General features: G+C 39.9%; 5 protein-coding genes across 7 annotated transcripts; 3 read left to right on the top strand and 2 right to left on the bottom strand.

The window, feature by feature from the left end:
* Positions 1 to 6,174: 6,174 nt before the first annotated feature.
* LOC115776276 (thyrotropin receptor-like) lies at positions 6,175 to 21,893 on the top strand. The gene is made up of 12 exons (XM_030723892.1): positions 6,175 to 6,338; positions 6,417 to 6,488; positions 10,201 to 10,275; positions 10,711 to 10,785; positions 10,906 to 10,980; positions 11,119 to 11,196; positions 12,280 to 12,348; positions 13,066 to 13,143; positions 13,321 to 13,509; positions 19,610 to 20,687; positions 20,772 to 20,921; positions 21,819 to 21,893. The coding sequence occupies exons 1-12, from the start codon at positions 6,175 to 6,177 to the stop codon at positions 21,891 to 21,893; spliced, it is 2,178 nt and encodes a 725-aa protein (XP_030579752.1).
* A 750-nt stretch (positions 21,894 to 22,643) lies between these two features.
* On the bottom strand, positions 22,644 to 34,826 carry pomk (protein O-mannose kinase). Of its 2 annotated transcripts, none has more exons than XM_030724021.1 (3): positions 34,732 to 34,826; positions 24,384 to 24,665; positions 22,644 to 23,499 (listed from the first exon to the last, which is right to left on the bottom strand). In XM_030724021.1, the coding sequence occupies exons 2-3, from the start codon at positions 24,663 to 24,665 to the stop codon at positions 22,729 to 22,731; spliced, it is 1,053 nt and encodes a 350-aa protein (XP_030579881.1). In that variant the 5' UTR covers positions 34,732 to 34,826; the 3' UTR covers positions 22,644 to 22,728. The 2 variants fall into 2 exon arrangements, with proteins under 2 accessions (XP_030579881.1, XP_030579882.1); XM_030724022.1 differs by lacking the exon at positions 34,732 to 34,826 and adding an exon at positions 30,640 to 30,699.
* Positions 34,827 to 35,037: 211 nt separating this feature from the next.
* pam (peptidylglycine alpha-amidating monooxygenase) lies at positions 35,038 to 76,245 on the top strand. The gene is made up of 26 exons (XM_030723951.1): positions 35,038 to 35,125; positions 43,141 to 43,282; positions 43,382 to 43,503; positions 45,681 to 45,801; positions 48,906 to 48,963; positions 49,439 to 49,526; positions 50,803 to 50,894; positions 51,317 to 51,400; positions 54,709 to 54,757; positions 57,095 to 57,162; positions 57,414 to 57,494; positions 57,578 to 57,654; positions 61,125 to 61,228; positions 62,743 to 62,936; positions 63,105 to 63,155; positions 63,719 to 63,848; positions 64,415 to 64,531; positions 64,640 to 64,712; positions 64,907 to 65,117; positions 65,853 to 66,056; positions 66,532 to 66,647; positions 68,890 to 68,986; positions 69,243 to 69,293; positions 72,747 to 72,998; positions 73,122 to 73,181; positions 73,430 to 76,245. Exons 3-26 carry the CDS (start codon positions 43,394 to 43,396, stop codon positions 73,606 to 73,608), a joined length of 2,667 nt encoding a protein of 888 aa, XP_030579811.1. The 5' UTR covers positions 35,038 to 35,125; positions 43,141 to 43,282; positions 43,382 to 43,393; the 3' UTR covers positions 73,609 to 76,245.
* Positions 76,246 to 82,388: 6,143 nt separating this feature from the next.
* Positions 82,389 to 89,977, top strand: macir (macrophage immunometabolism regulator). Of its 2 annotated transcripts, none has more exons than XM_030724035.1 (3): positions 82,389 to 82,454; positions 83,508 to 83,607; positions 87,305 to 89,977. In XM_030724035.1, the coding sequence occupies exon 3, from the start codon at positions 87,322 to 87,324 to the stop codon at positions 87,961 to 87,963; it is 642 nt and encodes a 213-aa protein (XP_030579895.1). In that variant the 5' UTR covers positions 82,389 to 82,454; positions 83,508 to 83,607; positions 87,305 to 87,321; the 3' UTR covers positions 87,964 to 89,977. The 2 variants fall into 2 exon arrangements, with proteins under 2 accessions (XP_030579895.1, XP_030579897.1); XM_030724037.1 differs by lacking the exon at positions 82,389 to 82,454 and adding an exon at positions 82,461 to 82,712.
* A 4,910-nt stretch (positions 89,978 to 94,887) lies between these two features.
* pdzph1 (PDZ and pleckstrin homology domains 1) lies at positions 94,888 to 104,871 on the bottom strand. Its single transcript, XM_030724023.1, has 13 exons — positions 104,748 to 104,871; positions 104,032 to 104,120; positions 101,348 to 103,555; positions 101,010 to 101,171; positions 98,519 to 98,680; positions 98,279 to 98,380; positions 97,677 to 97,787; positions 97,407 to 97,585; positions 97,167 to 97,324; positions 96,958 to 97,000; positions 96,614 to 96,800; positions 95,946 to 96,081; positions 94,888 to 95,413 (listed from the first exon to the last, which is right to left on the bottom strand). Exons 2-13 carry the CDS (start codon positions 104,090 to 104,092, stop codon positions 95,314 to 95,316), a joined length of 3,609 nt encoding a protein of 1,202 aa, XP_030579883.1. The 5' UTR covers positions 104,093 to 104,120; positions 104,748 to 104,871; the 3' UTR covers positions 94,888 to 95,313.
* Between the last annotated feature and the right edge of the window lie 16,126 nt (positions 104,872 to 120,997).

Genomic DNA, 120,997 nt, shown 5'->3' with positions numbered 1-120,997 from the left:
AACGCCAGCAAAAAAGACAAATATCAATATCACAGCTTTATCACTAACACATGCAATAATTTGGCAGATTATAATCAAAATCGAGTATTTCATTAAATTAAAGTTTAAAAGACAGTTTTAGTTTTTTTAAATTTTCTTTCAGCTGCAGTTATATCGCAAAAACTATTCAAGATAAAAGTCTGAAATGTTCACTTCTTACCATCAAAAAGAATCAGGATCTATAATTTGGGACAGATACATCAAAAATGTTTAAGTATTGGCTATTTAAAATATTTTTTTTAAAAATCAAGCCATCCTATAAAGTCCCATATTTAAGCACATACTAATACAAAACTTCACATTGCAAAAAACTAATTACAATTTCTGACTGGTAATTATATTATTATATTTCACAGTCATGCAAAAACAAAACAGAATAATTTCTAACATATAATTATATGTCACAAAATATAAAGAAAATGCTGTTTTCATTCAACTTTCATGCTGGATTGAGCAAATATCATAAGCTGTATCACAAAAACAAAAATATCAGTAGATTGTCTACTCCAAAGAGAACAAACGTTTCCAGATGGTATTCTATCTGAGAACATCATTTTGTTAAATATGTGCATATTTTTCATTTTGAAATGGTAGATTCTACTGTTCCTACCATTTCAAGATCTGCTGCTCTGATAATTCAGGTTAAGTTTAAAATATACAAAGATGCTTTAAAAGCTTTAATACATTTTTTGTAAATGAAAATAAATATGGCAAAACTATAAAGAGTAATAAAAAACTAATTAGTAGCTAATTTCACATGAGTAGTCTTGCAAAGCGATCGATAGTCTGATATATGATACTAAATCTAAAAGCCTGGCCCTAACCCCTAAATGCCTAACTTCCTTACCCAACCCTAATCCTAATGCCAGAGGGTTGTGTGTGGGGTTAGGTATCCCAAACTGAAAAACAAGGTAGCAACAAAAACATCAAGAAGAGAACAAGACACCTTCGTCCCAGGGAGAGAGATTTTCACCAAGAAGAAAAATTAAAACTGTGTGGTGAAAGCTGGAAATCAGAAGCTGTAAGGACAACCACCCTGCTCTGCATCATTCCCAACAAAGAAGAGGAGCGGGATTGTGAATGTAGTACAGTGTTATGCTATGAATGATGGTAGAGAAGAAGAAAAAATCAATATACAGACCATCCTACAGAAGATCAATGAGAGACATGTTGACACTCTAATGGGAGACTTAAACGCAAAAGTGGGAAGAACAACACCAGGTATGAAGAAGTGATGGGGAGACATGGCCTTGGTGATATGAATGCATATGAGGAGAGGTTTGCAAACCTGCATCGACCTGACGTGTAGTTACATTTCTCGAGAGGTGCACGTCAGGTTATGCTGTGTGTTACAGTGTAGGGGTCCGAGGGGATTTCCAGTTACGTTCATAGGACCAATGCAGAACATATTATGCATCCAGGTGTTTTATTGATGTGATCAGATGCTAACAGCACTTCCTACATTCAAATATCCGTCATTAATGCAAGTCACTGACTAGGACAACGATAAGTAACATCATTTTGCTGGGAATTGTAGTTTTTTCTCCAAGGCCTCTCACAGCTCCTGGGATTTTATGTTTAATATGAAGCTCAAAATTGTCCTTTGAGCTCCCTTTTCCCTCTTCTTCCCCCTCGCATTCACACTTTTGCTTTCCGTAGCCACGCAAAATCAAGCATGAACAGGACTGTTGTGAGATTGTGCGTGTACATTGTGAACGAAACTGGCCGTGCATGAATAGAATTTAAAATTCTTCTCCTCACCTACAAGATCTTGAATAATCAGGCCCCATCTTATCTCAAAGCCCTCATAGTCCCACATCACCCCTTCACTCTCAGACTGCTGGCTTACTTGTGGTTCCTTCAGAGTAGAATGGGAGGCAGAGCCTTCAGCTTTCAGGCCCCTCTTCTGTGGAACCAGCTCCCAGCTTGGATTCAGGAGACAGACACCCTCTCTATGTTTAAGATTAGACTTAAAACTTTCCTTTTTGATCAAGCTTATAGTTAGGGCTGGATCAGGTGTTCCTGAACCCTCCCTTAGTTATGCTGCTATGGGCCTAGGCTGCTGGGGGGTTCCCATAATGCACTGTTTCTTTTCATTCACCTTATCTACTTTGTTTATACTCCACTCTGCATTATATCATTAGTTATTATTAATCTCTGGCTCTCTTCCACAGCATGTCTTTCTCTCCCCTCAGCCCAACCGGTCGCGGTAGATGACCCCCCCTCCCTGAGCCTGGTTCTGCTGGAGGTTTCTTCCTGTTAAAAGGGCTGCTCATAGGGGGTCGTTTTGACTGTTGGGTTTTCTCTGTATTATTGTAGGGTCTTTACCCACAATACAAAGCGCCTTGAGACAACTGTTTGTTGTGATTTGGTGCTATATAAATAAAATTGAATTGAATTGGTGGTAGATTGCAAATTGTGGTGAAATAATACTCTAGTGCAGTGATATGGCCAGAGGAAAAAAATCAGTCTAGCTTCAGCAACGGGGCTGAGCATGCGGGGTGCACGCCTGCTTGCTAATTACAGTGATAGAGAAGAGTTCCTATTGCAAACCGGTGAAATTCTCAGCTCAGCATGGTGCAGTGCCAGGCACTCAACTGCTAGCTAGAACCCTGCTACTGCAGAGTAGTTAATGGAGGGCAGCTCACTTTGAAGTGCCGACAGAAGTTTATCAGGGGTGCGTTCTCTCACTTGACTCTTCTTGAAGATGTGAACAGCCTGCACAAGAACAGGAATTCAGTGGACACTCTTCACACAACTTGACAATCTCGACTTTGCAGATGACCTGGCACTGATGTCCCACACCAGTCAACAGATGCAGGAGATGACCAACACAGTGGCAGCTACCTCAGCACAATTAGGCCTAAACATTAACAAGGGGAAGACCAAGATACTGAGGGTCAACACCATCAGTAACGATCCCATCGATCTGGAAAGAGAGGCCTTGGTGGAAGCCTTCACCTACCTTGGTAGGGTTATAGACGAGCTGGGCAGTACCGATGTTGACATCAAGGCCAGAAAAGGCAAAGTAAGAGCAGCATTCTTATAACTAAAGGATCTATGGAACTCTAAGGAACTGACTCTACAAACTAAGATCAGGTTTTTCAACTCCAATGTTAAGTTGGTCCTATTACATAGAGCTGACCTGGAAAGGCAAGACAAATAGTGGATGGCCCAGAAAATTCTGGCCCCCTGACCTTAAAGCTGACGCCAAGAGAATGGGGTAACTCTTAAACAATCTGGAGAGAAAAGCCCAGGACCGGGATGCCTGGAGATCCCTTGTCAATCGCTACAAGAGGGGTAGTAGGTAAAAGAAAGAAAAATACTTTTTTGATGTATCTGACCAAAATTACTGATTCTGATTCTTTTTGATGGTAAGAAAGGTGAGTGGCTTTTATCTTTAATACTTTTTGACATATTCATGTTCAAACATTGCTGCAGACTTCAATGTGCAAAAAAAACCCCAAAAAACAAAGGCTTGAAAGTGGGTCAAGTGACCATTTTTCAAAAAATATGTCTTGAAAACTATTTGATATATGAAGCTGTTAAGCTTACTCTTTTAACCTGGACACGGTGGTAAGGTTAAATGAGTTTTTACTCTGTGAAAACAGTTTGTTTTTCCGCTCCTCGGTGAGAGTGTTTTCCGGTCCTTTCATTCTGAGGCTGCTGCTGGCGAGAGGAAGGAAAAGGTGAGTAGAGGAAGAAACAACTATCAGAGCATGCAAAGGTTTTAATAAGGGGCCAATCTTTGCCTTACTGCTAGCAATGCAACAATCTGGAAGTGGCTTGAAGTAAGCTTCCATCTTTTAAAGCCAGAATCTTAATCAGCACAATAGCTCACTGGTGACATGAGGGATCATAGGTGCTTGATTAGACGGGCAGAGAGCACTCTTTGGATCCCGCAGAGCCTAAGTACACACACACACACACACACACACACACACACACACACACACACACACACACACACACACACACACACACACACACACACACACACACACACACACAGGAGAAGGAAAAGGAAATCTCTGCTCAGAAGGAAGGATTTTTACCCCAACCCATGACCCTCTTTCTAGACCTAACCCTTAAGCTTTGTAGGTTACACTGAACCAAGCACTGCATTAGCTCCAGTAACAAATTAGGAGATACCGTTTGTTACAATATAGCCATTGCTTTTCTAAATTAAACTTACATAGTCAGAGCATTCACAGATATTCCAGTAAAGGAATTAGCAGGTATGACTTGTATAAAGACATTCTCCACTATCCACACACACACACACACACACACACACACACACACACACACACACACACACACACACACACACACACACACACACACACACACACACTCATAGACAGAAAGAGGAGGGAGGAGAAAGGGCAGGCCGGCCAGGGGGCAGGGTCCTCACAGAAGCTAAAATTTCATAGTACTCATAATATATGTTAAACTTTTTATGCCAATCAGATATGGTCAAGCATAAAACCCGTATTCATTTGAGATGGAATGCTAACCACTAACCAGAAGTGCTAACCACTGTGCTGCCATGTCATTTAGAAATCTTTATTTATAATTTCTCTTTTAATTTACCATTAAATGATCAAATAAATGTCTAAATAAATATAACAAATAAAAATCAATTTATAAATGAATTTACTAATGAATATTTGATTAATTAATTATTAATTCATGAAAGGTTTTATTTCAAGGAGCGCAACTTTCCTGGTCCTCTATCCTTTGTTAGTGTGAATAAGCACTATAGAAATTAAACTGAACTGAATTGTATCCACCCAATAGGCTCCAGCCCTGGATCGATGGGTCATCCATCCATGATGGATCCTCATGTGTTTGTTCCTTTTGCTTTCATGAATGGAAACAAATGAAAAACCTGGTTTATCCCATTCTGTCTCTCTTTCATATCGCTACTCCTGAGCCTGGGTTGTAATACAATCAGCTGTGTAAATCCTACATTTTTTTTATTTGCAATTAGATTATCTTTAAAAGATAGCGGTGTCCCTTTACAGGGCCCCCTCACAATACACCTATTTCATAAACTGTTCTATTCTGTTAAAGGCACAACAGGCTTGGCTTCAAGTCTTTATCGGTTTGTGTTGCAGCACACATACAGACCTCTGACATTAGACAGGATGTGGAGGAGAGACATTCCAGATATGGAACCTTTATTTGACTGCGATAAAGTATGGACTAATGTGAGCTTAGCATCTAGAAATCCTGATCATCAACAAATACATTACAAATTTATACATAGAGCATACTTAACTCCAAGGAAACTTCATGATGAAGGTTATTAGTGATCCTGTATGTACTTTCTGTTCTTCCAGATATATTGGCAGTTTTTTTCAGATGTTTTGGGAGTGTACCCCGGTGGCCAAATAGTGGAAGTTGGTCACATTTAATTTATCTAAGATGTTTAGGATAAGAGTGCTCTGCTCACCTACTATATTCATCTTGAACAATGTGTCAAAGCTGGATTTGACACGGGATGCAAGAAGAGCATTCCTGGCAGGACTTAGGAAAAAAACTAGTTGCAATGCGTTGGAAACCTCCACATTCACTTTCTTTTCGAGCATGGATGATGACATATTTGGATATTGTTTATTTAGAAATGTCAATAACCAGAATTCACGAAGCCAAAGAATCGACAATGAAGGCATGGAGCTCGCTTTTAACGATTCTCCATAAACTTCGAGTATAATATGTAAAGGGGTACTGGTGTTAGTGGATCCAAGAAGCGGGTGGGTTTTATTTAGGGTTCTGATTCCAGGTTGTTTTTCTTTGTTTTGTTTTGCTTATTCATATGTAATTATATAAACATATGCAAATTCATGCTCCATATTCTTTTCTTTTTGTAATGTGCAACTGTTTACCTGTACTTCATTCTAAAGAAAGATAAAATAAAAATTTGATCACAAAAAACATATTTGCTGTATAATCTGTATTATACAATGAGACACTGAACATCAGTTCTTTGGTTTTATTTTCAACATTTTGGTCTTATTTTGAAGGGCAATAGCGAAGCACCGTTATTGGCCAAAATCCAGCACAGCTGAGTGTCTTTCAAAACTCCTTCAAATGTGCAGTCTTCACCAGTGATTTGCTGCTTTTACAATGAATTCTGTTTTTTATCTTCCTTTTTTCACTTTCATCATTGTCAAGACTACTCTTCATCTGGAATATTGCCCACCTCAATGCCAGTGTGAATGGGAAACCCACAGTGTGTCATGCTTTGGTGTTGAGGTCATGCCTGTTTTCCATTCCAGCACAAAGGAAGTGTAAGTAACTGCAATCCTTAAACGTTGATTTCTGTGACTGTTGTGGTAAGACTGAAATGTCTTTCATTTTTCTTTTAGATGGCTTAAGGGGACAAAATTGTCTTCCATTTCTGAGAATGCCTTTGAAAACTTGGCCAACATTTCTCAAATGTAAGAGCATTTTCTACAGCACTAACTTCTTTCTTTTAATTTAGTACAATTTGCACTCAACACAAGAAATGAACAATATACAGTAAACTAGCACGCAACCAATTACCTACCATTTATTGTAAATATACTGAAGGAATTGACTGAAAACAAAAATTACAATTACTGTAAAAAAAGATAAGATACTGTATACATAAGGCTTTTATATGGGGGCTTCCTAAGGGCTCTGTTAGCTCCTAGAATAAATTTTCTATATGGTTCATAAAAAATTAATTGTGAAATCAAGAATGTTAACTTTCAAAAGAAATAACTTTAGGGGCATTTTTTTTTCTTCCCCTCCTGAAAAGCAGAACTGAAGCATATACTGCCCTGAGCCTCATCGAGGATGTTAGTAAGCTCTGTGATGGTTGAAGTGGAAAAGATTTTCCCTCTGTTAACATGCGTGAGGCTGTTTCACTTATTTAGCAATTCAGTGCAATGCACAACCAGTTCATAAAATATATTAAGAAAACACTGCTATATTTATGGTGATGAACACACAAGTTTTAGGCTGTTTTTGGGTCCCCAGCCTTGCAACCCTCATAGAATTGGTTGAGTTTAGCTTTCAGGGTTTTAATGTCATCAGGTTTGTTCCACACACTATCAAAAAGCTAAAAGCTGCCGTGATGTCAGATTTTAGTTTAAATTAATTCAAAAATAATTAATTATCATAGATTCACTCTGACTAATTGTCCATTTCACACTGATGAATACCTTTTTACATCTGAACAAACACATCAAGGTTCAGAAATTGTTTAGCGGAGGATGAAGAAAGATTCTGTAACTTTATTTGCAACATATGTTGTGACATGGAAATCATGTTTTACTCAATCTGAGTCTGAGGCTTTGATTACACTGAACCTGCATCTCTTTTCTCCTGTTGTTCATATTTACACCAGAAATGTCAACGGGAATGGGAATTTTAAAAAAGAGGAAAACCCCCTAATTTTTCATGAAAATTGTTACCAAATAAGTCACCTTTAGTTAATGGATGCGGTTTTTCTTGTATTTTCATTTAGGCTTTCACACATTTTTTCCAGCAGTTTCTGGCTGTGTAGAATGCCAGTAACATGTCGGAGTGAGGATGAAGTCACTTAAATACGGTTTCTGTTGAAAGAAAAAGAGAATAGACAGGGATTAGAGATTTCTGCCTTTTTAATTTTCTCTTTGAAAGCACAAGTGCTTTCTGTTGAGGTAATTTAATGAATTTAGAGCACAGTGAGCTGCTCTGTCTCTCTGCTAATGTAAACCTGGATAAGTTGAATGTACTTAAAAAAACCAAGGTAACTCGTTGCCTTAAATTTTTTAAGTAATGAAACATTAGTTGAATAAGCAGCAGTGGTGCTTCCTGTAGCAAATATATTTTTACAATGTTGAACTGTGTCTGTTTAAATTTGGTAAATAAACAAACATGATAAACACTGGTACATTAACATTTCCAAATAACATTTGTCCATGGAACAATAAAAACCGTACAAGTAGAGAACTACTGCAGCAAGACACCCGGGCCAAGGTGGAATCAAACCCAGACCTTCTACATGCTAACACCATGCCGCCATGCTGCTGCTCATCAAGCCTGTCTGTTTAAACTGGTATAAACTAGATTTTTAGTGGGTGCAAAACCTGATGATATTAAGTTGTTTGAACTCAAACACATAATTACAATAAGACAGACCATCAAAAAGTACAGTCTACTCAGAATTAATAAGTAATGTTGCGAAATGACAGATGTTTAAGTAATATATAAACTCAGTTTATTTCAGTAGGATCTGTTGATTGGACTTAAAAACACAGTTACAATAAAAAAGGACATGAAACAGTTCAACTTACTCAGCATTAACAATTAATGTTCACATACTAGGCAATTTTAATATTTTTAATATTCAATATTTTTAAGTCGAATCAAAATCTGGGTTTACAGTGTATGAGTCAGTGGATCACTGACTCATCTACAATCTGTTTCTTTTTCTGACTTTCTCTCTTGTCTAAATTATTATCAATTAAGATGATATTTATTTAATTACACTTTGGATTCTAGTGTTTAAGAGGATGGAAAGCCTATAATGGCCTTCACAATCCACAGCAAAAATAATTATGAGACACTGAGTATTTTCTCTTATACATGTGCTTGAAATAGTATTAAAAACATGAATTTAGTAATTCAAGGTCCAGTCCAATTTACTTGCTTGCTTAGAACAGCAGGTAAGCCACCTGTGGCAAAATGAACCAAAACCTCAATAAGCCATGGTCATGTGGCTGTTTTGAACCACACTTACTTACTGAGCTGAACATCAATACTAAGGCCTCCTCCTGTCCTCCCATACCAACAACTTTGGTCAGGTCTTGCCTGCCTACCCTGTGTCCCATCATGGTTGACATTATCAACAAATGAGAAACCTGCCTGGTCCCCTCAATTCTCAAAGCAGCTGCTGTTTCCCCCATTCTCAAAAAACCTGGTTTGGACCCTGAAGATCTTGTTATTTACTGCCTACTTTCAACCCTTCCATTCATCGGCAAAATACTCAAAAAAGCAGTTGCTGCCCAACTCCATCAACACATCTCTCCATGAGCTTTTTGAACGCTTTCAGTCTGGCCTCAGAACACTTCACAGCACATAGACTGAGATCCACAGTGCCCCATCTCTGGACATTTTCAAAAAGCAGTTGAAATGCCTCCTATTCACTTAACCCTTTGGGTTTTGACTTTTGTGTGTAAAGTTACATTGGATTTCTTGAACGGTGCTATATAAATCAGATTTATTATAACTGCTTTTAAAATGTTCTGTATTTCTATTGTAATAGCTCTGCTGATTTTCCCAAATCTTGCCTTCGGTTCATGCCCTCCAAACAATAATATTTAAAAAGACTAAAACTAACCCTGAAACGAATAAAAAGTAAGCTAAAACTAAACATTTCCAAACAATTAAAGCTAAATTTAAACAAGCAAACCCACTCTGGAAAGTAACTGAATTAAAAACACTACCACTGTGAGGTTGCTGGAGGTCCTTGCAGGTAAGAGTACACTCTGGATGGTCTTTGGAGAATAAGTCATTTATTGTCTTGGTCTCTGCTGCTCTTCAGCCTAGTGGTCAGAGCGGTGAGCCCTTGTTTGGCAGGTTCTACAGCCTTCTTATCCAGAGTTGTACTTCTGGATAAGAAGGCTCCATCCAAGATGTGTCTCTTATGGTGCACTTATAAGAACTTATCAAGTTTGAGTCAATGACCAGGATTTTTTTGTCTTTAAAAGCTGTTTCAAGACCTAATTCTTCCAAGAGTACTACTCAGTTAATAGTATTTCTTTTTATATCTCTCGGCCTTAAGCAAGGTATTTTATGTAATTTCATGTAACTGCAACTACTATGAATACTCTGCATAGTATGCATTGTCGGATTTAAAGATTAAAGTGGACTCCACAAACCAGCAAATGCCTGCAGTTACACTTAAATGCTTTTATGATCAAAGTTAAATTAATTCAGATTAGTGGATTTTTATGCTTATGACAAACTGTAAAGAAAGGCAGTTTGCATCCAGCAAACTTTTATCATTGCGAATTTTGTTCAGTTTTCTTAAATAATTCATAAATGCCATTTTAAGACCTAATCTGTTCATGCAAGTTGTTGTTGCTTTAAACTCACTGAGTTCTGTGAATCTAACATTGTACTTTGTGTGTTTTTCAGATACATATCTGATGACAGTACTTTAAGATATCTTGAGAGGCATTCTTTCTACAACCTGTCCACGGTCACACACATGTATGTAAACTTTGAGCAAAATAACATGACTGTGATTGAAATCAACAGTCAAATTAACCCATTTATGCTGCTGTAAATATACAAATAATTCTCATATCATGCTGTCTCTGTCCTGCAGTAGTACTACTTATACTAGACTGGCTGTAAGGCCATTCACATTTACAGTCCTGGCATGTGTCTTACTGGTGCCCAGGACAAGATGATTTCCAAAGACTTGGCTTTGTTTAATCATATGAGATGAGCTGGTTAGATGTTTTTGACCATTATATTAATAAAAGTTAGGTTAAAATGAAGTAATTAGATAAAAGTAACAACCTTTTACATCCCTCAAATCCTATAAAAAACTGTTCACTGCCATATACACATGTACAAGTTGAAGTAAATATGTTGTGAAAAGAAAAAATATTGTGTGTGTGTTTTTTGCATGTCTGATAGACAACTAAATGGCATCAAAACACTGTCACACATTGATCAAGAGGCTTTTAAGAATCTACCTAATTTAAAATACCTGTGAGTATAATTTTGTTTGCTTATTTATATTCTGAGTGTATCATATGATATTTTCCCAGAGAAGCAATGTTAAAGTTATTTAAATTTATCGAATGTTGACTTGGTCTTGTTTTAATACAGTGGGATCACAAACACAGGTCTCACCTCCTTTCCTGGGCTAAGGCATATTCAGTCCAGCCGAGAGGATTTTATATTGTATGTTGCAATTATGTATATTCTGTTGTTCACTTAAAGTGATTGCACAATTTCACATGAAGCCTTTCTGTGTGTGTGCGCTTGTGTGCCCACATGCATGTGTGTCTTAAAAAAATTATGTTTGTTCCTTTTTAACAGGGAGATAGTGGAGAATGTCTTTATACAAGTCATACCTGCTAATTCCTTTACTGGAATATCTGTGAATGCTCTGACTATGTAAGTTTAATTTAGTAAAGCAATGGCTAAATTGTAACAAACTATATCTCCTAATTTGCCATGTTACTGGAGCTTGGTGAGGGCCCCTTGATGCCAAATTTTAATGCAGTGCTTGGTTAGTGGAGCCTACAAAGCTTAATTCAATTTTATATATATAGCGCCAAATCACAACAAACTACTATGAGGGGCCGTTAGGGACATTATTACTGAAACGCTCTCACACACACTACTGAAACGCTCTCACAAACACTACTGAAACGCTCTCACACACACTACTGAAACGCTCTCACAAACACTACTGAAACGCGTTCACACACACTACTGAAACGCTCTCACAAACACTACTGAAACGAGCTCACACACACTACTTAAAGGCTCTCACACACCCTACTGAAACGCTCTCACACACACTACTGAAACGCTCTCACAAACACTACTGAAACGCTCTCACACACACTACTGAAACGCTCTCACAAACACTACTGAAACGCTCTCACAAACACTACTGAAACGCGTTCACACACACTACTGAAACGCTCTCACAAACACTACTGAAACGAGCTCACACACACTACTTAAAGGCTCTCACACACCCTACTGAAACGCTCTCACACACACTACTTAAACGCTCTCACACACCCTACTGAAACGCTCTCACACACACTACTGAAACGCTCTCACACACACTACTGAAACGCTCTCACACACACTACTGAAACGCTCTCACACACACTACTGAAACGTTCTCACAAACATAAACATGATGTAAAAGTCTGAAATAGGAAAATCTGTCATTTATCTGTGGGTGAAGTTTAAATTTCCAAATAAAAATAATAAAGAAATTATTCTTTATATAAAAACTGTCCAAGTATTGTCCTCAAAATGATAAAAGGAGGAACACACTATGAATACAAGTACAAAATGTATTAAGTACTATAACATCAGGAGACGTGTTTCTAATTCACACAGCTCATGAACTTGAAGCACATGTGGAACTAATTTTTCAACTTTTGTGAATTACAGATTGAATTGTGAACTTAGGATTTACAGGGTTTTCTTTCTCTTCTCCCTCTTTTTTTTCAGCATGCTGAATAGCAATGGTGTGAAAAAGATCCAGAACTATGCTTTCAATGGGAGCAAACTGGAGGAAGTGTATGATACTTTGATTTACTGCACTGAAACAAGAAGAGCTAAAACTGTGATAAGACACAAGATTCAATTCACAAACTGATTCATTTATTTAGTGTCTGTATTTATGTGTTTTATACACAATGTTTGTTGAAATGATACATTTTTACAATCTTTTTTTTAATCTGGTTGATAGGTAGATTATAGCCCTCAAGTGACTAAGCGATTTTAGTGGGGTCATTTTATTTTAAATAGGAATAACTATGGCTCTATTTTAGTTTTTCTGTCCAACAAAGTAACTACAGTCAGGATGGTTTTTCTTCTTTTGATACTTCCAAATCCATAATCAATTGCTTCAGCAATACGGCAGCACAGCTTCTGGAGCATTAAATTGTACTACTCTGTGTCTATTAGCCATACTTTAATGCAAAATACTACAATCCACTGATTAGAAGACGAAAAATACTATAAAATTAAAGTGAAAATTAAATTTTAAAAAAATGTACAGTAATAAAAAAAAAAAAGACTCCCGTGCAACTTTCCATTATGTGTCCCACAACAATGGGCCAAGCACTGTTAGAAAAAAAAAGGTAAATACAGTGACAAATTGACAATTATGTTTTCAATACAATTAAATATCATTAAAAATATTATTTATTATAACTACTTACTTGAAAAGTCAGTAAAACTGAATAGTTTTGATCCTGTTACTGTGTTCTCTATCTTTCTCCCATTATTCAGGTACCTTCATAGGAATCTCCATTTGGAACAAATAGAGGAATTTGCATTTTATGGTGTGATTCATGGCCCAACTCACTTGTGAGTAACTGAAGTACAGAATTTGCAAGATGACAAAGGATCCTTGAAAATAAAGAAAATGTTCTTATTGACAAAAAAATCTGTATTGCTTTTGTTCTTCCTATATATAATGAAAGAGAGAGTGAGAGAGCTTTTCTGCCCTGTTAATTATTCTTTATTCTTTGTCTGTCATTCCAGAGAGCTTTCAGATACCAAAGTACATTCTTTGCCTTCAATAGGCATGAAGAACATTGAAAAGCTCCAAGCTAAAAACACATGGGCCCTGAAAACACTGCCCCCCTTTAGAGCCTTTGTTCATTTACAGAGTGCTGAATTGACCTTCCCAAGCCATTGCTGTGGTCTTAAAATGCTGAAAAGGTGGAGAGGGTAAGTCCTGGGAAATGTTTCCCGGTGTTTCTGTTACTTGTGTATTTCTCCTTGTACAAAACTATTCTCATGCTCACTGTATTGGGCCTTGGGTACTCTCAAAAGCTGGAACTGGCTGTAGTAATTCCAATGAAATGAAAAGTCAATTCTCTAGAGCGTGGCAAAAAATTTATATTTAAACATTTGACAGTCAAATAAAGATTTACTTAGAGATAGAACTTACACTGACAAAATACAAGATGCACACACACGCACACACGCACACACACACACACACACACACACACACACACACACACACACACACACACACACACACACACACACACACACACACACACACACAATTATTTAGGCCATTGCATCCACAGCAGCACTTTCAGGGTACCAGGGGCACAGAGGCAGCCTGGGATACCAGGGGCATGAGAACAAGGAGTACACAGCAACTAAGTCCCATCCAGGATACCAGGGGCACCAAGGCAGCTTAGCATGCCAGGGAACAAAGCTTTGTTAGGATACCAGGGGTGCAAAGCTTGTGTTGCTGTGGATTTGCTAAGTCAGTGATGGTAAGTAAGTGTGGGTTCCCAGGACCTGCTGCAGGTAGAGGTGTGCCCCGGAGCTCCGGGCATCCGGCTGGGGGCTCCTGAGTGAGGCAGTGTCTGCCCCTGGTAAGTGAGTGGAGCATGTCCGCCCTCCCTCTCCCATTGAGGATGTCCAGGGGAGGGATGTGGGGATCTTTGTCCAGCCGGGGGGCCTCTCACCCTGGGTAAGTGAGTGGAGATGCTATATTGGTCACAAGTGCCTGTGTGGCGGGGAGAGGAGGCTGGGGATATTCCCTACACACCTCTCGTTCTACTTCCAGCCACGCATCTCCGATCGATTGACAAACGTGGCCCGCTATTGGAGGGCAGCCACTGAAGCCCCGGCCGTAGTACCAGTCACTCTCAGGCCGTGGGCTCCTCTGGCCTGCGGGCTTGCCTCCAGCCCCACCTCCTCCCCCGTGTCTGGCGGGAATAATGCAGCGCAATGAGGCCTGGAGGCTCCGTCCTCTGCATGTGCTCTCTCCACACTAACACCGCATTATCCCCCGCGCGGGATGAGGTCGAGCGACCTCTCACTCAGTATTGTCATCTAGGCGCCTTGGACTGTGGCCCACAATGCCTCTCTTTTTAAGATTAAGATTAAGATTAAGATTAAGATAGTGTTTATTTGTCACATGCACAGTTATACACAGTACAATGCACAGTGAAATGTATTTTGTACCTGCAACCATATATACACACACATATAAATAAGAAGAATAAAAATAAAAAAAAGTAATTCACACTATACACTATACTCTATATACTATACACTATACACACTTTTATAAATTATAATATTTACATTGTGCAATAATGGTCCAGTTAGGGCTCAGAGTTGAGCAGACGGATGGCTTGTGGGTAAAAACTCTTCTTCAACCTTTCAGTCTTAGCCCTCAGGCAGCGGTAACGCCGGCCTGATGGGAGCAGGGAGAAGAGAGAGTGTCCGGGGTGGCTGGGCTGTTTTAGGATCTTCATGGCCCTCAGCCTGCACTGCTTGGTGTAAATGTCCTGCAGGTTGGGGAGGGTGGTTCTGATGGTCCGTTCAGCTGAACGAACCACCCTTTTTAGGGCCATGAAGTCCTGCTTGGTGCAGTTTCCCATCCAGGTGGTGATGCTCCCACGCATGATGCTCTCGATGGTGCAGGTGTAAAAGTTCCTGAGCACCTTGAGTGGGAGAGTGAAGTCTCTCAGCCGCCTGAGGAGGTAGAGACGCTGTCTGGCCTTCTTCACAGTGATGTTTATGTGATAAGTCCATCTCGTGATGTCAGCCTCGTCTTCTCCTTCTCGCATTTGATGTGGTCCCAGATCGACTCAATGATGTTCAGGTCCGGGCTCTGCGGGGGCCATGGTATCACCAGTACCTGCAGGTCGTGGGTTTGGTGCAGAATCCCTGCAATGGCGTTGCTGGTTAGCTTTCTTTCCCAGAGGGACATTAGCCTGATGTGCTGGTCGTTGGAAGCATTTAGCTTCCATGGACGCCCACCCAATGTGTGGAGCAATTAATCCCTAATTGGGTTCAGTGGCGGGAGAGGAAATGTCCCCATGTCATTGGACTTAGCTTAGCTAGGCTCCACCCAACACGTGGAGCAATTAATCCTTAACGTGGGTTCAGTGGCGGGAGAGAAAACGGTCTAGTTTTTATGCACAGTACTATATATATATATATATATATATATATGAACAAAAAGTTAATTGTAATATTTGTTTATATTATATTTGTTTTGATAGTCTTGTGATTAGGGCAGCATGTTGGCGCAGTGGTTAGCACTGCTGCCTCACAGTTAGAATAATATCTGAGTTCGATTCCACCTTGGCCCAAGCCTCTTGCATGTTCTCCCCGTGCTTGCATGGGTTTCCTCCGGGTACTCCAGTTTCCTCCCACATTCCAAAGACATGCACTTACTGGGGTTAGGCTAAATGGCCACTCTAAATTGCCCATAGGAGTGAATGACAGCGTGAGTGTGAAAGGTTGTCTGTATCTCTGTGTTGGCCCTGTGACAGGCTGGTGACCATCCATCCATCCATCCATCCATCCATCTTCTTCCACTTATCCGGGGCCAGGTCGCAGAGGCAGTAGCCTAAGCAGAGAAACCCAGCTCGTCCGAGGGGACCCCAAAGCGCCAGTCAAGCGATATAATCTCTCCAGCATGTCCTAGGTGTGCCCCGGGGCCTCCTCCTGGTAGGACATGCTTGAAACACCTCACCCAAGAGGTGCCCAGGAGGCATCCAAGTCAGATGCCTGAACCACCTCAACTGGCTCCTTTCGATGTGGAGGATCAGCGGCTCTATTTTGAGCCCCTCCCAAATGGCTGCACTCCTCACCCTATCTCTAAGGGAGAGATCAGCCACCCTTCAGAGGAATCTCATTTCTGCTGCTTGTTATTCGTAATCTTACTCTTTCGGTCACTACCCAAAGCTCATGACCACAGGTGAGGGTAGGGACATCGATTGACCAGTAAATTGGCAGTTTCGCTTTCATGCTCAGCTCCCTTTTTACCACAACAGAAAGGTGCAGTGTCCACATCACTGCAGACGCAACCCCAATCCATTTGTCAATCTTCTCTTCCCTTCTCCTGTCACTCTTGAACAAGACCCCGAGATACTTAAACTCCTCAACCTGGGGCAGCAACTTGTCCCTGAGCTGGAGTGGGCACTCCACCCTTTTCTGGTTGAGGACCATAGCCTCAGATTTAGGTGCTAATTCTCATGCCAACTGCTTCACACCAACTGCTGCAAACCACTGTCAGTTGGGGGTCACCACCTGATGAAGCCAACAGGACTGCATCATCTGCAAAAAGCAGAGCGGAAGCCTTCCGTTACATGGCTACATCTAGAAATTCTGTCCATAAAAATTATTAACAGAATCGGTGACAAAGGGCAGCCTTGGCAAAGGCCAACACCCACAGGAAATGAATCCGACTTATTGCCGGCAATACAGACCAAGTTCTTGCTGCAGTTGTAAAGGGACTGAATGGCCTGCAACAACAGGCCAGACACCTCATACTCCCGCAGCACCCCCCACAGGATACCCCGAGGGACGCGGTCGAATGCCTTCTCCAAGTCCACAAAAAACATGTAGACTGGATGGGCAAACTCCCCTGCAACCTCGAATATCCTCAAGAGGATAAAGAGCTGGACCAGTGTTCTGTGACCAGGAGGAAAACCACATTGTTCCTCTTGAATCTGAGGTTCGACTAACGGATGGACCCTCCTTTCCAGCACCCTGGCAAAGACTTTACCGGGGAGGTTGAGGAGTGTGATTCCCGATAGTTGGCTTGCAACAACGGGCCAGACACCCCATACTCCTGTAACACCCTCCACAGGATACCCCAAGGGATGCAGCTGAATGCTTTCTCCAAGCCCACAAAACATGGATGGGCAAACTCCCATGCACACTAGAATAAAGAGCTGATTAGGATGAAAACTGCATTGTTCCTCTTGAATCTGAAGATCGACTAATGGATGGATGCTCCTTTCCAGCACCCTGGCATAGACCTTACTGGGGAGACTGTGGAGTGTTATCCCCTGATAACTGGAGCACACCCTTCAGTCTCCCTTCTTAAAGATGGGGACCACAACCCCAGTCTGGCAATCCAGTGGCACTGCCCCAGATCTCAATTCAATTCAATTCAATTCAATTCAATTTTATTTATATAGCGCCAAATCACAACAAACTGTCGCCTCAAGGCGCTTTGTATTGTGGGTAAAGACCCTACAATAATACAGAGAAAACCCAACAGTCAAAAAAGACATGCTGTGGAAGAGAGCCAGAGATTAATATCAATTAATGATTAAATGCAGAGTGGAGTATAAACAACGTAAATAAGGTGAATGAGAAGAAACAGTGCATTATGTGAACCCCCCAGCAGACTAGGCCTATAGCAGCATAACTAAGGGATGGTTCAGGGTCACCTGATCCAGCCCTAACTATAAGCTTTATCATAAAGGAAAGTTTTAAGCCTAATCTTAAAAATAGAGAGGGTGTCTATCTCCCGAATCATCTCCATGCAATGTTGCAGAGGCATGTCAACCAAGACAGCCCTACAACATCCGGAGCGTTCAGGAACTCAGGGTGAATCTTGTCCACCCCAGGGACCTTGCCACCAAGAAGTTTGCCTCAGTGACCTCACCCCCCGCCAGAATTGCTTCAAGGCCGTCCGAAAGTCTTTTTCAGTGGCCTCACCAAACTCCTCCCACAGCCAAGTTTTTGCTTTGTCCACCACCTGTGCTGCATTCTGCTTGCCCTGCCGGTACCCATCAGCTGCCTCTGGAGTCCCACAGGTCAACCAAGTCTGACAGGACTTTCTTCAGTTTGATGGCTCCCTTCACCTCCCTTCACCTGGTGACCACCATCTGGTTCCTGGATTACCACCACGACCAGCACCAACCACCTTGCAGCCAGAGCTCTGAGCAGCAGCCTTAACAATGGAGGTGCGAAACAGGGTCCATTCGGACTCCCAGTAGAATGATGAAGTCATCAGATAAAGTGCCCTTGAGCATCCTGCTCAGCGACTCCAAAAAGGGTGGGTACTCTGAACTGTCATTTGGCATATAAGCACAAACAACAGTCAGGACCCCTTCCCCACCCCAAAGGCACAGGGAAGCAACCATCTCATCCACCGGTGAAAACTCCGACGTACAGGCAGTAAGCCAAGGGGATACAAGAATACGCACCCCAGCTTGCTGCTTCTTACTGAGGGCAACTCCAGACTGGAACAGAGTCCAGCTACTCTCTAGGAGACTGGTTCCAGAGCCCAGGCCATGCGTTGAGGTGAGCCTGACTATATCTAGCCAGTATCAACGTTACTCACTAGCTCAGGTTCCTTCCCCACCAGAGAGGTGACGTTCCATGCCCCGATAGCCAGTATCGATAGCCAGGGATTGTTCCGCCAGGGCCTCCGCCCTTGGCCACTGCCTGACACACATTGCACCTGACCCCTATGTCACCTCCTGTGGGTGGTGGGCTTACATGTCTCCTCTTTAGGCTGCTCCCAGCTGAGCACCACGGGCTAAAGCCTGGCCACCAGACGCTTTCCCTTGCTCCAGGGTGGGGTCTCGGTAACCTTAATCCATGCAGGGTAAACAGTTCCCTTGATGTTTCTTCCATTAATTATTCCATTTTCTAAAATGTTATACTTTGGCAGAATTGATCATTTTCACTCTTTTAAAGCTGTAGTAGAAAACATTACTGATACTTTTAAAACCACACACACACACACACACACACACACACACACACACACACACACACACACACACACACACACACACACACACACACACAATGTCCTAATCTTTTTTTATAGTATCAAAATAGAGGAGATATTTGACATTGTTTTTGTACTATTTAATTTAATATAGGCTTGAAATGGCTGCAGCTTATTGCATTCTGTTATTACTTACAATTTCAGTAGCATCTCTTATTTGAACAACACTTGTGTTCCAGTATTTGTGTGCATCTTAAAAATGCTTGTAATTCATTCTCTGAATAATATTTCTTATCATCTCTGTGCAAGACACTCTGAGGCAGTTATCTGCAACCTGACATGGGCTACTTCGGGGAAGCGGCCATCTACAATTCTCTCTCAGAGGTATCTGGGGCACAACATCTCCGAACATCTGAAAGCTGAAAGGTTTGGTCTTCCAACTGCTAGCAGTGCAAATAGCAATCCCAACAGCCTTATTTGCCTAACCAAGAAGTCTCAAAATGATGGTTTGTTCAATTTGAAAATATATTCAGAGCACCTCAGTGAAGGCTTTGACTCTGAGCTGTGTAATGAACTTCATACACATGATGGACCTTCATGCACTCCCCTGCCTGATGCCCTGAACCCCTGTGAAGATGTGATGAGCCAAGGGTTTCTGAGGGTATTGGTCTGGGTAGTCAGTTTCTTTGCCATTTCAGCCAACCTATTGGTGCTCTTCATCCTGCTGACCAGTCGACAGAAGTTGTCCATTACCCGTTTTCTTATAGGTCACCTGGCATTTGCAGACTGCTGTATGGGGTTGTACTTGCTGCTCATTGCATCTGTGGACTTCTACACACGCTCTCATTATCATCATTATGCAATTACCTGGCAAACAGGAAGTGGCTGCAATGTAGCAGGAACATTATCAGTGTTTGCCAGTGAGCTATCTATGTACACATTAACTTTAATTAGCCTTCAGCGCTGGCATGCTATCTTCTCAGCTATGAGGCCAGACAGAAAAATGAGATTGCGCCATGCATCTGTGCTAATGCTTGGTGGGTGGTTCCTGTGTGTGTTCCTTGCACTGCTACCGGTAGCTGGTGTGAGCAGTTACCAGAAAGTAAGCATCTGCTTACCTATGGACACTGGGACAACTGCTGCTCGGGCCTACATTGTTTCTGTCTTGACTGTTAATGTCATTGCTTTTATGGTGGTATGCTTGTGTTATATCCACATCTACTTTATGGTACACAATCCCCATCATAACTCCAGCAGATGTGACATAAACATGGCCAAACGCATGTTTTTTATTATTTTCACCAACTTTTTGTGTCAGGCTCCCATTTGTTTCTACGGCCTGTCTGCAGCTCTCCACCACCCACTGATTACTGTCACAGATTCCAAGGTACGACTTTACGTAATCTTAATATTTAATTCTGTTTTTTTTTTGTATTTATAATAATGGTTGATCTATGTTTTTTCTCCATAGGTGCTGCTGGTCCTTTTCTATCCTCTCAACTCTTGTGCCAACCCATTATTTTATGCTATCCTGACAAAGACATTTCACAGAGACATCCTGATGTTGCTGAGTCGGATGGGGCTGTGTCAACGGCAGGCACACCTCTATCGAAGCCATCTAGTCAGTATTACTCCCCACATATACAGAGAGAAAGTGTCTGCCCAAGAGCACAGCACAAATATCGAAAAACAAACAGGAGTGACCAGACAAAAAAAAATGGTTTTGTAAATTTGATTGATACCCATTTGCTATAGTAATAATCTTACATATTCTAACATATTAACAGAACCTGATCATTTCACAGTTGAATTTCATTATTCAATGTACATGTCTTTAATGTGGTTATAATTAAATAACTAAATAATGTCCAAATGTTATATTATTCCAACCATAATGTAGAATAAGACAAACAACATTTCCAAGCATGACAAACAAAAGTTCTATTATCCGGTTTATATGTTTTTAGGGCAAAGTATCAAACCCTGGACTAAATGTCATATGGAATTCAAACAGTGGTAAATGTAAGCCTTGAAAGATCATAGGTGTTCTCACCTTCAAAATGATGATCAGCTCCTGTAGCAGATTACAAAATTGCCCCAAAGCACAATAAGCACAAAAAATCCCATTTAATCCATGTTAAAAATGTTATTGAGCTCAATCACTCATAAAAGACTAAAGACAGAAGAGATAAGACTAAGATTAAAGACTTCAAATTATAGAAGCCATTATAATCCAACCTTCAATAAATCCATTTATCATCAAATTCATCCTGCAACCTTGCCATCAAAACTAAATAACTGCTTTCATCTGATGATCTCAACTGATTAATATTAATATTACATAGTGCATAGTCTTTTAATGGGCTTCACTCTTGGTTATTTCCATTTGAGGCTGCTTAATGGAACAAGAGAGACAGCTGAGGCTGTAGTTAGAGGACAAGGCAGAAAGAACTGGATTCACGTCCTGTAAATACTAATCTTACTGTATTTTGTATACCCTCCATCCAGCTTTTGCCAGCTGTACCCACAGCTGGGCTCCAGCTGCAAACCAAAGCTCATCAACTGCCAGGAAAAGGAGACAGTAAAAGCTTGAAACCAAGCTTAAAACCACAGCTCGTGAATATTTCTAAATTAATTTTGAAAATAGGTTATTTTTGTTTCAGGCACCCAACAGGTTAATTCAATGATAATGATGATAATGATGATAAGGATGATAATGACAATGATTCAACTGACTACAGTTTAAAGACCGCAAGTCTTCTCCTTTTTTTTTTTTGTCTTTTCTTTCTGAGCATAGTGGCCATTGTGACTGTTTTTTGGACTGATAAGCTGCAATTTTTGTCTAAATTTTTTAATTCTTTCCCAGACGATGTTTTCAAGCTCAACCATACTTGGTATAAAACATTTTAACTAAGATAGTAAACTTCCCTCTGACACATGTACACAGCTGGCCAGTTCACCTATGTGTAACCCCTTGGTAATCTCTTCTATAGGTGCCTCTTAGCCCCATTTATTTAATTATATAGTCTGGGAAAGCAGCTATGTACTGCTGCACTTCCCTCCTGAAATAATACAGTTTTTCTTTTTTTAAAAAACATGCCCCCCCCCGTTTTTTTGGAATAGATTTGCCAGACAGGCAATGGTACCCTTACGCACTATTACTCAATTTAAACAGTTAACAATGATCTTAAATGATCCCAAAAGAATTAAATGAACCCTAGATGTTGCACAGAAGTAGCAAGATGCCTATTAAAATATCTCAATATACATAACGTAAACGATTAATTTCATTTTTAAAATAAGCTGGACAAGAAGTGAATAAATGTGAAAGAGCAGAAAAAAATGTAAAAACCCAAAGCTCAACCCTTTTTGAATTTATTTTAGTACACAAGATAGTAAAACTGCTTGTTCTTGTAAATTTATGGTCTCTACAGCATATCTCTAAAGCCAGCACCATCTCGTACCATGCTGCTGTAAACTGATTTGTAAACCTTCAAAACATCAAGAGCTGAAGGACGGAACTTGGGGTCCTTCTTCTTGCACCTCTCATGGATCTGAAAAAGATGGAAATGTACTAAATCCCCCCCAGATACCCTTCCCATCAGGAACCATGTCACATCTGGGATCTTCCAGATATCTGTCTTCTCATCATACTCGGGCATAAGATTGTCTGAAAATGGCTTCCCATTGTTTCTGAATGGCCATAGCTGCTCTGGAGCGACAAAATCTCCAGTGAGCTCCCGATGGCCACATTTCACTAACAAGTTTCTGGACAGATCAACTTCAGGAAGAGCATCAAGGTCGTTCACTACTAGATGAAAGTCATTTGTCAGTAGAAATTGGGAGAGAGTTTTCTCAAGGCTGTTGGAATCGCACATAACTCGTCGCCCAACTGGACTGTTATGGAGGTAATGGAGGACAGAGACATAATCTATAGCTAGTCTCAGTCGCATCTGCCACGTGTTGTGTTGCTGGTGTTGCTCTTTTGCAAGAACACTATCCAGGTTAAGCAATGAGCCAAATGGGTGGTGCTCTGTCACAATGATGTAGTCTTCAAGGCAAAACCCCACCAACTGAACCACTTGGGGGCTCTGCAGGGCCTGTAACATTGACAATCCATGGAGAAAATCCTCCCAGTAATCCAAAGAAGACAGTATGGACACAGCTACCTTCTGACCTCTCCACTCTGCCAAATAGACCTGAAGAAAGAAATGCATCGATGAGATACATCAGAAGTAAGCTTCATGTGGTCTACTGACTGCTGCCAAGCACAGAACACTTCCTTTAGCATTATTTATGTATTTTTAACAGAATAATTGTACAAACTTGCTCTAAAAACAAATTTTAGTTTGATTTATGTAGCACTTAACACTCACACTTCTAAGTTTTTCATAGTAGAGTCATAGCAGAATTAGCACTAATCTAAGGAGCCTCTAAAGCAGGGATCCTCAAATCCAGGCCTCGAGGGCCAGTGTCCTGCAACTTTTAGATGTGTCTCTGCTTCAACAAACCTGAGTCAAATATAGAAGTCATTAGCAGGACTCTGGAGAACTTGACTGCATACTGACAAGGTAATTCAGCCATTTGATTCAGGTGTGTTGGATCACGGACACATCTAAAACCTGCAGGACACCGGACCTCGAGGCCTGGAATTGAGGATCCCTGCTCTAAAGCATATGACCAGGCTACAATGCTACCTCTTCATGATACCAACTTTGCTCATTTCCACTGAAACAAACAAGGGCGGTCAAATGCTGCTCCAATATGTGCTTTCAGATAACTGGTGACCTGCAGCATCAACGGTCTTTAAGTTTTTAATAAAATATTTTACTTTAGTGTTGTAATCACGTTATTACATGCATAATACTTTTCTTCTTTGAATAATGTGTGACCTGTATATTATCACTGTGCTGGATGTTGTCCAGTGTCACAAATGTAATTTATACTCATTTGTTATAAAATATGACAAGGCTGCTAAAGTCATATTAGGATGGGGAATTGATATGCAGTCTGTTGGCATTAAAAATAACCGATTCACACACAAACTTAGCTAATATACATATGCATGTAAAAATCCATCTACCTTTTTCATTGCTCCCTGGCCAATCAGCTTCAGCTTGTGTACTTCAGCATTTATTTGTGAACACTGAAGCCAGGGGGTGCAGTTTTTCATGGTTGGCATTTTAAAGTGTTGAGGCCCACAGCCCACCAGAGGTGAAACTTGCTGCTCACCAGTATGATATACAGAGTCCAGATACAGGTAAAGGAGTACATTGGCGAGGAGCAAAGCAGCAGCACACACTCCAACTACTGTAACACCACAGGCCACAGTAGTCCTGCTGCGATGACCCACTGTGCTCTGCATCTGAAATGGAAAGCAAATGGGTAACGGGATATTGTTAAGTGTACTTACTACAGCTATAGACATTAAAGACTAATGTGACAGACATACATTCACATAACAAATGGTGATGTGATCATTTGATATATCTGCTACTGCTCAGTGTCGCTCTACAATCCTGCAAAAATCACCCAAATCTAATGCCATCTATTTGGATTACAGCATTGCTGTTGGTACAGTAAAGTTATATGTTCTGTTCCTTTGGAGACTGCATCAAGCTTGGACACTGGGAAAGATATTTTGAGAGTACCTTAAGCAAGGCCTACTTAGGCCTACATGTGGACCTATTCAAAGCAGTACATCCAAGTTACCTGATATATTTTTTTTGTGACCATAATTGTTTAAAAGATGGTGACAACAACAAAAATAACAACAGGCAATTTACTTTAATGAATGCCTAACAAAATGCTGAAATTGCAAAATGTGGTTATGTTCTTAGAAAAGAAAAGAAAATCCAAACTACATGGACAAGAAATGGAAAAGTGTACGTAAGACTAAATTGACCAGACCAAATCAAGCCAATAATGACAAACAACTTGAAGGAATTGGGACAACAAGGCTGCAAAAAACCTGTCAGAGGACAAATTTACTCTATGCAAAATACTTAAAAAAACAGAATTAGTGAAAATGAGAGAAATTACAAAGTTTATAAGAATAAATTAACTTCTATTTCAAGAATGTTAAAGAAATATTATTAGGGCCCGAGCACGAACTGTGCGAAGGCCCATTAGGGCCCGAGCACGAACTGTGCGAAGGCCCTATTGTAATTGCTTCGTTTATTATTATTTTTTTTTTTTTTTTTTTTTTTTTTTTTTATTATTATTATTCAGGCAAATGAATTGGCTTTTTGGGGGCTTTATCATATTCAAAAACTCATGAAACTTTGCACATGTGTCACACCTGGTGAAAATTTAAGTATTTTAATGGGCTCGGGCAAGGGCGCGCCCAAATGGCTCGCTAGCGCCCCCTAAACTGGAGCCCCACCGCTGTGTTTCACGTACATGAATGAAACTTCATACACATGTATATCATGTCCAGGCGCACAAAAAATCCTCTTGGAGCCATGCCCTAAACCCAACAGGAAGTCCGCCATTTTGAATTAATTATGCAAATTTGGCGATTTGCAGCCCTCACACTTTTTCTAATAACTCAGAGGTTTTAGACGTTATCATCTTCATATTTGGTTTGTCTAACCTACACCCCCAGGGGAATCTAAATCTCGAAAATGGTGAGTTTTTGCCAAGGGGGAGGGGTCCTTATGCCCCTTTGAACTTTGATCATTCGCCATGAAATTTTGATTGCCTCTCATTCATACCTACATGATCCAATGTGCATCAAACTTCTCCAGTAGGATGAGGGTGCCCCCCTGAACACATACATATGACAATATTTAATATCAGTCGCAGCGCCACCTAGTGGGAACAGGAAATGTCATATTTTACACTTGGAGGTCCAGCTCCAAGGTGGTTTAGCAGAACCATCTCAAATTTCACCTGGAAAGCCTTAAGAAGTTCGACTTACTGTGTTTTCAAAACTGTGACTTTTTGACAAAAGGGCGTGACCCTTATGGGACGGCAAAGTTCGATGATTCGCCATGAACACAAAAATGGCTGTAACTCCAAGCCAACTTGCCCAATCTGGCTCAAACTTCTGTGGTGTGATAAGCATGCTGCCCTGAACACACTCATATGCATAAAGTCCATAAACGGTAGAGCGCCGCCTAGTGGCAGCTCCGAATATCTTAAAATAGCATGTTTTTTGAGTAGCCCCGGAGCTACGTTTTATCTACATGTATGAAAATGTACAGGCTCATGTAACATCCTAAGACGTACAAAAAAGTCTCTTGGACCCATACCCCAAACCCTACAGGAAGTCGGCCATCTTCAATTGAAGGTGTCAATTTTTGCAATTTCCACGCCTGCTATTTGAACGAACTTGTCCTAGGGCATTTGACCCAGTGAGACCAAATTTGCTCCACATCATCTAGACAAGGAGCCCATCAAATATTGTGGAAATCTTTACAAAATATTAAATGGCCTTATCACACCAGGCCATTGAAGTTGGCCTTCGTTTTTCTCCCTCACCACCAAAATTGTTTGTGCACTTGTTCGCACATGCTTTGTCTGATCAGGCTGAAAATTTAATCACTCATGTACACACCCAGGCTGAATCCATAACTACAGATTCAAGACTGTAGGCGCAATAGCGCCCCCTACAGAAGCAAATGAAAATTTGTATGACCGTCCACAGAATTAGTTTTGCTCTGAAATACATGAAATATCTTTCACCATTCCTTACAAAATCCTCATCTATTTGATAAGCCTCCTGCCCTGAACACATTGATATGCATAAAGTCCATAAACGTTAGAGCGCCCCCTACTGGCAGCTTTAAATATCATAATATACCATGTTTTTTAGCTAGCCCCTGAGTTACATTTTATCTACAGCTCTGAAATTTTGCACACTCATGTAACATCCTAAGACATACAAAAAAGTCTCTTGGAGCCATACTCCAAACCCTACAGGAAGTCCAGCATCTTCAATTGAAAGTGTCAATTTTTGCCATTTTCAGGCCTGCTATTTGAATGAACTCCTCCTAGGGCATTTCACCCAGTGAGACCAAATTGGCTCCAGATCATCTAGACAAACAGCCCATCAAAAAAGTCAATCAGACCCATGCCCTATTTTGCATGCTGGAGCCGTGACCACACCCCCAAATATTCCATTGCGTCTATGCCGAGAGCAAAAGATACCTTTTCCTATAAAAGAATTCAACTTTCTAGAGACCCATCACGATCACAAAACCTCCGAGTGCGGCACGGGTCGACGAGCGCCACAGGTCGACGCGCGCGGAGTGCGAGGGCCCGATATCACCGCTTGCGGTTTTAATTAAAATTGAGTTTTTGAAGACAGTAAAAATAATATTAAAAGGACTTGGACGGTAATAAATGAAGTTATTGCAAACGTGCTAAAACTGAATTTCCAAGTTATTTTATAAATAATACAAATGCAAAATTAGAAAATTTAAAATCTATAGCTGAAGAATTTAATAATTATTTTGCGGACAGGGGACCCAGAGAATGTCTAATGATAAAAATCTCTTTAAAAATACTATAAACATAAATATGAAATCCATGTTACTAGGTGGTGTTATTGAAAAAGAAGTTATCCAAACTGTTAGAGCATTTAAAAAGAAATGATGAACTGATATAAATCTTACAGATATGGAAATAATCAAAGAAGTGTATTGATCTCATTGCCTAGCCTAGTTGTTCCAGTATGGAGTTGTTCCAAATGACATGAAGATAACAAAGGTTATTCCAATATTTAAAAATGGTGATAAACAAAATATGGAAAACTATAAACCCATTTCTCTCCTTCCAGAATTTTCAAAAATACTGGAAAAACCTTTTATTAAAAAGTTGGACGTTTTTTTTTTTTTTAAATATTGCTGTGTGAACAACAATATGGCTTTAGGGAAAATTGGACCACTGCATACACGGTAATGCATCTGTTAGAGGAGATTACTTCTGCTCTCGATAATAATGAATTTTCAATACAGATTTAACAAAAGCTTTTTTGTGTGTGTGTGTTTTGTGTTTTTTGGCTCTTGAAATCCTGTTATTGTTAAATTCTTCTGTTGCATTTCATTGTTTGCTTCTGGTCCCTGTGCACTGTGTTCAGTTTTGCTTCCTCTATCTTATTTTCCTTTGATTAGGTTCAGCTGTGTACCTTTGTGTTTCCAATTACCCCTGTGTGTATTTAAACCCTGAGTTTTCCTCTGTTTCTTGTCGCATCCTTCCTCTTGGTAGTGTGTCTCCTGCTCTAGGCTTCCAGTTAGAGTCAGCCCTGTTCCATATAGTTTGGTTATTTTCTGCCTCTTGCCAACAATAAAGTTGTGTTTTGAGTTTACGTTCAACTCCTGAGTCCTGCATTTAGGCCCACATCCTGCCTGCCTTGCTACCGTATTCTGCTGGATGAGAAGCTTCAGGAGGAATTTTAGAAGTCTGTTAAAATTTCTGGAAAAATTCCAAGAATCAAGAGATATTAATGTTCTATCTGTTAGACTATCTGGCATAAGGAGCATTATTTTCACACATTCAAAATTGCTTCAGTCACCTTCCAGCTCAGACATTTTTGATTCAAGAACAAGACAATGATTCCTGTTTCAGAGTTGGCTACTAATAGGACTGTTACTCTGGTTTCTGTGTCAGTCAACAAAGGGACTGTTACTGGGCTGGCCAGTGTAAGAGGCCATTTAATCTCTGTATTTGAGTCTATTAAATATGTTCCTGAGTCAAAAGAGAGACATTTTATGTACTGTTGGTGAACCGGCTAACAATAACAATGATTCTAGCTCTGTTTTGAAGCCATCAAAGTTAAACAGTGACTTTACAGGTGGCATCTTCAAGTCCACAGATTTAAAGACCGTTTGCTATTATTCTAAGCCTGTAATGGTTTAACTGGTTAGCTGTGCAACCAGCTCAGAGTCTTTTAATTGTGTAACCAGCTCTGAGACTATTCATGTTCCTTATGCTAAGATAGTTTATGAGACTGTTAGTTTGAGGACGGCTGAGGATGAACAAGTCCCACTCAAAATTTCAGTCTCTCCATCAGAGGTGTTCTACTGCTCTTGCTATGGTTGGACTGCAGCGAAGCCACCAGAGGGATCCCACCACCTGAGTCCTTGGTCCCTAAAGGGACCGCCATCGCCATCAACAATCCCCTGAACTACTTCATCGTTTCTGGCCCCCAGAGTTTCTTTGTCTCTGCCACTGGCTATGCGATCAGCCAATTGAACTGCTTTGCTTCTGTTGCTGGCCTCATGGTCACCTCTGCAGCTGGCATCCTGGCAGACCCCCTGAACTGTCAGCCACCTCTGTTTGGCCACCTGGCCCGTCCTCAGAACTGCTTCACAGCTTTCTTCTGAGGCCTGAACAAGCTGCTGAACTGTGTGTGGACTTGTTTGCTTCTTGTTTTGTTGCCATTATTGTGTAGAACTGTGGGGTCCACTTTCAAATAGTTAATGATATAGTTTTATTACAAAAACAAGCCATGTGTCTGATAATTAAGGCAGGCTATTATGACCAAGCAAATTAATTATTTCTAAAATCCACTCTTATGATATTTAAAGGCATAGTTTATTCAAATAATGCTCAATTCAAAATCAAAGACTTTGCTAAAACTAAACTAAACTAAATACAATTTAAGAGATGAATGCAAGTTTAGTGTACCAAAGACCAGAAAAGAGTTAAAACAGAGGTGATTGTCTGCTCTTGGAATATATATATATTTTACATAGGGCAGCAAGATGGTGTGATGGTTAGCACTGCTGCCTCACAGCTAGAAGAAATCTAGAAGATCTGGGTTCAAAGCCACCTTGGCCCGGGCCTTTCTGTGTGCAGTTTGTGCAGTTCTCCCCATGTCTGTGTGGGTTTCCTCCAGGTACTCCAGTTTCCTCCCACAGTCCAAAGACATGCAGTGTGGTAGTTACTGAGGTTAGGTTAATGAGTAATTCTAAATTGCTCATAGGTGTGAATGGTTGTCTGTCTCTCTGTGACAGGCTGGCGACCTGTACAGAATGTACCCTGCCCCCCCCCCCCCCCCCCCCCCCCGAACAGGATACTGCTCAATTTTTTTTGAAAGGAAGACTTTTACTCAGAGTATAGCATCAAGTCAGTTAAACTTCTGGAGTATTGATCTGGTCAGTTAAGTAGAACAAGGGGTCATTACTCAGTTTCAGCTGCTTTGGTGTTAATTAAATTAACAACAGGTGCACTAGAGGGGCAACAATGAAACAACTCCCAACCCAAAAAGGAACAGTTTTACAGATGGAGGCCACTCAAATTTTTTTTCTCTCCTTATCTTTTTTGACTGGTTTTCACTAGTGTTGCCTTTGACTATTATCAGTGTCACTACTGGTAACATGAGGCCATACCTGGACCCTACAGAGGTTGCACAGGTAGTCCAAGTCCTCCAGGATGGCACATCAATGCACGCTGTTGCCATAACATTTGCTGTGTCTCCCAACACAATCTGAAGAGCGTGGAGGAGATTCCAGGAGACAGGCAGGAGAGTCTAGGAGAGCTGGACAGGGCCATAGAAGGTCCTTAACCCATCAGCAGGATCAGCATGTGCTGCTTTCTTCATAGAGGAACTAGATGAGCACTGCCAGAGCCCTACAAAATGACTTCCAACAGGAACAGGCCACTGGTGCAAATGTCTCTGATGAAACAATCAGAAACAGACTTCATGAGGCTGGCCTCAGGGCCCAACATTCTCTTGCGGGCCCTGTGCTCACTGCCTGGCACTGAGGAGTCAGATTGTCATTTGCCACATAATACCAGAATTGACAGGTCCAACACAGGGGACAGGGACATTTCAAAGATGAGATCAGGTTCACCCTGAGTAAATGTGATAAACATGAAAGGGTCCGGAGAAGCCGTGGAGAACATTATGCTGACAGTACTATTGCTGCAGCATTTTTAATCAGCTGCAGGCTTTTCAGAGATATTTTAGAACAGCCTGATAGTAATAAATTACAATAATCCAGCTTAGAAGTAATAAATGCATGAAATAGCTTTTAAGCATCACTGAGACAGGATGGTTCTAATTTTAGAGATATTGCGTAAATGCAAAAAAAGCAGTCCTACATATTTGTTTAATATGTGCATTGAACAACTCATCCTGGTCAAAAATGACTCCATATTTTCTCACAGTGTTACTGGAAGCCAAGGTAATGCCATCAAAAGTAAGTATTTGTTTCTAAGATTCTGATATCTGAATTAATAAGCAGGAAATTAGAGGTCATCCAGGCTTTCATGGCTTTAAGACATTCCTGCAGTTTAACTGGTTGGTGTGTCTCATCTGGCTTCATGTATAGATAAAGTTGGGTATCATTTGCATAACAATGAAAATGTATGCAATGCTTTCCAATAATATTGCCTAAGGGAAGCAATGTGCAGTGCCTCTAGCTTGCACTGGAGTAGAGTGGTTCACAGCTGAGTGTGAAGCGGCAAGTATGAGAATTGGCACCTCCAAGTCTGAGGCCATGGTCCTTAGCTTGATAATGGTGGAGTGCACACCCCGGGTCAGGGACAGGCCCCAAATGGAGGTATTTAAGGCCCCATTTAAAAAGAACATTTTCAGTGGAAATGGTGTCGTTTTGCCATCTTCATTTTCGAAAAGTAGCATGTTCAGGTGGAAAAGCTTCAGAAACGATCTCCGTTTACACGGAAATGGGAGATGTTGAAAATGCTGTAGTTCCCATTGCCAGGCAACAAGTTGGCGGTGTGGATGCAGGAGTCACAACCACAGTGCGCATGTGTCAGTGCCCCCGTTTTTGCCTGTTTACACGGAAACGGAGACCGTAACATTTCAAAAACGCTCCACTCTGGGGTGGCTGTGGCTCAGAAGGTAGAGCAGGTCATCTACTAATCAGAAGGTTGGTGGTTTGATTCCTGGCTGCTCCAGTCTGCATGCCAAAGTATCCTCGGGCAAAATACTGAACCCAAAGTTGCTCTCTGACGTAAGCATCAGAGTATGAATATGTGTGAATGATTGAGAGTAAGCACTTAGCTGCAGATGTTAGTGCTTTTATGAATGGGTAAATGCACACGTGTTGAATAAAGTGCTTTGAGTGTTCAGCTAGAGTAGAAGTGAGCTATATAAGAGGTAGTCCATTTATCATTTACCTTCACTCTGAGCCCGTTTTCAAAAAGTATTGTTTTCATGCTGTTCTTGTGTAAACACGAGGCCTAAATGCATCAAAACTTTACCATTTTTATCTGAAAATGTTCTTTTGTAAACTGGGCCTAAGTATCTCTGGGTCTTGTTCACGAGTGAGGGAAGACGGGAGTGGGAGACTGACAAACAGATTGCTGCAGTGATGCAGATGCTGCACCAGTCTGTTGTAGTGAAGAGCGAGCTGATTGTAAAAGTGAAGCTGTCGATCTACGTCCTTACCCTCACCTATGATCACGAGCTTTGGGTAGTAACTGAAAGAACGAGATTGCAGATAGAAGCAAACTCCTCTGTGTTCAACCAGATAAGCTGTAGGATGTGGTTGGGGAGACTGAGGTCTGGGTTTCTCTGCTTAGGTTGCTGCCCCCACGATCCAGCCCTGGATAAATGTAAAATGGATGGATGAATGGCACCCGTGCTGAATTTGTAAATTTGAAATGAACGGTCTCTAATTTTTATGGTAGTCTCATTTAATGGAGAGAGACAGAATATCCACCAAAAATCCAGAAAAAACACATTACATAAAAGTTATAAACTGATTTATGTATCACTGAGTGAAATAAGTATTTGATTTGAAGCCAAGAAACCCAAAAGATTTTTGAAAACATTATGGGACAAAATTGCTCCTGAGATGTGTGTATACCTGTAGAGGTGTACAGTTCACAGAAGCCGTGGTTTGGTGAACCGAACTGTGAATGAATCACATGGTTATTGTACCAAAAATAAATGAAAAAACAAGATCTAAATAAATTCTGTACCCCATAACAGCCACCACCGGCATTTTTCTATTACTGTTTGTGTATAAAAACGTCTTTTGTACACACTAAATTTTGACATATTTTAATAATAATAACAATAAAATAATAATAAACCAGGAATAAAAAAAAGTGATAGAAGTTAATTAAATATTTTACGATATTTTATGTTTTTACTCCCAAGTCACCTCAGTCCCTCTGGTCGGCGTTTATCTAGTGAGTGCAGACTGTAAGATCACCGTTTACCTCATGAAGGTTGTAAAACTTTCTGAAAAGAGTCCGAAACGCGTCGATGAGTGAGTGAAGCTCATTTCTGTGCGATGACAGCGACACTGAGGTGAGCTGTTGAGGTTTTCCAGGACTTCGGTAACCGCTGCTATTTTAATAAGCGCTGCTGATTTGTTGTTAGCCTGTGTTGCTGAAACTTTCTTCGAGGTGGGTCTAATGTTGTGGACGACTCTGACACTTAGCAAATGAACTCTCACATGATGTGAGAAGGTAATCAAACTGTTTATCAGGGAAAGTGTTATTTTTAGGACATAAAGCTGGCATAAAGTTAGCTTCTAACCAGCTGTTGATTAGCCGCTCCTGTCAGCTGTCCGGAACTGGGAGAGTCGAATGTCTAATCTGCTGAAAATCAGTGACTGCGACAATATTAAATAGATAAGTAAATAAATAGATAAATAAATAAGCATGAGGCGATAATAAGGTGACATACAAGGTGTACATACTGATTAATTTTGTTCTCATGAATTCCATTAGAAGAGGATTATTTTGTTAGCTTTTTTCTGTGGAATGTTTTGTGTTGCATTGAGTTTTAGTAGTGAAACAATAACAGACATCTCAGGTAATATGTAGAAGATACTGATCAATTGATCATCTTTTTTTTTTTTTAAACAAAATTTTCATTTGTTTTCTAGTTTAATATGCCTTTTATGTTCATTGAAAGTTATTTTTGTTGTTGTTTGCAAGGAATAAAGAAGTTCTAAGTAATGTGTTTGTTTTAGTCACACAATCATCCTTTGATCCAGATATAACTATTTCACATATGCAAATGAATCAAACAAAACATTCACCGAACCGTGGCTTCAGTGCCGCACTGAACCGATCCATGCAATTTTGTACTGTTACACCCCTATAAACCTGGTAACAAACTAACCAAGACTAAATTAAAGTATTCAAAAACGAACACAAGAACTGTCATGCTTCTTGTGTAATAATACACTCAAACACACAATAAAAATCCCAAGTCACTTAAGATACCACAAATGGCTGCAGGTCAAGACATTATTTGTTTAAAAAAATGCGTAAGCCGTTGCGTACGTGCTTTTCAACACGTGATATTATCCGGACGGTGTAAATGCAAATGTAAAATGATGCTATGTTCAGTTATAATAAAACGAGATACAGGACGGCAGTGACAGCACGGCAATCGTACATACAGCCAATGTTAAAGCAACAACAAAAGGAGGCCTATATTAAGCTAATGTAGCATATATATTATATTTAGCGGTATTTATTAAGATGCCTACCGTAACTAGGGTTCACATGGTGTTGTGATTCAGGAAGCACTTTTTGACGATAGTAACCTGTCTGCTGCTACAACAACACAAAACTTGCCCACTATCAACCGGAATAAGAAAGGAAAACTTCCCGCCATATTTTCACAATAAAAGCACAATAGTTACCTGACTAAAAACAACTTAACGAAAAGGCTTACTTATTTTTATTTCCCATATTCCAGTTTCGGGGGTTGCAGTAACTGCACTGTGATATAGTCTTGGTGAATCTGGATGAAAATAGTAAAAAAGGAAATCTATGCTTTTACTCTGAAAAGTGAAAGTGTGGATGTTAGTGCTTACGATCAACGACGTGCAGGTTATCACAATTATAGACGACTGGAAGACGCTGAGCGGCAGCAAACAGGTACCTTCTGTTACCTTCAGAATTTACATCTTATAGCTGTATCGTACTTTAGCTGATTTTAGTGAAACTGATCGCAGCTGAGATTCGATCCCGTGTTAACCTGTCAAAAAAACAACAACAACAAAAAAAAAAACAGTTTAACAGATGACTGGTGTTAGCTCGTGGAAAACCCATACGGCATTTAATCTTTTTAGCAACTTAATAAGCTAACTTAAGTTGTAGTATGTCCCTAGCTGCCTTTTTTCTTTGCATTCGGCTTGCTCAGATAGAGGATCAGGCATGTGTACTTTGTTAAAGATGGCTATTTTCCTTTTGTAGCTTCCGGTCTGGGTTCAGGCGTGACATATGTTTAGTCATAACGGCAGTGCTATTTTTGCGTTATGAGAATTGGTCAATCAATCAAACAAAGAAACAAAATCATAATACATCCCGAGATAATAGCGACATGTTTGTCCTAATTGGCACTGACCAGCTGTCACTTCGTAAAATGTAACCAAGAGCCTGTCTACCATTATGCTGCAGTGCTTGTTTGTTTTTCAAGAAGATGCTTTATGTTAGTATTTATGTAATAATATAACTGTGAAGATGTTCAGTAAGCCCTGCAGTGCTTTTGACGTCTTGCGATCTACGAGTGGGAATAGCCCTGTTTCCATAGTTTCCTCTGTCTTCTGGGTTGTGATGTCAACACAGAGCTTCCCCTTCACACTCCTCCTCTGTTACAGCCACCCTACTCTGTTATCTGCTAACAGCGATGATGAGTCACCAAGCAAGCAAAGCATCTCGGTGAATTTTCTCTCGCCATTTATAAGCACGCTCTGGGTATCAAGTGTGTTTCAAGTAGAGGAGAAGCAGAAGCTTCATTGTTGGTTGGATTTTGCCAGAATGATCTTGCCATCAGTTTTATGTCTTTGCGTACATGCAGCCATTTTTCTTTGCTAATCAGACTGATTTATGACAGTGTTTGTCTATGACTTGTGAATAAGTGACAAAGAACTGAACTGTATTATTAACTGTTTATGTTGCTGGTTTTTCAAAAGCAGACATCGCCCCGTGAACATACACAATTGATAATTAATTACTACTTGCTGTATATTAACGCCACACTGTAACCTGCATATTTACTCTGTTGTTATTTACATTTATAAGCATTTATAAACAATGTTAGTAAAGTAAAAAGTACACAAAGACATAGAAGGACGAGAAGAAACAGATAATTTGGTTATTAAGCACACATGAGCAATTTTAGTTGCTTATATACAGTACTGTGCCAAAATCTTGGGCCATCCCTCATTTCTTCATATTTTGCTTGGAAAATGGGAAGTAGGTACAGTGATTAATTGAAACATGCAAACATAAATGGAAATATAGTATATAAGGAAAATACAGAGTTTGTACCATTCTCATAAGTTTTAAAGTTAATATTTGGTATGACCAGCAAATCAGACTGTATTCTTCAACACAGCCTAAACTCTCTTAATCAAGCTTTCTTGTAATTTCTTAAAGTAGTCTTCAGGAATAGCTTCTTGCAGGACTCTTCTTTGGATCTTGGATGCCTTTTGTTGCATTATCTGTCAAGATCATCCTGCATAGCTTCAGTAATGTTCAGGGTCAGGCTCTGGGGAGACTAATCCATGACTGACAGTATTCCATATTGGGAGGGGGTTGTATCCAGGTATGCTATCATTGTCATCCTGAAAAATTAAGCTGTTGCTAATCTGATGCTTTCCAGATGGTAATAAATGGTGGATCAATATCCGACGGTCTGCTCTCTGTTCATAATTCCATCAGTTTTGACAAGGTCACCAGCACCAGGGGACCTAAACAACAATTAAGAGTTGTTTTACTGCCCATCTATAAAACAACGCTTAATTGTTATGCAGATGGTTGAAGAAACTCACTGTTGTATCTTTCTCCTGACTCACTCTATCTAATCTATCTATCTATCTGTCTGTCAATCAATCAATCAATCAATCAATCAATCAATCAATCAAGAATGGGTTTCTATGACAAAGCAGCTGTATCCAAGCCTTGCATCTCCAAGCACAATGCAAAGTGTTGCATGTGGTGGTGTAAAGCGAATCACACTTAGAGAAAAAATTCTCTTAAACACACTCCTAAACCCTGTGGAAAGCCTTTCCAGCAGAGTTGAAGTTGTTACAGCTGCAGAGGATGGGCCAACATCATACTGACTGGCATCAACACTTGCGTGACCGAAATCCAATAGAACACCTCTGGAACATTATGTTTTGGTCTATCCAACGCCACCAGGTTGAACCTCAGACTGAGCTCAGTCATGCCCTGCCCCAGATCTGGAAGGAGATTCCCCAGAACACGATTTATCATTGCATGTGTGCTTGTATGCGTGCCTGATGTTGTCAGACATGCATTCAAGCATGTGGGGGCCATACAAACTACTGAGTGCCATTTTGAGTTGCTGCGATGAAATTTTGACAAAATTAACTAGCCTGCCACATAATTTTTTCTCTGTGAATTTTTTGATTACCCAGTCTAGTCTAGTATAAAGATAAGTATGATTTTTTTTCCCCATAGCTAATATACACTACTTAAAATTAAAGGAACACTTAGAAAACACATCTGGTCTCACCATAAAAATAAATCAGGATCTGTAATTTAGGACATATACATATTTTTTATTATTACCTCCGCCAAGGAGGTTATGTTTTCGGTCGTGTTGGTTTGTCTGTTTGTCTGTCTGTTTGTTTGTTTGTCAGCAGGATTACTCCAAAAGTTATGAATGGATTTCGATGAAATTTTGTGGAGTGGTTGGAAATGACAAGAGGAAGAAGTGATTAAATTTTGGATCCAAAATCCAGGAATTTTTTTAAGGATTCTTCACTATTGCGGGATAGGGGGTTATTGTTGTCTGGGAAAGATGAAAGATTATTTCACAGTATTTAGATACACGTATTACAGCATCAGTGACCCTATGGCCTTGGCGGAGGTTTGCGCTCTCTGAGTGCTTCTAGTTTTTTCTAATGTTTTAGAAGAAATTGTCTTTTGTCAGTTGAAACAGTTTTTAGATGAGAACAGCATCCTGGAGGTTTTTCATTCAGGTCTTAAGACCCTGTTTAATGACATATTTCTTGCATGTGATTCTGGTAACCATGTTGTTCTGGTTTTGCTTGACCTAACTGCTGCCTTTGATACAGTAGACCACAACATTTTAATATCTCGATTACATCACTTAGTAGGTATTGGTAGCACTATACTTAAATGGTTCAGCTCTTAGCTGTCAGAGAGAACTATGAACACTCTTGATTCTGAATCATCTGCTGCCACTCTGTCATGTGGCGTCCCACAGGGCTTAATTCTGGGCCCACTGCTTTTCTCGCTGTATTTACTGCCTCTGGGTTCTATCCTCAGAAGACATGGAATCTCATTTCATTGACGATTGTTAGATTTATTTGCCCTTGAAGCAGTATGTATGTTTTTTTTTAAACCTGAAAGAGTTATTTGTTATTTATTTATTTGTGTTTTAATGTACAGCACTTTGTGCTGTGGTTGTTTTAAAGTGCTTTATGAATAAAGACGGTATGGTATGGTAAAGGAAAAAAATGCCTGAATGGGCTAGTTAAAACTAAAAAAAAAATTCAAGCTGTCTTGGAAAGTCCCATATTTGAGCACACATGAATAAAAAACAATTGACATTGCAAAAGACAACTAGTGACAATTTCTGATTATTATATAGTTGTATTTCACAATAATACAAAAATAATATACCGTATTTTTCGGACTATACGTCGCTCCGGAGTATAGGTCGCACCAGCCAAAAAATGCATAATAAAGAAGAAAAAAACATATATAGGTCGCACTGGACTATAAGTCGCACTTTTTTGGGGGGGGGGGGGGGGGGGGGGGGGGGGGGTTGATAGAATCCGAGACCCAGAGCAGAAATTCCATCTTGAACGGCAATTTAAAATAATAATGGATTAAAGAACAGGACGAACACGGTTACGTAGCACATTGAGCTACATGACGCACAACGAACACGTGTTCGGTATGTTAACGTAACATTAAGTTATTCAGATAACCATAGCATAAAGAACATACTAACAAGTTAACCAAACCATCAATCCATTGAATTCTTCATCCTCGGTGTCACTTCTAAACAATTCCGTACACTCCGTAGACGAAGTGCCGCTTCCTCTTCTGTGTCGCGTTAGTCAGACTCGTCGTCAGCTGCAGTTCCAATTATTCCAGCCTTTCTGAATCCCAACAGGATGGTTTGTCACTGAAGCCCATGTTTTCTTGATCCATCCAATGACTTCCAGGAAAGTTGGGTGGCGCATTCTCCCAGTTGCCGTTAAGCTGTGCTCTCCATCCATCATCCACTGCGCCCACAGGTTACGCAAGACTGCCTTAAAGCTGCAGTTCACGGAGATGTCAAGTGGCTGGAGTATTTTGGTTCATGTGTTATAAATGTCACATATACGTCGCTCCGGAGTATAGGTCGCACCCCCAGCCAAACTATGAAAAAAAGTGCGACTTATACTCCGGAAAATACGGTAGGCAGAATACCTGTTTAACATGAAATTCTTAGTCACAAAAATGAAGAAAATGCTCTTTTTATTCAACTTTCTTGCTGGATTGAGCAAATTTGATAAGTTGTTAATACAATTCTGGAGTTTCCAGATGGTACTCTAATAATACAGTGGCTTGCAAAAGTATTCATACCCCTTGAACTTTTCCATATTTTGTCACATTACAACTACAAACATAAATATATTTCACTGGAACTGAAAAAATCATTTTGTTTATTACATGCAAAATTTTCATTTTTAAGACCTGCTTTCTAGGCATGCACCTTGACCAGGAGGAGTCTTATAATTCAGGTTAAGCTGAAAATATAGTTAGACCAGGTGGCGGGGGAGGCAACATGTAGCATTTTCATATATACATTATAATTCAATTAAACTGCAACATTTATTCTGGTTGTCAACATGCTGATCACCTGATCCCTAATTTCCTGTGAAAGTCAAACCAATAGGGTTAGTGTTCGGGGATTATGGTCTTATATTGGACATAATTGTTTTTTCTTTTTTTTTTTAATATGTAAATTTTACTCTAGTACTTGTTGCGTTGGACCAGCGATGTTGTGAGTTAAGCAAGACATTTTGAGGAAGCTAATGCAGCATGCAATTTCAGACTCATTTTAAAATACCACAATGACACTGGTTCTTAATTTGCACGCCTGTTTTCATGCCTGTGCGCACTCTCATATTACAAAATCATCCAGTATATCTGCAAGACCATTAGATGTCTTATAGAACATCTCTGACTTTTGTGTTTAATAACATCACAAGAACACTAAAAAATTGCCTGTTATGTCATGTCATTGCATATGTCATAAATTAAATTTTATCTATTTAACCAAGATGTGGTAGTTTTGGTGTTACAGTTTCATAACCACAAATAACATTGGGCACTTATTTAAAGAGGATATGGAAAACTACATGTACTAAGTGTAATTTACATCAAAAATTGTTACATATCTTACACTTTCTGTGAAATTGGAATAAAAAAATTATTTTTTTAAGTTGCAGTTTTTAAATTAAGTGAGGCGCCATCTTGTTCAAGTACAGAATACTGCTGCTGCTAGTAGCGCTACATTGGTCTGTGGTCTGAGGGGTCCTTTTTGTATTGCCCCTGATTGCAGTGAGTTTTGTGTCAAAAATAAAAACAAGGATAGATTGTTCACTTTCACTCTGTCTCATAAGCAAGTGTTTCTTTATTGTTGGCTAGCTGCACTGAAACAGGAGAATCCACCACTTAGTAATGCTTAGGGATGTGCACAACTATTCGACTAGACAACTAATTGTCACTATTGTCACTAGTCATTAACAGACATACTAGTCGGTTAGCCTAATTATTTAGGTTTTAATTGATACCCGGTGCCGGTAAATGTTAGTCCTAAATGTTATGCAGCCATTTGCCACCAGATGAAGCTTCAGCCCTGACATCATTATAGTAAAATGCCATAACTCTTTTAATCTTAACCTGATACTTTTATTAGGACTAATATTGTTAGCTATTTTTGTTTTACAACATAACCTGAAGCTCTCTTCGCGATAAACACCATCATTTTCTTCCCTGCAGTTCTGGCTACTTCCCCCCAAGTTTGTACAAAGAAGCCAAAAAAAAAAAAAAAACTCGAGGGACAAATGTGTTTGCACATTTAAAAAAAAAAATGACCACAACAAAGAATAGGACCCAGGAGGGAAAAAAATCTCAGCATTTTATGTTTCCATTGGCCGGCACTGCATATAAAACACCAGGACACAACCACATGCTAATTTACACATGCAATGCACCTGCACAAGCATAAACACCGGCAACAACATCGGCCACTTATGTAGGTTATCAGGGGTAAGCTGGAGGAGGAGGCTGGGAGAGTGGGAGGTCTGGGCTCCACTGCTCAGGATGCCGCCCCCCATGACTTGGCCCCAGATAAGGATGTATTGTTTTGATGCGCGTCATGAATTGTAGCGCAAAGAGCATCGTTCATATGCGTGGCACAATGCGTCACACTGAAGTCGCTTTTAATTTTTTTTAATGTTATTTTCTCATATTCAATGATGCGTGAACATCATTTGCAGTAACACATTTTCATATATTTAACATCAGTTGATTTTAAGGGGTTATTTTTTTGTTGTTAGGAGTGTAACGTGCAATGTTAATGCGGGATGCCATGCAGTTTAGCAGAATTTAAAGTGCAATTCATTATAGAAGAATGTGATTAATGGTTTCAAATGCCTTTGTTTAGACAGTTTTTGACATTGTCCATTAAACAGGCATAAAATTTAATTTGACATCTGAGTGTTTCTTAGTTTTAGACTAGTCGCTTTTCCTTGTTTAGTCGACTAAGAAATTAGTTGCCAGGAACATCCCTAGTAATCCTTGGGTTTGTAGAGCACTTTATAAATGAGGACTATGTGGAGGAGAGGTTTGAGTCAGGTGCAGTGGTGGTTCGCCTTACCAACAAGCTTACCTTACCTTACCAACAAGCTGAAATTCTATGCTATGACAGGTACCAACCACCTTGCAGCCACAGCTGCAAGGTGGTTGGTACCTGTTGTAGTGGTAATCCCGAACCAGGAGCCATCAAGCTTGAGAATGAATCCTATCGGGCTTGGTTAGCTTGTGGGAGCTAACTGGACTTTGAAGGGAGCTGATGGGTACCAGCTGGCCTAGCAGTACATGGTTTTGGTGGTGGCTGAAGTAAAAACTCAGGTGTGTGAGGCCATAGAAAATGAGTTTTGGACTGCCTTGAAGTGATTCTGGCAAACCATCAAGTGACTAAGGAGGGGAAAGCAGTACTCAAGTCACACGGTGTATAGTGCGGGTGGGGTGCTGCTGACTCCAAATGAAGATAGGGCAGTGGAGAAGTTGGGCAGTGGAGGGAATACTTCAAGGACCTCCTTAATCACACTGACACGCCTTCTGCATTAGAAACAGAGCCTGGGGATGAGGGTGATAACTTGCCATCACTGGGTGCAAGATGACTAAATCCAGGATGGAGAGATTATATCTCTCAGCTGGCCTGGCAACACATTGGTGTTCCCCCTTGATAAACTGGAGGAGGTGGCTGGATGAGGGAGGTCTGGGTTTCTCTGCTTAGGCTGCTACCCCTGCAACCTGACCCCGGATAAGTGGAATAAAATGGATGGATGGATCTAAATACAAATAGCCGGTGTATAATTATGTAGAAGCATTGCATCAAAGAAAGGCCCAAGGCTAGTTTGAACCCTGAACCATCATGATATAATGTACCAGTGCTAACTACTGCACCGCCATGTGACCCTTATAATAAATCATTGCATTGTGTTATTTATTTATTTTTACACTGCAATTGTATATAATTGAAGCATAGTTCAGTCACTACACGTGAAAGCTCTTTATGGTTAATGTGCGGCAGATGGAATTGTTGGCATATCACTTATGCCAACGGTTAGTTAACATGTTTTTGTTTTTGTTTTTGTTTGTTTTTTCTCTAGGTTGCAGCTCCAAACTTTTTTCTGCCAGCAGAGTGACCAAGAGTAAATGCAATCCAACATGCTAAAGGACTGAGGTCTGTCTGAAAAACCTTCACCTCCATTCATAGCCTGAGTGCTCAATCAAGCTGAGCAGAGAAAACAGGCAAGTATGAGAAGTACTCTCTTATGTAGTTTATTCCCCATGTTTTTCTTCCACAGGATAGTAGTGACAGCCTCTTTTTTTTTTACATCTTCTGCCTAGACACATTAAGCTATGATAATCACTGGCATAATGGGAGTTCCTGCATTCTGTGTGGTGGTGCTAACATTCATCCTTCACAGCCAGAGTGTGAAAATACAAAGCACCCTACACATGTCTAAAAGGTAGGAATGTTTTGTTTTTGTTTCCACTCTACGTACAGCCTTACTTGCCAAAACAGACTGTAATCGTAAAAATGCAAATACTAGCAATCACATCATCTTAAAGTATTTTAAACCTAGAACTCTGTAGGCATGTAGGTATAGTCAAGATGACCTGAAGTTCAAACAAAGCATCAGAAGAAAGGTGATTAGGCTTTGAAAGTGGCATAGCTGCTGGTGCAAGACAGACTGGTCTGAGTATTTCAAAAAGTGCTGGTAACAGTAACTAATAACTAGTCATTACAACCAAGGTATGCAGAAGAACATCTCTGAATGCGCAGCATGACAACCCTTGAAGCAGACTGGCAATAGCAGCAGAAGACCACACCTGGTGTCACGCCTCTCAGCTAAAAACAGGAAAGACTGGAAAAATGTTGCCTAGTCTGAGTCTTGATTTCTGCTGTAACATATAAGGAATATACTCTTGGCACATTTTGGTCCCTTTAGTACCAATTTAGCATTATTTTAATGCCACAACTTACCTGAGTATTGTTCCTGATCATGTCCATCAATTTATGACCACAGTATACCCATCTTCTGATCATTGCTTCCAGCAGGACAATGCGACATGTGACAAAGCTCAAATCAAATCATCCAGATCTCAATTCAAGAGAGCACTTTGACCAGGATCTTTGAGCAGTGTTTCCAGTACCTTGTTGAATCTTTGGCATGAGTTAAGCCTTCAGTATTAAGCCTTTTCTGAAGTCAAACAGGGGAGCCAACTTTGTACTAACAGGGACTGTAAATTAAAACACACTTTCAGTGAGCAACTTTTACTCACAATCTTATAATTACTATCAAATTTTGTAAACCAGCCTTCAGCGCTGAAATGGCTAAAGGTGAAGTACATTAAATGGCTCCAGTCAAATCTGTCACAGGTGAACTTTAGTCCATTTAATAAATGTATTAAATAAATTTAAGAATAAGCAGCGCTCTGAGAGGGCAAACCTCTGCCAAGACAGCTCACTCTCTAGGCAATATTCACTTCTATTTTGCACATATTTATTTTGTTTTCTTTGGTCTTTTTAAACATACTTTAAGAGGTTTTTACTGCAGTAAAAATCAGCTAAGGGCAGCATGACGGATGTTTGCTTTGATTACACAAACATTATGTAGGAGCAGATAAGGGATAATAGGTATTGATTTGTGAATAACTGGACATGAAAAACTTATTACTGATTATATAATATACTACAGTATATTTCTACCTAACTAGGCAGCTTAGGCTTTCTCTTGAGAATACTTTCTATAAAGATATAACTCCTTTTGGAGTCAACAAAAAAGGCAGACGTGAAATGTGACATGAGGTTTGAATGCCGACTATAATGTGATACTTAGATTTCCCATATATCCTCCTGGGACCCAGCCCATTGACCTTTGTCCTCTGTAGAGGACATTACTTCAAAAGGTGGGGAGACTCAGGTACCAATGTTCACATTTTGGACCGGGAAGACAGATGGTTTGAAAGAGCCATCTGTGTTCACTGTGAACAACCATCACTGAACAGAGGAGGTGGATTATATCACCAGCTTTCCCCGTCTATAGTGCTGGGGTTTAAGTACCTGGGTCTCCTCACCTTTTGGTGTGAGAACTGAAGAAGCCTTTCAGACGAGAGGTGAAACATCTTTAAGAAACAAAAAGAAGTCCAGTCACCCTTTTCCAAGTTCCAGAGAGTAGTAGAAATATTATGGAGAAACGCCTATCCCAGCTGTCATAGGGCAAGAGGCAGGGTACATCCTGTATATAAGTTCCTGGGACACTTATAACTTTGACTGCATTACTGGAAATAGATTATTTTGATACACATTTATGTATTTTATAAAAATAAGTGTATCTCAAAAATGAATTTATGAACAAACTCAAAATAGATTTTTGAGGTTTGAAAGGCCTTTGGGGAACTCTTTCATTTCCAATTTTGAGGGATACAGCTATGACATTTCTGTATCTAGAAAAATATGCTTAAAAAAGTTATATATTTAAGTACTATGGATTTATTACCTTGGCTTGATATATATAGCAAGTTGAAATTCTACAAAAAATGGCACTACAGCATGTAAAAATGTAAAGATAAGCTCTGGTGGACTTGTTCTAAGGTAGGTTATAAAGGGTTAATAGGTAATTATGTGTCTGTATTCCTGAAGGTCTCAGGAAAATGCACTGAATCCCAGCGAATGTGTGTCCCGGACCAATCAGCAGCAGATCATAACAAACCCATACAACTTCTCTGTGGATCTACGCATGCCTGGTGTTCTCCCAACTGGGGTGAGTGTGTGTGGGTGTGTGTCTATAATCCATTTGCAGTTGTGGTCAGACGTTTACATGCACTCATCACGGGTACGAATGTAATTTTGGTCTTTTAATGATTTTTTTTGAACAGTTGTTTTTTCCAGGGTGGAATGATTATACAGCATACATTTTTAATGACTTTAACGACAAGTTTAAATTTCCATCCATTCTTATCCTGTTCAGGGTCGTGGGGGGAGCTGGAGCCTATCCCAGCTGACATAGGGCGAGAGGCAGGGTACACCCTGTACAGGTCGCCAGCCTTTCGCAGGGCGAACACACAAAGACAGACAACCATTCACACTCACATTCATACCTATGGGCAATTTAGAGTGACCAATTAACCTAACCCCACTAACTGCATGTTTATGGACTGTGGGAGGAAACCCACGTAGACATGGGGAGAACATGCAAACTCCACACAGCGAGAGGCCAAGGTGGAATTGAACCCAGGCCTTCTAGATGTTACTCCAGCTGTGAGGCAACAGTGCTAACCACCACGCCACTGTTTAAATTTATTTTGGATTTTCTCTAATCCACACTGTGTCAGGTTCTGGCCATGTATTTGACCACTCTTTTTGACAAATTGATGGAGTTCATTTAAATTGGTTGGCTTCCTGGCACAGGTTTTCAAGTGTAGTACACAAATATTCAATAGGGTTGAGATCATTCATTTGTTGGAATACACAACTGCGTCCAAGTTTCAACCATCTACCTGTTGATCTGAGGTGAAGTTAAATAATTTGGAGGTAGTCCTTCTTCTGCATTATTCCATCCACTTTGTGCAAAGTACCAGTACCACTGGCAGCAAAATGGCCCCAGTGCATGATGCTACCATCACCATGCTTGACAGTTTGTAAGGTGTTCTTAGGATCAAAAGCCTCACCTTTACCCCTCCAAACACTCAATTCAATTCAATTCAGTTCAGTTCATTTACATAACGCCAAATCACATCAAGGGTCAGCTGAAGGCATTTTATCTTGTAAGGTAAAGACCGAACAATAATACAGAGAAAGCCCCAACAATCAGACAACCCCCATGAACAAGCACTTGGCGACTGTGGGAAAGAAAAACTCCCTTTTAGCAGGAAGAAACCTCCATCAGAATCAAGCTCAGGGAAGGGCAGGCATCTTCAACAACCGGTTGGGGGTGAGGGGAAAAGGAGAGAAATAATGCTAGAGGGTCAAAGCACCAGCTCCTAATTGATAGAGCGGTACACCAGGACTCTAAGACCAGCCATACCTGTCATGATCACAGTCCATGCTGCTCCTCTGTCTAGGCCTCAACCCCCTAAGTCAGCTCATCGCAAAAAGCAGATACGAATATTGATTCAGGAGTGGAGTGACCGTCAGCCACCTCCTGTACTTGGACATCAACTGTACGCCAGGAGTGAGTGAGACATTAACTCAATGATCCATCTCACCAAGATCTACAGCGAGAACATCAGGATATAATTTGGACTGGATAAGTGTGACTAAATGGCTGCAAAGAGAGGGAAGGTGAGCCAGACTGAAGGGGTGGAGTTGCCAGAAGGCAGAATAGCAGATATATGAGACAGCTGCAAGTACCTGGGTATCACACAGGCATCACCACAATAAAGATTCACAAAAGTCAGCCACAGCCAAATACCTCCAGATGGGGTGTTGAGAAGCCAGCTGAATAGCAGGAATAAGATCAAAGTTATCAATACTACTTCCAGCTGGAACCCTACCAGTCATCAGATACCCAGCTGGAATAATAAACTGGCCACAGGAGGAGATGTCACTGATATCAAGACACAAACAATTCTCACAATGCACCCTGAGCAGCAGAAAGAGGGAGGGTGAAGATTAGTGAGTGTCAGAGCCACAACCCAAGATGTGCTGTTCCAAGAGTGCCTCAGGCAGCGGAGTATAGACGCTCTGATCATGGCAGTACAAGAGCAGGCCCTAAACACCAGATCCACAGAAGCAGAAGTCTACCACAGCCAACAGGACCCAAGTTGCAGACTATACAAAGGTGCCCTAGAGACTCCAACACATAGTAGCAGGATGTAAGATGCAAGCTGGGACAATGTACACTGAGAGGCACAGCCAAGTGGCTGGGATAGTGTACAGCAGGGCTCTTCAACTCCAGGCCTCGAGAGCCCCTGTCCTGCAGGTTTTAGATGTGCCTCTGCTTCAACACACCTGAGTCAAATACAGAAGTCATTAGCAGGACTCTGGAGAACCTGACTGCATACTGAGGAGGTAATTCAGCCATTTGATTCAGGTGTGTTGGATCAGGGACACATCTAAAACCTGCAGGACAGGGGCTCTCGAGGCCTGGCGGTGAAGAGCCCTGGTGTACAGGAATGCCTGTGCTGCATATGGAATAGAAGTCCCCAAATACCAATGGGAAACACCACCAGAGGTGGTTGAGAAGATCTGGGTGAAGGTCCAGTGGGACTTTGAGTTCCAGACAGACAAGCAACTGCTGGCAAACCAACAGGCAGAGTGTGGAGCACAAGACTGTAGTTGTGATAGATGTGGCAATCCCAGAGGATAGTAGAGGTGTAATGTTTCACCGCAGTTAACCAATAACTGCAGTATAGAAGCCGTGGTTCACTGAACCGTGAATGGATCACAAAATAAATTCTGTCTGTGTTTTTAACCCTCTGTACACCATAGCGGCTGATCTGCTGAAAGTCAGTAATTTGGGGATATTAAGAATTGGGAATAAATGAGCATGAAGTGATACTAATGTGATACGTAGATATACCTCTTTGTACATCAACCTCTTCAGAAGAGGATTATTTTGTCAGTTTTTTTTTCTGAAGAAAAACAGACAGACCTCTCAGGTGATATGTCGTAGACACTGATCAATTGATCATCAGTTGTTTTGTTTTTTTACTCAATTTTCATTTGTTTTCTAGTCAAATTTGGCTTTTATGTTCATTGAAAATCATTTTTTGTTATTCTTTACAAGGAATAAAGAACTTCTAAGTAATGTGTTTGTTTTGGTCATACAATCATTTTTCAATTTTCTTTTTTTTTTTTTTTAATTGAGCAATTGTTTCATATTCTCTGTGGTTCACTAATTAATTGCTTTCCTTCATATTTCAGTCGGATACTTACCTTTGTATGGCATTTCCTGTTCCAACTAGGCGAGATGCATATATTGGTGAGTTTATCTTTTTTAAAATTGTTTTGGATCACAAACCTGCAGTTGTTGGTAATTACAGACACCACTTTTGTAGCTGAACTGTAATAATTATAATGTAATAATAGTGGTATGACTTCAGTGAAGTACTAAATAGCTTGTTTATTACTTATTACTGTCAAATGCTTTTACCATGGTTACTTTCTTTGTAGCTATGCTGTGTACAGCATAGCTGTATATATCCCATCCCACTGAAAAGTTTTGGATTAATTGGCATGTTTTTAAACATTTTTCAGGGATCTAAGTCATTGCTAGATTCAGTTTAATAAGTGTTTGGTGATGATATTCCTCCAGTTCGCCAGTCTGACTGTAAGCAAGGATGACTTAATGCCGAATAACCAGCTTGTTTGTACACTGAATATAATGTGTTCTGTTCTGTGTGAACTTCACTGTCAGTTCGAAGTGGAAAATTTTAACCAGTGTTTTTTCTCTCCAGTGGACTTCATACCTCATGCCAGTATGGACACAGTCCATCACATGCTGTTGTTTGGCTGTCAGACCCCTGTCTCCACCAGCAGCTTCTGGTAATGTCCAACTTTAAATTAATGTTGTTATTCTTGTTAGTGTTGCAAAACATTTATAAAATAAGAAATTTGATTTGCTCTGCCCAGTTTCAGTGCTTTATCAGAAATAGCTGCATATATATTAAACACAAAAGCCAAATGCATAATTGGTAATGCATTTGGCTGATGGAGTATTGTCGTCACCCCGCTGAGCTGGAGGCTGGTTGGCCAACTTTCAGCTTTATGGATGCAATAATTCAAAAATGATGTAACCTTCGAATTTTCAAATTCATACCATAGATATAGCTACTAAAAATCTCAGTTGAGTTTGAATTTGGGCACCATGGTGGCACATATTTGGCACTGTTGTCTAACAACAAGAAGGTCCTGGGTTTCTGGTTTAGTTTGCATGTTCTCCAGGTACTCTAGCTTCCCCCCACAGTTCAAAGGCATGCAGTTAGTGGGGTTAGGTTAATTGGTGATTCTAAATTGCCCATAGGTGTGAATGTGAGTGTGAATGGTTGTCTGTCTCTCTGTGTTAGCACTGCGACAGGCTGGTGACCTGTCCAGGGTGTACCCTGCCTTTCATACCATGGCAGCTGGGATAGGCTCCAGCGATGCGTAATTGGGATAAGTAGAAGAAGATGGATGGATGGATGGATGGATGGATGGATGGATGGATGGATGGAGTTTGAATCTCAGTGACCTCTGGTCAAAATCAGAGGTCACGTTTTTCTGAAAATCTTGTGAACACAATAACTCGATAACAATTTCACCTTTTGACTCCAATTCCAGGTGTTATTTTCAAGTCTATATTGAGTTTCACTATTTTTGCCATCCTGTTCTTCAGCAGCAGTTATCCACAGTTTTCCTTACAAAAAAGTTAAAGTCTTAATCTCGACATTGATTAAAGGGGAATTATCAGAGACACCCATAGGATTCAAAGGGATAGGAATTTATGGGATAATCCCATAACAGCTAATATTGCTGATGTTCCAACTCTGCTCCCGACGAGCCAATCCAGAATATAAGCCTATGAATGAAATCATATTTTTGCACTTACGCATGCATAAAGTTGAGGTTCATGCCTATGATGAGCGCCGGGTAATCCGCTTCTGGTATTCCCTGATTGCATGTGTGTTAATCTTTTGTTGTGTAAATGCATGAATGTGCCTGTTCCACAGCAAATGGCTAAACTGGAGATAGTTGTGTTGTTCTATAACTGCCTCTGTGATTCACTATTTTGTGGTCATTCATAAACACAAAGTAGTACTTATAGTGCTGTTTCTACTTCCAGGGACTGTGGCAGTGTGCAAGGCACTTGTGAGGATGAAGCATCCATTATGTATGCCTGGGCTCGGAATGCACCACCTACTAAATTACCCAAAGGTACGTCAGGGCTAACTAACAGTTAGATCAGTGAATAATTGACTTTTTTTTTGTATTGAACCACACTTAGTATCACTCATATCACTGTCATGTGTCCAGGATTTGAGATCTTTGTTTGCCTTTGAGATTATTGCCTCTTGCTTTAAACTATGAAAGTGAATAGAGTTTTATTTGTGACACTTCCATTATTTAAAAAAGCATGTTTTTCCAAAGATGGTGTTCCCGATCACCACTGTCGCTTTGTTAGTAAGCAATATATGTTAAACTGAAAATAGTTGAATTGAAAATATATGAGGTGAAAGAAGAATCTGTATCATGAGTAACTTTTATGTTTAGTTAGTTTTTCTTTTGTTCCTTTACTGTTTATATTCATGTGGTCTTATTTCCATCGCCAACCACTGTTTGTCTTTGTATTTTATCAGATGTTGGCTTTAAAGTTGGAAGAAATTCAGGAATGTCCTACTTTGTACTGCAGATCCATTATGGAGATGTTAATGCTTTCAGAGGTGAGTCGTATTGAAAGATAATGGAAATGATTATGTAATCAAATTGGGCAAATTCAGTAAAGATCTGAAAATATCCAAAGTGTGTAAAAGTCATTTCAGATAAGAAGAGCTTTCACCCCTAAAATAAAATGTTGGGATCTTGTTGCAGTAATGACTTCCTCCACTGTAGCAGCATTGTTTTATTTCTCATAGTTCTAAAATTAGTTTTCTGCTGTTTTTCAACCACCCACACAGTTGCTGAGGTTTTCTACATCAAACTTTGTGGTGAATCTCTACCTCTTTTTCTGTGTTCCAAAGAACACAAAGAGGCTGAGATGACAAGAGTCTAAAGCTGGAATACAGTACTGTGCAAAAGTCTCGAGCCACCCTCCATTTCTTTACATTTTCATAGGAAAAGGGAATTTAAACCGTGGTGGGGGTTGTCCCCTCGGAGGTTAGCTACAGTGTGGAGGGGTTTCAGGTGAAACCACTGAAAGACCTTGCCCCACCCTATCATGTGACATATTACAGTACCCTAGATAAGGTGTGAATGGGGGGTGAGGCGCCTTGAAATGGATCTCAAGACTACATTGTAGGTGGCTGATGGCTGGTGTTGTAAGCCACCGCCTTTGTTCAACGATGGCCATAGATGGCCTCTTTTACCCGTCTTTCAAGCCGTCTGTCTTCCCGGTCTAAGATGTGAACATTTGCTTCAGGTTGTGTTAGTTTATTAATCCTCCTGGTTTTAACCAAGAATCTACAGACACTTGGCCAACCAAGTGATTTCTCAGAGATGCTAATCTTAAAGTGCCGCGTTAGCCTCCACCTATTCCACTTGCCTGTTTCATTAAAACAGATTTGATGTCTCCTCTGTATCATCAAGGCTTTCCTTCTTAATGTGCTGAAGGAGTTATTAAAATTCTTTTATACTGCACTCCATCTTCTCTATATCACATATTGTCATGGTGGTCAGTAAGAGAACACTTATATGTTACAATGATAAATCACAGAAGCTTCTCTATTTAATGACAGCTCTGTCCATGCAAACCACGGCTTCTAATTTATCTCCACATTGAAAGAGCTTGTCTAGCACGCTAATCTGTTTCCCATGAAAGACCAGAGGTTTATCCACAATGCGCATGTGCAAACAACCAGAAAAAGCTGCTCGCCTCTTAGCTTGACAAGCTCAAGTTATTTCTTATGACACACGTGTGAAATGGAGACACACTATAGTTTCCAGTGGGATCCTAGGGAGGTGTGCTTCCAGCGACAATAGCCAATTGTGGCCACAAGATGGCAGTGATATAAAGGATGGCTGCAAACATGCGAGAAACTTTGACAAAACACTGTTTTAGATAAAAAGAGAGATCGCTTTCACTTTGGTGCATTTTAATTCTTGTTGATTTTGCACTGCTTGGCTTGCTTGTCCTGACAAAATGCAGCTGTTGCACATCATGCCAGGATATACCGAGTTTTCAGCTAATAGTTCACCCTGTTGCTGCAAAAATGCTATTTTTCTGTGTTGTATATACAAAAAAAAAAATGCTAAAGAAATGGGAACACATTTTTCTTTTTTGCAGCAGGCTGCAGGTAATAATGTGCCTAAACATATAATTTAAAATTGTTTTTGCTGAGTTTTCTGTTATCTGTAGACACAATAATGGTCCATCCCTTGAGTTATGTGCTTTTTTTGTGTTTGAATGATTCATAGGTCAGTGTTAAGTGGCTTAGCCAACAACAACAAAAAAATTCTTGTGAAGGTTGTCAGGTACAAGTTGTAGACTGAAAATGAGTGAAAAAGCAGCCAGTGTCCACAGAGAAACTTCAAAAGACCTTAAGACAGCCTGGAGCACTGTTTCTCTAGACTACTTTCTTTTTTTCTTTCTTTTATGGCACAATAAATTTGTCAGACGAAAAGTTGCATAGTTTTGCTATTCTTTAATTTTCCTGACAGAATCTTCCTCAAGGGATTGACAAAATTTAATCTAATCTAAAAAGAGAGTCTGACAATGTCAAAGTCTTATGAAAACACATCTGTACTGGTGAGGCATACTCAGAGAATTTGACTTTACATCTGTTAATTTCTATATTCTGAGCTCACAAGAGTTAAATGGTGCCAGTAGTTTAGCCTTATGCTAACTGTAAGTGAAGGATCACTTCAGTTTCATGTTTATGGACACTATGAAGTATGTGTACATATCGGTGCTTTTCCGTGGGAGGGGCTTAGGACAGAGAGGGGAGAGCTGCAAAGGTCTTTTTTTCTCCCTGATTTTGCCTACTGCAGCTATACTGTTAACATCAAACACTGCATTTGGAGAGGAAGTGTTATTTTTTTGTTACTTTGACCTGACTGTTAGAGCCAGATGGAGCGGGTTGAGTGTTTGTGAAAATCCAGGATTTTCTCAATGTTTTTAAATGCTTCACCTCTTAACCTCTGACCTCCTAGCCCCTAGCCAACCCTAGCAAGGATTACTGTATGTTTAGTTCACTTCACCTCAAGCAAGCCTCAAGGCCTCAAGTTTGGCTCCTTGAAAGCAAAATATAAATAAATGAGGGGTGAGTTTTTGAATGCAGTCTGCACATAATGTTAGGTTTTGAAGGCATTTATTTTTTTTATACACATTGTGTAACAGTCATCTCAACAGTCATCTTTTGTGTGAAAATTTTATATTTGAAGCTAAATATATAGTGACTATTTTGAAATGCCTATCCCCCTGGGAAAAATCATTTTGAACCTTCACCACTTTTTTTGCTGTTATGTCCAATTTCACCTTACTGTAATTATTGATATTGCTAACATTAACACGGTTAATAGTTGTTTAACAAGATCAAGAGCACACTTGATCTTGTGATGGTAGTATTGTGTCCGGGTCTGAACCTTTACTGCGTCTGCTGAGGCTCTAATCAGTGTACTGCAGTTCCCTTGTTCCTTGACTTTGCATGATTCTTTAAAAAAGCTATAATTTTACTCCTTTGCATCTTTTTATTAGAGCTATGCATTGTAGCACTCCTTTCATCTTTCAAAAAAAAACATGGCACATTAGCACATTTTCTATGGCTACATGGTTGATCAATTTTATATAAGAGTCTGGACCATCTTAACTCTCAGTGCATTAGTGTTTGCTTTTGGGAACACAAAGAACAGCACTTCTTTGAACTTGTGAGGGGCATGGACAGGCTGGCTGTAAGGCAGGGAAACATGTGCACTTTCACCTGTACTTTGTTATGCATTCTTTCAGTAAGACCTGTCATGTCAGGCTTTTGTCATTTATGTAAATGTCAGCTTAACTGTATAAATATTATAGTCCTTGTTTATTTACCTGTTACAGATCATCATCGAGATTGCTCAGGACTTACCTTAAGAATGACATCCAGACCGTAAGTATTTAGTTAAATGAATGAACTTCTCAATTTAGTGCTGAAACAAAACAAGAAGTTGTGCCGCACACAACAAACCCCGGCATTCATACTGAGTAGTGACACCCTAAGTGATACTGTGCAATTAAGACTGTGCAAAACAAGAATTGTGCAGATGTTCAAAGAAGGCCCCTGGTCACAGTTTTAGTGCTGTCACAGCCTGTGAGAAGAAGCTGATGCTCGTGAACCAATTCCCACTTGATAGCATCTGGGAATCAAATCACACAAAAAACATAAAATCAGAGAAATAAGTGAGATTGTTTACTGTGAAAACCACGAACATGTTTAGTAATTTTCAAAAAATTATGTACAAATTTAGTAAACAAAGTTATATGCCTTGGGCGTTTTTGTACAACTATTGTTCGAACATGGTGTTCGTTATGGACAAACTGTGGTTTGCACAGAAGTCCAATAACAAAACACCATTCGGGTTCAGATCGGGCAGGCCGTTCCTCCCAATCACGCCCCTCCAGGTCTCACTGTCATTGCCCACATGAGCGTTGAAGTCTCCCAGCAAGACTATGGAGTCACCAGATGGAGCACTCTCCAGCACCCCACCCAGCGACTCCAAAAAGGGTGGGTACTCTGAACTGTCATTCAGCGCATAAGCGCAAACAACAGTCAGGACCCGTTCCCCAGCCCAAAGGCGCAGGGAAACTACCCTCTCGTCCACCGGTGAAAACTCCGACGTACAGGCAGCAAGCCGGGGGGATACAAGAATACCCACCCCAGCTCGCCGCCTCTCACTGAGGGCAACTCCAGACTGGAACAGAGTCCAGCCTTTCTCCAGGAGACTGGTTCCAGAGCCCAGGCCATGCATTGAGGTGAGCCCAACTATATCTAGCTGGTGTCTCTCAACCTCACGCACTAGCTCAGGCTCCTTCTCCACCAGAGAGGTGACGTTCCATGTCCCAATAGCCAGTTTCGATAGCCGGGGATCGGTCCGCCAGGGCCTCCGCCCTTGACCACCGTCCGACACACACTGCACCCGACCCCTACGACGCCTCCTGCGGGTGGTGGGCCTACAGGAGGGCGGGCCCATGTAACCTCTTCGGGCTGCGCCCGGCTGAGCACCATGGGCTAATGCCCGGCCACCAGACGCTCTCCCTCGAGCTCCCCCCCCAGGCCTGGCTCCAGGGTGGGGCCCCGGTAACCCTATCCCGGGCAGGGTAAACTGTTCCCTTGCTGTTACGAACATAGGGGTCTTCTGAACCGCTCTTTGTCTGGACCGTCACCCAGGACCAGTTTGCCATGGGAGACCCTACCAAGGGGACAAGCCCCCGGACAACATAGCTCCTGGGATCACTGGGACACACAAACCCCTCCACCACGATAAGGTGGTGATTCACGGAGGTGTCACAATAAGATGCCACACAAATTATTTGTCCACTCCAAAAAGTAGTTCCTGTCCACCACAGACAGAGGGACACATCACAGGCCTGACACTTCCCGGTTTGTGACTACTCTTGTTGTACACTTGGAGACAGCGTTTACATTTGAGTCTACCTTTGGTGGCTTTTTGGCAGCATCTTCCTTGTCCATGACTACACAACACACTAAACACACTACACTACATTGCTTGATGAGAAAACCTAACATCTCTCTAATCTCTCAAATGTCAAAGCTCAGTATCGCTGTTTCTCTTTCGCCACATCACTCCCACAACTTTCACCTGTTCCTCAGTAACCAAATGCCACATGTCGTCATATTTTCATTTCATTCATTCATTTCCACAATAGGAAAGGGGAGGTCATGATTTTTTTGGTTTTGTTTGTTTGCTCACAGGCGGCTTTTACCATTTCTTCCTGCAGTAAACGCACATTACTCATGAGGGCAATATGCAAAAAAAGCATGGCTGCATCCTGCTGCTACATCATCATAAATCAACAATGCCATTTGGATGTGATGGTGCATCTGTCGACTCCAGACGGCCAGAGATTTTTTTTTTTGTTTAAATTTTTCTGGATTTTGTTTGTTTGTTTTTTAACTTGACTCAATTATAGCAGAAATTTAATCAGGTGATCTAGGGGTCTCTGGCCATCTTTCATGCAAATTTGGTATGAATCGGACTGATAGTTTTGTCGCAGTTTTGCTAATAGCAAACAAACCCGCCAAAAACAAAGATACCCCAGTCCCCCTCTGGGGCGGGGTAATAAATTAGAGGAAATTCTAACAGTTGTTGCTTTGAGACTGTTGTATGTGTGTTTCCTCTAGAGAACACCCAAGAATATAAGCATTTCCACCCTCCTATCCTCTAACTATTCTTTTTTTCTTTTTCTTTTTTGAACCTCCAAAAAGGCAGCCATTCATTGCTGGCATATACTTGCTCATGTCTGTGGACACAGTTATCCTTCCAGGAAAAAGAGGTATGTTTAAGTCCACCTGCAGTACATCATGTATGGCAAAGTCAGATTTATCTGTTTATGTACTTTGTCTTCTTGGAAAAAAAAACAACTTAAATTTTCATTTGTAAGTATAAAATTGAATAAAAAAAATTAAAAGTAAAGCCAACAGTTTGAATCTATGTGGTCCACATACATACATGGAAGGATAGGATGGGAAGAAAAGAAGCTCTGCAGTGATGCCAGTCCTGATGTCCTTTGTTTTCTTTTGTTAGTTACAAATGCAGATGTCGCCTGTGATTATACTTCATATCCAATCTACCCATTTGCCTTCAGGACCCACACGCACCGGCTTGGTGAGAAAACAAAAGTATTTTCTGTCCTTTTCAGAGCAATTTTTGTCAGTATATGTTAGTATGGATTGGTTCTTCTTTCACAGGTAAAGTAGTCAGTGGCTATAGAATCCGAGATGGGAAGTGGACCCTGATTGGGAGACAGTCCCCTCAGCTGCCACAGGTAGGTTATCATATCAGAAGCCAATTTTTGGAAAACACGGCACTATGCAAAAGTCTTAAGCAACCTCTCGTTTCTTTTTGTTGTGTTTCCAAGGAGCCAGCCTTTTTTTTTTGTTGTTTGTTGAGCTACTTAACACTGACCTATGGATCATTCAAGCAAAGAAACAATTTTAAATAGTATCTTTAGGCACTTTGTTACTAGCTGCCTGCCAAAATTTGGTCCTATTTCTTTAGTTGAATCTATGAAAAATGCCAAAGGTAATAGATATAAACAGGCATACAGGCATAAATAGTACCAACAAAGTTATTCCCAAACAGCTATTAGCTGAAAACTTGGCATATCATCAGTTGGTGTGCCTTAGAAAATATGAAGAACCTGGACAAGTGGAGGACAAAAAACCAAGTGGTAGGCCTAAAATCTACAGCAACTAAACAGTATCTGAAAGTCCTGTACTTAAAGTCGAGCAGAGAATAGATGAAACCCTTCAGTTGACGCCTCATCAGAAATGGTCTGAATGGTAGGGTTGCTGTCAAGAAGTCATCCTTAATGAAGGGAAACGGGGAGACAAGGCTGAGGTTTGCCAAATTACACAAAAACTGGACAGAAACTCAGTGGCAAAATTTTAATTAGTCTTTGGCAGCAATCTCTTATAACATTAAAACCAAGGCAGCTGAAACTGATTAACACTGACCCTCTGCAACTTAACCAATTGGATCAATATCCCACACATTTGTACAAAAGAATACAGTAAAATGTTATTTGGCAGAAATTGCTCATAGCATTAATATCAAAGCAGATGTCGTTCCTGGAATCTGCTGGAGCCACTTCCCCAGTTTGGTGGTCACTGCCCCGAGTGTTTTCCATTACCACGTGGACCACTGTTGCCTTCACCTTCTACAGCCTTTCCAGCTCATCTCTCAGCCCTTGGTATTTGTTAAACTTCTTCCTGATGTTGCTATTACTCTGTACCTGTCGCTACGGCCACTATCACTACGACCTTCTTCCTCTGCTTGTCCACTGGGACTTCCTGGCCATAATCAGCATGGCTGTTCCTGTATACTATACCAGCCACTTGGTTATGGTGTTCCATGTATGCCCTACCTGCTAGCATCTTGCACCCTGCTGTTATATGCTGCATTGTCTCAGGGGCATCTCTGTGTAGCCTGCACCTGGGGTCTTGCCTGGTGTGGTAAACCCCAGTTTTTATCGATCTTATGCTTAGAGCTAATTACGTGGAATTAAAAATAATTCAGCCGTAGTAAAAATAATTGCGGCGTAATTAAAAATAATTACGGCGTAATTCCACATAACTAGAATTTACAGGATAGTTCCGGCCTAAGGGCGGGCCTTAAAAGAAAGCGTTACCAGCGGATCTTTGTTGTTTTATCCAGGATAGTGGTTCAGACACTCACTAATCCTTGGGCTCCTTATTTCTTCTTAGCATACAGTCTCAGGGTGCTGGTTTTGGGGTGAAACCCTCCGTGCATGGTAAGGAGCTTTCTTGTCTTGATGTCAGTGGCTTCTCTCTCCTCCTTTGGCCAGCTTATTATCTCAGCAGGGTATACAGCCAGCAGGGTGTAACAGTTGCTTGCCCAGATTTTGTACTTCCCATTCAGCTAACAGGACTTGTCGTACTCTCTGGAGATATTTGGCGGTTGCAACTTTTGTAGCAGCCTCTTTGTGGTTCCCATTTGCCTGTGGGATTCCAGGGTACTGATAGCTGTCCTTAACGTCTGCAATGTTGCCTTCTGGTAATGCAGTCACCTCACTGGTGTGGATCAGTGATGTCTCGTTCGCATACAGCATGATGTCATCCATACTGAGGAGGTGGCTAATGTTTGTGCCATTCCATAGTCAGGATCTGTAGCCAGTTTAGGTAATGATCTGGTTGATGGGGTTCAGAAGAGCAGTGGGGACAGAGTATCTCCTTGGTAAATCCTCCATTTGATAGTGACTCATGCAATGTGTTGTTTTTCACATCCCTGTTGTATTCCTAATGAAGGCTCTTAAAGTCCTGTTGATTTTATACAGTTCTAGGCATTCCAGGATCCATGTGTGAGGCACTGAGTCATAGACTTTCTTGTAATCAATCATCTTGGATGGTTCAATGGAGAACATCTGGTTTATTCACCTGGTTTCTATAGCTCTGATACACCTCTTCAATCGGTTAGCCAAGGCTGTGAGTTTTTGCTTGGCAGTTTCTAAAGCCTCAGGTATGGACAACTTGTACTTCTAAGGCACTCCTTTTTTCATCACTGATTGCTGGCTAACTTCCCTTTGTCTTGTCTTGATCTTAGCTTCTAGTCTTTTTCTTCATGGAGGGTGCTGCTCCTTGTGCCTGTCGTTCATCTTATATCCAAGCATCTCAAGGATCACTGTTACTGGGGTATAGATCAGGTGTTTGGTGTCAGTGATGGCTGCAGTAGGGATTGTCCGTAGTCTTGCCAATCGGTTGTTGAGGCTCCAGGTTTTCAGCTTAGCCGTGATCTTATCTTTCAGGTCAGCTACTCCTGCATTCAATGTACCAGGTGTTCTTTGGTCTTGGTACCCAGTCTTGGAGTGTGGGGATATTCCCCCCTGGCCCGATGTCCTGGATCCCCCTTGCTGTACCATTTGCTTTGTGTCTCATCAATCTCTAGTTATGATAGTAGTTGCTTCTTCGGGATTTTGGAACACTGAGCTACTACTTGCCTGGCCTCATGTGGAGAGAACATGCAGGCCAGCTCCTGGAGCTTGAAGGAATCATCCTGGAGGATGAGCATGGGGACCACTGACTGGCCTCCCATGCTCGCCTGACCTAAATCCAATAGATCACCTCTGGGACATTATGTTTCGGTTTATGCGGCACCACCAGATTTTGCCCCAGACTGTCCAGGAATTCAGTGATACCCTTGTCCAAATCTGGGAGGAGATCTCCCAGGACACCATCTGTCATTACATTAGGAATATGCCCCGACATTGTCAGGCATCCATACGAACAGAGGGGCCATACAAACTACTGTACCATTTTGAGTTTCAGCAATGAAATTTCAGCCAAATGGACTAGCTTGCTGCATTTGTTCACTTTGATTTTTCAGGGTGTCTTCAAATCTGTACGTTGATCATTTTCATTTTCAGCAAACAATTTGTTCATAACACATTACCCGGTCCATATGAGTATAGATATCCAGCAAGATTTTTTTCCCTATTGAGATCTGATGTGCTTTCAAAGTGTTCTTTAATTTTTTTTGAGCATTGTAAATTTTATCAATTTTAATAAGCCAATCAGCTCTCAGTGTAGGTTTGTAAACCTCATACATTTCTAATTACAGTTTTCCCAATGTCTTTCCAGATCTTTGATCTGATTAGATGTATATTGTAACCAATACACCCTCATTCAACCAAGAATGAGGTTCAATGAGGATGATTTTTTTTTGTCAAGTGCAATTTTGTTTTCTTTTTGCTCACCACTCAGTGATTTTTCCCTCTAGGCTTTCTATCCTGCTAACAAGCAGGTGAATATAAAGTACGGAGACGCCATTGCTGCCAGATGTGTGTTTACTGGTGAAGGCAGAACCTCCAAAACTTATATTGGGTGAGTTCTTCAGCATAATGCAGCCTCCTTGAAAAGTAAATGATTACTGGAACTTATAGGCATGGATCTTATGGAGGATGGACACTGTATTTCTCCATACAGCATACACTAAAGGCAGGAAGAAAGCTTTAGGCAGGTATTAAGATATAAAACATCACTGTGCTAACAATGTATTGGTCTTCATTTAAAACATGTCTCATACTAAAATCTGCCCTGACTTTCCACAAAAGAATCTATCAAGAATGTGGGTTTGCATGTATGTATATGGCCACAGACACCTGCTAGTAATTGCATGTCTCTTATTGAAATGAATCAAGGATCAATAATTTTATGCTAATTTCTTAACATGGACTAAAGCTCTTTTAAGTTCAAGTCAGCATTGATTAATATATGCAGCCATCTTGATCATCTTTGTATTCACATATTAATTTTGCTTTCATTTGAAACTTTTGTCCTTACAAATGATGAGAGATTTAAAAAATTCCGAAGTTTCCAAGGAGCAGTTTAATAGAGGAAGAATGCTTTTGTATATTTATAATGCATGTTCATCAGTTACCTTTTAAGCTTTAAAAATTAAATGAGTGGTAATCCAAATGTAATTATATTATAAGAATGAATAGATTATTTTTGTAGGGATTATTGTAGGGTCTTTACCTTACAGTATGTGTCTTGAGGCAGCAGTTGTTGTGATTTGGCACTATATAAATAGATTAGAATTGAGTTGAATTGAACTGGGTAGTTTAGATGAACAATCTGAGTGTGGGTCTAATCCATTGAGCCAGTAATGGTAGGTTCTCACCATTTTGGTGCTTTACACATTTTACAAGTGCTGTAAACACTTGACTTAGTTTGTCCATCAAGTAACCTTGCTATTTGACCTGACAAATTTTCAATTTACCAACATTTTACGCATACATTTGTCAACCAGGCTACACTATTGCCGCGTTTCCATTAGTACCTACTCAGTGCGGGTCGACTCGACTCGGCAGGACTTGCCACGGTTTTGTTTTGTTTCCATTATAATTGAGGACCGCCTCAGTGTGGGTGGAGTCGTTATAGCAACACAGGCAGAAGTCTCGTAATATGTATGCGACTCAAAGTGTGTTAGCTTTTGTCTATACTGCTGTGTTACACGATGGTACCCATGAGCAGCCATTAGCTCAGAGACATCATGATAAACTTTCTCATTTTGCGCCTCATCTCCCACCAAGCACAGAAATGTCTGCACCTCCTCATGCGACCGCGGTGTTGGTTTGCGTGACTCCAGTTTCTTGCTGTCGGGTTTTAAAAATGGCGCGGTTGATTCTGGTGAAGGAGTCGCTCTCATGACTCCACTAGTGACGACACTCCCTGGCCAATTAGTGGCATGTTGTTCTTCGACATCATATTTTCAGATCGCCTCAATTTAGTGTTACACTTATAACATCAAACGTCACTATTTACACAAACATTTGCCTTTTTACATATACAGTGAATGAGACATTAAAACCAAGGATCTGTCTTTTTGTCTGCAGTGGTACCTCTGATGATGAAATGTGCAACTTCTATATAATGTATTACATGGACAGCAAACATGCTATCCCTTACATGAACTGCATGGAGATGGGTTCTAAAGAGCTGTTTGAACATATTCCAGCTGAGGCAAATGTGCCCATTAAAGTCTCTCCAGGCCATATGAATTCTATGATGCATATGGGACAATCAACAGGTACAACATCAAATATTGTTTATATTACCTATCTCTAATCCAGATTTTCACTTTAGCATTTGTTTTCTGTTACTCACTTTTCACAGTTCTCTCCATCTGTGCTTGCTTGCCTTTTAAAAATGTAGTCTTCATAACTAGCATTTTTAATGTCTTTTTTGTCCCCTGAAGATGATCAAGATCATATGGTGAATACAAAGAAAGCAGAGGCTATGGATCAGGGTAAGTTCAAGGACAATGAGCTGAACAAAGTAAGTTAGTCCATGAGAATAAAAATGTAACATATGAAATGTTGCTCCTCCCAAATAACACAATAAAATAATGTGTTTAAAAAAGCAAAACAAAATGTCCCTTGACAAATAACAAGCAGTAAAATCACGAGAAGTCAAAAAATACAGACATTATGTGGCTCAGAGGTAGAGCAGGTCATCTGCTGATCGCAAAATTGGTGGTTCAATACCTGGCAGCACCAGCCTGCATGTCAAAGTATCCTTAGGCAAGATACTGAACCCCAAGACTAAACCCTGAATCACTAGAAAGTTAACATTAATTGTCATAGATATAGATGTAGAGAACAGATTTAACTTTTAGTTAGAGGGGATTGTAGATCTAACCAAGTCTGATTTTTAGTTTTTGGGAAATCTCTGCCCTTCTTCTCTGTGTATGCATCCTTTGTATGCTAGCTATGCTGTTCAATTCTGTGTGTGTGTGTGTGTGTGTGTGTGTGTGTGTGTGTGTGTGTGTGTGTGTGTGTGTGTGTGTGTGTGTTTCTTTTCTGGTTGTAGACTACCATTTGGAGCAAGTCTCAGCTTGGCCACAGAGTTCTCTTCAGCTGGGACAGGTATCAGGACTTGCCCTTGATTCAGATTCTAATGTGGTCATTTTCCACAGAGGTGACCACCACTGGGGGACAGAGTAAGTTGGTTTCACTTATGTTATATCCATTCTTCTGTTAACGGCTTCTTCAAACTTAAAAATCCTTATGTACTCTAATGCAGGCTGTTTACTTCACTTTTTTTTACATGACATAACTGGCAAAGAACACAGATCTAATATTAACAGTTAAAAATTTCTATTAAATGTATAACCAATATAAAAATGAGTTTAAATCCTGCTGGTTAAAAACCCCCCACAGTGATAGTTTAGCAAAGCACTGACTCCCTCCCTCAGGCAGCCTCGAACAGTCTAAAACTGAGAAATGGAAAACAGAAGAAAAGGAAAATGAGCCACTGATTTTACTACTTGAACCCACTGTAGGATAAGAGGAGGGGATAGAGGAGGAATGTGTGAGAAAATACAAAAAGATGCATAACAGTAGTCAGTTATAATCACTGTAATGTGGCATGGATGACAATTCGGTGACTTCAGAAAAACACTTTTTTTCCCAACATTTTATGTAAAAAAAAAAAAAAAAGACCACACATTTCCCCTATGGAAGCACAAAACAGCATCAGTGTTGTTTTTCTTTTTTTTTTCTGCAGCTCTTTCAACAACCAGGCAAGATACCAGCAGAGGTCCATAGGACCTATTCAGCAGTCCACCATTTTAGTTGTGGATCCAACCAAAGGCAGTATCCTGAAGGCTTCTGGCAGAAACATGTAAGTGATGCAGTGGGTGTTTCTTTTCTGCTGAAGTATAAGGCTGACAATCAGGCATTTCAATCAGTCATAACTGTTTTATGATGATGGATTTCTCTGATGTTGCAGGTTTTACTTGCCTCATGGAATAACAACAGACAATGAGAATAATTACTGGGTGACTGACGTGGCCCTTCATCAGGTAAGCTGCAGTTGGTGTGCATCATTAATGAGTATGTTTACAGAATGTACCAATTTCCTAAAATATTTATTCATAGATGCCAATAATTACAAAATGCAGACACATCTACTGTTAAGTGTGTAAAGCACATAAAGTTAAGCTTAGTTACATTGACTGTAGGACATTCAAGATACTTCCCTTTGTACACTCATCAGGTGTTAAAAGTAAGCAACGATGGCAAAGACAGAACCTTGCTGGCTCTGGGAGAGGCTTTTATACCAGGAAGTGACAACAGCCATTTCTGCCAGCCCACTGATGTGGCAGTTGACACTGAAACTGGGAACGTCTTCGTCTCTGATGGCTACTGTAATGCCAGGATACTGAAGTTCTCTGCTGACGGCAAATACCTGTCTGAGTGGGGTGCAGGTATCTGACCACACACACACACACACACACACACACACACACACACACACACACACACACACACACACACACACACACACACAAAAGCTGGGACCTTCGAGGATCCCGTTGTCACCCCAGGTACATCTTAAAGGATTCTTTAGGTTAGACTTGGGAGGTTCATTAATCCTCTGAGGTTAAGGAAATTAAGGTTAGAAGAAGAGTAGTCAGAGGCATCAGTCACCAAGTAACATGACTTAAAATATAATTTCTGTATAATTCTGTATTAAGTATAATTAGATTATTTTACATAAAAAAACAACAGGATTCTCCTTACATTGTTAGCACAACAATAATTCTGTAATATATCTTAGGGGCGGGTTCTTTTTGCATAGAATATTTTACATTGTGATATTAACAAGTTTAGCTTATAAATCTGAGTAATTCTGTGTAACTGTACTCAGATGGGGCCTTGCATTTTTACAGGGATTGTAAATAATTTGACTTGTGTTAGCTGTGCAATGCATAACATGCATCAATTTTAAATGCAAAGCTGCATTTGCAAACATCGCTGTTTTCTGATTTATTTAATGAATTAACTGAATTAAATCCAGAAAGTTTAGAGATCACTGCTGCCACTGTGCTACTGGACACAGTTTAGATGTTAGATGTTAGATTCAACTCATTGTCACTGTGTGCACAAGGTACACAATGTGTGTGATTGTTTACATTTTATATTAATTTTTCTGACTATAGGCTCATCAGACAGGAGAAGGCGGATACCTTTTCAGATTCCACACAGTCTGGTGTTATTACCTGACAAAAAGGAAGTTTGTGTGGCAGACAGAGAGAATGGACGTATCCAGTGCTTTATAGCAGAAACTGGAGAGTTTGTCAAGGAAATTAAGAAAGATGAATTCGGAGGGGAGGTGTTTGCTATCACCTACAGCCCTGTTGGAGGTGAGTTGACTTACTGAGTGGGCTGGTAGTGGTCCTCATATCATGTCCTCTTGCTCCTGGTTTCTTGTTGCTTACTGCAGAGCTGAGAGCTATTGTAACATTCTCTTTTGTTGTCTGTCATGTAACACTGGTAGTTTTCTACTTTTTGTGTCCTAATGAAAAATTTAGAAACTTTCCTCATCAACTGTATCATGTTTAAGACCAGTCATCCTTTATTGTTACATCACAATGACATCCTCTGGCAAAAAGATGCAGGATCCAGTGTTTGTAAGCTTATATATACTAGGAACTAATAGCCAGGATGTCCTAGCTTTAAGAACTGTTATTATTCAAGGATTCTCCTTCTATTTTGCATCTATAACTGTGTGTGTGTGTGTGTGTGTGTGTGTGTGTGTGTGTGTGTGTGTGTGTGTGTGTGTGTGTGTGTGTGTGTGTGTGTGTGTGTGTGTGTGTGTGTGTGTGTGTGTGTGAGAAGATGGCCTGATCTTTGCAGTAAATGGGGAATCGCTATATCACTCTGTTCCACTCAGAGGTTTTGTAATAGATTATTCATCCAAGGATATTTTGGACACTTTCAGCCCTAATAAAAAGGTAAGCACGCTTTTTAATACGTAAATCAAAGGTTCTGAGAACAGTCCATTTAAATCAGGTCAAAAGCTTAACCTGATTTAAATGTATTCAATCTCACACCCACAATTATGTGTACCTCTGGTGCATCTGCTGCTACCATTTTGCCCCCTTGTATGTGTGCCTCTGGTTCTTCTCTCCCTGTGATCCTTCAACTTGATTTTAATTTTTGTTGAAAGTGAAGGTAGTTGTGGGAAGTTGTAGCATAGATTGGATTTTCAGTGCACTCTGAGCTACCAAGACATGTTTAATACGAGTCTGTGATACGGTTTTGGTAAATCATCTAAGATGTTTACTTAATAGATTAGACAGCACATGGAGTGGTACTTTACTCTCACTGAGGATTTATGCTTCAGTGAGAAATCTATGCTGTAACCTATGTCATAACCACAAAACCCTCTGAACCCTACACCATCATTTACGGTGTATCCTGACATGCACCTCCCTTGAAATGTCACTGCATGTTGGGTCGATGCAGCCCGCCATGATTGTGATTAGCCTGTTCACTACCATTGATTCCTCCTGTGTAGGTTACGTCGTGGCTCTGCAAAGACTGAGGACAGAAGTCTAAATCACGCCTTACTCACCACTCAGCTCTTTTTACACTACAAGACACATTACCCATGCATATACATTCATGTAGCACTTTACGTATTTTATGCCTTTAAGCATGCTCTAATTATCATACACATTCCCACTAATGGAGGCATTGGTGGAGCCCGGGATCAGACTACCAGCCTTCCAGTTAGTAGGCGACTTGCTGTACCTCATCAGTCTCCACCGTAGAGAGAAATTCCAAAAGTAAGCAGAGGTCAAAAGTTGAGTCCAGGGCCGAATTCCAGAAAGCATGTTCAATAAACTCTTAGTTGATTAACTCTGAGATTGGCAACGCTGAGTTTCCAGTTCCAGAAAAGCTGATCAGAGTTAGTTCAATCAACTCTTGAGTATGTTCATCCTGAACATACGGTGTGGGTACAGAACGAAAGCCATCATCAACGGAGCTCCTATAACACAATTCACTATGGCAGCAGGTAAATAAGGAGCAGAGCCTTAATTTTTAATCCACTGGACCAAGGAATGTGTATGTGCCAATATGTGCCAAATGACCATGGTTTTTATCTTTAAAAAAAACAGGAAGGAAGGAAAGAATCATTCATCATGCACAGAATAGGTGTTTTGCTATAAAATATATATTTTTTTATTGTTTCCGTGGTCATCATTTATTCAAATGTTCATTAGATGAAGCTGGAATCCTAATTTTATTTTTTATCTAATTATTCAGCTGTAACCTGACAGGGACAATATGTAGGAGACAGAAACTGAAGATAAAATATGAAGAAACAGATCAGACCATTTACTAATGGACCTGTGATATTAATTACCCAGATAGCAGCAGACTCTGGAGCAGTGCCACTTTCAAGTCAATTTTTTATTAAATAAAAATATTTTTTTAAATAAATAAACAGTTTTTGCAACCGTTTTTGACCAGTTCATTTTTTGAATAATGTTCAGTAAACATTTGTGCTGATGGGCTATACCACCCCATTTCAATTTAAGGATATTATTATTTCTGCCATTACTGGATAAAAAAAAATGCATAATGAAAATACTCATGAAATACTCTGCTTAATGTTCCCCAGCGTAAGCATTTATTATTTGATTTAATATCCACTTGTAGGGACTGTCTAAGCTTTTATAGAGGTGTCTACATGTTAGTCAGCTAAATTCTAGATATTTCAGTGCAACTTTAGAAAGATGAGCCATTTTGAATAAGAAATACAGATCATGTTGGGACAAAATACTATAAACAGATCCACAGCGTATTCAGACCGAGTGATCTGGAAAATGACCAGATCTGAATTGGATCCATCCTGCTGTGGAACCAAACCATTATGGAGCCAGTGATACCTTTGTGTGGCTCTCTTTTTCCTATCTTTGTCAACCCACTGAGACTGATTCAGGTGATTTTTAGTGGAAAACTTGTCGTGGTTCAAACTTTGATTTTCAAGACTTAACTTTTCAAAATGTTGTTTGACATTGTTTAAAGAGTGAAGGGGAGAAGTCTGGGGCCCAGGCTGGAAGGTGTCCAAACTTACATACATTCTGAGACACACAATCATGTACCATACTAAGAAGATTATGATTAATTGGTGGGTCATTTTGTTGTCTAGACTTGAAGTGATTTGTATTCCTCTTTTATTCACAGGAGTTCAAAATGCCTCATGATATAGTTGAAACCAGGGATGGCAGTGTTTTTGTTGGGGATGCCGGCAGTAAATCAGTCTTCAAGTTTACAAATGAAAGTAAGTTCATCTTCATCAAATTAGTTGCAAACTATTAATTGATGTAATAAAAACCATCATAATGTAATGTATGAGTGTTGAGTCAAATTGTAATTCACTGTTTTTTGGGGGGTTTTTTTTCCCAAAGTATTTGTGGGAATAGAACAGCCTTAAATTATGGGTTTTCCTTGTCATGGCTTTGCAGATGAACAGTGTTATTATCTTGTATACATCATTGATTTTATTTTATTTTTCATAACTGTGTTTAATTTTCAAGAATTCCATCATTCTGTCAAGAAAGGTGGAATTGAAGTTCAAGAGTTGGAAGGTGAGTCATAATGTACCTCCTGCTGCCAGGTATCCAACCTTAGAACCCCCAAGGGATGTTCACACAGGCAGCGATTCGCAGCAGTGAGTCACTGAATTGGTGACTTCTAGTTGTGACTGACAGATTAAATGCTGGCAACACAAAGTGGTGGGTTCCAAATTAAATTTTTCCTAACTTTGAGGCAACCACTTGAACCGACTCCCAATGAAATCGAAGGAGAACATTGTTTGAAATACACTGTACTGCCAAAAGTATTCACTCACCCATCCAAATTATTGAATTCAAGTGTTTTCGTCTCTTCCATGGGCACAGGTGTATAAAATCAAGCACCTAGGCATTCAGACTGCTTCTACAAGCATTTGTGAAAGAATGGGTGGCTCTCAGGAGCTCAGTAAATTCCAGCATGGTATTGTGATAGGTTCCCACCTGTGCAGACATTTCCTCGCTACTAAATATTCCTCAGTCAACTGTTAGTGGTATTATAACAACGTGGAATTGATTGGGAATGCAGGTCATGTAAATGACAGAGCGAGGCCAGTGGATGCTGAGGCGCATAGTAAACAGAGGTCACCAACTTTCTGCAGAGTCAATCACTACAGACCGACAACAGTGCATAGAGGTCTTTATGGAATGGGTTTACATAGTAAAGCAGCTGCATCCAAGCCTTACATCACCAAGTCCAATGCAAAGTATCAGATGCAGTGGTATGAAGCATGCCACCACTGGATTCTAGAGCAATGGAGATGTGTTCTTTGGAGTGATGAATCATGCTTCTCCATCTGGCAATCTGAAGTCTGGGTATGGCAGTTGCCAGGAGACTGGTGCTTGTCTGACTGCATTGTGCAAATTAAAGTTTGTGCAAAGTTTTGTGGAGGGGAGATTATGGTGTGAGCGTTGTTTTTGGCCTGCAGAGTCCTGACCTTAAACCGAGGACATCTTTGGTATGAATGAGAGCAGAGACTGCAAACTAGGCCTTCTCGTTAGTATCTGACCTCACAAATGTGCTTTAGGAATAATTGTCGATTGCGATAAACACATTATGAACCAAAAAATCCAGTAAACACACTCCTTAACCTTGTGGAAAGTCTTCCCAGAAGATTTGAAGCTGTTATAGCTGCAAAGGGTGGGCCAACATCATATTAAAGCCTATGGATTAAGAATGGGATGTCACTCAAGTTCATATGCATGTGAAGGCAAATGAGCGAATACCTTTGGCAATATAATGTATCACAGGGTGGTAAATATATTAGAGGGTTACCTGGGGAACTGGAAGCTGGAATGTCTGTTAGTGACCAGCTGCCAGCAACAAAGCAATGTGCAATGAGTGAATCACTCCTTGTGTGGACAGCCCTTAGCACTCCATTAATCATTCCATTCATAATACTCCCTGACCAAACAGAATTTTATCAAAGGTAGACAATCAGCCAATAATACACAAATTTAATAGACTACTATTCCATTAACAAGTTAGAAATCAGTTAGATGCAGAGAAATCATTTGACCAGGTAAACTGGAAGTTTCTACTAGCAGATTTACACAGATTTGGATTTGGTTCTTCCTTCATCGACTGTCATCTCTCCAAATGCATATGTTAGGACAAACAATCGTACTTCCCAAAGCTTCAGTCTGTAGAGGGGCACTAAGCAGAGCTGCCCACTCTCCTCCTCGCTTTTTGTCATTCACATTCAGCCACTGACAGCAGCAATCTGACAAAATGTAGATATGAAAGGAATTCAAATTGAAAATATAGACCATGAGATAAGCTTATGTGCTGATAAAGTATTACTTTTCTTGGGAACTCACAAGCCTTTCTCCTGAAGACAAATGGTAAATGGTAAATGGACTAGCTCTTATATAGCGCTTTTCTACTCAGTCAGAGCACTCAAAGCGCTTATACAACATGTTTACATTTACCCATGCACTCACATTCATACAAGCACTTCCATGTTTAAACTAAGCTAAGTGCTTTTAATTAACTATCATTCACACACATTCATACTCCGACAGGACGGTCGGAGAGCAACTTGGGGTTAAGTATCTTGCCCAAGGATACATTGGCATGTAGCCTGGAGTAGCCAGGAATCGAACCGCTGACCTTCCGATCAGTAGGTGACCTGCTCTACCTACTGAGCTACAGCCACCCCAAATCACATATATATCAGATTACTCCATCAACAGGAATAAATCAATAGTTCTGCCTCTGAATTATAATTTTCAGAACACCACTAATCCACTGCAGTCAGGCAACATTAGATATTTAGGTATAATTTTTCTGCCAAGTTCTCAGACTTGTGTACAGTTGAATCACACTCATCTAGTGAAAACAGTAGAGGATGATCTCACACATTGGAATACTTTATCTATATCATTCACGGGGAGAGCTGCCACAATTAAAATGATGATTCTGCCTAAAATCAATCTCACTGACCCCTAACAAACCCTCTGTTACTTGGTTTAAGTCACTAGATTCAAACATCTCAAAATTTTTATGGAAAAACAAACCATCACGAATGAGGTTAAAAACTGCAACTACAAATATGTTTAAACACTTTCAAAATTACTAAAGGCCCCAACTTTCAACTTATACAATACAAAACTCTCCAGAGAACTCACTATACAGGACAAAGGATGCTCCCAACATATGCACCCACTGGACAGGCAGCTATACTGAGAACTGTATGCATGCTATATGGTCTTGTAGTCCTGTTCAGAAGTTCTGGCAGAGGATATGTGAAGACCTATCCATGGTTTAGTTGCCCAAACTGTGCATTTTAGGTGATGTAAGTGAATTACCTATGAAAGCAAATACATCACATATAGTTCTTACCACCTCACCACCACCATTGCTAAGAAAACTATCCTCATGAATTAGAAATCAAAAAATTATTTGTGTCTTACTAAAGTAAGACAGTAGTAATTTACTTCTAGATTACATTTGTCTGGCGAGATCAATTGCATCACTTATTGGGGGTGGTCAGCTGTAGTCTTGTCTCTCCATATGCCTAGCAGGTGGCTGGAGTGGACCAGGGGACTGTGGGTGTCTGACGGCTTCATGGGGCTGGGTTGCTGTGGCTGCTGTTTTGTGGTGTCTGTGTTTGCCCTGGTTGCTGGTTGTGGGAGCATGGATGGGTTTTGCCTTGCAGTCTTGGGGTGTAGGAACCAGGATGCTTGGAGTGGGTGCTGGCCCTGGGCCGGGTGGCTAGCTTCCTCTGCAGGGGGTCCAGGTCCAGGGTCTGCGGCCCTGGTGACCAGGGTCACCTGTTTCTCGACATGTGTTACATAGGCCACTGTGGGTGGGGCCATTCATGTGACTTTGCTCGCTGTGCTGCATGGTGACCGTGGGTATGTGTTCTGTGTGTGTGTGTGTGTTTGGTGGGGGCTTGGACAGATGTTGTTTTACAGAACTGGGGGGAAAAAAGAACCATGTTAATCAGAATATTTATCTCACTGTAGAAATGGAGACTGTTGTCCAAACTAAGGTGAAGCAAGACCAGAACGCATCAAAGTCAAAGACGGCCATCCAAGAGAAGCAAACTGTGGTCCAAAAACCTCAACCGCAGGTGGAGGCAGACAAAGAAATGAAGAAGAGTCCAACAAAGCCCAACAAAGGGGATCGTGTACTCCCAGTCATCATCACCACCCTGCTGCTCGTCCCTCTGGTTGTTGTGATCTCCATAGGAGTCTTCATTTCCTGGAGGAAAAACAGTATGTATGACAATAACCATGGGAGTGTTCAGAAAATCAAAGCCCATCTGCTCTGTGTGCTCTCTTGTCTATTGTTACTACTAATGCATAGTATTTAAACCTACTACTTTTGAATATTTGCAGATCGAAGTGAGGTCAAAGCTGAACCCAGCTCGATGAGAGGCATTTTTGGAAAAATAAGAGGTATGTTCCTTACATTACATTAAAAATGTAATAAGACTAGAAGACATTTCAGAAAATGAAATCATGTATCTTATTGACCCAGGCTTTACATGGGGCCTGAATGAATATTCCAGTGCATATGTAACAGTGCACTTTCAGTTTGTAAATTGGAGCCACTGCACTGAGAATGATTTTCTTAAGAACTGTAGATTTCATTATCTTAATGACGTTCTCATTTCCTCCTCTCTGGCATTTTACCTTTTACGTAGGTAAAGCAGTGGGCAGTCTGAATCTGGGAAACTTCTTTCCATCCCATAAGGGTTATAGTCGTCAGGGCTTTGACCAGCTAAGTACGGAAGGCAGTGACCAAGAGAGGAATGATGAGGACAGCAGTGACTCTGAGAACGAGGAGTACTCTGCTCTGCCGCCGCCTCAGTCCTCCTCGTAGATGTTCTGGAGCCAACTGCCAACCTTCTGCTTAAATTGCTAAGATGTAGTTATTCATCACATGTGTAACTGTTGTGTCAGCTGCCAATCATATGTGTCTATTGTATATAAAAATTACTTTAACTTATTTATTTAATGTAGCCAAGGTCTTCATATAGCATTGCTGACATAATCCACCCATATTTCAGTTTGTTTTCCCCAGATCAAACATTTTTATTGTATACAGGAATGATCACATTTCATCCCTTGTTGGATTTTTATTTCAGCTTATAAGAAAATAAGATTCATTTGTGGTCAGGTATTTCACAGTTGGTCACTTAATGTCATCTCTATTTCAAGTCACCTGGAAATTTTTACAACAACAGGTAACAAATGCTTATTAACTGTTTTCTATCAACAAGAGTCCAGCAGTAGATGGAGAGGATGATTTAATGGGGAGCACTGAGTGCCATAAACACTGTCAGAGCAGTTTGTCAGTTCACAAAGACTTTGCCACTGTCTGAAGGCAGCAGGATTAATCTTGATGTTGATTAACATACAGCCTGAAATTGTGCTGTACCAGAATGAACACTCCCCTCCGAAAGTATTGGAAATAAATGGATTGGTCTCACTGCTCCAATACTTTAGGAGGAGACTGGAGCTCTCACTCAAGTCATTATGAATTTGGCTTCCTCATCTATATTTTTGCTGTTCATGGGCAGAATTTCTGGGTCTGTCAGTTTTTTTTCAAGTTTTTAACAAAAGTGGGATTTCATGTGATATGACAGGTTATAGTGTGAAATAGAGAAATATTGTCATTTATTTACAAATTTTCTTTAAGCTGAAATTTTAGTAATAATGTAAAAGACCACACACCACTCACAGATGCATTATATTAATACTGTATTCAAACATCACCTCAGTTGAATGAAAATTGCTTGTGTGGCCCAAAGCATGGCATATGAGATCAGATCCAATCCCATATTTGGGAAATTCTTTTGTTACAGTAGTTGAAATGAATAATTGTAATGATAATACATGGCAGATATATTGTATTATAGAGGTGACAGCATCCGTATAAAAGATTTCTTATATCTGTTCTCGTGGCAGTAGAGCTGTTAGAGTAGCTGGTGCAGTGGGTGGTCAGGATTATCCATAATGGGTAATATCTCCAGCATTTTACTGTACACATTGAAGGATCTCATATACATTGCTGGCCTCACTCAGGCATTCCTGCTTAGTGGTGATGTGATGATATCACTTACTAAATTACTTTTCTCAACTCTGGGAAAGTTTTCCAAGTGTAAAACATCTGCCCCTGTTTGCAGTTTGAGTTCTCTTGTCATCTATACAGTAGCCCGTTAACTGCCACTGAAAATGAACCTGAGAGGAAACAACCAGAAACGCTGTTATTGTCAGCATGTTGGTGGTTGACACTAACATGGTTGCTTCTAGCCTTAAACACAATGACTGAGTAAAAATCACTCGAAGCCACTTGGAAAAGAACGTAAAACACTGCATAAAGCTCTTTCATGTGGTGATATACACACACAGCATTATTTGGACTGGACTGGCTCTTATATAGTGCTCTTCCATTCTACACGAGCACTCAAAGCACTTATAATAACCGTGTATGCTTCATTTATTACATTTTTCACTTGTAATTCTGTGCCTTTCTACATTCGTCTTGCCTTTTTTTTTAGTCACCTGCCATTACAACATGTACCATGGGATGAAAACTGCTGCTGCTAGAGCTTGTACTATAATTATTTTACTTCCCTGCAGAAAATTGATATTATATAAATTAATATTTGACTGAATGTCTGTGTGCTAATCAACCATTCTTTAAAGTTCTCAAGCTTCATTACTGTTGTTACACTTATGAAGCTTGAATACTTCAGATGATAAAGAGTGTTAACTGAGAAACAGTTGCTACATATGTCATACAGGCTGTAAGTTAGAGGAACAACATCAGTCTGTTTTTAGTGACAAAGCTTCTAAACCAAAATGTTTGCTTGACATTATTTTTTGCCATACTTTCAACTTGCTTGACATGTATTCACAAGCAGTTACTGCTGTTAAAAGTTGGCATATATAAATATTTGTCCAACCCAGCAGCCCAACCTGACTCCAAAAAATTTATTAAAAATTAGCATCATAATCATTTTTATCAACTGATTACATCTGATTTTATCAGTAAGATAATTTGTGAGTAGAACGAATAAAAACATTTTAGAAATTAAAACCTACCTACAGTACAAGTGAAGTCCAAATTAATGTGCATTAATTAATGAGAGGAAATTCACTGAACAATTTTAATTATATAGCGCCAAACAACAAGCAGTGACCTCGAGGTGCTGCGTGCACACACAGGAAACTCAGAGATAGTGGATGGAGACTTGGTTGTTTATTCAGAACAATCAGTTTTGTTCATTTCAGTTACTCAGTCTTTTTCCTTTTTTAAAAATGTATTCTGCACCTAATTCTCTTTCTGTCTGTATACTCATTATATAAAGTTTGAATGAATGGATTCCTTAACATGCCATAGATTTCTCATGTTTTACATGTGGACTGTAATATTAGTTGTGACCCACTGGTTTTGCTGCAAGAGTACTATTTTCAGTAACTGTTATTTGTGTAATAAAGTGTTTGCAAAGCATTGCGGCATCATGGTGGTTGTGGGATCCGAACGCGTGGTCATCTGCTTGAATGACTTTTGTTTTATGATCACTCATTCGTCAGCCTGTAGGATAACAAACAGGCAGCTACTGCATTTGTACTACCTTTAGGATGTGAAGAAATACTTGCTTGTTAAAAAAACAAAGTTCAAACAGGAGCGTATTTAACACTGTACTGCATCAGTTTGTCGTTCTAACACTTGGTTTGGGGAACAGCAGACCAGGTTAACAGAGCCGTGGAGTTGTTGCTTGGCATCGATGATGAAATAAGTAAGACCTTCCCTGAAAATATCTGGATAGATGACCTCACAGTATCTTTAGGCACGGTTTGATATAATGCAGAATTCATAGTTGAGACAGTGAGTGCAAGCTAGCAAGTGTCCACCATTATCCACGAGATTCTCCTAAAAAAAAGAAAAAAGTCTTTGATTTGCACAGAACACAGAAATGTTTCTGGTTGCAGCTACAACTCTGTAGGCTTGACTTTTCTATTCATGGCATATTTTTCCCCAAATGATCTGCTGATGGCTGACAAGCTTTAGCTTTGCTACAACTTTATTTCTGGAAAGCAGAGGCGTTTTCCTGGCACACCTCCCATGACAGATATTTGCAGTTCTGGTGATGAAACTTTTTCTGCATTAAATAGCCAGCTGGGATTGAATTTGGTAGAAAAATTATTTACTTCAAATAGTTTGGAGATCTCTTCAAACCTCTGTCAGACTTGCAGGCAATTTCTGAAGGCCCTACAGAGCTCTTTAGATCTTGAAATGACATATTTAACTGCAAAGAGAACAGACTGGCTATCAGACTCTTAAATAAGCCAGGTTCGACCGGTCTCTCTTTAAGGAGGTCATAGCTGTAACATGGTTTATTCAAAATCACCGCAAACATCAATTTTATCCATCCTGACCTTTATTAGTATGCCCCTTTTCAAAGATGATAAATGTTTGCTTTTCCAAATATTTTTTAAAAAAGCAAAAAAAAAAAAAGTGTTTAATGTATTGGTCCTCTATACTGCGATTTCGTATTCAGAAGACACAACAGTCAGGGTGTGAGACAACTTGATAACCTTTATTCCCCCTCTGCTCCCCTGTTCCATCCACATTTATTCAATGCGCCACCACCTGGCCATAACCGGCCATTACATCTGCCCCTTTTAGATGAAAGTTTATTTTGGCAGAACCTCAAAGTACTTAAATCTGTTTGGTAGTATGGCTACACTTCAGTTTCACTCATTTACATTGTAGCATCAGAAGATCACTCAAATCCTTTCCCAAAACTTAAAGGTCTAAACTGAAAAACCTAGAGAGGAATGTATGCTTTACTGCAGTCATTTAACATCCTTGAATCTCCACCTGCTCACTAGATTCAACAAATCTGACTGAATATGACTTTTCAAACGGACGTTTCACTTTTTTTTTTCTTTTTGTGTTTTTCTTTTTCAACTTCTATGTACATGTGTGTGTAATGGTCACAGGTCCAGTCTTTCAGGGGCCTTTCACAGTCTCCTAAAAGGGATTTTACAGTCTTGACAGCCCTTTCGGCCTCCCCATTACTGCAGGGATACGGGCTGCTTGTCACATGTGTAAAGTCATAATTTCATGCAGAGAGAATTTGTGACAGGAAAACTGAGGGCCATTGTCCCTGACTAACACTTCTGGGTACCCATGCCTGGCAAACACAGCTTTAAATCTGCCAATAGCCTGTTTTGCAGATGTGCCTGGAGGCAGGGTGCACAGCTGAATATAACGTGAGAAGTAGTCTATCATGACTAAATACTTCCCATTCTGCCATTGAAAAGGATCTGCTGCGACCCTCTGCTACGGTCTGCTTGGGAGGTCCGTTGTGAGCAGTGGTTTGACAGTTATTTGTGCTTCATGTGCACAAATATCACATCGCTCAACCATCTGCCTCACAGCAGATGTGATGCCTGGCCACCAGACTGATTCTCTTGCCCTTGCTAGGCATTTGTTGATACCTTGATGACCCTGGTGAAGTCTTTGCAGGATGTCAGATCTCATGTGTTCAGGTATGACGAGTCTCTCACCTTTTGTGAGCAGTCCTCCTTCATGCAGGACTGACCTTTCGGGCCAATAGGGCAACAGCAGTTCATGTACGTCTCTTCTGTGTTCAGGCCAGCCATTTACAAGCGTCATCAGAGGTTTGTGCATTCTTAATCTGTTCCAGCTTTTTTGGGGTGGCTCCCTTCCTATGACGACGACATCATCAGCATGACACAGGACTCCATCAATGACATCTATCAGCTGAGAAATCCTCTTCTGAAAGTGTTTTTTTGGGGGGACGGTTATACCAAAAGGGAGCCTCTTGAAGTAATAGCGGCCCTCTGGTGTGATGAATGTGCATTGAGCATTGAGTGATGATGGAGTGCTATCTGCCAGAAGCCTGATGTAGCATCTAGCTTTAGTGAAGACTCTGGCTTCTTCTAGCTTGGCCAGTGTCTCATCCACAGCTAATAAGATGTCTTTCTCTGACAACAGCCTAGCTCTGTAAAGACATCTGGATGCACTAAACGGAAGTATGACTCTGCATCATCTATGCTACGGAGGTGCGATAATAACTGAAGTCTGCAGATGGCAGGGAGACCCAACAAGGGTATGGTTATTTCTTTAATAATGAACACCTCCTCCTTTATCTTTCTGTCTCCTCTCTGAATTACAGCATGAATTTGGCCTTTGACATCCAGGGATTGACTGGCAGATCCCAGAAGAGGTCTGCCTGGTGGTGTTTTATTGGCCATATTTCTGTGTGTATTTGTGGGTGGGAGTCACAACTGTAAAACAACACAGTTTACATACAATATTCAATTTCATTTATACAATCACAACAAACATGCCTCAAGGTGCTCTATATTGTAAGGTAAAGACCACACAATAAATAAGATACTCTACTACACAAGGTACCAAGGTGCTTTAGTCAGCCGAGTGAAAGGTCTAAACAAGTACATATTCCTTTGATTTACTATTGATCTCTCCACAATTCAACAATGAATGAATGTAAATGTGTTTTTATAAATCCAAAGGTGTTAGGGTTTATAAAAACAGTTAATAGACGCATTTACCTCATAAATAATTACATGTTAATCTGTTATCATAGGGGGTTAGACGAATCCTTTGCTGAGTGAATTTGTTATTGCTGTAACTGTGACACTGTTTGGATTCCTCTGTCAGCTGATGCACAGCTCATCCAAATCACTGTGACTGTAGATAATGGATCCTGACCGTCCTCTGCACTTCTTACTGAACATGCATCAGAACAGCTTCTCCAACATCTCTGGAGCTTGAAAAAAGGCATCCGAACTTATTAAAGTTTCTTGAAGATGTTTCACCTCTCATCTGACCAGCTTCTCCACTTCTAAAACCAAGTGGTCCCAGGTATTTAAACCCCAGTGGGGTTGTCCCCTGAAGTTATTCGTTGACCCACTATTATTCATGTGCATAATCACATGCACCAAGGTGTGACAACAAGAGCGTTTTCAGTGGTAACTGTGTTGTTTTGCCGTTTTTGTTTTTGAAAATTGATGCGTTCAGATGGAAATGATCTCCGTTTACACAGAAATGCAAGACCATGAAAACGCTTCAGTTCCTGCCAGGCTAGTTATCAGGTTAGTTTTTGGTTAGTCTTGGTTTAAATTTATAACTTTTACTTTATTTCAGATAGACATCTGTAAGTTTAGAAACAAACATCACTTAATGCCCCCTGTATTTGAACCATGAAATGGAACTGGTTATAATTATTGTGCATTAATCTATGTATAAGCACTGAAATTAAGGAACTTAAAACCACAAAAATGACTGAGAACAGATTTCACATTCCATGACTGTATTTTGAACTGAGGTATCATTGATATCATTAAAAAAGTGCAAAATTTTCCAATGCTCGATTGTCCAGGTAAGAAATTTTTCTAGGCTTTCGATTGTAAGGTTGCTAGTCTTGATCTTACTTCACTCAGAGTCACACAAGTCTGTTATGACTAATGTATAACCCTAGATAGCCAGAGGAACAATCTTTGTGTCTTGTGTGCTGAGGCAGGTAGGTTGAGGATCCCAAGTGCAGAGTCCAGAGGCAAAAGTCAACTCAAAACACAGATTTATTGACTGGCAGTCCACAAGGTTAACAGAAGAAGGTTATGAACAAACACACTTCAAGCTAAGAGACTAGACAAAAGCAGAATGAGCACAACTGGCAGGGAAGCCAACGATGAGGACGCGACAAAGAACAGAGGGAAAACTCAGACAATATATACACAGGAGGTGACAAGAGGAGAGTGGAAAGAGCCAGGGAGAACTGAACGACACTAATGAGACAAGGGGACGCAAAACTGAATACAAAGCACATGGAACAAGAGACTAGGAAAACACAGGAAGTGCATAAACAGGTAAATAGAAATGCAGAGTTGACACAACACAGGGAGGTAGGTATACAGAGAAACACAGGGAAGAAAAACCAAATACAACGCAAAAGACAAAAGACTAGGACACAGAGGGAAAAACAGCCACAGGGACACAGGGATGAAAAAGGAAAACCAACAATGCTGTAATAAAAACTAAATACCCCAAAACTGAAAAACACTAAGGAAAAATTCAAAACTGCAAAATCAAGAATGCACTAAGAAGCTAAATCATACGTAAATTATTAAACACAACTGGAGAGATTTAACTGGGAATGGTTGGATGGATGGATGGATGGATGGAGAACTTTAAAACTCGCAAAAACCAAAACATTGGGCAAAAGGCCAAGGACCATCACACTTTATGACATCGCACATTGAAGCCATACTCCTTTGGGGCGGTTATTGGCATGTGGCTCAACACAATCCATTCTGCCAACAAAGAAACAAAACAATATCACTACTTTTACATACCTGCAAAACATTTCTCATACTCACCTAAACCCTAAGACCAGTGAGACCATCCCCAACTGATCTGATAAACATTATAACCTAGCAGCATACAGCTTTAGCTTGTGAGTGAAAAACTGATTCAAATCAAACCTATTACCTTCAGCTTTTTAATAAATGTCTATTATTTAAAATTACTAATCCTGTGTGAGCTTTTAATACAAAAACAATAACACAAAAAAATACTCTAAACCATGAAAAGTACAAAATACCTCCTCCCCTCAATGTTTTAAGGAAACTGACAAACAGCAAAATGGACAGATTGGTCAAAAGTGTGATATCAACAGAATTCCACAATGTCCTCTAACATGGCAGTAAACAGCAGTGTTATGTGTCAGTCAATCCTGGTCTATCACAGACTATAAAAATGACTTGAAAGAGCCAGCCTGTAGATGGATGCATCTTTAGGCACGTTGTCATTAGCAGCCTGTCACAAAACATATCATTTGTTCCCATTTCTTTAGTTGAATCTACAAAAAAACACATATTTACATACATTAAACACATATATGTTATTTCCAAAGTGCTATTAGCTGGTATGGTTTGCAGTTTGTCCTTAAAAAATGTAAGGAAAAGGCAATTGAACAGTATTTGAAATTCATGTCCATAAACAGGAAAAATCCATTGGTTTTGGAGATCTTGTCCAAATTGACAGAATTATGAATTGAGAAAAGTACTGTCAGATTTTGATTCACCATGAAATACCTTCTGGAAGGAATCTCAAAGGCATGCTTCAGTTTTCAGCACGACAATTATCCCAAACACCCTGCCAATGCAGTAAAATCATTACCTGGATACAACAACACACAATGGAACACTAAGTCGTGGCCTCTCCAGAGCCCGGACCTCAACCTGAAGCATCCTGGGATCAAGCTTTTTGGAATTGCACAAACTCTGTTTTTGCCTCATTTGCTGTATTTCTATGTAAGTTTGCACATGTCAATAAATTGCTGCATCTATTTCCTATTTTCCTAGCAAAATATAAAGAGGAGTGGCTCACGACTTTTGCACAGTAGTGTAGTTCAATTTGTTATTAAATTATTTAATTTTTAATCTCGTATTTTCGAATTAGTTTGTAAAAATGTATTTATTTTTCGTGGGAACATTACGTTAATTACATTTGACTGGATCTGAGTTTGGTTGTAAATACAGTGTGTAAATTGCAGCCTCGTCATGCTTTTTTGCTCTGAAAGAAAAAAACAGACCGGAAGTGTTCCTGTTGCTTTGGGCGTAAGGCAGCGGAGTGCGGAGGTTTCACAGACTAACTGGAAGGTTTGTTTTATCCTGATCTCTTGATTCATTTCTTTCTTTCTTTGATTGTTCGGTTCTTTTGTTTTATTTATTTGTTTTTGTTGTTGTTTTCTTTTGTTTTTTAAATCCCATCTACATTCGGTTAATAGGTTATGAAAGCAGAACGTTAATGAGGATGAACGAGCTCCATGTAACGTAGTCCGGTGCTCAGGATCGGAGTTTGTCGGGTGCGGTGCAGTGCCGGTGTTTGAGCTGATCGACACAGCGCTTTAAGCTTCGGTGCGGCAGAAATGTAGATAATGTGTGTTTAATGTACATGTGTTGTGCATGTTAGACGTTTTTGCTCTCAACAGTGTGGTGATGCAGGCCGTCTGATTCAGCGAGGAGCAGAATGAACCTGGCCTGTCGTTTGGTGTAACAGCCATTTCTTCCACTCACGCTATCTTACTGCTACCTTCGACACACGACATAGATATTAAGGTTATCAGTCATATCACGCCTGAGATGCAGGTGTGTTTGTGTGAAGCGTGAAGCCTACGACGCTGGTGAAACATCGAAACGCTTTTCATGGCTGCTGCTTTTCCAGACTGCCTCAGTATGGCACGACTAGCAGCGCCATGGCGTTGACAGGCGCTGCGGCTGCCAAACCTCTCTAACATGCGGATCCTTCTGTGTTTAAATCGTTTGATTTCACTTTAAGCTCCGGAAACATAAAATATTTTAGTTTATAATTGTTTTATTGAAAGAAAACATTAGCCCACTACAATAGGCCCCTTTATTCCCACAAACAAATGACCGCTTTTACAGTATTGATAGTGGCATTGGCTTTCCTCTATTGCCCCAAATTCACTGAACTGGAAGATCTGCTGTTTCCTGTGCAAGTTAGCAGAATGTGTTCATATCTTATTGTTCACTAATTTCTGACATTTTAGACTGAACAGTTCGCTGCATTTTGTCAGGCTGGAACAGAAAAGCCTCTGTTTTTGTTTTTGTTTATTTTATTTATTTATTTTTTGTCTGGCTTAAATGAAGAATTCAATAAACTCAAGTTAAAATTGGGGCTGTTTTTTCAAGTTGAAGAAATCTGAAGCTGCCTGGACTGCTAGACCCAAAACGGACTGATAAATGCCACTACCTGATTTCTGTTTGTCTGCTGCTACACTAACCATATAAGGTGAGTTTAAGCCCTTTATCATTAGATAGCTTAAATGTTATAGAAGTATTATGCAGTTGCTGATCTAGCAGTACTGTGCAGCCTGTCCCTAATTTAAAGTCACTAATAAGTAATCCTGTATTATTAGATGGCTGAATGCGCTTAATGTACAGTATCTTTGCCATGTATCTGCTGGTCTGGTACGTTGGCCCTGACCTGATCCAGTGTGGCTTTGTTCTCGCTGCTTAATGTCTAAGTTAAACAGCTAAGTTTATACATATTGTGCATATAAGAGGTTGTTGCAAAGTCAGTGCTTCTGATGGCTAACTGTGGCTTTAGTAGCTGACAGGATGGTCTCTCCCTCAGAGCTGACAGGTCACTGCTGACATCTCATTTGTTCAGTTGATGTGGTGGTGCCATGATGTAGTGAGTAAATTTACCATAATTTTTAATGTGTAAGATCAATTAATGTTAATAAACTAGTTATTAAATATAAAAATCTATATTTCACATCATATTTTTGTATTTTTCCTAGGTGCGCCAACGTTTAATGAAGGACTGAATGCTTTGTTTGGGATGTCAATAGCAATCAGGATTATTTAACAGATTACTCTTTGGCATTTATTGCACTTATAGAACAGTGAATACCTTGAAATCTAGTGCACTTATGTAATCTCTTGAAAATAAATAAATACTAAATTGAAAATAAAATATATAAATAAATTACAACATAAATAAATACATGATACACAAAGAATAAAATAAATAGACCGGTAATATCAGTTATCCTTAATAATACTAATAATAAGAAATAGGACCAAGTTATTTAGACCAAATAGACTTGCTCACATTTGCACAACAGACTGAAAGCTCCTGTACATGCATGCAAAATTTATATTCAATTAATTCCAGTCAGAAACTCAATCTAAGAACATGGAGCCTGGCCAGTTATAGCCCAGAGCAAACAAGACATGTTAAGCTGCAGACTAAATACACCAAAATACAATAAATACTGCTTATACTGACAGGACTGCAGTGTTTGACCTTGAGGTGGTTAAATTGATTAGTCGTGTTGCCAGATAGTGGAGACCATGCGGCAAATTTTTATTCATTTATGTGTTAATTACCATGTGGTTGTGTCCCAGTGTTTTAGATGTGGGCCCTGATTATAGAAACAAATAAAATACTGAGATTTTTTTCCCTCCTGGGTCTTTGCTCCTTTTGCTGTGGTCAGGTTTTTTCAGGTTCAAACACATTTGTCCTTCTAGTTTTCCTACTTTTTTGTACATTCCCTCACGTGCATTCTGATAGTTTCAGTAGTCTCTCTCCAGGAATTTACTTATAGCGATGCTATGATTATTATTCCTTATATTAAGATGATTATTCTCTCACTGATAAATTCATAAACTGCAGTGAAAAGGTATTTAGAAATGCACAGGTGAACTCGACTGTGCTGAGCTGTAACGGGCTGTCGTCCTGACATGTAGTTACATTTCTCAGCGGGGGCACGTCAGGTTACATTGCAGGTTATGGTGTAGGATTCAGAGGGGTTTCCGGTTACGATGTAGATTTCCTGACATTGGGATTGGGACATGACCACAGGTAATTAACACATAATGCACCTGGCACAAGCATAAGTGCCGGCAACATCGCCGGCCACATTAATGTAGGCTACACTGTAGGCCCCACAAATGCTCAGTGCTGCAGCAGAAAACAGGAATAAGAGTATACTTGCAGAGCATGATGTGTATTTTAGGAATAATCTTCTTTTTTTTTTTTTTTTTGTCGATTACATTGTTTTTGTGATTGTTTGGAGCTGAAATAGAAAAATCTGAAATTTGATTAGTTGCACAGCCCTAATGTAAAGTGCAACAGAGGGGGGGGTTATGGTGTGGGGGTGTTTTTCAGGAGCTGGGACCGGCCCCTTAGTTCCAGTGAAAGGAACTCGTAATGCTTCAGCATACCAAGACAGTTTGGACAGTTTAATTCTCCCAACTTTGTGGGAACAGTTTGGGGATGGCCGCTTCCTGCTCCAACATGACTGCACACCAGTGCGCAAAGCAGCTCCATAAAGACATGGATGAGCCAGTTTGGTGTGGAAGAACTTGACTGGCCTGCACAGAGTCCTGACCTCAACCCAACAGAACACCTTTGCTGTACTTTGGTGAATTTACAGTAAAGCTCCATGTTGGTCTGGTGCACATGGCTGTGGTGTTCATGCTCATTGTTGCTGATGATGCTTGGATTCATTCACAGTATTCCACCTTCATACCAATATTATACTGTCAGTATAATGACAGTATAAACATTATACTGTCAGTGTAGGGGGTGGAAATCAGCCAAGGTAGCTTGTGAAATACTGGGTTACAACTTGTAAAATTCAGTTGTGTAAATCCACAAAGAACAGTAAACCTCAGAGCAGCAGCAGCTGACCACAGCCTAACACAAAGAAAATCTACTGGAGCTCAAAATAGAATTTATTATGAGTTGAGATTCTTTTCCCCATGCTGAGCAACTACAAATGATCTTAGGGTCTGAATCCCCTGATCATACTAATTTTTCTGTTTAGGTGAGACAGAGTCACCCTCTACAATGTAGGTAAAAACAAATAGAGCTTTTTTTTTAAAAAAACAAATCTCTCTTTTACTTTCCTCATGTTCTACATAACAGTGTTCAAGCTGTGTGCATTCATTAGAATTAGAATTAGAAAGTTTGAATTCTCATGTAATATTATTGTTTTATTATTACATAGCTGGTAGAAACATCCTCCAAAGAGCTACTTTTACTTTGGTACTTGGAGTACTTTTCAGAGCCTGTACTTTTTCACTTTTACTTGAGTGAAGAAATTGAATCAGTACTTCAACTTTTACCAGAGTATTTTTTAACACAAGTATCAGTACTTCTACTTAAGTACCAAATGTCTGTACTTTTGCCACCTCTGGTTATATGTAAAGATGGCCAAGGAGTAGCTAAACATTTGACACAGAGAGCAGGTATGTGTCAGAAGGACAGGTGAAGCTGCCATGTTGGTAGTGACTCAGCTAATAGCTACACTAGGTTAGCAAATCTCTAAAAAACACAATAAGTAAATACTATGTAGTGATTGAGTATCCTATTGATTATTCCATCAATTAATAGTAGTTAGAAATTAGTAGTTAGAAAGAAATACTAAGACTGGGTCTTCTTAATGAGCAATAGTAAATGTTCAAAAGAAAAAACACAGGTCCAAATAAACTCAGGGGCGGCGCGGTGGTTAGCGCTGCTGCCTCACAGTTAGAATATCATCTGGAAGGCCTGGGTTCAGTTCCTATGTGGTGTTTGCATGTTCTCCCCATGTCAGCGTGGGTTTCCTCCGGGTACTCCGGTTTCCTCCCACAGTCCAAAGACATGCACTTACTGGGGTTAGGTTAATTGGCTACTCTAAATTGCTTATAGTTGTGAATGTGAGTGTGAATGGTTGTCTGTCTGTCTTTCCGTGTTGGCCCTGCGACAGGCTGGCGACCTGTACAGGGTGGACCCTGCCTCTCACCCTATGTCAGCTGGGATAGACTCCAGCCCCCCCCCCCCCCCCCGCGACCCTGAACAGGATAAGTTAATGAATGGATGGATGGTCTTACTTTTTAAAGATGTTTGGCAAATATTGCCTGATAATGAGTGTTTTTGTTTATGTATCTATAGTGCTCATGGCTGATGGAATTTGTTTTAATCTTTTCGTTAGTCAGGACACCTTTAAAGATGGAAATGGAAATAAGCGGAGTTTCCAGGACACATGTCTCCATTCTTCCTGCAGCCGACATCAAAGCCACACTGAAACCAGAAGCAGAGAGACCTCGCTGTGCCAGCACCCCATGTTCGCCAATCAGAGGTACTGTTGCAGGATACCAGATCCTCCACATGGACTCAAACTACTTGGTGGGCTTCACCACTGGTGAGGAGCTGCTCAAACTGGCCCACAAGTGGTCAGAAGGTAATCCTGAGAAGGTCCATGTATCAGAGCCAGTGTCTAGCTCCATCAAGAGCACTGTCCCCAAGTCTGTGGACTTGGGCATCCACCGGTCATCACGTATTTTCAAAGCCAAAGGCCGCTACTACCAACCATATGACATTCCTGCTGCCAGTGGGCGGAGACGAAGGCGTATGCCCAGCTCGAGTGACACCTTCCTCAGGTCTCTGGCCCACAGCGAGTCTGGGAGGGGTCTGCATGCTCCACTACCACTTTGTTTGCTTAAAGGTAAAGGTGCCCAGTCCAAGTCTCTGGACTACCTTAATCTGGACAAAATAAGTATCAAAGAGTCATCAGACACTGAAGTGTTACAGTACCAACTGCAGCACCTCACCCTACGAGGGGAGCGTGTGTTTACCAGAAACAAGACATGAAAGCACGTGGAAATTTTTTTTTTAGGCGTATTTCATCCTCTGGGGGATTTAGGTGCTATTTCTAGTCTCGTTCTTTCTTCTAAGATTATAAACAGTTCTTTAACGAGACACTCTGATGATAATCGTGTTATATTATTACTTGGGAGGTTTACCTTGTACTGTATGCTTAACATTATGAGGTTGTTGAGGTTAAAAATGTGAATTATATAAACTTAGCAATAACTGGTGGACCTATTTATTGACAATGTTCCTTGACATTGTTGTGTGTTTGTAATGGTCAGATACACACTGATATACCAGCTTATAGCTGAGAAAAGCACATATCACGTACTGGATCAGCTTTAAAATGCACCGTTGACATCAATCCAATAATAGTTTTACTGTGACTGTTTTTGTTTGTTTGAGATTGGAACTGCATAGAACTGTTGAATTTACAATATAATATTCTTTTGTGTTTCACATTTATTTATGTATTTATTTATTGATGTTGTAGTACTGCTGGTTAATATCAATATGATTTTTTTACCCACTAATTTACAGTAATTATGTAAGGAAGAGGTGATAGTCAATTCAAATTCTGTGTTTCTTAAGCAGCATGTGTTAAGAAACACATGCTGCTTAAAGTCTATTTTAATACAATACTCATATGCCACGTGTTTTTAAGGGGTACTGGATGCTACTTTCCCTCTCTCCACAACGATGCTAAAACATAATAATTATTAATATGAGTAGTTTCACTTTTACTTGAATGCTAGCTTAGAAAGGTGTTAAATACAAATGACAGGAGATGCAACACATCTCTGCAACACTCCAGGCCAACTTGAACCAAGGATGTTTCAGTTATTTTAATTCTTTTATAAACTATCTCCTTACTTCTTCCACTACACATGAAGTGTGAGAGTTCCTATCTACAACTAAGACTAGTATATATGAGTGGAGTATCACTTCATTGTATTTGTATGTGTTTATTGGCTATTGTTTGCAAATATGTATCAGTGCATAATTTGTTTTCTACATTGGGTGTGAGTGCACAACAGTATGTATAGGTGTGTCTTTCCCCTCACAGCTTGCAATGGTTGAGTTTCTATTGCAGAAAACCTTTTTCTGCACCAAATTGCTCTGTTTGATATCTGCTTCAGACTATCTCTGGATATCTCAGTGCACGTGTCACCACCATGGCACTAATTAGGCATTGCCAGTAAACGCTGCAATATTGTATATAAGTAAGCCATGTAAACACTTACACTTCTCTGGAACAATCTATACACCCTTTGAGTCTTTGCACAGTTGGACATGCTTCTGTGAAAGAATTGAAATTGTGAATTCTTGTCTCAAAACTCTGTGTTTTTCTTACACTTAACAGTGTAAAATGTAATGTATTAATTCAAACTGTAACAAGCCTTTGTGAAATTGAAATTTAATGTGACAATGGCATCTTCCAAGTTCTTCTGTTGCATAAAATGAAATAATCTGCAGTACAGTCTGTGAGGCCATTTATCTCAGTCTTCTCAGGTCAGAGCCATAGCGGCACGTCAGTGTTGCCACTGTGACTTTTTGATACAATCTGAGAGTCAGAAATTATGATTAATGAGAGCAATAATTAAAACATTTAAAACATTTCTCATAAAATCAATGTAATAATGTTACTGTAATTATCAAAAACAAGCACATTTTTAAGTGAACAAGGATTTAGACAGTACCTTGTATACGTTTTTAAAAATGTAATCGTTGGTCTAAAAAGCAGTATTCCTCCTTTATAAAGAGACTCATGTGAAGTAAGTAAATTTAAGTTTGTTATTTCTGGATCAAAACAGGAATATTCTCAGCATGGCCCACACTCAGCTGGGTAGTGAGCAAAGCATTCTTTCAACAAGTGCATTTTCATTTAGTTTTGAAGTGCATTTTCCCGTTATGCACAAAGTCGATGTGGAAAGTGAAAAAGCAAAGATGACGTGATGCAATGTTTTTAGACTGAGTTAGAAATGTTAAAACATAATAAAAGTAAGAGACACTTTTTTATGTTTCTGCTTGAGCTGACACTGATGTGTTGTCAACGTGTTGCACTGTCTTCTGCAATGTGTAATGTTTATCTTGATGAGTGCAGATTTAATAAATTAATTACATTTATTTAACATTATTAATTAACGTGATGGATGGAAAAGGTTAGGTAAGATTTCCTACCTAAACAGAATCTGAATGGGGTCTTGGCAGCAAAGAATGTAAAATGCAACATTTTAGGCAACAGTTTAAATAGGCAAACATTATGCGATGGGGAATGTAGAGCTCTTGTGTGGACGTGTTCTTTTTTTTTGTACTTTATTGTGTTCAATCTATTCATTCTCCTATTTTGTTTAGCTGATAAAGGAAAAAGTAATATAAAAGAATTACATAAAAATAACTTAAACTTACCTATGCTGTTGTGTTGGAAATCCCTGTAAAAGTTTCACCTAAAATGATGTAAAAATGTGTTCTGAAAGTTCCTTTTCGAGCCGTTCCATTAACCCGATGGAATCTGTCAACTTATGAGCAGCTTGGGTCACTTTTTTGTAAAAATCATGTTGCTGTCTTACTGTGTTGCACCTAGTATTGTTAATGTATCACTTTGACCATGTCACAAGTCTAAACTGCGTGCAATCGCATTAATTGATTAATCGACAAGGTTACATGTCATGCATCTTTCTGAGCTGTTCACCAGAGAATACCCTATTAATAACTAAAATTTACAACTGGAATAAGATCACACCTCCTCCCTGTCTAATTGGAATAAGATCGAGACATTTGTGTATGATGCATTTTGTGTTGTTTCCACCCAGAAGAGAGCGATCTCTCTCTAAGCCTGTGTGCAAGGGGCAGGAACAGCTCACTGTCAGCTATACCACCATGCAGCAAACACAGACCCTACTCAAACTGACTACAGTAGAAAGCCAATAATACTGCTTGTCAGAAATACAAGAATCCTTTAATTAATCGGTCTTAATTGAAGAAGAAACACTCAGTGTATCATGTGAACCCCCCAGCAGCCTAGGCCTACTGCAGAATAACTAAGGGAGGGTTCAGGGTCACCTGATCCAGCCTTAAATATAAGTTTTATGAAAAAGGAAAATTTAAGCTTAATGTTAAAAGTAGAGAGGGTGTCTGTCACCCAAATCCAGACTTGGAGCTGTTTCCACAATAGAGGGGCCTGAAAGCTGAAGACTCTGCCTCCCATTCTGCCTTTCAATACTGTAGGAACCACAAGTAAGCCAGCAGTCTGAAAACAAAGTGTTTTATTGGGGTGATACGGGGCTATGAAGTCTTCAAGATAAGATGGGGCCTGATTATTCAAGATGTTGTATGTTGTATTTTACAGCCAGCCAATGACGAGAAGACAATATGGGAGAAATCTGCTCTCTCTTTCTAGTCCCTGTCAGTACTTTAGCTGCAGTATTTTTGATCAACTGAAGGCTTTTTAGGGAGCTTTTAGGAAAAACCTGATAATAATGAATTACAATAGTCCAGAAGTAATAAAATGCACAAACTAGTTTTTCAGCATCACTCAAAGACAGGATGTTTATAATTTTACAGATATTGTGTAAATGCAATAAATTGGCCCTACATATTTGCAGTTGTGCACTGAAGGACGTATCCTGGTCAAAGCTGACTCCAATATTCCTCATAGTGTTACTCGAGGCCAAGATAATACCACCCAGAGTAACCTATGAATATTTTTTAGTATTCATAGTAATTCATTTATCACTGCCTAAGGGAGGCATATATAATGAAAATAGAATTGGTCCTAGCACAGAACCCTGTGGAACTCCATAATTAACCTGAGTGTGTAATGAAGACTAACCATTTTACATGAACAAACTGGAGTCTGTTGGATATGACTCAAATCACTATAGTGCAGTACCTGTAAAATATTATGTTCGACAGTATTGAAGGCTGCACTGAGGTCAGTCCACTGCCAGAGGCCTTAAGAAGATCCTTTATAAATGGAGGTTGGAGATTCGCCTATAATTAGATCAGACAGCTGGGTCAAGTTGGGGGCACTGTGAAATTCTGTTTCTGATGGGACAGGAAACATGACAGTTCTGGTTATTTTTCTGAGAGATTTTGGAGACCTTTTCATCACTTTTGAAGCGGGAAAGACCCAGTTTAGAATTTGTTATATATTAATATAAACTTGTGGGTCAAGAAGTTGAGCTGGTCATCTGCCAACTGCTTATAAGTCTTGGGTGAAATTCTGAACCTAGAGTTGCTCACAATCAAGTGTACGATAGATAAAAATGTGAGTAGTGAAGAACTACAGACCCAGAATGACATTAAACCTGACTTTTGGTAACAAAAGTAGAGATAATAAATAAGGGTTGAAACATATAGCCAAATTTCTACCTGTACCTGGTCCTATAATAGAATTGCTGTGACCACAACATTTTTCTGTTACGATGTGACAATAGTAAAACCATTTATCAGGTTTTACATTTTGCTGTTAATGCTTAAGCACAAAAAGAAAGCTCTTGCGTATGTTTTCATTAGGATTCAATTCAGTTTGATGTATATTGCACCAAATCACAACCACAGTCACCTCAAGATGCTTTATATTGTAAGGTAAAGAGCCTACAATAATACAGGATAGGGATTTGTGTCAGTGTGTGAGACTGTGGCCTAAGGTTTATACTATTAACTGATTATTTGACAATGAATTTCAAGCCATGTTTCAGAGTAACGCAAAAGTAATGTAAGTAGTGTATGGCAAATTAATTTGTGCACAAGATAACTGTGCAATGTACTACAATGCTTTTTAGAAAATTACCAAGTAACATAGTAATATAATATAACACATTACTTTTATTGAGTGAGAACTCAACACTATTGCATGATGATATAAAGATATAAAATAGCAGGAAGAGTAATGATGGTACAGTGTGGACATATTGAAATATGTCCTGTTTATGCTGTTTTTCTTAAGAACAGACACTATGAAACGTGAGATTGTGTGTATACTTTGTAATTCTAACATTTGTAAGAAATGGATAGTAATTACTCATCAGAAGCAAAATCTCAGGATTTGATTGTAGAATTTATTTGGGTAACAGAGTTGTGCATTACTGCCCATTCTACAGTGAGGAAAAAGATATCAAAAGGAAAACTGCGTCTATGTATTTTAAAAAATTAGTTTACAGCATGGTATAAAAACATTGTGTCAGTATAAAAGCACAGAAATGTCAATATTTGATATTTAAAAAATGAAACCTTCCCAAACAGCGTTAGACATTCACAACACAGTGTGAATGAGGTGCTTTGAAATAACATGCAAGTAGAATAACAACCAAAAGATTAGAGAGCAATTAGCCATAATGATGTAATCAATGTCTATGTATTTTGACTGAGTCAGCTAATTTTAATTGTCTAATTGTATTGTTTTACAAAGCTATGTAAATAAAGTCATATTAGGAATCAAAACACATGCACACAGAAAACAATAAAACTACTCACATTTACTTTGAGAAAATGACAGGAATATCAGTAGTTTTATAAATATCCAAATGACAAAAGAAGAAGAGAGTCAGAAATTAATAATAACTAATTAAAAGCATAGTGAGGTATAAACACAGTGCAAAAAGAGGTGAGTAAAGAAGAAACACTCAGTGCATCATTGAAATCCCCCCAGCAGCCTCGGCCTATTGCAGCATAACAGGGAAGAGTTCAGGGTCACCTGATCCAGCCCTAACTGTAAGCTTTATCAAAAAGGAAAGTTTTAAGCCTAATCTTAAAAGAAGAGAGTATGTGGGTGGTATGGGGTGGCTGTGGCTCAGGAGCTAGAGCAGGTCATCTACTAATTGGAAGGTTGGTGGTTCAATTCCAGGCTGCATGCCAAAGTATCCTTGGGCAAGATACTGAACCCCAAGTTGCTCTTCGATGCAACCATCAGAGTATGAATGTGTGTGAATGTTAGATAGAAATCACTTAGCTGTAGAAAGCAGTGCTTGTGTGAATGGGTGAATGCAAACATGTTGTATAAAGTCCTCAGCTAGAGTGGAAAAGCACTATATAAGAATTAGTCCATTTACCATGTCTGTGCCAGTGTGAAGGAGTAAAGGCTCTACTCTGAATGAGTGCACTCTTCATTCTTTGTGTCACACTGACACAAAGAATCCTGCGGAGGGTGTCAGGTTTAAGGGAGAGCCTAGCCATCCTTTGGAGAAAGCTCATTTCTACAGTATCCATGATCTCATTCACACTACCCAAAGCTTGTGACCATAGGTGAGGATAGTGATGAAGGTCGACTGGTAAACTGAGAGCTTCGCGTTTACATTCAGCTCTCTTCACCACCACAGACTGTCAATCTCCCGCTCCCCACCGGTTGCCTGGATAGGGTTGGTAACCCCATCCCGGGGTGGGGTAAACTGTTCCTTTGGTCTTTCTATCATAGTCGTCATACAGTTACCTTTACATCTAAGTTCAAACATTAAACAGACTGTTCTTACCCAGTCCTGCCCAAACTGGCAATCATTTGTAATCTGTGCCACTTGCACACAGTTGTTACACTGCAATGATTACATTTAGAAATCTTTTTACTTTCAATCAATTGTAAGACTGACAGACACCCAAGAACTGCTCAAGAAGCTCAGTTTTCCCCTGGCTTTTAAAACATGTTTGGTAATTCTGCTGTCGCTGAGTTATGGACCACTGCCTTAGAACTGGTCGTGATCTCAGGGTTCTGCAAGGTGGCCGTCCACTGATTCCAATACTTCAATACTTTGGATGAATTAAGTCCAGAGAATTAGTTCCTCTGTGGGGATCAGAGAGGTCAGAGGTTAATTAATAACACAGGCACCTAATTTGGAATCCCTGATTCTAATATGATGGATTAGATGTAGTTTTCAGTTTAGGAATGGACTAGCCTTTTCCATGTGACTGTAGTTTTGTTCTTGTTTTTTGTTTTTTTTGGAGGGAGGGGGGTGTAATGAAAATGATGACAAAATATACATTTTATGACTCATTTGTCTGAGTATACAACCTTCATCTATAAGGAAATAAAACAGTTGAAATCTGTTGTAGAAAGAACAAAAAGTAAAAACTGAAAATCCAGTTAAACTTCAATTAAAACTGTGAAGCAGAAGAAAAACAGTGTAAACAAAAAGAAAGGAAAGAAAAATCAAATAAATATTTTTGTCCCTCACATCTGATAGACTGAGGACATTTCTAATGGTGCCTCAAGAGTGACCTGATTCTCTCTAGCAGTAGTGCAGCATTAGTGAAATTATTCTGCACAACAAAATGCAAAACACTAAAAGCAGTACAGCCATCTGCAGACAGGCGGGTCAACCACATGGCTCTGTCAGTATTTACAGAGAACATGGTGATTCACATTCTGGTCTCTTCTGGTGGTCCATTCATGTAGTCGTGAAGGGCCCGGTGTAAAGGCAGCCACTTCTTTACTGATGCTTTGATAGCTATGATCCACCTGTAAAGAACACCACAAACATCAACATGACTTCACTTCTTTCAACTGTTTCTTTGTTTTCATGTATTCAGGATACTTCTTATATGGGCTTGTGGCTGCTATGATTTAATAAATTGATTACATCAACCTCTCTCTACAGTAATTTCACTCTGAGTACTTCTGGGAAATTCAGAATAACCCAGTCTTCCAGCTTGAACTTCTATCCATTTTTTAAAAAGTATTTAACCTCTTCCAGAGCAGCTTCAAATAAAAATAAATAAAAGTTTCTGTGCTTATCCACTGAAAGACTTTGACTGTGATGAGGACATGGGGAAACAGTGTGCCACTGGGTGCTACTGGCTTATAACAACCTCTGCTACTCAACAAGAGTCATTTTTGATAACTAAATCCCATTTAAACAGAACTCTCTCATACTCACACCAGCATATCAAGCACAGGATCAAAAGATTCAGTGTCCATAGTACTAAGAAGAAATGTTGGTCAACCAACATCAGAACTAAGCATGTGAATAAAACAGGAGCCAGCTCCTCACCGTTGATTTTCATTCGGGTTCTCAGCACAGAGGTAGAACGTTCTAAACTCATCAGATGGAGGTTTCAACTCAATGATGGAATTCTTGGATCCATGGGGCTGCTCTCTCACCACGTAACCCTGAAGGTAGATGCCACCTGAAGAAATGACGATCATGTGCACGGATCAATATATAACTCATTTATTTCACAAGTAGTCATTACAGAAGCTCAAAGACCAGCAGGAGGTCATGTATTTGCTTTGTTTTGTCAGTGGGCAGAGCAAAGCCAGCATTCAGGGTCAATGTGACTATACTTTTATAAAAACATTTAATTTATGGTGACTGGTTATGCAGATACTTTGAGTGAGATTTTAATAGACCTAATAAAAGACTGCAAGGCATAAACAATAAGTTGATGTGATTGCCTTATGCTGTCCTAAAAACAGGGAATAAATGTGAGTGAAATTATGTTTGTATGTGTATTATTACATTCATGCTGTTATGGCATAAAAATAATATGAAACAGAACTGAAAAAGCTCCAGGACAGAAACCAGCTCAGTTACAAACCCACTACTTTAAATAAGTGCAAGGCAAGAAATATGCTTCTATCCCACATTTTCTGACCAATTACAGTAAAGATAGTAAAGTAAACAGAACTGCCACTGATAAAAAATTTAAAACATTGTACCTTGTGCGTGGGTTGCACGGATGCCACTGTACAAGTAGAGGCACCCATCCTTCAGAATGCAGTAGTGCTGTACCCATGAGTCCTTGTTTTGGTCCATTTTATGAAGTAATCCTAGACAGTCTGGATTTTTTACAGCCAGCGGGGGCAGATTAGAGTTGTGTTTGGTGACATCCACCCAAACATGGTTCTAAAATATAAGTATTATTGGAAGAGATCAGTGCAAGCTTAATATGACAACCTGCGCAATCAACAACCTGACGATTCACTCTAATCTGAGTTAAATGGTACATGCAAATAAAAGAACGGTAACAAGCCCTGTTTGATTTATGAAAATATAGACGTGCCTGTGTGATGGGATGAGTAGCTTTCTCCATCGCTTCCAGCCACCTAAAATCCAACAAATATGATCTTAAACATGATTTTTATTTCAACATCTTTCTTTTACTTTTTGAACAAATAAAGAATACAGAATACAGATTTTTTTAAAGTACATAAAAGTACATTTCCACATGCTTTCTAAATATAAGTGATTAAGAAAGTTCTATCTTTCTACCTTTTCATTTCCTGGTTGGAAGTGGCACAGAAGAAGTACACTCGAATACCAGACTGAGGCTGGCACTTGAACACAAATGGTTTTCCAAGGGAAGTGTCTGGTCCCACCTCAGCCCCTTCCATCTTTACTGCTGACAGTGCCCGCCTCTTACCATCATCCTGTAATAACCATGAAGTGATGTCAAAAGGAGGCAAGAATTTCTCTGTGGACTGTTATTTTCATGACCTCTAGCATGCTCACCCGTTTGTGTCTGTAGTAGTAAAGGCAGCAGTCATGCGTCAGTACAAACCACCTCTTTCTCCAGCCTTTAATCAGACCAGACTGAGTACGCTTGTGAAGGTAACCACGGCATGCTGGTCTTGGCGTGTTAGGACCACGAGCAATGTCTGACCCAATGGTCAATGTCAGAACATCTGGACCTATAACATGAACAACAGCCTCCATATTGGTACTTTGTGAATCACTTCAATGTGGATTATTCTTCATTAGCAGGCTCATAGCATAGCATACCCTGTCTGGCTAAATCAGCAGCCTCAGAATGAGGAATACTGGTGACATCAATGCCATTGACAGCTAGGACATAGTCTCCTACCATCAACCCTGCTTCCTCAGCAGCCCCATCTGAAACAGAAAGAAACAAATGTTAAACTAACAAGGAAACAAAAAAGATGTGAACTTACCCCAAAAAATAAAAGAATAAAAAATGACACAAATTTTAAAGAGTAAACTTTCCACTGATGACAGAGTTAATACACAGTGTGTATATCAGCTCTTTCCCAGTGCATGAACAAAGTATATTAAATATGAAATAAAGTGTTAGACTGCAACTTTTACTAATCCATATTTTATACCCAGTTGTTGATTCCTTTCAATTTATTACTTTTTTCAGTCACATGCATTTGTGTCACATGTTATGCAAAACAACAACAACAAAAAACAATAAGCCTAACCATAACGTCCTTTACAGTTCCACTATAGGAGATATTCTGCCACAAATAACAAACATATTTTCAGTGTCCAACAAATCGAACAGCAATCCAAACAACAACAACAAACCAGTTTGGATCAGAGCACCCTGCTGACTCAGCGCTGTGAATTAGAAATTCACTTACTTGTGTCAACCTCTGTGACAACGATGGGTTTAGAAAACTGTATTCGAAAGCCCCAGGGGTACTCTCCTGCCCCTTTGCTGATCTTGACAGTCCTCTCTCGAACTGAAAGAGAAAGAGATGTTTAATAAGAGCAGCAAAATACATGTGCGCGTATTTATTTGCCTAGTTAAATGTACAGTAATGAAGAGGTTCTCAATAACTTAACATAACTCAACACAAGACACAAAACCTGCAGCTTACTTGAGACAGCGCGAGTTCTGGTGGTCAGACTGGGATGAATGGCCCCAGGGCCTACGTCGTCTCCTTGGAAAATCCATGCCGATGAGTGGAATGTTTCTGTATAAAAGCCTCTTTCTTCAGCTTCTTGAAATGTTGTGTCCATAGAGTGAGTGTCCTCTGATACTAGAAAAAAGTACAGTACACAGCACTAAATAGTGCATATAATACACTAATACAGTACATACTGACACATGATAATTCTGATCAACTGCTTTGCTAGCCGTACAGAATTTGACAATTGCAGTTGCAAAGTTGTTACTGGCTATCTGATTCAACCATTCTGTTTAATGCTGTTAAACCTGTTTGCAACTACGAGGCATACTGTACCCTCCATAATGTTTGGGACAAAGAGCCAGTTTTATTAATTTGTTTTGTTTTGTTTTGCCTCGGTACAGTCAGTATGGGACTGAAGTGGAGACTTTCTGCTTTAATTCAAAGGGTTTTACAAACATTTTGCACAAAGTGTTTAATAATGAATCTGTTTTATACACAGTCTCTTCTTAATACTTGGAAGAAAAACGTTGATTTTCTGCCTGAAATCTAAAACCCACAGACAATACCAAATGTTGTGTTTCCTCCTTTGAGTGGCTCTGCTAGACCTTTACTGCAGCCACCATTAGTTGCTGCCTGTCTGTGGGTCCTTCTGCATTCAGTTTGTATTTCATAACTTATATTTATTTGTAATAATTGTATTTAAATCTGAGCAGAGTATGGCCCTGTACCTGCTACTTCCATTAGCAGTCATATCATCAATCAGTGGCTTGATTCCACTGGCAGCCATATACACCCATGCCATGATGCTGCCTCCACCATGTGAGACAGATAATGTGTTATATGCTTGAGTTATATGTAAAATGTCCTTTACAGAACTGTGCAGACTCTTTTCTGGCAAATTTGAACTTCTTGGTCTCAAGTGTAATCAGTGGTTTGCACCTTTTTCTCTCTGATTGTTTATTTGGGTTCTTCAGGCAAATGATGGCGTCCCTCACTTGTACTAACATGTCTTTGGGCCTCATTTTTAAAATCACAGAAAAAAGCTATAAAATACAAATTCAACTCTTTGATTAATTTTAGATACCTGCTTCATTTCTCATGAAATAACAAGGGAGCAGGCCTCACCAGGCAATGAAACTGCTTGTCAATGAATCTCCCCATTAATTATGAACCTCTGAAAACTGGGCCTGTGCATTGTAAAATCTTGAAACACTAACGATGGGTTGTGGACAGCTCTTCCAGCCTAACAGTGACCCAAAACACACCACCAAGGCAACACCTAGTGGCTAAAGTAGAAGCACATTAAGGCCATGGAGTGGCCCAGCCCGTCTAAAGTCTTCAGTCCTACAGAAAATCAGTGGATGGAGCTGAAACTTTGAGTTACCAAGCGGCAGCCGAGAAACCTGAAGGCTTTATAGAGTTTCTGTAAAGAGGAGTGAGCCAAAATCCCTCCTGAGATGTGTGCAAACCTGGTGAGCAGCTACAAAAATGCTGTGCTCGCCAACAAGGGTTCCTCCACCAAGCACTACATCATGTTTTGCTTGGGGATCAACTACTTATTTCACTCAATGACATGAAATAAAATTATAATTTGCTCATGATATATCACTTATTATAATAATTCTAAAGACAAAAATTAATATTGAAGCCAATAAGGCTTAAACTAGACATTTTCAAAAAATAAACAAACAACAAGCAAATCTACTCTGGACACAAACTGAAAGCAAACTGAATTATAAAGAAAAAAATCTAAACTCGATAAAAAAATGTAATGTAATTTAAAGAATACAAAAACTATATATATAAAAAAATAACATGGTCAATGTGCTGTCTTACATTTCAGATTTTGTAAAGATTACATTTTGTGCAGCCAGAATAAGCTACTGTGAGCGGTGCGTCCTATATGTAGAGCTCTCTGATGGCTTTGCTGTTTGTGAGCTTCCACTTTAGTACTTTTCATGGATAACAAATGGATAATCTGGCACGCTGCTTGCACCACTTATTGGACAGGCAGCCATGAACGTTTTCTAACACACTGACTCAGCTTCACTGCCACGTGGACAGATAAAGGAAATCTTTCCTGCCTCCTCCCACAGTACAGAACCACCATTTGGTACATTTTACTTATCAGAGTCATAGTCATCATATTTCAGTTTAGATTTACTGAGCTCTTCATTTTTTTTCTACAGTAATTAGAATAAAAATAATAAATCAAGTAAGTGTACAAGAAAAGTTTTCTGGAAGAGAAACCATTGATGCTAAAGCCAGAAGTCCATGTGAACGTTGTGTAATTAGATCAGATTACAGATCAGTGAGCTCATCACTCATACATGTGGTACTGATAATGAGTTGAAATATCACAAGATTGCTGTACTTGAATGCATGCAGATAACATATAGAATACACAGAGTTATACTTGCTCTTCCCTGATATTGTCCAAGCTTTCCATTGAACTTACCTGATTCCTCTGTGATGTCACTGGTGATTGAGCTTCCTCCAGCAGAGCTCTTCTGCTTGCTCTCTTTGAAGAGCTTCCGCCTTTTAGCCCAGTGTTCAGAGGCACTAATATCTGGATCTCTATGAACCACAGGCTTCAGGTGCTCCTTGATCTCTAAAGACGCTGGGAATGGTCATGAAAAATTGCAAAAGGTGAGTTATAAATATATATATATATATATATATATATATATATATATATATATATATATATATATATATATATATATATATATATATATATATAAATAATTGCCTGAAATTAATTTAAATACATTTAAATGAACTGAAATAACTTACATCTAGATACAATCTGTTTTTCTGCCCTGTTGGTTTTACTGAGCGCCTCTTTTGCAAAGACTTCTATGTCTGTAGAACCTTTTGGCAGACATGATGCTATGATTGTAGGTTGGTTTGAAGTCTCTGTAGCAATTCTTCCTGTATCCAGCTGGAGATCATTTGTGTCCTCACTCATCAATGGCAGAGGAGGGCTGGTACTTCCCATTTTTTCATCAGTTGGTTTAGGTTTAATGTCTTCTGGAACCTCATCTGAGTTTAATGATTGAACATCTAAGTCCTGCAAAAGGGACGTGCACAAGTCATCCACAGCATTCCATAGATGGTTTTCCAGACAACCATCTGGTGACAATGCGTCCCTCTGCAAGAGACTTTGGTCAAGTGCACCACCCGTTATTGTGTGAACTGAGGACTTGCTATATTCAGGTAAAAAAGAGACACAATCCTTCTGGTCTTCATTTTTAACCTCATTGTTTGGGAATTGTATTTCTGGGTGAATCTGTAGCATATGTTCCTCTGACCCACTGCAAGACGGAGGGATGATTTGTATAGAAAGGGCTCTTCGACTTAGCTCCTCGGTAAGGGGACTGTGATATTCTCCTTCTCCAAATTCTTGATCAAATCCACTGTCTGCTCCTTTAGTATATTCACAGTCATCAGTGTCTAGACCTTCCATGTCCTTACAAATGCTCAGGTTAGCATCATGTTGTCTGCTGCAGTCGTGTCTTTGACAGTGTTCAGTGTTCGTGAACAACTCATCTGGATTATTCTCCGAGAATGGACTGAGGAATGGCTGTGCTCTGTCATGGCTGTCTTCAGTTTCTGAGAACAGTTTAAAACCCCCTGTGGTTTGTGAAAAAATATTATTTTCTATTCCAAATGGAGATAACCTTTCACCACCCTTCTCAGTCCTTTCCAACCTCTCAGTCTGGACAGGAAGTGAGCACATGATCAAAGAGGAAAACGATTCTCTGTACGGCAGCTGAAGATCTTCTTGAATCAGTCTTAAACTCTGTGACGTCCCAGGAAATGTTTGACGTCTTTTCTTTGGTAATGAGCATGCTCTGTGTTCTACTGTGGCAATACTATTATTTCTAATCCAGGGTTTTTTTTTCTGCCCATTGATGAAATCCATTGTTAAGTTGGACCTGCTGGTAAACAAGAAGGGTCTCATGAACATGGGGTCATAGTTACCAGATTCTGATAACTGATCAAAAGAAGGTGGCAGACTTCTTTCTTCTTCTTGTGCAGAAATTAGGCATCTGAGCTCCTCAGTGGAGGTCGAGTGTACGTCAGCTTGACTAGAAGTGTTGATTTTACAGGAAGCCAAGTCTTCTGTGAGGCCTTCTAAACTGTCATGTTTAATATCTGCAAACTCTTGGGGCGGAGGAATGTCCCAGAACTGATCCCCACTGAGGCTTTTTTGAAAACTTTGCCTCTTCTCTTGAGGTTTGATATTTAACAGCAGTGGTGGGCTTGATAGATGATTTGCCACCTTAAAGTCCGCTGATCTTTGTTGTTTGTGATCACTGCAGCATTGACAGTAGTCTGGACTGTCCCATATATTTGTGGATCTGGCATATTTTGAATCACAAGGAGCCTCTGTTTGTTTATTTGTGGTTCCAGGGTGATTTCTATCATTACTGTTCTGATTTTCTTTATCCTCTCTGACATTATGTAACAGCTGCTCAGAAGACTCATCGTCTGGCATCCATGTCCCCTCACATTTGCGCTTAAAAAGCACCTCAGTACTGCACCAGCTTCTATTCATGACAACAAATGTGGTCTTGGTGCCAGATGTATTAAGTTGAAGTTTTACATGTGATCCGGTGCAGTTGATATTCAGGATGTTAGTAACTGGAACCGGTGAGTGGGTTGGATTTCCAGATAAAGGTTCCTGTGATTGCTCAAACTTGATCTTTGGGGATGAATCTCCTGTGACAGAAACTGAGGTCACTATTTTCACTCCTTTCTCTTCATCCTTTGTTGTTTTGTTATAAATACTCTTTTGGTGTACAAATGAATTCAGGTGATAATCCTCTTTAAATCTTTTCTCCTTTGGTGCAGAATTGTTGTATTTTTCCTCATCTTCAGATGCTGACAGAACATTTTCCTTCCGAAAAGAGTCGGTTTCTCCCTTTTCAACAAGATCCTCATTGTTGCAGTTATTGTTTTTGTTCTGCTTTTTAAAAATGTACGGTGAGACACTCTCTGAAAGAAAAACAAAACAACAAAATAGTAAAATAATGATGTGAGGAAGTTTATATATATATATATATATATACACACACAAACACACACCTTACAATACCTTACAATGTAAAGCACCTTGGGGCAACTATTGTTGATTTGGCACTATATAAATAAGACTAGAATTAAATTGAATTGAAAAGGTGATGCTGGACCTTCTGGGCTTACTTGATTGTTGCATACTTGATGTGCTTCGATCACTGATCAATATTCCAGGTGTCTATTTAACTTTATCTTTAGGAACAGCAGTAAGTCCGTGTGGCTTCAACATTAAACAACCTAAACTATAAAACCCACTATTAGGAAGTCATCATTAGTCCTCCACTGGTCTCAAGGCGTGCTGGCACGCTGCATGCAGGTGTGGGGAAAAATGTGATTCAGCTAAGCACAAGATTAACCTCACTGCATCCTCCACTCCACCCAAAGCTCCAACTCACGTTTGTTGCTGCTGGAGCTCTTCCTCCTCTTGCTGTTCCTCCTCCTCCCCCTCCTGCTCATTCTTAAATCTAACACAGTCTCACATCCACTGGGAAATGAAAGATTGAAAGAAAATGAACAAGTGTTGTGTTTTATTTCAACACATTTTTCAGATTGCACAGTAAGCAGATCATGTATCAGTTTTTATTTTTGATGCTTTTTTTTTTTTTTTTTGCTGAGTGAAATATGACTTTTTGTGCTTTCAGATTTTTACACTGATGTGAACACAGGAAACAGAAAATTATATCATTAAAATGCTTAATTTTCAATATTCATCACCATAAATACCAAAACATGTTACTATAGAAATGGCTGTAATGTGAATTCTTTCAACAAAACTGATGCAAAAGAAAAATTATGAACTGTAAATATCCAATTATACATTTAAAACAAATTTTGTTCACAAAGCTGAAGTACTGTCGTACAATCCTGTGCAGCTGTGTTGATGTGCATCGAACACCTGTACTACTCCTTCTACTCACTTTAACAGATTCATAGTTCAATGGCTGCTCAGAAGTTAAAAAGAAAACTCCTTCTGTCTGAATAAACACGATCCATGAACAGATCAAACACAAAAGTAGTTACTATGTTCTTGAAATCTGTGCTCTGTGGGGGTCATGCTGACCATGATAAACGATGCTGTGCTTTCAAAAACCTAGAAAAACAGCTTACTTACCTATTGATGTGACATCCCGATGGCTGCTGTCAAACTTTAATGTGTCAGACATGAAAAGACAGACTGCAGACGGCCTCCGAACAGCTGCTGCTTTTCCACTGTCTACATTGTCTGTGTCTCTCAGACTGTTCCACTTCTTATTGTTTCTATTCTTGATGCTAAGCAGCTTATTACGTTTAATCTCATCAGCCACTGTGGTGCGAGTACTAAGCCTCCTTATTCAGCCACACTTTTTCACTGGTCAATGAGAGTAGATGAAGTCCAACAGATCCTGTACATACATGTTAAAAAACACTCAAAGAGCTTTACAACGTGCCTTTCTCTCCGTTTTATTTTCACAAGCATTGCTGGTTGGTCATTACTGGCTGTAAACAACCTAATTCCTAAATGATTTACTTTGTTAAACGTTTATGTTAAACTTTGTGAAACCAAAACAAAATTTAAGTTTCACCGAAGAGATTATTTCCTTTTGGAAATGAATTGGATTTTTCTAGCCTCACAACCAATCAAATTTACTCATACATTCATACACTGCTTTACTGCCCAGCATCTTCTGATGGATATGAAAAACCATAGAAGCAATTGATTACTGTTTCAAGAATGTGCACAATGGCTTGAAAATAAAGGCCTGTTTTGTAGGAATATTCATGATATATGCCACATATATATCTTACATACATTTACTTCCCTGAGAAATTTGTCTGGAAAATAACATAACTGATTAAAATGCCATCTCATGGCATGCAGTCTGACCCAGATATCTGAACTGTTTGAAATGGCTTTATTAAATTTAATAATTGGACTCCTTATTCCTGATTGTTTTGTGTCATTCCTGTTCGATGAAACGGACACGCAGAAACCTAAAGGCTTAAACAGCAACACAAACACACACTCTTATTATTTAAATTCCTTCAATTGGTGACGCCTGACGTGATCGAACAGAAATGTTTTTGATTTTCAGATGTTTTTATTTGTTTCTTGAGTTTCTTGGGAATAAGGAGTGAATTTGGCCACCGATAATCGCCGCTTCGAGGTTCCTCATGACAGTGCTGACTTCCAGACTCTATCAGTGTCCTAAAGGTTGGCAGAGACCTTTTCTAAATATCTGCATATTGAAGTGTATCAAATTATAATGGTCACTGGTGGTAAGACAGGAGGAAGGTGTAATTCGAGCCATTTCACACAGGTGTAAGAGTTTAAGAGAAAAAAAAGAGTTTAAAAGAGTTTAAGAAAAAAGAGCTGAAAAGAATAAAAGAGTTTAAAAGAGTAAAGAAATATAGGCAAAATGAGTCGGACGGTGTTGAGCCCATGGGCCGTCTGATCAGCGGACCGAATGAGTACCCTTCTCAGGGGGTTTTCAGGTTTAGAGGGCCTTTGGTTTTTCTGAAATCTAAAAGCAGCACATTTGTCTTTTACTTATATCCTTTGGAAAGTTGAGCGGCGTAAACAGTGACACGTCTGTCTACGGCTCCCGGTAGCTGATCTAAAGTGTGTATCAAATTATAATGGTCACTGGCAACAAATGATTATATCTACATTGATTCAGCAGTCCTTATTGCACAGTTTATTACATGAATTTCATCAGAACAGTAATAGTGCCGATGCAGAGACCCTCTGATTTCAAATGCTGAGAGAGATGTTCAGTTGACCTCCTTCCTCGCTGCCACACTGCCTGAACCGGTTGTGATTGGCAGAAAGATGCAAAGAAACATTAGCAACAGGCATTAAAGATTAAGGAATCTCAAAACTGTAAAAATGGATTTTCATCAGTCATTGATTCAGCAGGTTGTTCCAAAGTTTAGGCACTAAACCTCCCAAGCGTGGCTGCCGCTGAAGAAAAACAAGGTTTCAACAGATCAGTCATAGTAGCAGGAAGCATGTAGATCACGACCCACTCGGTAGCGCAGAGCTATCCATGACGTAAATGCTTTTACTTTAAATAATTTTGCACCTCCCTTTGACAGTTGCTACTATTGTGGAAGTAACATAGAACAGTGGTGGGAGGTCGGCTCTTCTCAAAGATTCAGCTATTTTCAGCCCGATTTTACAGCTCCCAAATGGCTCTTCATTTACTATCACCTGGAGCCTTTGATTTTAGCCTAATTTACCAATTATGAACAGTTTGTGTTGGTAAGCAATTTTTTTGTTCAGCATTTTCATAAAAGCCTTTTTTTTTTACTGCAAAAAATACAGAGTTACTACTGTTTAACATTTTAATCAAAGCTTTAAGTGAAGAACTGAAGCAAACAAATCAGAAAACAAATCTAAATTTTAACTATAGAGAAAACATGATTCATAATCATCTCAAAGACATATCTTTACTTCAGCTACTTTTAATACTGCTGATATTTATTTTGACTTTTTCTCTCTGATTGATGTTTCTGAGCTAACTTCAGTACTTACTTCCTCCAAACCATCAACATGTCTGTTAGACCAAAGAAGTCTTAGTTATTAGACCTAAGCTGCTGGGGGGTTCCCATGATGCATTGGTATTGTGTGAAAGAGTGTTTCTTTTTTTGTTCACCTCTTTTCATTTTGTTTATACCCCACTCTGCATTTGATCTTTAGTCATCATTAATCTCTGTCTCTCTTTCACAGCGTGTCTTTTGTCCTGTCTCTCTCCCCTCAGCCCTAACCGGTTGCAGCCGATGACTGCCCCTCCCTGAGTGTAGTGTGTCCCACCCCAGCCTGCACTGCTTCTCAGCAGAGCTGAGCAGGAGCGGCTGAAGGTTCAACTCACAGGTCTCCCCCCATGGGAGCCGGCTCGTCTTCACTACTAGAATCGGTCCTTTGAGCCACCTTGTTTGTGACTGACACATCACTAACATAGAATACGATGGGCACTCTTTGTGTGTTAGTTTGTGTGAAAGATATGATGCTATAGCATGTCATTTTGAACTGAATGGAAATTATTAAGTGTTTAATGGGCACAAAAGTAGCTTTTAAAATGTATAACATCAATGCCGTTTGTTGGAGGAACACATACATTTTCTGATGCCAATATACTATAACACTTTGCAGTTTGTTAATTTTTAAAATTTTCAATATATGAATTTATTGCTGTCACTTTTTTTTTTAAAAAAAAAGATCTTTTACTTACAATGTAACAATATTGTAAAATTAATTAATTACAAGTAAAATAGTTATTTGTTCTTAAGTGTAAAATTATTTCTAGGCTGGGTTCACACATTTTAAAATAAAATCCACAGAAAATAATTCCTCATTGTCATAATAAATGTGTCTCATGAGGCACTTAGAATGTTTGTTAATGTCTCTGTAAAATAAATCTACTTCAGGTTTTACCTGATGTGAAACTTCTGTTTTCAAATTGCATTTCTTTCATGTCCTTTTTAACACCATAACCTTACTTTTTGTGGCTATACCCCTACCACAGCTGAAAAACACTGCAAATGTAGCAGCTATCCATGTGATACAATGAACTCAGACAGCTTGAGCTAAAATATTTAATTCATTTTTGCACAAAATGACAAAATTAGTGTGGATAAACTGATCACTTACATTTAAGATACATTTAAAGGGGCTCTTTTAGGAGAGAAGAAATGACTGACCTGACTGTTGTATTAAGACTGGTGTAGTTTTTGTGGCTTCAATGACCTATCAAAGCCTCGACTGCCATCTAGTGGTAAAAGCTAGACTACTTTACAGTTTTTTAGTCTCAGTTAATGCAACTTCAGTCTGTTGTGAACTATATCAGTAATAGAGTTCATATTGTTTTTGCACAAAATGCAGTCAATTAACCTTTTTCTAATGCATACTTTTCTGTACATTCAAGGTTGCCAAATAACAAAATTCTGGATCTTTCTTTCCTATTTCCAAATGCATGTCAGAGATGAAAAACCTAATGTTCAAAATCCTAAATATAGTATAAAACACATGTTTCTGCAAAGAGCAGGTGAAAAACTATTTAGACATTTTAACAGATCATTGAAATAAAATGCAGTAACAGATCAACCACAGTCCCAGTTGGAGGCACAGCCAGGTTTACAAGTATATGCCTAGTGATGCTATTTTACAGTAAGTGCGGGCCACCAGTCCCACTGGTAATACATATGTTAATTTTTTTTCTTTTAAAGAAAGCAACATCTTCCTCCCTGTGGGGGATGGGGGAAACTCCTGAGTGAAGACCAGGAGCATGCCACTGTAGACATGGTCATTGCTGACAATGGAATAAATAATAGACAATAACCAGGTATTTCACAGTGTGGATCACAATAATCTGAGAACCATTGTTCGGATTATGACTAAATACAGATTTCAAATGAAACAGTTGTACACAGTTCCTTTTGAAAGGAGAGAGTTAAGCAACTCTGGCACTGGTATGTCCAGGTATGGTGTCTATTTTATATACCTGTTATATCTTGTAATACTGTGAGTTTTACACTATGCCGCCCTGCATGGAAACATGACTTACAGTAGGACAGATGGAAAGTCTGTTCATATACTGTGTTGGATTTCTTTTAGGAAGTAATGGAGTTGGAAGCTGATCAGACCCCAAATGAACTCATTTATGTGGCCGAGGCAGGATTTAACCTTGGCCAAAACATGTCGGCACGGAAAAAATATCTTTGGGAACTGGGCCATCACAAATTGGTTTGTAAACCATCAAAGAAGAATCCTCCCACCCTACTCGCCTTTCCTGAACCCCACTGAGGAATTTTTTCAGCCTGGAGGTGGAAGGTGTACGATCATCAACCACATGACTAAATGTCCCTCCTGGATACAATGGATGCCGAGCATTTCTATCCCAGTGCATGGCAAAGGACAGTACCAGATGTGGTGCAGATGAAAACATGGTCAAATGCTGAAGACCATTCAGATTGACAAGATCTTTCAGTTTTGTGTTTTGTTTTCCTCCTTGTGTGGCTTTTTGTGTGTATTTTTATAAATATGAGTATACAGTATGTTGCCAGAATGCACATATTTGAATAGAAATTACAACTGTAGTAGATTTTGGTAAAAATAAACTGACTTACAAGAGAACAATAGATGTTACAATGTTAATATTAATACTGTTTCCGTAACACCATCAGCTGTTAGTTTTTTGACAGTGGATGTGCTGACTGATTGTTTGTTCCTACTGAACAGAGAATCCGTGTTCTGAAAGAATGATTGGACTCTGAATTGTGTTCTAACAGAGTTGAGTTTGTAAAGAAAACTCTGTATTGTGACAAATTAACTATTGGGCTTTTGTATGAGGTAGCAGCGTTACTGTGTTGAGTGTATAGAAGTAGGTTAGTAGTAGCTTAAGAATTGGTTAACACTTTTTAGCAGTTGTAAAAAAACTGTAAATGAAAACAGTGATATTCTGAGCTCAAATGTAAATAAGTTATTACAATAAGAGCAATAAGAATTCTAGAAAACTTGTTAGCACATAAAATGTGAAAGTGAGCTTTATGATACCAGCTGTTTATTGATAGTTGTTAACAATTTCAGCAATTTTTTTAAGGTACTGACTGGCAGAGGATATGCCCACTATCATACAAATTCTGTATTACATATTATGTTGTTAATATTATTCAAATATATTAAACATATTTCCAATTTGCCTGTATTTCTCCAAATGATAAATACAAATCTAGTATCTTTATTTTTCCATTATCCTACATTATACTCACTCACTTGTGGCCTTTAGGTGAAAGTTTAAAGGCTACAATGAGTAAAATGAATCATTAAATCTAAACAGAGATGTTGTGACATAATTAAATGTTGCACTGAGTTCATTCTACGCTTCATAGGAAAGCAACCGAGTTGGATATTGTGCGCTACTGAGATGCTCAGCGCGTGCTATCGCACTGGACAGCAGCACATGGCAGATCGATCCGAATATTGATAGTATCAATACCAATGCTGGTACTGCTATCAGATCAATACTAGCATGATAGGATCGATGCCTTAGTTTGTTTGTCTCCTGTAAGTTCAATATATTGTTCCCATTCATCAGAAAGGAAACATATCTGTACAAACACTGCAGGCACCCCCTCCTCCCTGCTCTGCTGTGTTTATGGTGCATTCCAGAATAAGTCAGAATTTCCGAGTTCCCAGTCAGAAGGTTTTTCTGGAATGCTCCCTCAACTTGGATTTCCAACTTTGAAAGTCGGAGGAGCCCAACCAGCCTGGAGTTAACGATCCAAGATGACAGCAGTAAACATAAACAACTGTAAAACCTTTAAAGTGTACTGCCACTGTTCTGTATTTGTGACTCACTAAATAAGCCATAGACAGAGCACTGACCAGGTTCTATCCATGAATGTGGCGCTGCAGTTTTTTAAGCTCAAATAAACAAGTGTTATACTGTATTGCTAGTGACACCTGAATTACTCTACCTTACAAAGGACCAAAACAAATCCTGTTTTTTCTCACTTTTTTGACTTTTCTACTTGAACACACTAAGTTGGGAGTGACGTCACTCCCAAGTTCTGACTTCTGAGGTGTTTGGAATGTGGCATTAGCGGAGCAGTCACGTGAATCAGTAGTATGGTGAAGAAGTACACTATATTTTATATAGATTTGTGGGACCAAGTACAAGAACTTTGGTTTTATCTGAATTTAGAAGCAGGAAATTAGAGGTTGCTGAAGTTTGACTAATTGATATGTGTTGTCTGGGGAAGCATGTATAAAGTAAATAGAATTGGTCCTAACACAGAACCCTGTGGAACTCCATAATTAACCTTAGTGTGTGAAGAAGACTCTCCATTTACATCAACAAATTGGAGTCTATTAAATAGATATGACTCAAACCACTGCAGTGCAGTACCTTTAATACCTATAGTATGCTTTAATCTCTGTAATAAAATGTTATGGTCAACAGTATCAAAAGCTGCACTGAGGTCCAACAGGACAAGAACAGAGATGAGTCCACTGTCAGAGGCTGTAAGAAGATCATTTGTAACCTTCACTAATGCTGTTTCTGTACTGTGATGAATTCTGAAACCTGACTGAAACTCTTCAAATAAACTGTTCCTCTGCAGATGATCAGTTAGCTGTTTTACAACTACTCTTTCAAGAATCTTTGAGAGAAAAGGAAGGTTGGAGATTGGCCTATAATTAGCTAAGACAGCTGGGTCAGTGATGGCTTTTTAAGCAGAGGTTTAATTACAGCCACCTTAAAAGTCTGTGGTACATAGCCAACTAATAAAGACAAATTTATCATATTTAAGATTGAAGCATTAATTAATGGTAGGAATAATTTGAGCAGTGTTGTAGGAATGGGATCTAGGAGACACACTGTTGGTTTGGAGGAAGTAACTATTGAAGTTAACTGAGAAACATCAATTGGAATGAAAGAGTCTACATAAATATCAGCTGTACTGAAACTACATGTACACATTTCTCTAATGTTTAAAATTTTATTTGTGAAGAAACTCATGAAGTCACTACTAGTTAAGGTTAAACAGAGCTCTGACTCTGTCAGCCTGGCTGCAGTGCTGAAAAGAAACCTGGGGATGTTCTTATTTTCTTCAATTAATGATGAATAGTAAGATTTCCTAGCTTTACGGAGGAGCAACAAACTCTTTCCAGGCTAAATGAGCATCTTCTAATTTAATGAGACGCCATTCCCTCTCCAGCTCACAGGTTATCTGCTTTAAGCTGTGCGTTTGTGAATGAATCAAGCACCTCTGATTCGAGGCTTTCTTTTTCAGAGGAGCCACAGTATCCGTGAAGTGAGGATGTCAAACTACTGACGAGATAACCGACCTCACTGGGAGCAGAGTTTAGGTAGCTGCTCTGCACTGTGTTGGCACTGAAGAGCATAATAGTGAAGGAATTAGATCCTTGAATTTAGCTACAGTGCTTTCAGAAAGACTTCTACTGTAAAAAAAACTTATTTCCCACAGCTGTGTAATCCATTACAGTAAATGTAAATGATCAGACAGGAGGGGGCTTTTAGAGAATACTGTTAAGTCTTCAGTTTCTATGCCATGGGTGGGCTCATTTACATTTTGGATGTTAAATTCATCCACTATAATTATTTTTTCTGAAATGAGCACAAAATCAGATAAAAAGTCTGAGAAATCAGACAGAAACTCTGAAGAAGGACCAGGTGGATGACACGTAACAAATAAAACTGTTTTTTGAGTTTTCCAGTTAGGGTGAACAAACCTAAGAGTCAGGCTTTCAAATGAATTAAAACTCTGTCTGGGTCTTTGGTTACTTAATAAGCTGGAGCAGAAGATTGCTGCTGCTCCTCCTCGGCCTGTGCTTTAAGGATTCTGACTGTTATAATGACTTGAGGATGCTGATTAATTTAAACTAATATAGTCATCCTTCTGTAACCAGGTTTCTGTAAGGCAGAATAAATTAATATGTTGATCACTTATTAAATCATTTATTAACAGGGACTTAGAAGAGAAACGCAATCTTTAATAGTCAACATTTTACTCTTTGGTGCAGTTGAGGATGCCATAGGAAAAGCTGCAGAAAGGCCTGTAAGACTGCAACTCTGCTTCCAGGTATCAACCCTGTGTTGGTAACATTTTTAAGGGTCTCCATGTTCCTTTTGGCCAAAAATTCACACCCAATTAAATCCCAAGTTTCCAAAAAATCACTGGGATGAACAGGTTCCGGTGCAGGCTGTTTATTAGACATTTTAGTTACACAAAACACAGACAAGGACCAAAACACAGACAGTAACATAGCTAATACTAAGATATGCACACACACACACACACACACACACACACACACACACACACACACACACACACACACACACACACACACACACACACACACACACACACACAGACAGAGAAAGGTGTAGGAACAGAAAGAGTAGAAGAAGAGGACAGGACCATAAGTGAGTGAAGTAAAAAAGTAAGAAGGGAGAAATAAAGTACAAAAGAGTGGAAGAAAGTATTGAGTGAAAAGGTTTAGTCAAATGGGGTGAAAGAAGAAGTGGAAGTCCAGAGTTAAACAGAGTACAAGAAAGCAAATAGCCCTCCCGGGAGTGAGCGCCTTAGAAAAGGGGATAGAGGAAGAGCAAAAAGAGCGCTCCCTCCCAACTTTACCTTTTATCCCCCAAACTCACACCTCCCCCTGCTGTTATCAGGGCCAGTGGGCATAGAATGGTGCTTCCAATCCACTATGAACCATACTGGTTCAGTCCTTTTGCAGAGGCTTCATGACACAGTTCTCTGGGGCTGCCAAAACAAACAATTTTCCCACATGAAAATACCTCCCACAGAAACACTCCCCCACCCAGCCATCCATAATTTCTCATTACTAGAAACACTTTTAGGGCGGTCTTATCTTAGTACACAAATTTACTCCCTTACATTATTAAATTAGCTCAGATGGGACTTCAACCCCCACTTCGGGACACACAGTTCCCAGCAACTTGACCTTCATACTGGCAGTACAGTGTCAAATGTGAGACTCTAGATATGAATGAGTGTGGTTTTACTAAGGGAAAAAAACTGAGGCCCTGAGCCGAGCAGGCCTCGGTCCTTTCCTCTCACCTAAAGCATGCAGTATTCCAGTGTGTGAGTGTCATACAGGTGACAGACAATATATAATGCGACCATTAATCCAGTGTGTGTGATTAATATAGGTACTAATAAATGATATAGTAAAATACCAATATCAGAGTGATAAAAATATACAACATTAATGGGAATTTTTGACCATTCTTCCAGAAGTGCATTTGCGAGGTCACTGATGTTGGGCGAGAAGGCCTGGCTCGCAGTCTCTGCTCTAATTCATCCTAAAAGTGTTCTGCCGGGTTGAGGTCAGGACTCTGCAGGCCACTCAAGTTCTTCTTGACTCTGCAGAAAGTTGGTGACCTCTGTGCACCACGTGCCTCAGCATCCACTGACCTCGCTCTGTCATTTACATGGCCTGTGTTCCCAGTCACTTCCACCTTGTTATAATACCACTAACAGCTGACTGAGGAATATTTAGTATGAGGAAATTCCATGACTTTTTGCAGTGCTAGCATCCTGTCACAATAAGGATTCACTGAGCTCCTGAGAGCGACCCATTCTTTCACAAATGTTGCTTAGTCTGCATGCCTAGGTGACCATGAAAGTGATTGGAACACCTGAAATCAATGATTTGGATGGGTGAGTGAATACTTTTGGCAATATACTGCAGTTGTTTGTGTTTTAACAGAGGTATTTCCTATTGTAATTCATGGTTAGTTCAGGCAGTTACTAGTTCTTAGCTAAGTATAGTTGTAGCTCAGGGTGTGGCTGTAGCTCAGGAGGTAGAGGAGGTCACCTGCTAATTGGAAGGTTGGCGGCTGGATCCCTGGCTGCTCCAATCTGCATGTCAAAGTATCCTTGGTCAAAATACTGAACCCCAAGTTGCCCTCTGATGCAACTGTTGGAGTATGAATAGATGTGAATAAAAAGCACTTAAGCATAGAAAGAAAACAGAAACAGAAACAGAAAGTCTGTGTTAGAAACTGAGGGCATAGTCGAACGGAGACTATGCTGTAGTCACGCGAGACTTTGTGAATCTCGGCAGTATCGTTAATGGCGGCGTGACTCTATCAGCAAACATTTGCGTGATTAGCCTTTTTTTTCCGCCAATTTATAACTAGACAGGCTTAAAACTAAAAAATATAGGTAGTTTCTTAGCCTAACTTAAATTATTTTCAACAATCTGGAGGACGGTGAAGAGGACCTGGATAGTTTGCTGCGGTACATCGACGGGTGTTTTGAGCGAGTCGTCATGGGGAAAACAGACAAGACGCCGACTCCCTCCACCAGCAAAGGAACGCCGTCCACAAAAAGAAGCCGCCCAGAAGATTCCCCAGAGGCAACTTCGCCACCCACCACCAATATTGTGGACATTCTGGAGTCCATTAATAACAAATTGTCCAGCTTTGACGCCCGCTTGGCCCTGGTTGAAATCCTCCACAAGGAGTTTCAGGCCCTGCGGGAGTCAGTCGAGTTCAGCCAGCATCAGGTGGAAACACTGGCTGCTGAAAACGCTGTCCTCAGAGAGTTGGTGAATTCCCTCACCGAGGAAACGACCCGGCTCTCAGAAGAAAATAAGAAAATTAAAGAATCGATTATCGAGCTTCAGGCCCGCAGCATGAGAGAAAATCTTGTGTTTTCAGGTATCCCGGAGAAGGCAGAGGAGGACCCGGAGGCTACAGTGAAGGAATTTATCCAAACTCGCCTGAAGCTCCCGGAGGACGCCGTGAAGACCATCGCCTTCCATAGAGTCCACCGCCTGGGAGGGAAGCGACCCGGAGCACGCAGACCCAGACCGATCGTGGCCAAATTCGAACACTTCAAAGAAAAAGAGCTGGTGAAGAGCCGCGGCCGGGAGCTGAGAGGGACGGACTTCAGCGTCAACGACCAGTTTCCAAAGGAGATTCTGGAGCGACGCAAGGCCCTATTCCCTATCCGGAAGAAGCTCATGCAGGAAGGCTCCCGGGCTGTCATCGCCGTGGACAAACTGTATGTGAACGGACAGCTTTACCGAGACAAAAACACCACGCCATGGCTCTGCTGATCGATCAGGTGATCTGTGTCCATATTAACGTTCTTTTCTGAGTTTTTTTTTTCAACCATCTAAACAGTACCATTAAATAGTCTAAATCTGTCTAAGTAGTACCATTAACGCCGACGAGTCAGCATAGTACCGTGATCGTTTGTTTGTTTGTTTGTTTGTTCTGTTTTGTTTTCCCCTCATCTAATTTCATTCTTATGTCACTTAGGTCACTTTTTACACGTCTTTTTTCTTTCTGCACTCAGCAATATGTTTACGTCACTTACAATGCTACAGTTTACTACACTAACATACAGCGCAGATGCACACACACCAACATACAGCGCACATACACACGCACACATCAATATAAAGGGCACACGCCAACATACAGAACATATGTACACACACACACACATCTTTAGTGAGCACACAACAGTCCATCAGTTAGTTTAAACATGAGCACACTCAGATTTGTCTCATGGAATGTGCACGGGGCTGGTTCGAGGGAAAAGAGACTAAAAATTTTTAATCGGTTAAAAGACTTAAAAGCAGATGTTGTTTTTCTACAGGAGACACATGTGTCCAAAACATCTGTGCTCACTCTTTCCTCTCCACAGTTCCCTCACACGTACTCAGCCTGCTATAACTCCAAACAAAGAGGTGTAGCTATATTGATTAACAAGAAGATAAACTTTAACATTAGCAACAGTACAATAGACCCTGAAGGTAGATTTATAATACTTAATTTATCTATACAGAATACAGATTTATGTATTGCTAGTATATATGGACCAAATGTTGATGACCCCTCCTTCTTTCATGCTTTGTTCACTTCACTCTCAGATCACTCTGACACCACACTTGTAATAGGAGGAGACTTCAACCTGGTACTTAATGCAGATATTGACAGGCTCAGTACAGCAGTGAGTCAGAGGAACTGGCAGTCTGCAGACATTCTTAAACAGTACATGAAGGATTTTGGACTTTGCGATGCTTGGCGTTCACATCACCCTACTTTGAGAGATTATAGTTCTTTCTCACCAGTACACAAATCTCATTCCCGCTTAGATTACTTTTTAGTTAGCAGCTCCATAATGATGGATATCACAGACACTCAGATTCACCCTATCACTATTAGCGATCATGCACCGGTGTCTATGTCTCTGACACAGAAAAGAGTCACACCACCAATCAGGAACTGGAGATTTAATACATCATTACTTAAAGAAGAAGATTTTATTAATTATTTCAAAAAGGAATGGTCAGGATACTTAGAATATAATGATATTCCAGGAATATCACCATGTGTTCTTTGGGAAGCAGGAAAGGCAGTAATGCGGGGCAAAATAATATCTTACTGCTCGCATAGGAAAAATAAAGAAAAAGCACTTGTGTTAGAATTAGAACAAAAAATTAAATCTTTAGAAACTGCCTATGCCGCTTCACCACAAGAACATACAATTATCAGCCTGAGGAAACTGAAACTGGAGCTAAATGAAATAATTGATAAAAGGACACAATTTATGTTGCAGAGGCTGCGTTTGGAAAACTTTGAGCATGGAAATAAATCTGGAAAATTCCTGGCCAAGCAATTAAAACTGAATAAAGAAAAAACAGCTATTTTTTCTATTAAAGACTCGACTGGTATTATTACTCATGACCCACAACAAATAAATAACTCTTTCAAAGACTTCTATGAAGCCTTATATTCACCACAGATTAACCCATCTGATACTGAAATTGAAGAATTTCTTAATAATATAAATCTACCAAAACTAAATGACAGCCAGGCTGCAGCTCTGGATTTACCTCTTTCATTGTGTGAACTTAGTGAAGCCCTACAGCATCTCCCAAATAATAAAGCCCCAGGCCCAGATGGTTTTCCAGCCGAGTTTTATAAAGAATTTTGGTCAGAGCTAGCTCCCATTTTTTTCAGAATGGTAACTCAGATTCAGAATGATCACATCTTATCTCCAACCTTAAACTCTGCTAACATTAGCCTGCTTCTTAAACCAGGCAAAGACCCCACATTCCCATCCAGCTACAGGCCAATCTCTCTCATTAATGTAGATCTTAAAATAATTTGCAATGCCCTTGCCAAAAGATTAGAAAGTATTACTCCATTTATTGTACATCCAGATCAAACGGGCTTTATCAAGGGTCGGCACTCAGCCAATAATACACGTCGACTGATAAATATAATAGACTATTGTTCTATTAACAAATTAGAGACGACAATCGTGTCTTTAGATGCAGAGAAGGCATTTGATCGGGTAAATTGGAAATTCTTACTAGCAGTTCTGCAAAAATTTGGATTCGGTTCATCCTTTATAAACTGGATCAGAACACTACACAGCTCTCCGAATGCGCGTGTTAGGACAAATGATCTCATTTCACAAAGTTTCAGTCTGCAGAGGGGCACTAGGCAGGGCTGCCCACTCTCTCCCTCTCTTTTTGTAATTTTCATTGAGCCGCTAGCAGCAGCAATCCGTCAAAATGTAAATATTAAAGGGATTCAAACTGAAAATATGGACCATAAACTTAGCCTTTATGCTGATGATGTATTACTTTTCCTTGGGAATTCACAAGGCTCTCTTTTGAAGACTATCACACTGATAGATAAGTTCTCATCTATATCTGATTACTCTATCAATTGGAGTAAATCAACAGTTTTGCCTCTGAATTGTAATTTCCAGAGAACCTCTAGGACCCCACTAAAGTCAGGAAATATTAGATATTTAGGCATAAATTTTTCCGCCAGGCTCTCAGACTTGGTACGATTAAATCATATCCCCTTATTAAAAACAATAGAGGATGATCTCACACGTTGGAACAGTTTACCTATATCACTCATGGGGAGAGTTGCTGCCATTAAAATGATGGTTTTACCAAAAATTAATTATCTATTTTCATTGATCCCTAATGAACCTTCTATTCCTTGGTTCAAGTCACTAGATTCAAACATCTCAAAATTTTTATGGAAAAACAAACCGTCAAGAATAAGCTTAAAAACTTTACAAAAGCCAAAACACAGTGGAGGTCTAGAATTACCAAACTTTTATTACTATTTCTTAAGCAGTAGATTGCAGTATATTTCAAAGTGGATCAAATCCAATTCATTAGACAACCCATGGCTGGATCTAGAACAGGCGTTTTGTGGAAAAATAAAAATCTCAGATTTACCTTTCATTAGTTCCAGTATTAAACATCATAACTGCTATAAAGTCCTTAGTATAAATACCTCTCTGACAGCCTGGTGGGAATTTTTAAAAATAACTAAGTCTTCACTCATCCCCTGTAAACTAACACCCATTTGGAACAATCCAGATATTTGTCAGAAAAAGAAAATGCTGAATTTTCCGTTATGGCGTGATAAGGGTATAAATAACTTAGAACATATTATCCAAGATGGAAATTTTATCACGTTCCAAGAACTTATATCAAAATATAGAATTGGCAACGGTAGATTTCTGGAATATCAACAAGTTAAGTCCGTCCTACAGGGAAGATTTAACCTTAATCAATTGAATCTAGAAATGCCTACTTGGGTAACAGAATTTCTTAACCTCTGTACCCCAAAATTGTTATCAAAATTATATAAATTATTAATAAAAACTGATGATTCAGTTTCCCTCCCAATTACAAAATGGGAGCGTGATCTTTCTGTCAACCTGGATCAAAATTTATGGACAGAAATATGTTTAAATATCTTCAAAATGACTAAAAGACCCCAAATACAACTTGTACAATATAAGATTCTCCATAGAACATACTACACTGGACAAAGGATGTTCCAAATGGGCCTTACACACTCAAACATATGCACCCACTGTACAAGCAATTCAGAGGATAATCATCTACACGCTCTGTGGTCTTGTGTACCAGTTCAGAGATTTTGGCAGAGGATTTGTGAAGATCTATCCACATGGTTTAGCTGTCGTATCCCAACTTCCCCCAGACTATGCATCTTAGGTGATGTCAGTGAATTAATTATGGAGTTAAATATATCACACATAGTTCTTACTGCCTTGTGCATCGCTAAGAAGATGATCCTCATGAACTGGAAGACAAAAAATAAACTATGTATTACTCAGTACAGAAATTTATTAGTAGATCATGTTAGTTTAGAGAGAATGTCTGCTTCTTCTAAAAACAAATTGGAGGAATTTGACTCTCTTTGGTTCCCACTGCTCAGCTCCATTACTTAGTGGGGGTGATGGGCTGCGGGCTCTGCTCCTGATGTGCTTTGTGGGGGGGTGGGTGGGGACTCCGGAGGCCTAGGTAGCTGGTAGCCTCCTGAGACTGGAGTCCTGGGGCGACCTTCTGGTGATGTCTGTGTGCCTGTCCTGGTTGATGGTGGTGGGGGCTTGGATGGTGCTGCCTCCGGTCCTGGGGTGTGGGCGGGGTGCTTGGGGGGGTGGTGCCGGCCCTCGGTCGGTTGGCTGGTCTTCCCTGTATGGCTTGGGGGCTGGGGTCTGGGGCCCCGGCACTGGGGCCGCGCCGGCTCCCGGTGGGCCCCCCCTGGCGCGGGGGCGGGCCTCTGCTGTCCCGGCCGCGCCGCCGGGTGGGGTGGGTTGGCCTGGCGTCGGGATGTCCGGTCTACGCTTTTGGGGCCCTGGGGTGCCTGCATTGCAGGGGGGTGGGGTGGGGGATGGGGCCGCGGTGGGGTGGTTGGGGGGGACTGGGCACTGCATTTCCATGCCCAGGCCAGTATGTCCTGTCGCCTGTTTGTGTCTATTGTTGAGTGAATGGGCATCTAGGGGGAGCGGGCCGCCCTCTGCAGT

This window comes from Archocentrus centrarchus, unplaced genomic scaffold (genome assembly GCF_007364275.1).
Source record: "Archocentrus centrarchus isolate MPI-CPG fArcCen1 unplaced genomic scaffold, fArcCen1 scaffold_30_ctg1, whole genome shotgun sequence".
Lineage (NCBI taxonomy): Eukaryota > Metazoa > Chordata > Actinopteri > Cichliformes > Cichlidae > Archocentrus > Archocentrus centrarchus.
The sequence above is the reverse complement of the archived record's forward strand: the minus strand, read 5'-3'. Positions and strand labels throughout refer to the sequence as shown.

Excerpts from the sequence above, each read along its gene's own strand:
- LOC115776276 (XM_030723892.1), top strand. The coding sequence starts at position 6,175 with ATGAATTCTGTTTTTTATCTTCCTTTTTTCACTTTCATCATTGTCAAG. Across the intron at positions 10,276-10,710 it reads CTGTCCACGGTCACACACAT|ACAACTAAATGGCATCAAAA; the intron begins GTATGTAAACTT and ends CATGTCTGATAG. Across the intron at positions 11,197-12,279 it reads TCTGTGAATGCTCTGACTAT|CATGCTGAATAGCAATGGTG; the intron begins GTAAGTTTAATT and ends CTTTTTTTTCAG.
- pomk (XM_030724021.1), bottom strand. The coding sequence starts at position 24,665 with ATGCAGAGCACAGTGGGTCATCGCAGCAGGACTACTGTGGCCTGTGGT. Across the intron at positions 23,500-24,383 it reads GCCAGGGAGCAATGAAAAAG|GTCTATTTGGCAGAGTGGAG; the intron begins GTAGATGGATTT and ends TTCTTTCTTCAG.
- pam (XM_030723951.1), top strand. The coding sequence starts at position 43,394 with ATGATAATCACTGGCATAATGGGAGTTCCTGCATTCTGTGTGGTGGTG. Across the intron at positions 57,495-57,577 it reads GACCCACACGCACCGGCTTG|GTAAAGTAGTCAGTGGCTAT; the intron begins GTGAGAAAACAA and ends CTTCTTTCACAG. Across the intron at positions 64,532-64,639 it reads AAGGCTTCTGGCAGAAACAT|GTTTTACTTGCCTCATGGAA; the intron begins GTAAGTGATGCA and ends CTGATGTTGCAG.
- macir (XM_030724035.1), top strand. The coding sequence starts at position 87,322 with ATGGAAATGGAAATAAGCGGAGTTTCCAGGACACATGTCTCCATTCTT.
- pdzph1 (XM_030724023.1), bottom strand. The coding sequence starts at position 104,092 with ATGAGCAGGAGGGGGAGGAGGAGGAACAGCAAGAGGAGGAAGAGCTCC. Across the intron at positions 97,788-98,278 it reads TGTCACAGAGGTTGACACAA|ATGGGGCTGCTGAGGAAGCA; the intron begins GTAAGTGAATTT and ends TTTCTGTTTCAG. Across the intron at positions 96,801-96,957 it reads CTACTCATCCCATCACACAG|AACCATGTTTGGGTGGATGT; the intron begins GCACGTCTATAT and ends CTTATATTTTAG.